Source organism: Lepus europaeus, chromosome 17 (genome assembly GCF_033115175.1).
Source record: "Lepus europaeus isolate LE1 chromosome 17, mLepTim1.pri, whole genome shotgun sequence".
NCBI classification, from domain to species: domain Eukaryota; kingdom Metazoa; phylum Chordata; class Mammalia; order Lagomorpha; family Leporidae; genus Lepus; species Lepus europaeus.
The window spans coordinates 6,669,127-6,771,527 of record NC_084843.1 but is presented as its reverse complement, the minus strand read 5'-3'; the positions used below and the strand labels follow the sequence as shown (position 1 = coordinate 6,771,527).

The window sequence follows — 102,401 nt, the reverse complement described above, 5'->3', positions numbered from 1 at the left end:
TGGGCTGACCCAGCCCTCCCCTGTCACAAGGTCCCTGCCCCCCCCCCCCCCCCAGGCTGGAGGGACCCCCGCCCACAGCGGGCTTGGGCAGTTCTTGCCTCCGCAGGGACTCCCACGGACTGGAGGGGCCGGAAGCCCCAGCCCACGCTGTCCCCGTGCAGAGCTGCTGCCGTGGGCCTGCCAGGTCACCACATCCAACAAAACCGCCGGCTGCAGCTGGGTACTGAACCAGGAAGCTTTATTTACACAGTAAAAGTAACAAGCAAATTCCTGAGAGACGAGAGCGGCTCTAGTGCAAGACAGTCGTGGCCTGCGTGCAGGGGGCCGGCCGCGGTGGGGTGTGGGTGGGACGCAGCCCCGGCGCCCTTGGCACGCGGGCCACGGTGCCACATCTGGTCGCCACACTTCCTGAGGCTCTGCAGCAGCACCCGAGCCCCCAAGCTGGGCTCGGCAAAGTGCGCCCGAGCCGGCGACCGCCTGCGTGCCCTCTGCCACCGAGCCAGGACGTCTCCCCACGCGCTGAACACACAATTCATTTGCCCGAGACTACGCTAGAGGGGCGGACTATCCTACCTAGGGTACAAGACCTCCACTGCCATCTGCAACCTCCTTTCTTTAAAAAAAAACAAAACAAAAACAACCAACTAAGGCCACTCTCCTCCTCAGAGAGGCCTGGTTTCCTCTGACCGGCTCCCCGCAGGGTCGGTGAGTGGGTGCTGGTGGCAAGGGCAGCACCACTGCCTGCGCGGGGCCACAGAGCACGCGTGGCCTCCACGCTGCTTGGCGGAGACAGGCACAGGTGCCAGGGCGGCGGCAGCGATGGCGCGGCCCTGCGCCGGGAGGCCCGTCGGGAAACCGCCATGTGTTTCCTTTTTAACTTGAACTTCCCTTCATTTAAACTTTCTTTCAGCGTACAAATTCACAAAACGTTTCCTGCTACAAAAAGTCGTGTTGAAAAGTAAGGCTTTCCAAGAGTGAGTGCGCATGTGTGGTGGGGGCAAGCTCCCCGCAGGCCCGCGAGTAAGGCAAGAGGGTTGTGATCCTGTAAACGGCGAGGCATGGCCCCGAGCCCTCAGCTCGGCGGGAGTGGGGAGGCCGTGTGACCGGAAGCCCTGGTCCCCACCCTACTCTCCCAGAGCCCTGACCCCCTCCTGGGCTTCAGGGCCCCTGGGCAGTGGCCGGCGTGGGCACCCGCTTCCTCAGTCTCGCCCCAGAGGCAGCGAGCGGGCACGGGCAGGGCCCCGACAAAAATGAGGCTCCTGCCGCTGCCGTCAGCAGGAGCCGCTGTGCTGGTGGGGAGGGCCCCAGCCCCATGGGGACAACTGTGGGGGCAGGGAGAGGCTCCTGGGGACCCTCCCTTCAAGGGGTCACGGACTGGCGTCTGGGCGGTGGGGCGGCCCCTTCTAGGTCGGTCCTGTACTAAAGCCCAGCGCAAGCCGCCTTCTCCGAGCAGTGGCTGCGCCGCTGAGCTGGGAGTCTGGCCTAGCTCCAGGCAGAGGGGCCTGGCCAGAGATCTGCGCGCGTGGGAAGGGCTAAGCCCACCTCGGGCCTGGCTTGCTTCTGCCCGTCAGGGCCCCGGGGCCGGCCTGGGGGCAGGGGGACGGGGACCCACGTTGCAGCCCGGGAGGACTCCTCACCGGGCCTAGGCTGGCCCTGCCCCCTCCCCTGGCTGGGGCATGGGGCAGAAGGGACCGTGCCTCTGCCGTCCACAGGGAGGTCTGCTAGGCTCTGTGTCCCCCGTGCGGCCACTCCAGGTGCCAGTCCTCCCTCTCACAGAACCCTCTGCCTCCGTGACCCCCAGGCAGGGGTCCTGCGAGACCCACGACTGCCAGCCGTCTGGTTGGGTTCTCCAGGTCCCGAGCCCCGGGTGGTCCAGTGGCCAACTGGGGCTGATCCCCACCCTGGGCTTCCCAGGCCCGCAGCCCACCCACGGGGCTGACCTCAGTAGAAGCACCACCCATGAGTCACGGCGGGAGCCAGCCCCGTCCTGATGGAGAAGGTGTGGCTCGGCCAGGGGCGCCAGGATGACTCCACCTTTGGGAGAAAGGCGGCGAGAGCCTCCTGGAGCCGACCTGCAGGAGGGGTGTTGGCCACCACGGGAGACAGCAACGCGGGTGATGACAAAGGCGCCTCAACCGCGCGTCAGTGAGCTCAGGAAAACACACCAGCTACCTGTCGCCTGCCTGCTGCTCGCGTCTGCAGAAGACGCCCACTTCGCCGGGAATCAGAGGCTCAGGGAGCAGAGCCGCGTGTCCGTGGGGGCCCGGGAGGGAACGGTGCCATGAGGGAGGGGCTGGGAGGGTGCGGTGTGACTCAAGCTGTGCAGGGCCTGAGCAGGGAGGTGGCCTGAGGGACCGAGCTCCCTTGGGGGACAAGAACGCGCCCACCTGGCGTGCAGCAGGGCCCCTGAGCGTGTGCCCAGAGCTGGGAGTTCCGCAGGGGGCGCAGTGGCCCCCACCCCAGGCCGCAGGGCAGCCGGTGTGCGCTTCCCACTGTGCACCCGGTCACGGCTGGTCCCCTGAGGACACGTGCGAGAGATCGCCCTGCCACGGTGCCACCTCCACACTTGGGCACCGTCTGCCAGCCCCGCCAAGGCAGCCCCCAAGTAATGGAGCCGGGGAGGCGAGCGCGGCCCCGCCCGGCGTGGACAGGCGCTACCAAGCACCTCCCCACCGGTGTCCCCTGGGCGCCAAGCGTCTGGACGTGGGCTTCCCCTCTGGAGGGCCTTGGCCTCCCCCAAGTGGAATTAAGGCCAAACGGTTCTGCTGTCGCTGCAGAAGGAAGCGTCTCCCGAACCTTCCCACGGCTGAGCAGGGAGGCCTGGGAGAGAAGGCACGGAACAGAGTGAACGGAGCTGCAGGCGGACCCCCCGCAGCGGACCCGAGCGTGGCCGCGGGGCCCAGGCCCACCCACGGCCCCACCCGGGGAGGCGGACGGCGCCCAGCTCTGCTGGGAAGTGACTGTTTGACATCCCACGAGGACAAGGAGGAAAGGACCCCAACCAGAAAGCTGCTTGAGGGGCTACAGTAGTTCCGTGTGCTGGAGTCGCTGGTGAGAGGCTGACGTGGTCTGCCACGCGCGGGGCCAGGTCGGCTGTCATGGCCCTCTCCCTGGGAGGACTTGAGCAGGCCCCGCGCCCACCTGGTGCCCAGAGGGAGCTGGGGGGTTCGGACGCATGCCCACCCCCCTGGGGCCAGGCCCCTCAGTTGTTCTCTATCTGTTCGATGTCCAGCTCGCCGTCCAGGGAGCAGAGGCTGTGCCCCGCGGCCCCGCGGTCCCGCCAGGCTGCGGCCGGCTCCGGTCTCCTGCTGTCGTCGTCCGGGGCACAGCCGTCCGACTCCTCGCAGCACGCGTCCTCCTGGCAGGCGAGGGGGTCGTCCGAGGAGGAGGGGAGAGGCTCGGGCACCGGGGTGCCGGCGGGGGTCCTGCCGCCCGGGCCGGACGCCGAGAGCAGGGTGGCCCAGGACCGGGTGCTGCCGACGTGCAGGGCGAAGGGGCTCTGGGGGCCGCAGTCATCCACGCCCGCACTCAGGCAGCAGAGGCTGCTGAAGGCCTGCCCGTTCTGTGGAGGACACACACTGGTCACCAAGGGCCTGCGCCCTCCCGGCACCGCCTCCCCGCAAGGCCATGGATGCCTGCCCCCCGTCCCCCAGGAGGGGGGAGTGAGAAAGCAAAATTCAGCTCTTCCCCGAACACCTGGTCCTGGGGAGGCCACAGGAAGCAGGCTCGCTCAGGTGAGTTCCGCTCTAGGACTTTCATCTTAAGAACACAGTGTAAGGTGTGCACAACACTCCAGCAACATGGATGTTCCAGTCACGTTGGGAGATGGAGAAGAAAGAACCTCCACCCCTCACACACGTGCTTTCAGACATGGGGTCAGGTGCAACGTGGCAGCCGTGGACACGCAGACACACAGCGCCAGCCTCGCGAAAGGGGCCTGGGTAAAGATGGACACGTGGCCAGACTGCACTGCGCACCCAGGCAGACACCTCTGCCCCGGGGCCTGTCCCAGCCATCCAGGGAGCTGCTCCTGTGGCCCCAGCAATGGAGACGTGGACTCTGGAGGGGACTGGGCCTGTGCCGGCCCTGATACGGGGTAGGTGTCGATTGGCCAGAGGAGTTGGCCCCGCAGCCTCCTCTGAAAGGGGACAGTAGAGCTGTGCACGGGGGTAGCTTCCTCGCACACAGGAACTCGGATGGAGCACACCTGCCACAGAGACCACAGACCCGTCTGAGGGCCCCGGCGCTTCCACAGGTCGCAGTGTCTGTGTGGCTTTGAAATCAAGACCTGGGCCAGGGCTGCCGGGCCCGGTGACCGGGAACTGCAAGGTGCGCTTTCTAGAGAGAGTGGCTGTGCCTGCGGAGGGCCCTCCACACGGAAACCATTCTGACAGCTGGCTTCCCGTGGAATCTCTGGTTTGTGGGGAGACGGGGCTGGACCCCAGGTAGCCTGGAGATGCTGGCTCAGGCTCACAGGGAGCCCGGGGCCCTGCAGCTGGCCCCACAGGCAGCTGGCAGGAACCCAGCCCAGCACCAGTGTTCACACAGCACGACCTCCGCCACCCGTGACCCCGGCAGAGAGGTGGCGCCTCACGCAGAAGAGCCCCCAGCGCCAGGCCCCGGACACTCCCAGAGCAGGCTTAGAAGGACCAGCCGTGCCTGGAAGTGCACCCCATGCTCGGTGAGGCGGAGGCCCCTTCACCCTCCAGCCACTCTCTTGACCAGAGCCAGGGCAGCGAACTGAGGGCACCTATGTTCCTGGCCCTACTGGGCAGGCTGCCCCAGACGAGGCAGCCCAAGGGTGAGGCCAAGGGGTATGAGTGACGTGGAGGTCTGGCCGTCCGAGTGCACCTGTACGGGAGCTGCGGTATGCAGGAATGACTGGGAAGGGGCGGGCAGCGCGGCACAGCAGGTTAAGCCACAGCTTGCCACATGGGCACCCCGTATCAGAGTGCCCACAGAACTGCTCTGCCAGGCACCTGGGGCAGCAAGGTACTTGGGCCCTTGCAGCCGACATAGGAGACCCGGATGGAGTTCCAGGCTCCTGGCTTCAGCCTAATCTAGCCCTGGCCATTGCTGCTACCTGTAGAGTGAACCAGTGCATGGAAGATTTTTTTTTCTGTCTCTCCCCCAACCCCTCACTTTGCCTTTCAAATAAATAAATCTTTTTAAAAAAATAACCCACAGGTATAACAAATGTGAACAATCAAGTTCTGTCTCTGCCCAGTGACCACAGGATGCGCTGGCATCGGGGCCAGGTGGGTGATGAGAGCCAGGAGTGCCGGCCTCATCTGCTCACCCAAGCACGCCAAACTCCTAGGCCCGCGTCACGGTTCCCATGAGCTGCCCTGTGAAACAGGACAGGAAGCCCTGGGAGAAACCCCAACAGAAACTGTTCTGTGCTTGCCCCCGAGGCCCCCGCCCACCCGGCTTCTTGCCCGATCTCGTGCGGTCAGTGGCAGAAGGCGCAGGGGGTGGGAGCCCAGCTTTACGGCCAGCGAGACAGCAAATACCCAGACACTCCTGGTGTACAGGCTGCGTTCCCGGGCTGGGGCAGCAGTGAGAGTGGGGGCCTCTGGGGTGATCACGTCGTGAAGACCCCTCCCTCAGGAACGGTCTGGGGCCTCTACAAGCCTCCTGCCTGCGAGGACCGAGGAGCTGCCCCTCTGCCGGCCATTGCAGACACCACCTGCCAGCACCTTGACCCTGGACTCCTTCTGTTGCTGCCAGTCAGCCCCCTGAGGCCCTTGGCTACAGCGGCGGGAACTGACCAAGACCCAGGTTAGGCACTGCCCACCACAGCAGCCGCGGAACACCCTGCTCCCTGGACCCTGTGGAGACAGGCGGCCTTGGCCTCCAGTGCGCCCTGGACAGAGCGAGGTCAGACAGGCTGCTGCAGGTCCAGACTGCCCTGCACAAGGCATCACGGCTACAGACCAGACTCTCCAACCCCTGGGCTCTGACCTGGAGGTCAGGTACGGGGGCGCCGAGGGCACCCAGGCCGCCCCTTTCCTGCTGTGTGGCCAGGTGAGAGTTACAAGGTTTGGCTGGCAAACTTCATCACAAGCAAACCACAAGATGGCACAGACCCGCAGTGTTCCCCAGCAGCACCCCTGCTGAACCCCAGTGTTCCTCAGAGGCACCTCAAAGGCTCCCGGTTCCCCTGCAGAGCCGCGTGTCCCCCTGAAACCTCTGTGGACTCCCAAGCTACCATTTCTGCCACAGTGTAAACCAAGAGCCCCGGGTGAATGTGCCGCCTACCGGCAGGGACGTATCAGCCACCACTCTGCCCGGACCCCGTCCAGCCTGTCGCCGCTGGTGCCCACCATGCCGCGGGGGCAGGCTCCCACCCTGCCTCCCACAGCACAGGGTGTTCCCAGGAGGGACGCTGCCCGGGCCTGCTGGAGGCCTCCGTGGAGTGTGGGGAAAGCTGCAGCGTGGAGAGGCTCCGGGCCACAGGGACGCGTCCTTGCAAGGTGAAACGGCTGCTCCAGGACCAAGCGTCCCCCTCGCAGGCTCCTGGTCCACTGAAACCGGCCCCAGCCGGACAGAGCTCAGTGGGAACTGAGCAGGCGGCTTTGGGCTAGAGCCTGGAGGCAGCCATCAGAACCGCTCCTAGTATCTGCAAGAGGCAGGCAGTGGGGCCTGCTCCACTGTGGAGTGGCGCGTTTCCCTCACTGGCCACGCACTTGTCCCCACTGGCCTGCCGGGTGCTCTGTGCCCCCCCCCCCGCCCCTATTCTGCACCCTCCTGCACGGGAGGCCCCTGCCTGGTCCCTAAAGACAGAGCCACAGGTGGCCTGGGCCTTGCTTTCCAGGTGCAAGCTGAAAACCAGGGACGCAGCCCACGCCCCGGCCGGCTGAGCATCGGCCCTTCCGCACAGGCCCCGCGGCCCCGCCAGGCGAGCCAGCAGGAGGGAACTGTCCCACACCGGGAATATCCTCTGTGCTCAACTTCACCCCGGGTTTCATCCAAAACCCACTCCGGGGCCAGGAAGGGCGAGGACTGGGCGGGGCAGGGGAAACCACAGGATCTGGCCAGGAGTGCGTCCCCGCATGCAGGCCTGGGGAACGGGGGCAGGGCCAAGGCTGGCCGGCTGGCCGCAGGGGGCTCTGAGGGCTCAGGGTGAAGCGGCCGCTCCCCTCCGCCCTGGTTTTCCCCAGAGAAACGTGTTCCTCTCCCTCCCTGGCCCCCGAGCCCAAGAGGCTGGGAGGAGCAGGCTGAGGTCTGGAGCCGCAAGGACCACGCTGCTGCCCTGTGGGCCTCCCGCCCTGTGTCCTCACCCGGCTGCTTTGCTGGCCACTGCAGGGACCACAAAACCCTGGAGCTGTTGTCACCCTGGCCACAAAGAGCCCTCGCTGCAGCTCCTGACGGCCCCCTCGCCAGAGCAGCCCCTGCGGTGCCCAGCTCCCTGCGAGGCTTCTGCAGTCCCGTGGGCCTTGCTGCCTCCACACAGCTTCTCCTGGAAGCCTCCCCTCCGTCAGGCACCATCACAAGCCCCCAGGCAGGCGCTGCTCCCGGGGCTGCAGGCACAGCACTCCCTCCCTACACACCTGCTCGGCAGGATTTCCCTTCCAGAACAGGAAGAGCAAGCCCTGGGCAGACTCTGACCGCCGGGCCCTGCCAGGAGTCCCGCCGTGGGCACTGCTGCCTTGCGTTTGCTGGGGGTGGCGGCTGTTGGCCATGCCACTCCTGGAGCAGCCAGCACCTACCTGCCACACACCCCGGCACTGGGTGCCGCCCTTCCAGACAGGGGCCCCTTCGCCTCCGGCCACTGCTCTTCAAGGTGGCAAACCTGCCTTCCTTCTTTTTAGACTCCCACGGACCTCACAGTCAGGAGGTTTTTAGAGAGCCAGCCGCAAGGCATCGACAGGCCAGGATGAACTGCCCAGGCCCTGGCCGGGCCAAGGCATTTCCTTGAGACTGGAATTCTGCAAGTATCAGGAGAACACCAGGCCAGGAGAACGGGCGGCTAACGGCCCGGAAGTTCTCGAAGTCCGATTTCTGCTGGAAGCTGGCACAGAAGCTACCAAGACACCAGGCACGTGGTTTCCTAGGGGCGGTTTATTTTTAACTGGGGGGGGGGGGGGGGCAGGCGTATTCTGGCCTACCTTTAATCCATCTTTGGTAAACCAACATTTGCATGAAGCTGTACTCACAGGCAGCAGGGGCCAGAGGGGCACGGGGTGGGGATTCTCTTCCCCAAGCTGCCTGCAGCAGGTGGAGGGGACTCCCTGCTGTGCCGGGGCTGTGGCATCGTGGACTAAGCCTCCACCTATGGCGCCGGTATCTGGGCTGTGTCCCAGCTGCCCTCTTCCGATCCAGCTCCCTCTGGTGGCCTGAGAAAGCAGTGGAGGATGGCCTAAGTGCTTGGGCCCCTGCACTCAGGTGGGAGACCTGGAGGAAGCTTCTGGCTTCTGATCAGCCCAGCTCTGGCTGTCGTGGCCATTTGGGGAGTGAACCAGCAGATGAAGACCTTTCTGTCTCACAAAGAAATAAATTTTTAGCTGGATTTAAATTTTTAGCTCATATGGGATGCTGACGCTGCAGGCCAGGGCTTTAGCCCACTGCGCCAGCTGCGACGCTCACGGGGGAAGCCAGGCGGCCCAGGCCTGCGAGCACCCTGGTCTGTCCCTGGATCAAGGCACTTCCCTACCTCAGGTTCTGGAAGCACATGAGGGTTGGGGGCCTCCGGGGAAGCCTGGCCCTGGAAAATCATGGGGGCGGGGTCCCTGCCTCTCCAGTGCTGCCCGGGTGTGGCCAAACCAGGGGCTGGACTGGGGGGGTCGGTCTCGGCTCAGGCTGCTCATTCACCCTTTCTTGCAAACGAGGAAGCAGAGTCAGAGAACACGATTGCTCCAGGTCTCGGACATTTCTGCAGGTCTGAGCGGTCCACGGGGGGCTGAGGCCAGGTGCACTGTGTGGTGGCCAGGCCAGGGCCCCCTCAGAGTGACCTGGGGCTCCCTGCTCTGGTGGCCTCAGGAGCTGCCCTTCACGTGCATACACAGTGTGGCCCGGCCTCTAGCAACTGGAGGCCCAGGTCCAAGAGGGCCAAGGACAATGGGGAGAACAACCTACGGTCTGGAGACAGGAGGGGGAGTCACTCCTGGACACAGCCTGCCCCAAGGAGGGCAGAACTAGGCAGAACTAGGTCCCAGCAGTCCCTGTGTCCCCAGGGGGCTCCTAACAGGGACCCTGAAAGTGAACCCAGATGACCTTGGGAGATGCAAGGGGTCCCTGGAATGGCGCTCAGTGGGCCAGCCCTCCGTGCGGACCAGAGCCTGGACAGCACCCGTGGGTCAGCCTCCCAGAGGCCCCTTTCCATCAGGGCTCTGCCCCCATGTCCCCAGCTGCCCGGCACTGCTCCCCAGGCATGCTACAGCTCCTTCTACGGCAAACCCTCCCAGCCTCTGCTGCCAAGCTTGGGTCAGTACCGTCCTGACCACCATGGCCGCTTCTCCCTTATCCCCCGGTAAACTCCTGCCCACTAAACTCCAGCTTAGATCACTCCTGGAAGTAGGCTCCTGGACCCCCTCTCTAATGCGGCCCTGTGCCCCAGCACCTGGCTCAGGACTGCTCGCAGTAGGGGCCCTGGCCCAGCCGCTGTGTGCGGCCCTGTGGTCCTGAGGCTACACCCTGAGCTGCTGTGAATAGGAACATGCCTTGGAGGCCCAGAGCCCCCCTCCCGTGTGGTGGACGCTGTTTCTGCACCGGGCCCCTGCATGGCAGATGGCCGACACAGAGCAGGGCGGACGCCAGAGGGCCTCCTGGCGCTCTCACACTCGGAAAACAAACATTTTGCTTCTGCGGTGTGCGTTCCGGCCAGCACACACTCAGGACGGGACTTGTGAAACCTCCTCACTCGCAGTTTGGCGTGAAGAGAATTCTTTGCCTAACAAAGTCGAGGGACCTTTCCAAAGCACACAGGGCTCTGGCCGGGCCGGCAATGCACGCGTGGGATCGGAGACGGCTGCAGCAGGCCTCGCGGTGGGCAGCGGCCGGCGTTCAGCTGCCACAGGACTGCTGCGCAGGGCGCCCTCCGGGTTCCACCCCGGCAGTACACATCTCCCTTCCAGATGGGGGCTTCTAGGGCAGGCACCCCGAGAAGAGGACCCACTGAAAGGGGAGCGCCTCCCTGGCCGGCCTCAGCACCCATCCTGCAGGTGCACACGGCGGGTGGCGTGCACTACGGGCTGCCAACTTGCAGCTGTGCTCGGGGACGGTGCAGCCCCCAGCTGGAGCGTGCCCGTGCCAGCCTTCAAGCACCGTCCACCTTCTGGGCCTCCGTGTCCCCTCTGCACAAAGCCACATCCCTGCCGGGAGGTTCAACGACCTAAAACCAGGTAGCCTGAGCCCCACCCCCACCCCAGCCGTGCTTGGGCTCCAGTCTGTGCCTTGGCTGACTGGGGACGAAGCCATGAGGCATAGCAGAGGTCTCTGGAAGCTACGCCCAGCGGCCCTGTCTGTGGAAATCTGCCTTCCGAGTGGGAAGGGGAGCCCACGACACCAAAGAGCAAATCTCTAGGAAGAAATTCACAAGAACTGGCAAACGCGACGGAAGACGACCCAAAAGTGCAGCAACGTGGGGCCACGTGAGCAGAAAGGCATCCTGCGTCGTGGACAGGAAGCCTCAGCCCCGGGGGGACACAAATCCTCCCTAGCAAACAAATCCAAGCCCCATCTAAACAGCTACCTCCAGTCTTTTCAAATCCTTAATGGAAAATGGACAGGTGGGCTTACTCGGGAGAGCTCTGTGAAGACCAACAGGCACTGACCCTGCCCGATGAGCCCACACCACCACGTGGCGAAAACCTCGGTAATGAAGGTACACGGGGACGTGTGGACACGCAGGTACCAAGGACATCGAAGAGACTGTTCTGAAGTCGACCCAAGGCCGCAGATGCTAAAGGTAGAACCGAAGCAGAGAAGACAAGACAGGGCTCTCAGCATACGGCACTCAGATGGTCGCCGTGTTCAGAAAAGCCTTGCTCCACAGTCTCACGCTACACCGGATAAACTGCACACAGAACAGAGACTGCAGTGTCAATCCAGAGAAGTTCCAGAAGGAAACAAGAGAACCGCTTTATAATCTCGGGTTAGAAAGATGTTCCTAATTAAAAATCCAAGAATAATTAACAAATTCGATAAAAATACATACATGCCGAAAGATGCCAGAAGCACTGATGGGGGGGATTGTGTCGCCCCCACGGCAAACAGCCCTGCAGCTTCTCAGAGCTTCCCTGGCCCACCAGTGCCTGCACCCTAAAGAAACAGAAGCTCACGTCCTCCAGAAACCGGCCCAGAGTTCGCAGCACCACTGGGCGTCACATACCCGAATCCCCGCAGCTGGTGAACAGATACAACGGTTACCCACAGCCATACTGCACTACGGCACGGGTGCTCCTTGGAGCAATATGCGAGGCGAGACAGCCCACACAGTGCGATTCCAACTGCTGCAAGGTGGCCGGCAGAGGGAAGCCCGCAGAGGCAGAAGGCAGAGGAATGGCTTCCGGGGCTGGGGCTGGGGGTGCTGGCTCCCCACGGCAGGTTCCTTCTGCGGAGGTGGAAACCCCAGTGGCTGGGCCAGCGGCTGAAGAGCCTGGCGTGTCCTACAGACCACGCGCTCATGCAGGCGAAACGTGTGGCAGGCTGAGTTCTCGCTCAGTAAAGCTCGAGAATGCCAGACACGAAGTCAGAAAACAAAGAACAAATGAGAGACTCAAACCAGAAACGCTCATCTCCTGAACATCCACTCCACCAATACATAACTCGATGCTCTTAAAGGGAGAAATGAAAAGAACACAAAGAAGGACATGGGAAATCAGCTGACGGGGAGAGAGCCAACCAGTGACTCACCTGTCCAGCACGCCTGCGTGGCAAGGGTGGGGAAGAGCCCACCTCAGACACAGCTGCCTGGGACTCCCCCTGTGGCAGCGTCCTGCAGGGTGGCGGGCGCAGCCGAGGGTGGCCACGCCACCAGTGGGAGCACACCTGGGAAGATGGATGGGCCCCGGCCCGAACCTGAGTGTGCACCTGCCACTCAATGGCCAAACAAGACTGGAAACAGCACAGGGGCCACCGGGGGAGGGGGTCATGGCAGCTCACCCCTATCACAGAGCACATCCATGGCCCACAACTACCAGCCAGCTGCAGAGGGGCCTGGACGAGAACCGAGGGACAAATAAGAATAGAAACTCCTGTTTGCTGGGGTTTCTAAAAAGGAACTCCATAAGGAGCACCAGGAATAGGCAGTTCGCCTGACGGCGTGGGGGAGGGGAGGTGGAGGCGGGGGTGACTGTACACTGTCCTGATTTGGGAGCATGACTGTGGCATCCGAGAATTGAATAAGCCCACCTACCACACGTGTGCGTGTGCGAGTGCGTGTGCGTGGTGTTTAAGAAGCAGGACGCACGGAGTTGAAAATGAAGAAAAGAACAAAATCTTACTCAGTCACTGGGGTTTCCAGAAAAGAAGCCCTCCACCCCCACTCCTTATTAAGACTTTTTGATGTCTCCCCACCAGTCTCCCTTCCCCTTCACCAGGCTGGCAGCAACACAGCCTTTGCATTTTTCAGATGGCACTTTGTAAAACTGCGTGGCCAGAGAAACCCCACCAGCCCCAAGTTCCTAACGACTGTCAACGAAACTCAAAACTCGAGTCTCCCACAAGCGCAGACGGGATGGCCTGGGGGGGTAGGGGACAGCCCTGAAGGGACAGCCCGGAAAGGCCAGCCGGTCACACCTGGGCAGCATCTGCAGGCTGGCCTGCTCTCACGGCCCTCGGGCAGTCTCAGGACACAGGAAGGGGGAGACCCCTAGGAACCAGCCATGCCCTCCCAGCGCCTCCCTGGAGCTGGTCTAGGGCCTCGTGTTCTTGGAGGAGCTCTGCTGGGCAACCTGGACGGCACAGCCCAGCGTGGGGGCTGCTTGGGGCCTGCAGCCTCAGACGGTGCCTGCTAGCGCCAGCCACTTGGAGCAGCTGCCTGGCCCCACCCGCCACCACGGCTCCCTGGTGTCTGCGAGTGGCTTTGGTAGCCACGGGCACACTCCAACACACACTGAAGACAGGTGCTAGGGAGCCCAACTGCACCTGTCACGTTGCCACACCTGGGCACCTGGAGAACAGAGGAGACACAGAGACCAAGGTCAAAGGGTCAGATTCAGGTAGGCAGCCCTTCAGTCGGGGGAGGGGAATGCCTCTTTCCTCTGAACAATAATACAATACAGGCCATAAAGCCGAGGCAGGCAAACACTGTGGAAGCTTCATCTGCCCAAACAGGCCCCAGGATGGAAAACTCCAGAAGCAGTCAGGCTCCACAACCCTTCCCGGGCTGCCCTTTCCGGCTGGCAAAGTGCCTCCCCTCCCACTGGGGAGGGCCAAACCAGACATGGGTCTGCACGGGCCTCCGGGGGGGCCCTGGGCCGAATCTGCCCCTCTCTGGCCTCCGTTCTGAGAAGGTGCAGCCCCAGGGGACACCCGTGCTGCCTCTGAGTCCCAGTCTGCAGGCAGTGGGAGCAAAGCAAACGCCTCCCAGCCCTGGGGTGTCCAGGGCGGGCCTGATGGGATGTGGCAGCTGGCTGCTGGGTGTGTCCTGGGAACGTCCTGTCTGCTCGTGTACCCCAGGTGTCCCCACCCTGCCCTGAAAGGCTACTGACCAAGACCAGCTCTGACGTGACTCGAGGCCTGTGGATCTGAATCCCATCTGTGCCACTGACCACAGTGGCTCCACATGGCCACCTCCGGGCCTGACCCCATCTCTAGCTCCTGACCCCGCGGGCAGAGTGGCTGGCCCCCAGGCCTCTCAGCTCAGCATGTCCCCAGGGCTGCAGAGAACAGCCAGCGCCTCACCTCAGGGCCAAAGGCACTGTCCAACATGGAAGCCCCACCTGTGTCTCACCTATGGGCCTCTGAAGGCTCCTGTGAGGTGCCATCCTTAGCCCCCCTCCCCAAAACCCCTCCCTAGGGGTCGATGCTGTGGTGTGGCAGATTAAGTCGCCCCCTGCAGTGCCGGCATCCCACAGGGACAATGGTTTGAGTTTTGGCTGCTCCATTTCCAACCCAGCTCCCTGCTAATGGCCTAGGAAAGCAGAAGATGGCCCAAGTGCTCGGGCCCCTGCACCCACATGGAAGACCTGGAAAAGCCCCTGGTTTGGTTTTGGTCTCGCCCAGCCCAGGCCGTTGTGGCTATTTAAAGAGAGAACCAGTGGACAGCAGACTCTCTGCCTCTGCCTCTCTCCCTTTGTAACTCTACCTTTCAAGCAAATAAAAATAAATCTTTAAAGAAAACAACAACTCTCTCTCCCCCTGTTGAGAAAGTCTTCACATCTCACAGCCCACCCAAAATGACCAGCCGTGCACCCCCAAAACCTCCTTAGAGAGCACTCCACACCCCTGCACCGGCTGGTGGGCCCCCTGCGTGGATGAGGGGGAAGATCATCTGCTGGGGTGCACTCCTGCCCCGAGAGGACTTATGTTTCTTTTTTTTTTTTTTTTTCTTTTTCACAGGCAGAGTGGACAGTGAGAGAGAGAGACAGAGAGAAAGGTCTTCCTTTTTGCCATTGGTTCACCCTCCAATGGCCGCTGCGGCCGGCGCATCGCGCTGATCCGAAGCCAGGAGCCAGGTGCTTCTCCTGGTCTCCCATGGGGTGCAGGGCCCAAGCACTTGGGCCATCCTCCACTGCACTCCTGGGCACAGCAGAGAGCTGGCCTGGAAGAGGGGCAACCGGGACAGAATTCGGCGCCCCAACCGGGACGAGAACCCGGTGTGCCGGTGCTGCAAGGCGGAGGATTAGCCTGTTAAGCCACGGCGCCGGCCTTGGACTTGTGTTTCCTTGGGCACATTCTGCAATCTGTTTCTTTCCCTGCCTGTAAAATGGGCGCGTGAAATGGCCCCCCAGGGGCTGAAGGGGGCTGCAATGAGATCATGGCTGTGCCTGACTCAGAGGACCTGATGGTGCCGGGGTGCACCAAGGGGAAGGAGGGGCGCACATTCCTGTGAGCAGCCCCAGGCGGAAGCGGCCCTGGGAGAACCACTCACGCCCTCCCTGTCCCCCACGCACAGGTGCTGAGAGCAGAAGTCCCAGGAATGCAGGAAAGGGGAGGCCCCTGGCCTGTGCTGGCCACTGCAGTGCTGCGGGGGCGAGGGTGAGGCAGCAGCCAGGCCAGGCAAGGCCGGCACGTCCCAGCGTGCCCAGGCAGGGCGAGTGGCCGCGCACATGCCCGCTGGTGGTGGGTGTGGAAGGACATTCCTGGGCACATTGTTTCTCTGGGTTCAGCTGGCCCCACCGCAGAGCCAGAGGGGAGGGGCCCTGAGGGCCGGTGACATGGCGGCCTTCCCTGCACCTTCATCTCACCGGGAGACAAACGGCTCTGCATGGCTGGGGGCTGGGGGTGGGGAGACACGCCTGGGACTCTTGTCTACTAGGCACCCTCCCGGTCGGCCTCCTCCTCACCCTGTGAGTCCCAGTTCTCCCACCTCACCTGATGCCCTGAGAGCTCCTAGGGCAGCTCCTGGGCCAAGAGGCCATGATGGGACGGTGCTGTTTCCTACACAGGACAGGCCATGCCCAGGCCCCAGTGGGAAGACGGGACTAGGACAAGGAGCAGGCGCCCAGGAGCTATTCCTTGAAGGGCACTGGGGGTGTCAGGAGACCCCACGAGGGTGCAGGGCCTGCTCCCCGCCAGTCACTTCCAGTCTCAGCATCGTGACGGGAATTGAGATGTCCATCGCAGGGGCTGCTGTGTGGACTGGATTAGGAGAGGGAGCCTGCAGAGGCTCCCAGCTCAAGGCCCCTGTGTGCCCAGCAGGACGCGGCTCCCTGTCGGATGCCTGAGTGCAGGCTGCGGAAGGGCTGGCCAGGGCGGTCCCTGTTCCTCTTTCTCGAGAACACACCTCAACCCGCTTTGAATTTCCTGATAGGTGTTTTGTTGTTGTTGTTGTTGTTTTTTTTTTACAGGCAGAGTGGACAGTGAGAGAGAGAGACAGAGAGAAAGGTCTTCCTTTGCCATTGGTTCACCCTCCAATGGCCGCTGCGGCTGGCGTACCACACTGATACGAAGGCAGGAGCCAGGTGCTTCTCTTGGTCTCCCACACGGGTGCAGGGCCCAAGCACTTGGGCCATCCTCCACTGCACTCCCGGGCCACAGCAGAGAGCTGGACTGGAAGAGGGGCAACCAGGACAGAATCCGGCGCCCTGACCGGGACTAGAACCCGGTGTGCTGGCGCCGCAGGCAGAGGATTAGTCTAGTGAGCCGTGGCGCTGGCCTTGATAGGCGTATTTTTTTCCTTTCTGTTCTTCCGCCTTGTTTACCGCTGTTCAACTGTGTGGCGAGATGGACAAACACAGCGCCTACACCCCACGGCAGGCAGCAGCCCGGGGCCTCACAGCTGGAGACAGTGGGGACAGTGCACCTGAGACAGACGCGGGGCTGGCCCTGACTGCAAAGCCCTCACCTCCACAAGCTCCTCGTCTAACCACGAAAACAGGCCCTGCCAGCCTTCCCACCTAAACCAGAGACCAGAGCAGCTAGGCCAACTCCCATGTGGTAGCAGCCACGAGGCCAGGGTCAAACCTTGTCTGTCTAAAGCCCGTGCTTCTAACCACCAGGAGCTCCAGGACTCGGGACAGCAGAAATCCCACTGAATTTCTGTTCCTGGGGAGCCCCCAGCGAGCCTCACGGGCTACGTGGTCAGAAGGCCCAACTGCAACTGCTGGACGCCCCTGGGCCCGGCCTTCCCACCAGCTGGAGCAGCCGGCAGCTCAGGGGAGCCCCAGGCCAATTCGAACCAGCACTCCAGTAGGGGACACCAGCGTCACAAGTGGTGGCTTAACCCGCTGCGCCACACGCTGGCCCGTGCTCTTCTTAAGCACAGAACCCCAACCCCCAAGGCTGAGCGACGGTAAATGTGCCTGTCTGGCTTTCCCTGGAGTTCTGCCTTGTTCTGGGATCAAAGCCAGAGCCCGAGTTCCAGGGGTCTGTCCTTGGGTCCAACCAGCTGTTGGAGGACATGGCGCCCACCTTCCCTCTGCATTTACCTGAGCTGCGCTGGGTCCTGCCCGCGAGGGGCACCGCTGTCCTGCGAGGCAACGCGGGTCACGCTGTTACATACGCAAAGAGCTGAGTCCCAGCAGTCCGACGCCGGGCCCTGAGGGGATGCCCTGCTGACCCCACACCCGGTAAAGCCCTAGGCGGAAGGGAAAAAGGGGCAAAGGTCCTGCGTGTGCCGCTCTCCCCCGCAGCCGACCCCCAGGTGATAAATGATGTGTCCCTAAGAAGGTCAAAAGGGTCCAGGGGGAGGCAATAGCAACGAGGGGCAACAGACAGGAAACCAGCGCAGGCTGCTTAGGGTCCAGAGCCCCCTGCGGGCAGAGTCCCAGGACATCTGCCTGGCCCCCACTCCTTTCTGTCTTGCACGTGTGTGCACACACCTATCACACACACACCTATCACACACACACACACCCTGCCATCCTGGGATCACTCCAAGGTGCTGCGAGTCTCACAATGACCTGGGATGTGAGGCCAGCTTGACGCTGAGCCCCGCCGCTTTCTCGGTGCCGATGGGCAGGGTGAGCTGGAGTGGAGGAATGTTGACAGCAGGTGCCCCTCACCAGGATGCGGGCTCCAGGGCACAGCCCTGGCCTCTGACCTATGACCTTCACTGGCCAAGCCCAAGCCAGGAAGAACCCTCTTTTCTTCTGGAAGATTGTCTCATGATCCGGAAACACACAGAACCCAGTGGGAGGTTCCTCACGCTCCATCTCCAAGTGGCTGAAAAGGAGCTGCTGGATACCAAGTATCGTCAGTCAACGCCATGTTCACCCAGAAAGGGGAGCCCAGGCCAAGGGGAGCGACTGCCCCAGCCTCTGGAGAAGGGCAGGCCTGGGGCTGCCCCCTCCCTGGTGCCGCAGGAAGAAGAACCCCTTTGCTAACCTCCGCCCTCCTGCCAGACAGGTGTGTCTTGTCCACAACACTGCCCACTCCCAGAAGCGTGCACCTGCCGTGTGCCGGGCCTATGAACTTGGCTCACCATGGCCGGCTGGTTTCTCCAGGAGGCAAGGGCCAGGGCCTCATTTTGCAAATGGGGACAATGAGGCCAAGAGAGGCTAGGAAGCTTGATTGCATCACCAGCTGGACAGTGCGAAGCCCAAGGGTGCTGTCAGTGGAACAGAGTGTATGTACACACACACACGCTGTCCCCTATGCAGAGGCAGTGGTCCCACCCACAGGTCACCAGAGCCACGGCAGAGCTGCACACGTGGGCCCAGGCAGAGGCTTGTCACACCACCCTACACTCAAGAACGTGCTTCCCGGGCAGACGCCATCAGAACCCTCCGGGCGAGCAGGTCAGGAAGCCCTTGATGGGGTCTGAGCGACAGGACAGGATGATGGTCGCAGGAGCTGTGCACGGGGACAGATCCACAGTGAGGGCCGGCACCTTGCCTGGGGGTTGTGGTGAAAGCAGGTAGCCTCCAGCAGAGGCGAAGGGGGCAGGGAGACCCTGCCGGGACACACAGGCAGCCTGCCACAGCCAAGCCAACCCAGATGCCACCTTCCCAAGCCTGGCACCTCCCCCTGCAGGAGGGCCTGCCTGGCGTGGGAGCCACTCTAGTGGCTCACGGGTGTCGCATTCAACCCAACGACCAGAATGGCCCAGGTCCTGTGGTCGCAGAGACCCTGTGGTCAGTAACTCTTCCCCACGGCACGCACACCACGGATGCTCCCAGATGCCTCTAGGGGTGGCCTTCTTGGCCTTGGGCACTTAAAAGTAACTCTCATCACAAAACTATGGGCCAAGCGTTCCCCCACTGTGGTCCTGGCAGGGCGGGCGTGTGTCCCAGGGAACCTCTCAAAATTACAACATGCAGCTCTCGGGCAGCCGGCGACCGCCTCTCTACTTCCCGTTTTCCCTCGCGCCGCTGCCCTCTTTCATCTCGGCCATTGTCCCTCCACGGGAGACGGCACATTGTTCCCCTGAAAGTAAGAGACACGGACATTCCTGAAGGGACCGTGCAGCGCTGTCTCCCCCTTGCCATCAGCCCACGAGGGGCGCTGCCTGCTCTGGCGCCCAGGTTAGCGCGGAACCACAGAACCCAGGTCCCACTCCCCAGCTGACTCCCCAGGCAGACGCACTGGTCTCCCACGAGGTTAATGAAGAGCACGGGTTCCTTCCAGGCTGCTCTCGGACGGAGCAGGCGAGGCACACCCACGCATGCGAGGGGGACGAGGCGCACCCGCGCATGCGAGGGGGAAGGGTCCCCTTCACACCATCACCTCGTCTGCGGAGGCACAGGGCCTCTGGAGGGAGTGGGGCCACAAGTGCGCACCTGCTCTTGGGCTCTGGAACATTCTAGGGTTCCCTTCATGGGCCAGAAGTCTCCGCAGCTACCTGGCAAGACGGAGTGAACATGGCAGGAGTGTGGATCGGCCACCTGCGGCCCACCCAGCCTTGCTGTGAGAACAAACTTGGAGAAATTCACCATCCCGTGCCTAATCCCAGGGTCCCGGGGGGCAGCAAACTGGCCAGCTGGGCGGCCAGTGGTTACTAGACGACACCATCAGGGTGGACCGGAACCCAGGCCTGCTCATTCTCCAGCTACTGCTTCATGGTCGGATTGCTGGGACCCTCGGAGCCAGTCTCCCAGGCTGGAAAACAGCAAGAAGGAACGAGAGCCGGCTGGCAGCACGCAGCCTCCCCCAGCGACGGCCAAGGCTGCCACGGCCAGCCAGGGCGCTCCCAGTGGCCACGGCCCCTCAGACGCACTGCCAGCAAGCCAAGGAGCTCTGCGTCTTCAAAGGAGGCTGGGGGCCCTCGTGGCCCAGCCTCCTGCCTTCCCTTTAGAATTCCAGGACAGCTCCTAGCCCAGACGTGGATGAAGATGTGGGTGGCAAGTCTGTGCTTTCAGTGAAATGCACATTAATTCCGGCTGACCTGCCTGGCACTCAGCGAGCCGTCTCCAAATGAGCCGGTATCCGAGTTGCCGAGAGCGTGGTCCTCATGGCAGCAATGGCTCAGAAGCACGTCGCTCAAAGGTTTTATGCCAGAGAGAGGCCAGGGAGGTGACCTCCCCGCATAGCTGGAGAGGCAGGATGTCTATTTCTCAGCTGGCTGTGGGCAGGGGATCTGGAGAGGTTAGCAAGGCCCCGGAGGCTGGCCTGAGAGGGCCGGTGGACACAGAGGAGGGCCTCCTGGCCTGGCTGTTCCAGCCAGAGCTTCCTTTGGTCCAAGGGACAGAAAGGGGCCCAGTGCTGCTCCCAAGAGCGTGAGGGTAGCCCCTGCCACATCCAGAGTCCTCAGGGGCCGAGCTTACTCCCCAAAGGCCAGCAGAAGTGTCACTCACAGGGCAATGACATCCAGCAGCTGTCAGAACAATGACCAGGCTCAGCCAAAAGATGACAGAGTCCCAGGTGCCTATGGCCCTGCAAGGGGCTGGCCTGAGCGCTCCAGGTACACAGGGACAGTCAGCGGCAAGCCAAGATCTCGCTCAGGTATGTCAGCATCACCATCCTGTGACCAGACCTTACCTCTGTTCTTTCGACTTCTTCAAGGGAGAGGCTGGGACCACTGGTCCAGTTTCCCTCTTCTGACTTCTTAAAATTAAAAATTGAGAGCGATAAGGAAAGCACTAATTCTGAAAGCTCCCTCGGCCCTGTGGAGAGATGCAACATCTCGGCCCCCGAGAGGGCTCCAGGGCCAGGTGTGGGCCCAGCTGGCCGCAATGCTCTCCCCTGCCCCTCCCCACCCTCACCCCAGGCTGGATAAGACCAGCACTGAAGGCAGACAGGTGGCCGGCAAACGGAGCAGGGCCTTTGCCAGGCTGTTGCTAAGATCGGTCCAGGAACCCTGAAACCCTGATTAGGGTGGCTGTGCTTTGGCACTGGGGCTCAGCGCCTTTTCTTAGGAAAAGTGGCGACGGGCACTGCTGGCGGCTGCCAGGCCAGAGGACAGCCTGGCCTCCTGGAGGGGCGCAGGCGAGACCCGGGCACCACCCAGGAGCTTGCAATCAGGGCTGAGAAGTCACTGGACCCGGTCAGCATCCTTCTCAGGGATGGAGAGGTCAGAAAATGGGGGCCAACAAAGTGGGCAGCAGGGACAGGACACTTGGCCACCCAGCTCCACCCTGGCCCTGGGGCCTTCAGGCCAGGGAGACACTGAGAAGCCCCTTTGCTCTACCACTGCCACGGGCAGAAGGACCCATTTTCTCCTCTAGGGCCGGACAGATGATGGGGTCTCAGGCCTGCGGCCACCAGGGAGGTCAGTCTTCCACTGCAGTCATCCCAGCAATGTCGCTCCCAAGTGACAGGGCCTGGCGGGGGGTGGGGACACACATGGCGGGGGTGGGGCTTCTAGTAGGTGGAAGCAGAGATCTTACAATGCAGGACAGCTTCTGCCCAGCCCAACATGGAACTACAAATCCCAAATGTCAACAGCACCAAGGCCGAGCAACTCAGCTCAGCTTCGCACAGCGTTTCTGCCTCTCGCTGCCGGGGGGGGGGGGGGGGGGGGGGAGCTGTCTTGTGCCTCCCTTTGGCCTTTGCTAACTGCCTTAAGGCACAGTCCGACTCCAGCTTCCGTGCAGACTCACAAGAGGTGTGCTCGCCCCGCTGTGGGCCGGCATCTGCCCCGGGCCGTGGACAAAGCCTACAAGGAGAGTGGAACAAAGGAGGGACAGCTCCAGGTTTTCTGACCTCCTGTCTGCCCCAACTGAGCCTCTCCCACTGTCAATGCCAGCACCTTTCACCTCCTCCTTGGTCCTTTTGCTCCTGGCCCTGGGCTTCTGTGGAACGTTAGCTCAAGAACCACAGATGCAAGAGGAGGTTCAGAGTAGACGCAGGGTTTGCAGTGTGGTTGGCGTCCCCGCCCTGAGGCCCAGGAGGCACCTGCTCCTCTCTGCTCCCTGACCTTGTCTGTTCCTGCTGCTGGGAAACCCGGCCTCTACCCAGCCCCTCGCACAAATCCCAACTTGCCATCTTGCAGCATCCTGAGCCTGTGCCCTGGGCGGAAGGGCGGCTTCTCTTTTCTGCTGCACAAGTGCCCGGGGCAAGCAAAGAGGCAAAGCGTGGGTGCCCAGGCACCACTGTCCTCAGTCTAAAGGAGGCTTGGGACCCCACCCAGGCACCACTGTCCTTAGTCTATAAGGAGGCACGGGACCCCGGTGCCTAGGACCCTCAGAGGCGGCTCAGGGATCGGACGCAGGCAATGCATCAGCTGCCGTCACCTGGCAGAGCCTAATCCTGCGGACCTGCGCCAGGCCAGGGAGCCCAGAGCAGCAGACCAGCCTCTGTCTCCGAGTGGGACAGGGGAAGGTCACGAGTGGTGCCCACCAGGGGAGGGGTGAGAGTGAGGCAGCAGGCCAGGCCGTGCTCATCTAACTTGCACCGCCCCCTGCATCACTATCCCTGTTTCGTAACTGACCTGCATGAGTGGCTAGCAGGAAGCCATGGCAGATGACCCCACCTCCAGGAGCCTGCCCGAGGGCTCGGGGGTTCTCCCATCACTGAACCCCACACCACAGCCACGATGGCCAGATGCCTCGGGGTCTCAGCTGGAAGCCTCCTTCAGACAGGCAGGCAGGAGAAGGCGATAACCTGCTGAGGGCGCACCACGGGCTGACTCCCACAGGGGCACGACAAATCCTCACCGTGACTGTGTCACCAGCACCCTCGTGGGGAAAGCTGAGGCTCAGAAGGTTACACGCCCGAGGTCTCGGCGAGGAGGCAGCAGAGCGTGGGAAAGGCCTGCACTCCAAGTCACCCATGGAGCCTGCGTCTCCCCCGGGGTTGCCTCCAGCATCCTGCTGAAGTGCATAGCGCAGACTCAGCATGGCAGCGTGCGATGAGCCAAGGACAACGCCACTGGCTTAGCCAGAGACACACAGTGGGAGTTTTCCATCTCCACTGATGGTCCTGGACTGTGGCCACCATTCCCCACAACGCCCAGGACGGTCAGGCAGGCAAACAGGAGGGTATCAGTGGCTGTACCTAGCCAGCAGGCAGCAGGCGCTGGGGTGGAGACAGGGATGAGAAAGGAAGTGGGTGTGGGTAAGGAGCGCGTCAACAGGAAATGCACTTAGCGCCCTGCCGAGGCCGAGGCCTGGCGGGGCTGCCACCAGACTTCTGCGTTCTCCGGCGGGCAGTCTGCTCGTCTCTGCGGGCTAAGCTCCCCCTCAGAAAGCCCTCTCAGGGGCACTGGGGGCACCCCCACTTCTAGGAGGAAACAAACACGCCGAGGCCTCTGGGAACAGCTGTCAGAAAACCCTGAGCTCAAGACCACAGGCGAGCGTGGCAAAGTGCCAGTTCTGGGGCCGGAAACCTCTGAGAGGGAGAGGACAGATGGGCAGTGGCTGCCTCCAGACCCACGTGCCCAGTGCCCGTGAGTCCACAGTCTCCATGGAGGAGACAGGCTGGGGGCTGAGCTTCTGCCGGCCGTGTCCTGGCCTGGCTCTGCTGCCACCTGCCACAGAGTCATCACTCAGCTCCTACGGAGCCTCCAGCCCGCCCTGGTCTCTGTTCAGCCAGTGCAGTGGGCCTACCAGGGGACCTCAAGAATGGCTCCTGGGGAGTGAACCCACCGTGCCCTCACGCTGGCCTAGGCGCTGTGTACACTCCAACGAGCCCCAAGGCACGCTCCTCTGCTTTGCAGATGCACACACAGGCTCAGAGAGGTTAAGTCACTCCCCCAAGGTCCCGGAGCCCAAAGACCCAGCCCACCTGTCCCGCCTACTCAGGCTCCTCTGGCTGCTAAGAGGCCCTGCCCGGCCTAGCAATTGTGGGAAGTTGCCCTGGGAAGAGATATTCTGTCCTGGCCCTGAGAATCGTGCAGCACCCCTGGAGAGAGGGCAGGAGTGCTCACCATGACCACAAGCCACCTGGATGGGGTCTCTGGGCAGGTGCGGGCTAAGGGAACAGGAGGGAACCACTGGGTGAGAGAGCTGCTTGCTTCCAACTGGCTGCAGAGAGAGTAACAGTGGGACAGGCAGGTCTGGTGGCTGCCCTCCCACCAAGTAACTTGCTGAAGGATCCTCGGCAATGGGCCTCACCTCTCTGGGCCTGTTTCCCCAGATACACAATGACGGAGCCCTCACAGCTCTGAGACTTATCAGTTCCAGCTAGAACCTTCTGTAAGGATCTCTTCCACCTCAGTGAGGAAGTCAGCCCCGAAGACTTCTCAGTCCTCAAGCGTCCACCCAGGACCAGCATGGTGACCCTGGCAGATGCCCTGGCCCGATTTTTGACCAGCCTGGAACCCTCCATCCACTCAACCAAGTCACAAGGCTAAGTGGAGAGGAGCAGCCCTGGGCGGCCAGCCTCACAGAGTCAGCAGCGGTCACCCCCAGAGGCTTCCTCCATTGTCCACCACAGGTGCTGTCCATGTCCCAACAACTACATACACTACATACACAGGACAAGGCCAGTTCTAAACAGACTTCCAGATTCAGTGTGGGTCGGCTTTCACACCAGCACATGGAAGACGCCTGCTGTAACGGTGCCCAGGGGAAGACGGCAGGTATGTCCCCCAGACGACAGTGCCCCGGTCCCCCGACACACCACAGGAAGTGTGCATTTCATTCTATTCCTTCACACTCCAAAAGCAACCAGCACTTGCCAAACACACACACATCCCAGGAACTGTGCTGTCCACTTTAAGTACCCACGATGCCTTTCGGAGGTGGCTTTGCTGTCCCCATGTTTCAAATAAGAAAACGGAGGCCTGGAGAAGCGACTTGCCCAGCACGCTGCAGCCACAGGACAACAGCTGGGAATGACCCCAGGCCTCCTTGATCCAGGCTGCCCCCCCCCCCCCCCGGCTTTCAGATCTCCAGCCACCTGCTAGGCTATTTATAGCACTAGGAGCCGAAGTCATAAGAAGACGATTTGGCGACAGGTAGAGACAGCATAATTATCTACAGACGTCTTTTCTCCCTAATGGAGCCACAGGATTTTATTCTTAGTAATATAATTAAGTACAGGGTCATTTTATGATGCCGTAGGCCCTGCCTCCAAGGAAGTACTGTGGAGACAGACCTCTCCCTACAAGGAAAACTTTGGAGTGGCCGGACAAGGCCAAAGGAGAGAGAGCCCTTTGCGAGGGGAAGGCGCCCGGGCTGCAGCAGCACCCAGGAGTCGAAGGCCAGACAGGAGCCTGGGCGTGCTGAGCAGAGAACGACCAAGACGGCAGCCGTGGTGGCACTGAGGGTGATGTAGTTATGGTGACCGCGCTGAGTGCCACCCAGGGGCCAGATGTGCCAGCTGCTCCACACCTGTCTTAGTGCTCTTCACACGGCCCTGTGAGGCAAGTGATCCTCAGCCCCATTTCACACACCAAGAAACGGAGGCTTGGAGTCATTGCCTGGCCAGAAAGCAGTGAGGCCGGGACTCACACCCTGGCCTGCTGGATTGCAAAGGCACCATTCTCTTCCTCCTCACACCGCCGAGAGGCCAACCCGGGAAGAGCAACCATTTCCTCTGCCGGCCCTCTGTCTCCACGCACCGCTGACCCAGCACAGATGCCCCAGGTCCCCTGTCAAGCCAGCATCCTTCTGCCTGCAGCCATTTGTTTTAAAGCAGGGGTTGATGGGAAAGGCAAGGCTCGTCTCAGAGAGGATCTCCTGCGCCCTGAACTCTGAACCCCTCTCTCGCCTTCATCAGTGACAGCGAAAGCAAACTGCTTCAGATAAGGAAGGAAGAACAAGAGGGGTCAACAGGCACCGGGGCAGCACTAAGGAGGCACCGAGGGGCTCCATGCACGCGGCTCAGCCATGCCAGAGTCCCACCCTCCCTGCAGAGGCCACTTCCTGCCCAAACCAGGTCAAAAGCCACAGCAGCAAAAGTGGCAGTGAGGCTGGGAACAGAGTGGGGCCCGCTGCACCCAGCAGAGACTAAGTCACCGCCTCTGTTCTCACCAGCCTCCAGCTTCTCCCTCTGCACCTGGGAGACAGCGCTGACCCCTCCCCCTGCCCTCAGAGCCTCTGCTGTGGCCCTGCTGCCAGCCTATACCAGGCCCTGACGCCCCAAGGGCCCTAAAAATGCAGTTCCTCCAGGGGGAGTGGAAAGTGGCTCCCAGGCCTGCTCTGGCCTCTGGCCGCACAGGCCAGGCAGGCCAGGGCTGAGGAGGGCTGCCAGGGGGGAGAAACACCGGGTGCGGCTGTGGCTGTGCCAGTCTAGTTCCAGGCTGCAGGCCTTGCGACTGGGACCCCAGCGACTGGGACCTGAGCAGGCGTGCGCACGCGTGCACATACACACACACACACTGCCTGCTTCCTCCTCACTTCCTCCTCGGGGGTAGCACCATGGAGACCATCAGCTGACTTCCTGCCCCGGGGTCTGGCCGCTCAGGAGGGACAAGGTCAGCACAGCTAGCGGCCAACCTCCCTGCAAACACCTGGCCCCTGGCTCCCTGAGCACTGCAAAGACCGGGGCACGCTGCCCCTGCTGCCTACTGCGACCGGCCCAAAATGTTCACACCAGTCCCTGTGCCGGGACAACCTGAGACCATGCTCATGCCGGTGCCCCATCTGTGAAGCACCTCTGTCCATCAGAGCCATATGGACTCAGGGGCCAGCAAGACAGGCTCCTACCCGCCACAGTACACTTGGAGAATGCCCAAGTTAGCGCAACGCCACCTCATCAGAGCACAGAATGTCCGGATGTTCCGAGGCTGAGATTAGCCCCCGAAGTTCTTCAGGTCCAGCCACCTCTCTCACCCGGGTCTAAGACGTCCCCAAGTCTGCCCCTGCCTGTGGCCAGCAACAGTTATAAAAACCTGCAGAGGGAAACCAGGTCTAAACCACAGTAGCAGTGCTAGGGCTGTCATGGCTTTACCACGTGCACGGCACATCCATATCCACGCGGTCTGGACAGTGAGTCGGGCAAGCAACTCGGGCCCAGTTCTCAGACCAGGAGAGGAAGGACCTGGGCTGCACTGGCCGACGTCCAGCACACACTGCTAAGTGACAGAGGTGGCTGGGGCCACAGCCTCTGCCCTCAGCTTTGGGGAGGAGAAGGAGCCGGGCCCGCAGCCCCTCTCAGATCTGGCTCCAGCCTGTCACTCATGGCCCAATCACCCCTCTCCTCTGGGACTCAGTGGTATAAGCTACAGAGTCACGGGGTTTTGTGAAGCAAGTGACACTAGCATCCCTGGTGCTGGCCAATTCTGGGGCTAACCAGTACCCGGTGTCCCAGCACTGTGGGAAAAGGGCAGCGTGCGTGTTCACCACCACCACGAAGCACCATGGCAGAAGGCTCGAAACGGCGGCACTCTCCGGCCTCTCTGGTTCTCAGCTGGGGTCCCAGTTCCCTTGAGAGGGCTGGGTTGTTCCTGGGGGACACCCGCACGCCACGGACAGGCCAGAATCTCTTTGTAGCTCAAACTCTCAGGCTTCTCCCCAAGACACACAAGCCACCTCTTGTCGCTCCTCCAGCTTGTGACTGTACATGCACAGCAGGCTCAGCCAAGCAAACATTTCCATGGAACTTCAGACAAAAATGATCTGTCTTCCCCTGGGCACCGACACTGTGGCCACGAGGAGGCTGTGTTGCCTGCCAGGCCCTCCAGGGAGACCTGCACGCTCGCGGGGCCAGAACAAGGCTTTTCAGCTGAGCTCCACATCGGCCTGATGGGACAGCCTGCCTGTGCCTCCTGTGTCCCACAGACACTGTTGGGCGCCTGTTCTTCAACACTACTTAGATCTGATCTCCACCCTCCTTGGGGAATGGGAATGAGTCCACAGGGGGACGCTCTTCTGAGGAAACCCAAGCTCAAGGCCAACCCAGAAGTGATGCTGTCCAGATGACTTAAGGAGCTGCGTCCAAGGCCAGGGCAACTGGCTTCATCTGTGTCAAAGGCTGGGGTTTGACAGGGCATGCAGGCTCCACAGAGGCACAGCCAGGGGCACGGGCAGCCAGGCCTCCCTCTGCATCCTCTACTTTCAAGGGGCTCTGCTTACAGCCAAGGACAGACGGGCCACCAGTCAACGGTCAGGGCGCCTGCCTGCAGTGCAGAGAGGCAGTGGGCCTCCCTGGCAGAGCGGGATCAGACTCAGGAGCCAGGCAGACCCAGCTTCAGAGCCTCTTCAACTACCTTCTCGACTTGGGCAGGCCACGCCCCCACCCTAATCCTCACTCTCCTCATCTGGGTGGGCCAAGCAGAGTCCATCTGAGAGGGGCCTGTGGGGAAGACAAGAAACAAGGTGTACGAACACGCTGTAAAACGCCCAAGGTGCTGGGCGGGCGAAAGGGTGCACACCAGGCCCCGACTGGAACGCCTGTAGTCCCAGTTCAGGGTTGGTGTCACAGGGCTCTCTAACCTGTTTTTATACCAACGGGCAGGGCACTGGCCTGAGGCTCAGGTGGTGAACCTCAGGGCCAGTTCCTCCTGGCAGGCTTCTGGGAGCCGGTCAAGCAGCCCCACCAGGCCCCGTGCAGGCTGCTCTCTGCATTTAAGAAGGCCAGGCCCTCGTAGCCACCAAGGAACCACTGGACACCAGTCACCAGTTAGGGTGTCACAGATCCCTTTTTTGGAGAGAATGGGCTGAGGCACTGCCCTAAACAAAAAGACTCACACTGACAGCAAAGGTTGTAATGACAAAGCCTTAACTGAAGACCAAGCGCACAGTGCGAGCTGGTATCACCATCAGGCACACTCAGGTGTTCAGAGGAAGATCTTACAACAAAGAACCCAGACCCGGGCCCTGGCTCGCCCTCCCGATCCCTGCCTGTGGGCTGTGACTCTCCTCGCCTCACCAGGGCCAAAACCAGGCTCCAGAGGAACGCGAGCTCTGGACCAGGGATGCTTCGGACGCGTGGCCACAATGGGAAAGACAGGAAGGAAGAGGCGCTCCCAGGAAGGGAGCCTCAGCCCAGAAGTCCCCCAGCACTGGGATTCTGTGGGGAAGCCCTCCTCGGAGTGGGATCTGCCACTCCAGGTGTCCAGGGGACTGCCTAGTGGCAAGGCCAGGGCTGGACCAAGTGCAGGTCCTCGAACTCTGGCGGGTCCAGGGTTATCAGGCATTGGCTCGTGCCACCCTCCACGTGGCAGGTCCGTCTACTCCTCTGTCCGTCACCTCTCCCTCGCCACCCACATTTCTGGTCTTGGCCCCACATGTTCTGTCTGACCCGACTTGCTGCCCGTCTGTCCATCTGAGATGGATGCTTCTAGAGAGCATGCTGTATCCTCAGTGGCCCCAGAACAGAATCTGAGTACTGCAGCAGTGGGGTCTTGGCTTCCTTGTGCCCATGCTGTGGCACTCAGTACAGTGCCCAGCACGCAGTAGGTACCCCTGGACTGAAGAGAAGACAAAGAGGCCTGGACTCAGCTCTTTCACAAAGGGAATTCAGGAAGAAACCCCGAGCCTGCCACTGGAGCCTAGGAGTCAGACACACGTGCCTGTGTGTCTGGGTTAGCTCACATGGGACACACACTTCAGCTGTGTGGAGCAGTCTGGAGGCACAGCAGGCCGCGGGATGAGCTGTGTCTCCAGTGAGTGCAGGGAGCCCTGCGGAAGTGGGAGCTCAAGTTCTCCCGGGGAGCACGACCCACGTGGAAGGGCTGTCTTGGAGACAACCAGGAGAGCAGCTCCCCTTAGCTCACGGCCAGACTACTCACTAAAAACCAAACCACGGGGGCGGGCGTTTGGTGCAGCAATCAAGTCAGCACTTGGAACAGCCGGACCCCAAGTGCCTGGCTCAAGTCCCACCTACTCCACTTCCAATGTAGCTTCCTGTTGCAGCACAACCGAGGAGACAGCAGGTGATGGCTGGAGTACCTGGGTCACTGCCACCCGTAAGGGAAACCTGCACCGAGTTTCAGGCTCCTGCCTTCTGCCCGGCCAAGTCCTGGCTGTCGCAGGCACTGGGAGAGTGAACCAGCGATGGAAGATATCTTGATCTCTCTGTCTCTGTCTCTACTTTTCAAATAAAACGGAAAAAAAAATTTTTTTTTTTTTTAATTTTTGACAGGCAGAGTGGACAGTGAGAGAGAGAGACAGAGGGAAAGGTCTTCCTTTGCCGTTGGTTCACCCCTCAATGGCCGCCGCAGCTGGCGCGCTGTGGCCGGCGCACCGTGCTGATCAGAAGGCAGGAGCCAGGTGCTTCTCCTGGTCTCCCATGGGGTGCAGGGCCCAAGCACTTGGGCCATCCTCCACTGCCTTCCCGGGCCACAGCAGAGAGCTGGCCTGGAAGAGGGGCAACCAGGACAGAATCCGACGCCCCGACCGGGACTAGAACCTGGTGTGCCAGCGCCGCTAGGCAGAGGATTAGCCTGTTGAGCCACGGTGCAGGCCCAGAAAAAAAATTCTTTAGTTTAAAAAAATTTACAAGAGCAGGCACTGCCCAGTCAGCACTCTGGCTCCAGAGTCGTGGTATAGACAGGACGCACAGTGGCAACCATTCCTAAGGGTGACAGGCTGGAGACACCTGGACAGGCGGGGCTGGGGGCAGGCCAGCCAAGGCGTCCCTCTCTGGTGGACAATGGAACTGGTTTTCAATCAAGGGAGAGGCCTCGCCCGTGCTGGTGGGGCTGTGTTCTTTGGTGTTAAAGGGGAAATAGCAAACTGGGGATACCAGAGCATTCATGCATTCACAGAGCTTCGCCAGAACAGCTCGAAAGAATCCAATTCTATTTCCCACAGGGCCAAGTATTTTTTTTTTTTAATTATGTGTCTGCTTTTCTTACTGGATGAAGTAAGAAACTATTGCTAAGCTTACATATTTTCTGTTTTCATTAGTATTTCTTTTCTTTCCCCCTTTTAAAATAACAAGCTCTTTATTTCTTATTGCTCCATACAGGGTATGTGCTGACTACTTAAAATTTGTGGAATGAATGGACTGCTAGGGGCTGGACGAGGTGTGAAGTCTCTAGGGGTGGGCACGCGGCCTAGAGGCTGACAGCATCCCACACCGGGGTGCCTGGGCTCAGGGTCCGGTTCTGGCTCCTGATCCCATTTTCCTGCGAATCCAGTCCCTGGGAGGCAGCGGTGACGGCTCAAGCAGCTGAATCCTGCCACTCACGTGAGAGACCTGAGTGCCTGACTCCTGAACTCCATGGCCTGTGTGGGCATTTTGGGAGTGAAGCAGTGGGGACGGGCGCTCTCTCTCTGTGCCTCTCAAATAAAAATGAGTCTCTTATTCAGAGCTACCCTGCGCAGAAAACGGATGGGCTGCCAACATCCACAGCAGGCTCTCCGTAAGTAGACTTCAGAGGAATTCCATTTCCTCTGCTCTTACGTTTCTGGACTATGTTTTCTTTTCTTTTCTTTTTTATCTGACAAACTTTAAACTTCTCGGATGCATGTGCTAATTTTCTAAAGGGAAGACATGATGTCAGTGAACCTGGGAACTGTTCATGAGTGGATACACAAGCATCGTGGCCTCCTTCAACAGGAATGTCCCTGAACTGGACATCTGCTACGCAGCGTGAAGTCCCGAGTGCCAGCCGACAATATTCCACTCAATCCCATTTCACCGACAAGGAAACGGAGACTCAAGGGTGTCCAGTTCCCACAGCTGGGTCTGCACCCAGCTCCACCGGCCCCGAACCTTCTCCCAGCCAGCCTGTTCCATTTCCCATCCCCCTCTTTCCAACTTGGCCACTGATATATAGGTCACACTAACCACAAACATGACAGGACCATGGAACTGAGTGGCGCTTGGGCGGCGTCTGGGTCATGATCAGTGTCTCCTCTCCTACAAAGAACCGGGTCGGTTCACAGCCTTGCCCTGTAGACAGCCCCATGCAGAGCAGGGGGGCAGCCACCAGGAGTCTGAGAAGGGGCTTTGCCAGACACTAACATGAAAAAATCACTGGTGCATTTGGGGTGGGGTTCTTCCTGGCCATATTCTGTGCCACCCAAGGACCTGAAGCCTTGGGTCACCTCAGCAGGGGTCCCAGGCAATGAATCCCTGGGAAGATGTGGAACTGGTGCTCTTTTGCCTGCCACCACGTGCCAAGCCCTGGTAACGTTAACTTGGTGCTTTTTTAGGGCTACTCTGCCAAGGGCTGGCCCCCACCAATGCATGCAAAAAGCTTATTCTTTCTTGGAGATCCCGAGGCTCTGGAAAACATCACTTTAACAAGACCTGCTCACTGTGTTCACTCTGAGAACCTTCTGGACACATCCGAGAGAAAGTCCACTAAACCACCTTGCAACGGGCAAATCGTCGTGTCTGCCAAGTGCCTAGGAGTGGCCGGGCATCTGGACACACTTACCAGTTCTTGAGGGGCAGTGAGCTGAAGGGCCCAACGCCCAGAACGGGCAGGACACCAGGGTTGCATCCTTTTCCTACCCTCACTCCCCGTCTTGACCTTGCAAACATCCTTCAGTCTTCGGGGCCTTGGATCCTGTTCCTTGCAACCCCCAGAGGCTACGCTGCACGGGCTCAGCACACACACAGCCTGAGGGCAAATTCCCCCACCTGCCTGGGACTGGCACTGTGGCCTTTGGGGGAATGATGTCACCAAGTCTCTGCTTCCACATCCTTGGCAGTAACCCTGCATGACAACACCAGTATCTGTCCCCCAGGACCGACGAGAAGATTCAATGAGCTGACACATGCACGGGACTGAGAGCAGAGACCAGCACGCAGAGCCACAGGAGTGTTCGCAAGTTCATGCTCATCACCTAACAGCACGTGCCTCCCTCCACCCTCGTTCCAGCGAACTGCCTGCCCCTGTGCCTCTCTCCCCGGTGAGGTCACTGGCTGATGCACACACGACCCCCTGCCTCTTGGACACGGTGGCACTCGCTGTTGGTTTGCAGGGCTTGTAGGATCTGGACAGCTGTGGAAGTCCGACTCCCCTGTGGAAAATCACGACCCCACCCACCTCTGGCGCTCTGCTTCTCAGCTGTGACAGCCTTGGAGTCTGAGCTGCTCCAGGGGGCCACAGAGGAAAGGGGACTCCCAGGGTGGGGTGGGGGCGGCTTTTATTTTACAGAGAGACGCACAAGCACTTTCATAGCTCTGTCTCCGCACTCCCCATTTTCTCATGGCAAGTTTCAGAGCAGGGCCTGCACCAACAGTAAGGCTAACAGTGGTTCTTGGTTCCACTGAGAACGTTCCAGACACATCCCTGCATCCCCACAGACGCTGCAGCGCATGCAACAGCCTCCCGGCACTGTGCTGGCTGCTGCCGGCTTCTCCAACGAGGGCTGGGCTGAGTTTGTGGGGGAGAGCAGGATAAAATCATGGCCGCCAGAGGCTTTGAAACGTGGGGGCCAACTATCCCCACCCCTAATTTCTCAAAGCTCCTACAAAACCACTTCCCTGGGTCAAGCTCTATTTCCACGAATTAACCTCTAGCAACTCCTGGACTGGCTGCCAGCTTTGGAGACCAGAATACATCCGGCCGGCAGAGAGAACGGGTCCCCAGACGGGGATGATCTTCCTCGGGGTCCGGCTTGGAAGACGGGAACCCCCGGGCTGCCCTCGGCCTCGGCCTCTGGGTTCTGTTCCGCCCCCACCAAGTGGAGCAGCCCCACCCAGACTCTTCAAGGGACAGCAGAAAGCAGAGGAAGTGAGCAATCCTCGCTCCGGCTCACTTTCTCGGGCAGGCAGTGCTGTGACAGCAGCCTGGAAGTGGCCGTCAGCGGGGCTGGACGAGCCTCCCAGAGCAGTGCCGCTGTGGGCCTGCAGTTTTCCTAAGAAATGCCAGCAACGCTTCGGTGTCCTGAGATGTTCAGATACGGGATGCGCTCGGACACCAGGGCTCCAGGCAGCCACAACCCACAGGCTCCGGCACCCTTCCCCACAGCACTGCAGCATCCTCTGTGTTGCGCAGGGAGCAGAGGAAGGGCCCACGCCGGGGCCAGCGCCGGGCCTGGCAGGGCCTAGCACGACTGGGCGTGCCGCCTTACATCACCGCCACATTCCTGGTCACCAAGCTAACAGCCCCGCACCCTCTGAAGGGCGAGCTTTTGGTGAGAATCTGCCAAGCAAGTCCTGCGACTCTCCAACTAGTGAAACTGAGGCTCAGGGCCACGCACAGCAGGGACTGACAACTTTTTCTTAAAGGGCTGCGGCAAACACGCTGGCTTTGTGGGCCACAGGCCGCTGTCACGGGCTCAGTCCGGCTGGTATTCAAGCAGCCACAGATACCATGGGGAAAACCAGCATGGTGTGTGTCAAGGAAACCACTTAGACCCACAGGCAGTGAAGGAGCTGAGGGGCTATGGTTTATCAATCCCTGACCTAGAGGGTTTGCGGTGACGGCTGCCACTTGTCCTGCAATTTTAGAGGACCATTGAACACACTGCCCCTCCTAAAAAAATCAGGAGGCCCTGGGAGTCTACGTGGCAGAGTTCTCACCAGAATACTAAGGGGAGATGTGTCACATCCCACACAGAGCCCCACCGACACTGGGCCTCGTCCCTGTGAGTGCTCCCAGGTCCTGTTGCATGACAAGGATGGTCCCTGAAATGCCCTCCCTACACAGGCTCAAGGACCTCAAGGTCAGGGGAGGCCCAGAAGGAGAGGGGCCGCCTGAAACAGCAGAGGCAAAGCCCAGGCTCCAGCGAGGGCCTGGACACACCAGAGGCCGGTGAGGAGGACCCACCAGCCCATACGGAGGGGTCTGTAGGCCTGGAGGCTGGGACAAATGGGATGCTCTCCACGGCGTGGGAGGCCCCTTATCCTAGCTCCTGGGCATCACCACGACACCTGTAATGTTCCTGCTTGGGCACTGCTCATGTCGCTTCTTCAAACTCAAGTTTCAGATTTCAGGAATAATCCAGTTCTAGCCAGCTCCATCCACAACGGTGACAACTGTCACCTCAGACTGTCTAGACAGCTCCAACAGCTGGCATAGGAGGGGTCAGTCCTGGCTCCCGGGCAATGTCATGTGAGATCCCAGCTGCCATCCCAGGGCTGGGCATCCATCCCCAAGCCTGGCTGCCTCACTGCCCTTGCACCAGAGAGCACCACGTGCCCACAGCAGCCATGGCAGGAAGGTCTGGCCAACTCCCAGCTCTGCGTCCAGCCCCTGGTGTCCTGCTGTGGCGCAGGCCTGGCCCCTCAAGCCTGCCTCAGCCCCGGGCTCAGGGCTGCCCCTGGCCTGTGACCTGAGTGGCTACTGTGCATCCCAAGCTCTCCTCTGCAGGGCAGGCCCAGCAGACAACCTCTTCCAAGAGTTGTGGAGACGACAATTTACAACCACACAAAGGGGCTGCCACGGTGGCAGGGCAGGGAAAGCTGCCACCATGGGTCCCAGTTTCAGTCCCAGCTGTTCCATTTCCAATCCAGCTCCCAACTGATGGCCTGGGAAAAGGAGTGGAGGATGGTCCAAGTGTTTGGGCCCCTGGCACCCACGTGGGAGACCTGGCCCAGAGACGGACATTGTGGCCATTTGGGGAGTGACCCAGCAGATGGAAGATCTGTCTCTCTTTCAAAATAAATAAATCAATCTTAAAAACAAAAACCACGCAAACACTTGTGGTCATCCTTGCTAAAAGAATCTAAGCACTTGCCTCAGCACACGAGTCCACGCATTTGTCAACTGCTGGCAGGGAGCCAGGTCCCAGGCCTGCCCCAGGGGCTCCGGCCGACAGACTTTCACCCTGAGTCACAGCCCAGGCGCTTCTCCTCCAGCCGCACGCTGATTGCCGGTCTACAGCTCCAGACCAGCATAAAGGGCTTGTCACACAGAACAGGAGTAAGCAGGAGGGTCACTGGGTGTTTGCACAGAGAGGCTAGGCACAGAGCTAAGCCCATAACCTCTCTTCTGTCTCTGAGTGTCACCAAGTATGGTCCCCGAAAGATCACAAGCTGCCTGGGCATGGTCTCCACCTGTGCCCCCCAGGACCTGTGGGTGCCAAGAGACAGGGCAGTTCTGCTGCAGCCCCCCAAGAAGCAGGGGCAGGGAGGGGTCAGGCAAGCGCATGCCCTGCTGGAGGCTCCCCCTGCCTACAGAGCCGCGGTGTGGTCACCTGCGTGCTGACCAAAGCGTCAAGGCGTGGGGGTCGGGCCAAATGAGGTGTAGGCTTCTGGCTGAACTACACTGTCCTCATCCTGGGAAGCAGGGGAAGTGTGGGCAGGAGGTGACCAGGCAGTGACCCAGACCAGGGAAAGATTAGCACTGGGGTGGCCAACGGGTAAGGCTCTGGCTCCTCACACTGCAGAATAAGGACAACTCTGTCACCTCCGCAAGAGGGGCTTACAGGGGCCGCCTAGGAGCACTGAAAAACCAGAGGTGACTTCCCACTGGGGGCCAGCACTTTCAAACCTGAGGCACACCTCGGACCCTGCTGAAACACAGACTCTGGTTTGGCAGGTGTGGGTGGGGCTGGATTCCGAATTTTTACCAGGCTGCAGGCAACACCCAGGTGCTGGTCAGGGGTCTGCACCTGCGAGCAGGACACTTCCTGGGGAGACTAAGGAAGGCCCTTAACAGGGGTTCCAGCATGGGCCTGCACCCCAGGACTCACTGCCTTCCGAGGGGCCAACCAAGTGCCATACCTCCGACTCCTTCCCTCTGAATTTTCCCAGAGACTGGAACTAGCTGCTCCAAGCCTGGTGGGGCCATAAAGCGCTAAACTCACCTGGGAGGCTCTGGGCCAAGGCACGACCACCCCTGTGCCCAGTCTCAGACACACACTGACACTCACACGAACACCGTGGGGTTGGATAAGCTAACAGAGCTGGCGGAGCAATGACTGCCGTGACCTCCAGAGCCGACAGCCCTGGGCGCTGAGCTCCTGAGGCCCAGGACAATGATGTGGTGAACAAGTGCTCGTCTGCACTTGAGAACGGGAGAAGTAGAACACATACAGGCCCTCCTCCTGGGGCTGCCTGACACCAGCAAACTGAGCACAAGACCAGCCAGGGCCTCAGCCCCTTCCCAGAGCCCCTGAAGGGCCCTCAGGGCTCTGTCTGTTCTTTGGAGATGGGGGTATCCAAGCTGATCCAACAGCACTCAGGAACAGTGCCCAGTATGGACTCCCTGGCGTCCACGGGAGCTGAGCACAGCCCCAGCACAGCCATTGGGCTACCCAGGCACTCTGCTTCCCTCCAGGATGCTGGACAACCTGGGGGTAGGGTGGGTACTGGGCTGGGAAGACTGAGAACTGGGCCCCAAGCCCAGCTCTGCCAACATGATCTGGCTTTGTTTCAGGAGAGGTGAGCCCCCAAGTCCTAAAACCTCTCAGGGTGCAGCACAGACATGTGGCATAAACTCCGTGTTGGGCCTGCAGTGGTTCCCCTGGAAGGTAGGCAGAGGGCAGGAGCCACTGTGTTGAGAACAAGATGGCTGTGCTCTAGAGACCACCATTGCAGAACAATAATCTCCCAAGCATATGCCGGTGCAGGTGCACTAAATTCTTCCAGGTAGGAGACCGGCGCTGGGGCATAATAGGTTAAGCATCTGTCTGCAGCGCCGGCATCCCATATGGGTGCTGATTCAAGTCCCGGTTGCTCCACTTCCAGTTCGGCCCTCTGCTATGGCCTGGGAAAGCAGTAGAGGATGGCCCAAGTGCTTGGGCCGCTGCACCTGCATGGGAGACCTGGAGGAAGCTTCTGGCTCCTGGCTTCAGATTGGCCCAGCTCCGACGACTGCAGCCATTTGGGGTGTGAACCAGCAGATTAGAAGTCTCTCTCTCTCTCTCTCCTGTGTGCCCTCTCTCTCTCTCTCCCTGCCTCTGCCTCTCTGTAACTCTGCCTTTCAAATAAATAAATCTTTTAAAAAAATTTCTTCCAGGTATTAACCCAGTCAGCTCTGCTGCTTCTTCCCAATTTTCAGATCCAGAAACTAAGGCCCAGAGAAGGAACGTAACCTACCCCACGACAGGTCACAAGGACTGCGGCCTCCAAGTCAAGGAGGGGGAGGAGGAATGGCCTGCATGGCCTTGAACCAGTCAGCTCCAGCCTGGCCCGGACCCCTCAGACCTACAGGAAGGGTCAGGAACTCCCAGAGGGCTCAGGACCCAAGCCCCCAGCTCTCTGCACACATCACGCTCCCCACTGCACCCTTCCCCAGTGAGGCACAGCCTTCTTCCTCTGCCCCAAACACACATAGCCAGATTCAAGTTCAAATCCCCAGTCAACCTGGCTCAAAGCTGGCCCTGGCTACACACTGCTCCCGCTTCTCTGCAGGCTCTCAGAGCCTTCTGCTTGGTGGCTATCCCTGGTCTCAGAAACATCTCTATACACCCTGCTGGGCACACTCACCTTCGCAGTGCCAGCTCGGGGAGAGGGGCCTCACTCCCAGGGAGCTCCCAGAAGACAGGGCCTGCAACTGGTTGGCTGTGTAGAACCCGGCTCATGCAGTTTGCTCAGGAGATGTGTTGGGACAGCGGCAGGACCAGCCGTCAAAGGTAAGACTGCAAGCATGAAGAAATGGCCACAGCCAGGCAGGCCACAGGGCTCTCTCCTCGGCACCCCCACCAGGAGCCAAACCTTCCCACCCCACCCAGTCTACCACCACCCCGCCCCCTTCCGAGCCAGGTGCCAGCTGGGTGGGCAGCAGGGGAACAGTAACTTCAGAGCGAAGAGCACAGATTGGCGGCAGGATGCTGGGGAAATGGCCGGCTCCCTGTTCCAGAAGGGGAGGCGGCAGATAACAGTGCCAGGGATGGAATGGTCTGTCCCTTGGGATCCCAAACACTGCACCCTGACGCTGTTCCACAGCATGTCCGAGCAGCCACCTCTCGTCCAGCCCTTCCTTAACAAGCAGGCTCACGGGGCCTCCGCAGGGAAGGGCCTCAGTGGGAGAACCAGATCACTTCCATCAAGGCTGACGCCCCTCCTTTCCCTTATCCACACCCCACAGCCTCCCTGCCTTCTTGGGCCCCAAGCTTTAGAGTCTGACAGCTCAGCCCCTGAACTTGGGCCCATGTCTAGATCCTGCACTGTCCCATGAGGAAGCCCCTGACCACTGAAAATGTGGACAGTCCAAACTGAGACCTGCTGCTGGGGCAACACACCCACTAGGTCTCACACTCAGCGCTCAAGAAGAACACAAACTCTCTCATTCACAGCTCAGGTACACTGCTTCTAAGTGGAAACATCAGGTTAAATATAACAAACTACTAAAGTTAATTTCAGCATTTTTGAACTGTGGCTATGGACAACTAAAGATTATCCATGTGCTCACATTCTGCTTCCACTGGAAGGCGCTAACGCGGACCCACGGAGATCCAGCCACCCCCTCTAAGGTGAGGAAGACACGTCTACTTCCTGGGGCTATTTTGGGGAGAAAACACAACAGGTGAGTTTCTTCTGCAGATCGGCTGCCAGCTGCCTTGGCAGTGGTCGCCCATGGCTGTTGTCTCCTCTTCCACCCTGCGATCCAGCACTGGCCTCTGAGCCTCCTCGTGTCCTCTGGGCTGGCCAGGGCTGGGCGCCTGGGTCCCTACACAGGACAGCAATGTACGACGGCTCAGTGAAAAATCTTCCCACAAACTGTGACGTTGCCTCAAGAGCCCAAGTAGCCCAGAAACATCACTGATGACCGCGGTGAGGACCCAACGCCAGAACTGGCGCTCGTGAGGCTGCCGAACCCTCCCTCCACACAGCAGAGAACACTGAGGGCCACTGCGGGTACAGACTTGCCCAGGGCCACCCGGGTGGGCAGAACACTGAAGCCCCACCTGGCCCTCCTGGCCTTGGAGCCCAGAGCCCACCCTCGGGTGTGTGGATTTGCTCATGGTTTCTCAGGTGTGAATCAAACTGAAGAATCCAGGTCTCCACTGAGTGACAACTCACTGCACACCGTTTCCAAGGAGAGCGCCCTTCTCCTGCCAGATGGTTAGTGCTCCACAATCAGTCCACCTCTGCCACACACTCGTCCCCAAAGTCTGCTGTCACCCCTCCTGCCTGGGCTGTTTCTGAGCAGACCTATGCCCCCTGCCCCCCAAAAGGATCTTTCCCACCACTGGCTCACCCGCCTGCTCCCGTTTTCACTTGCCATCAATTCTTGGAAATTTTTAATGTCCAAGAGCATTCAAGATTCAGCCTGTTTAAAGCTGGGTTCTAGGGGCTGGTGCTGTGGCATAGTGGGTAAAAGCCGCCGCCTACCATGCTGTGATCCCATGTGGGCATCGGTTCAAGTCCCAGCTGCTCCACTTCCGACTCAGCTGTCTGCTGTGGCCTGGGAGAACAGTAGAAGATGGCTCAAGTCCTTGGGCCCCTGCACCCATGTGGGAGACCTAGAAAAAGCTCCTGGCTTCTGCCTTCGGACTGGCTCAGCTCCAGCCATTGCAGCCATTTGGAGAGTGAACCAGTGGATGGAAGACCTCCCCTGCCCCCTCTCTGTAGCTCTGCCATTCAAATGAATAAAGAAATCTTTAAAAACAAATCTCGTGGGGCCCAGAGGGGACACAGCCAGAACGTCTGGAGGAGCTGACTCTGGCACTGAGCCCCAGGCAGGGTCTATCCCGACACGGGGATCTGAGATACTGAGACAGACAGGCACGTTACACTGCTTCCGCTCCACACGGGAGGATCCCTACACTCTCCATGAACAGCTGAACATATCTCATCATCTGGGCCATGCAGAAATTGTCACTTCCTGTCCCTTCAACGTATAGCTGTCCTGCCTGGCAATCCAAATCCAGGCACCATCTTACTGCCTTCATGGCACACGGTACCATGGGAAATGCCTGCACCTGCAGGGCACTTGCAAACCACACCCCCACCATACCCCCACTCCCACCACACCCCCACTACCCCCCATACCCTCTGCCGTCAGGCCATGTCCTAACCCTGGGGCCTGGGGACTTCAGGCTGCCAACCTGTCGGAAGTGCTGCTTCTGCCCGGCAGCTGTTTCTCTGGCCACCACCCACTGTTCCCCGTGAGTGCCAGCAAACCCGAAAGGCAGGCTCTCCGTCTCCTGCAGGGCTTGTCCAAGCCAGGGGATTGGCCATACTCTCTCCACACACAGAGCTCTAGTGAGGGGACAGCTGCACCTGCGCCACCACCTCCACCTGTGGCATAAAGAGCCGTGCCTGGGTGTCCACGGACCTTCAATGACACACTGATGTGAGTTCACTGCTGCTGCTCCCAAATCAGCGTCCTGGGGATTGCATCATATTTTGGAACCAACCCTTTCTTACGTTTCTCAAAGGATTAAAAAAGAAAAAAAAAAAAGAGCCACCCTCCCTCCCTCTCTCCCTCCCTCCAGGGAATTATCCAAGAGTTCTACTATGCCTAACTTTCAAAAGAGGCATTGTTAATCTTCTGGCCATAAATAGGCAATTAACACCCACTCTGAGGCATGGGGACCACAGCAAACGGTGTGGCATCTGCTTTCTTTGGTTCTTGACTATGGCTTGAAGCTATCAGAGAGCAAGGTCACACAGGATGGCGGAACCCACAGAAATGTTAGAGAAAAGCAGGCTCTTGTCAACAGGAGAAATTCCACATCACTCAAGTGCTCGGGACAACAGGGGGCCACGGTGCAGATGGTGAAATGGGCCATGATGGCAGCAGCCTGCCTGGTCTCGGGGTAAAGGCACAGACAGGAGGAGGGGCCGGCACCGTGGCTCACCTGGTTAATCCTCCGTCTGCGGTCCCAGCATCCCATATGGGTGCCGGGTTCTAGTTCCGGTTGCTCCTCTTCCAGGCCAGCTCTCTGCTGTGGCCCGGGGAAGGCAGTGGAGGATAGTCCAAATGCTTGGGCCCTGCACCCGCATGGGAGACCAGGAGGAAGCACCTGGTTCCTGGCTTCAGATCAGCACAGTGCCGGCCGTAGCGGCCATTTGGGGAGTGAACCAACGGAAGGAAGACCTTTCTCTCTCTGTCTCTCTCTCACTGTCTATAACTCTACCTGTCAAATAAATTTAAAAAAAAAAAAAAAAAAAAGACAGGAGGAGACATACTCAGCCCTGGGCCCAGCTCTGTCATGCATGTCCATGTCTATGACACCCCCTCTGCTCCAGCCCTCACCTGGGGCTTTCACAGGCCACACAGCACCCTCACTGAGGGCCTGGGGACCTACCAGGGTGATATCCAAATGGTCTGATAAGGGGGGGAGAAAGAAGACAGAGACCAAGACCCTGCCAGGGTCTGTCAAGTGTCCCCTCCCCTGCGTCCTTTGAGGCCCAGCTGGGGATTCCTTGGCTTGACCAGAGATGCAGGCCCCATTCTCTAGAGAACGCTGCTGCAGCTGTTGCAAACACACCAGATGTGGCACAGCTGAAACAAGCCACAGCGTGACGAGCACCAGAGACCGTGGGAGAATCCTGCTGTGGCACTAAGCCACCCCAATGCAGAGTGGACAAGGAGACAGAAACTTCTGCCAGGAAGTCAGAGGCTTGCAAACTGAGGGCAGACAGGCAGGGTAAGAAACCAAGCAGCCAGCGTGAGAGGAGAGCCTGGGCTGCCAGACCCAAGACCTGGGCAGATGGTCCCTTGGGTGCTTGCAGCATACAATGAGCCCTGGGCATCCGTTAACTCCATTTCCACTGAGATGAGACCAAGAAGAAATAGTCAAAGAGAGAGCTGCCCGTTAGGCAGCCAGGAGGACCTACTTGTTTAGGAAGCCCTAAACAGGAAAGCTGAGAGGAAGTTACCTTCTTGGGAGGGAGGATGGTTGAACCTCTGCACAGTGAGGTCTATGATTAAGGTGAGCTGGGATTAATCCATGAATGAGTCCTATTGGTTCCACCTCCAGAATGTTTTTGAACCCCTAACATGGATCACCGTGTGCACTGCCCACCCCTGCTTGCTGGCTCCTAAGCAGCCTCCCTGCCTCTTCCATCCATGCTGCTCACCGCAGCCCACGGGAACTTTTTGGGGGACGTCATGCTCTCTGGCTTCGAAGCCACGAACAATCCCACGCTGGAGCCCATGTGGAAGGCCTGCACCTCTCCAGGGCCTCCCTGGAAGGCTCCCTGTGCTCAGGCCCTGCCTGGGCTCTTCCTGGTCCCTTCCAGACCCTGCACGTGCACTTCTGCTTAGGGTGCTGCCCTCTTCCCAGGGCCGACTCCTGCTCATTCTTCAGACTCAACAGAAAGGCAGCTTCTCAGAGGCTGCGCTGCCTCTCCAATTGCCCCATCTTGCTCCCTTCACAGCAGTGATTCCAAACCTCTCGAAATACTCCTGAAGCCAGACCTCCTCCGGCCGAGCATGAGGGACAAGAGGTGCCAGAACACACAGCACTGGGACAGGGGAGAAAGAGCCACACCAGATTCCTGGTCACTCACTCTGCTGCCAAACATATGACCTAGGATATCAAACACGGACAGGAAGTGGCCCGGAAAGGCCCAGCCCCAAGCACCAGAACAGCTGTCCCGGACAGCTCTGGGTAGCCATGGATCCAGCTCAGCACACGTAAAGCCCAGCCCTCTGCTGGAACCTGGAAGGTTCATCAGCAGGCAAGGATGCACCTGCCCTGCCAGGCACAGCGGTTCAGGGGCGGACTTCCTGGGAAGGGCAGAGCTGGGCTGCTGAGTCCCTTCCCAAGTGAGGCCTTTGGGAATCCAGGCTGAGCCGCCTTCCTCCCGACTGGGGGGGGGCCCACTCTCACTTCTGTGTCTCTCCAAGGTGAGTCTGTGGGGCTCACTGAGCCCAGCAAGAGCCCAGCTCTGCAGTCCCTAACCTCTCGACCTGCCAAGTTCAGGCCCAAGCACAGGGCCTCCCTGGGACAAGGCCCAGGAAGATGCAGGGTCCTGCTTCCCAGGCCACTCTGGCATCCACCAGCAGAAACCCAAAGCCCCGCAAGAGGGGCAGCGGGCTCACAGTCCCAGCACGGCTGTGACACACAGAGCCAGGTCACAAACCCGAGGCTTCTGACTCCAGGTGCAGGGCTGTTCCAGTGGCAGGCCTTGGTCACCCTCACAGCACGGGAGGCATCTACCTGGTGGCAGCAGGCAAAACCCTGGCCAACCTCCAAGCTAGGGAGATCCGGGCTCAAACCCCAGCGCTGCCACTCCGTGGTCCAGCTGGAACCCTGAGAGGAGCCACACCAGGCTCGGGGCCATGAGGCTTCTGCAGGGGAACGGGAACCGGCCAAGAGCCCCAGAGCTGCAGAGCCCAGGGCTTCTCAAAGTGGGGACCTCTTGATTCTGATGAATCACAGCTCCTCCTCTTGACCCATTTCTGTCCTTCTTCCTAAAATAAGACTCCCAAAATGGCAGCTGGCTTTGACTGAGACCTGTCCCAGGCAAGCGTGGTCCTGAGCTACAAGTGCTTCACAGGATGAAATCACTTAATCTAACAGGAGAGGGTACTGCTCCCCGACCTCAGGGTGCAGGGGGTGCCCCGGGTGCTAAGGAGGAAGGAAGGTGCCAGGTTGGGAGGTGCCCATGCTAGGCAGGGCTCTAGCAGGAGGCTTGCTCTCCCACCCTCCCCCCATCTCCTCATGGTCTTGGCCCACGCTCTCTGCTTCGGCAACTGGGAATGACAAGGGGGCAGGAGGATGCTAAACCCTCCTCTATGGGTCCTTAGGGTTGAGTGGATCAGAGGCCCACAGGCCTGCCCTACGCTGGCTTCTCCAAAGCAAGAGGAGACATCCTCAGAGCCACTGATGTTTCACCAGGGAAGTCTCCCCGCCCCTCTCGCCGCCATGCCAGCACCAGAGCAAGGCCTGGCAAACCCGCGATACTCCAAGCACGTCCAGGAAGCCAGAGGGTCACACGATTTGGGAAAAACCCCCCGCCCCAAGAGGCCTGGGCACCCCCAGGGTCTCATGGCCTCGGAACGGCTCTCAACTGAAGTCCGGAAAACCACCGCGTGGCACTCGAAGCTGCCTCCCTGGCACACACAGCTGGACTCCTTCTACTTTTCTCTTCCCCCGGAGATCAAAGTCATCGTGTCAACAATCACCCAGATCTGAGTGACCTTAAGTGGGCTGCTTATGCAACCTCAGGGCGGTGACTGGGGATGGCAAGGAGCCACCCAAAGTATGGGAACCCCCATCAGGGCTCCTCTGAAGGAAACAAGCAAGGAGAAAGCTGAAACGGGCTTCCTGGTGCCCGGATCCCAGCCTGCTCCACAGGCCCACCAACAGACAGGGCCGCCCGAGGGCAGCTGCTGCGGGAGTGCCAGAGGAGGGGCGGCAGGCCTGGGCTTTCTTTGTGCTTCTAAGCTGTGTTCACTGAGAGCCATGGCCGGACCACACCCCTAAAAAACAGAGCTGCTCTTCCCACCTTCAGATCTGGACAACTACAGGGCACACAGCGTGAAAGTGGCAGGATGGGGACAGAACCCGGATCTGCCTGATGCCAAAGCTGCTACTACTTACTACCACACTCTCCAAGTCCATGAGCGCCGGGTATCTGGAAAGGCCAGCTGGGCCGCCCCCACCCACAACAAGGCCTGGCAGCAGCCACATTGAACCTGAGGCCAGGAAGCCTGGCTTCGCACCTTCCAGGGCTGCTAACTAGCCACATGGCTTCAGGCAATCAGCAGACTTCTCCCCAGACCACAGAGGCCTCACACGCCAGCGAGGGGCTGGACCAGAACAGAGATGGCGGACAACTTCAACCCCCCACCAACAGCAGCAGCTGCCGAGACTGCTACAGCGACGATGACCTCCTGAGTTCGCCGGAGAGGACTGCCATAAATCATCAACGATGCCTGTCAAGGCTGTCGGGCCCCCGAGCTGCCACCCCGCAGCACCCATAAACTCTGACAGTCCAGGCCCTGAAGACGTGCTCTGTTCACGCCTGTCCTGATGATTTCCCAGTCAAAAGCAACCACAGATGCTCTCTGATGCAGGATGGGTTTATGCCCTGATAAACCACAAGTGGAGAACGCGCTAAACGCACTAACTCACCGTACATCCTAGCTTAGTAGTGCTCTGTAGCACGTCAGCTGAACCCTGTGATGCAGGCTGCCTGGGAGCCATCAGCCCAGGAAAAGATCCACATTCAGACGCCCAGTGCAGCTTCTCGGGAACACACACGGATTTCTCACCATCACACAGCTGGGGGCCACTGCACTCCCCTATGACCACAGAGGTTTTGGCCGTCACTCCTACTCAGCATTTCTTTCGAGGGTTTCCTGTGCCTACCCCCTCGGCAGATCTTCACATCTGTCTGCATTCACACTGTGAAGGGTGACCCCCCTGGAAGCCCCCCACCCCCACCCCATCAGCACAGCTCTCCACCATGGCAGAAGACCTGCACAGTTAAAGTGGCTGGCCACTGGCAGGGCGGACGGGAGATAGCCAAAAAGGCTCAAGCGATTTGGCCAAGGGAGTACACAGCTGGCCCGCAGCTGTTGAGGCTGCCTGGACAAGAAGGTTGGGCAGCAGTGGTGTGAAGGGCCCCCCACAGTGACTCAGGGCCACTGTCCCTTGGTAATGACACAGAGCAGAGAGCAGGAGGCTGGCCAGAGGGGTCACCCTGCCCAGCCTAACTCCGGTTATGGCCCTCAGCCCGCACAGCCCCTGCAGCCCAAGCTGAGCCTGGTCCCCTGGGCTCATCCGTGGGACCAGGGCACACAGGGCTTCCCAAGGATATGATGGCATGCTATTATCTACCTCCTGCTCCCCCTCACCCCCCCCCCCCCGGCTGCCCCTGGCCAGCTTTCACAGCCCTCAGACATCTGCTAACACAACAGAGGCTGCCTGTTCTGGGGCCTCCTCGTGCGTGGGCAGCTGCACTCAATCAAACCTCTGTCTTAGCATCCCAAACCCTCCCTGCAAGGCCTTGCTTCTGTTTGAAGCGCTGTGGAAAATAGAATCTTGAAATAAAAAAATACAACAAGGCCTGTGACACCCAGGGGCAAGGCACTCACGGTGATCTTGTTCATTGTTGCTTTCCCTGGAATCCCTGCTCACACCCATGTGATCCATGTCTAAATAGCCATGCACAGCGCGAGCCTTGCTGGGAACCAACCAACGCGCGGGGGTCAAGCTAGATCTCAAAAGAGCAGTAACTCACAACACCAGCACAGTCCTGCTGATAGACAGCTCATCCACATGGGTCGGTCCTGCCTTGATGGACACACCGTCAATCTGCAAAAAAGGAGCCTTTACATCCTACACGGGGCCAAAGGGGCCTCCAGAGATGGCGTGGGGGTCGCCGGGACCTCCATGATCCTGTGAAGGATCAGAGCACACAGACTCTCTGGCTGCCTCGGCAGCTTGTTCTGAGGGACCACGTGGCTATAATCAGAGCAGCCATTTCTGAACTTGGCTCTTGCACCATTTCCATCTCCAGATGGCCAGGTCACCTGCAGCCACATGTAGTGGCCCTGCTCACAATCCTGGCATCAGGGTTTTAAGAAAACAGAAGCAAAGACAATTGGAAGGCCATTTCCACAACCCTGCCACTATATCTCATCCTCACTGCCCAAAGAGACAAGAACCATGGCTGCTGGCTACTTGGGCAGCTGGGCCCCAGGCATGTGGCTGGGAAGGGTGGGGCAGCTGGTGGGCACCCAGGACATATCCACCCTCATTTCAAGGGCAAGAGACACGAAACTAGAATGGTCACATAGGGCCAACCTCCTCTGACAGGGCCAAGTCCAACTCTGCCACCACTTTATAACCCTTGGATCTGAACACGGAGTTCACTGTAGGCCAAGCCGTGGTGCAGGGCAGGCTGACAGCCAGCCAGGCCTCCTTCTATCTGTAAAAGAAGAAAGATGAGGCAAGAAGATGACAAACAAGGAGGAAATGGCAAAGACAGAAAAGGGAGAACAGGAAGGAGAGGGAAAGGTGGGCAAACCAAGAGAACAGGGAGTTCTTACAACACACTGGATGTGCCCCAGGGCATCCACCCACCTGCAGCTCCAGCTCTGCCTCTGGAGTCGCCCACGGGAGCCCACAGCCTCCCTCAAGTCCTGCTACTGGGGTGACGACCCTAGTGTTCTCAGGCAGCACTCTGCGTGCCTGCCAGGGTGCTGGGCAGGGAGTGTGTGTGCAGAGATGTGGGGGCACACACACATACACAAGCACACAGCTAAAGACGATGCACACAGACATATGCACATGCATACAACCACACACACACACAGGTTACTTCCTGTAGTCCTCCCACAATCCACGTTGGTGGTGGCAGCGCTGGAGTTGCTGGACAAAGATGCTTAGCCATCTGCCCAGGGTTGCCCGTTCCCTACCCCTGCTTCTGAACACCTTCTGGCTTGCCAAGTTTCCCTTCCAGTGGATCCAAACTTTAACACCAGGTGGGCCCAAGGACCAACAGGGCCCCCCTTTCCTCAGGAGGGAGTAAACATACCCGAGGTCACATTGCCTCTAGCACAGGGCACTTGGTTCTGCTGCCCCCAAGGGCGATGTAAACAAGGCAGGGCCTTGCCCTCAGTGCTCCCTGACCCACTGTCAGACTCTGGGCTCTCTCCCTGGCCCGCTTCTTGCCGGCTGCAGGCTGTAGGGATTCTGCCTGCTATGTCCCTCTGGGTCCCGGCTCCAGTCAGTACCTCCAGGGGAGCCGATCTTACCAGAACACCCAGCTGCTCCAGAGGTCTAACCGTAAAGTCAATTTGCAATTTCATTTTTTTTTTTTAAGATTGATTTCTTTATTTGAAAGTCAGACTTAGAGAGAGAACACACAATATAGAGAGAGAAAGAGAGAGAGATCCTCCATCCACTGGTTCACTCCCCAAGTAGCCGCAATGGCCAGGGCTGAGCCAGGCCAAAGCCAGGAGCTTCCTCTGGGTCTCCTATAAAGGTGGCAGAGACTTTTCCCAGGCCATTAGCAGGGAGCTGGATCAGAAGCAGAGCACCAGGGACACGAACCAGCATCCATATGGGATGCAGGAGTTTTACCGGCTATGCCACAACCCTGCCCCCACTCTGCACTTTAATCTGAGGTTTCCTCCTCAATTCCCAGGAGCCATGCGTAAAGGGTTCCTTTACTAGGTTGCTCAGTGGAGATCCCTGTCCCAAAAGCAAATGTCTGAACCACAATCACAAGACCAGTGAAAGGGAGCCTACCACCCAGACTATGGAAACACGGGCCAGCATCAGCCTCTCGGCGCAAGCCTGTCCCTCCACTCTGGAAAGCCCTTCCACAAGCCTTTCTCCCATGGGCCAAGCCTGGCCCGCCTCCCAGTGATGCTGTCGGTCCCACCACAGCCACCCCTGGCAATGAGCAAGTCTCTGCACACCAGCAACGTGCCTGGCTCCTCGGGCACGCAGCCCAGGCCACTGCACTACCCCAGGAGGCGTCAAAGGCTCTACAGAGAAGCACGGGGATTGCGTGGGCCTGGTTTCCAGGGCTCCCTGGAAGGGCAAGGCCCATCTCCTGAGTCCATAAATCATTAGCTAGGGAAGCCAAGGCAGGCAGAGCCACAGACGCCCATGGAGAGAGGCCTGGCTGGGCTAGGATGCCTGGTGGGAGATGGCTCAGTGTCTGCAGGCTCCATCCCCAGGGCACAGGTTTCCCCAGGCCTCTCTCTGCCTTCCCTGTGCTTTGTCCTCACCCCGGGCCTTGCCGCCAAGCTAGCGGCCAAGGACAGACAGGCTGCACCAGGGCAGCCCCTCAGGCTCCAGAGTGGCTTCCAGGTCTTGGAGACCTGCCCTGGAGCCCATGAAGCGATCCATACATCTGGGCGGAGCCCCCACCGAGCACCGCATTTTTAAACAGTTTCTACCCAAGTGAGGCCGGGAAATGTCTCCAGTGGTGCCAGTGGTGTTATTCCAACTTGTGGCTAGTAAAATATAATAACACGTGTAAGTTGTTTTTATTACCCCTCTAGCTTATTAGCTAATAAAATAAGCTCAGCATTAAAAATTTAACTGAAGCCGTTTATCGCACCCAGAATCCAGGGCTCTGGGCTTCCTTCAGAAGTCACCCAAATCTGTCCCATTCACATTTTTCTAGAAGAAATGTTCCTCTTGGGGTCCTACAGATGTGTTCGATCTTTGTCCACTGGCAACGCCAGAAACATCCACAATGCAAGGGGGAGAAAAGGACACAACTGCGGCCAGAATGGAAGAAAGGAAAACTGGACAAGGGGGCAGCAGGTCTGCCACACTCCTCAGGCTCCTCCCCAAGGACCACCTACCAGCACAAGAGTGGCAGCGAGCATGTCACCAGCGTGTTCCCCAGCTACCTCAGCTGTCACTCGTGATCTTGAGCCACGACGGCCAAGTATGCCTTAGAATAAAGACTTAAGATACTGCAGATCATGGCTGGGGAGAGAAGGTGAGCTCCATAAGCAGAAACCGCATCTTCTTTGAGAAAACCACTGGGCACTGAAGCAAGGTGGCCATGCTCACCCAAAATGGAACGGAAACAACACGCCTGCCTGCCCTGGGTCTGGCCACAGGCCTGCAGGAGTGAGGCTGACCCCAGGACAGAGAAATGGACGTTTACAAACACAGGACCAGAAAAGATGGTGGTCAGACCACCAAGGGCCCCTTGGATGCCACATTCCACCCAGCACCGCTGCCTGCACCGCTGCCTGCTCTAGAGTCGGTGGCCCCCAGGGCCTCCCAGTGTTAACTCCAAGTTTATCTCATTCAAATCAGTTACCACAAGGCAGGGCTGTGAGACACAAAGGAGAAAGCCCAAGGGACGGGGGCCATGGCAGGAGGTCTGGGCAGCACACAGCAAGGACACCGACAGAGGCAGCACAGGGCACAGCGATCACCATTTCTCGACAGCCGGAATTCCTGACAGTCTAATCAACAGAATAAGCCTTTGCCCTGGTCCTCACTCTCCAAAGTCATCGCCCTGATCTCAAGATCAGCTCAGCCCAAGAGACCCGGGAGCCTGGGGTGTGTGTCTCCTGCGGTGGCTGCAGGGCAGGTTCCCAGGAAGACAGGGCTCCAGCGCAGCTGGGAGGGGATTACCAGTGCTCAGTCACGTGGGCCTGCCCGCAACCCTGCCTCTCACCATCTGTCTGCTCTTGTACCAACAGCACTGCACCTCACAGGAAAAAAGCATTAAACAGAGAGAAACAGACACTTAAAAAGAAAAAAAGAAAAAAAAAAAAAAACTTAAAATAATCTTCCCGTGAATAGGATTTTCAAAACAAGGAAATTAACCCACTCTTGGACGGTGTTTTGAAACCGGCACTGGGCACGTGGCAGGGACAGGCCAGCAGCAGAGGCCCCGATGACCACCAAGCTGCTTCCAGAGGTCCCTGCAGGGGACCAGGCTCTTACCTGGGCCATCTTGGCGAGGTCTAGGGAAGGCCTCTGCTCCTGCACTTCTTCAGGGCGCCGCCTTTTAACACCGACCTTCTTGTCATTAAGGACACACGGCTGGGAGCGGCTGCGCGCCAGGCCGCTGGAGCGTCTGGCCAGCTCCGGCGTTGAGGCAGGTGTGCTGCTGGCTGAGGGTGGGCAATACTCCGCAAAGCAAAACTGCTCGTGCGAGCAGGAGAGGGACCGCTGCAGGTCCAGCCGGCCCCCTCCCCCAGGGTGCAGGTCGGGGCTCCAGGTGTCACCAGCCTGCCCGCAGGGAGCCGAGCCTGGAGCCCCTTGGCAAGGCTGCCCCCCAAAGCGATGGTGGAGTCCCGCCTGGTGGCAGGGCGAGGAGAGCCCGTTGGCCCGGGCAGGAAGGCTGAAGCTGGAGCTCCTCTGCATGGTGCCGACGCCGTTGGAGTAGCGCTGGACACTGCCCCCACTGTAGCATCGTCTCTTTTCCACAGGAGTCCAGACTTTGGACCCCAAGGGCCGCCATGACGTCCGGCAGCTGGACATCTCATCAGAGAAGGACAGTGACCGGCACTGGCGCTTGCTGGGGGGTGCTGAGGGGTTCCCGTTGTGGTCGCTGATGCTGAGGTCTTTGATCAGGCTGGTCACTGCCTCGGGGTGCCACAGTGAACCATCCTGACACTTTTCGGGCAGGCATTCCCAGATGCTGGTGCCCGGCTGGTCAATCTGAAGAGGGCATTTCCTGTCCAGGTCTCGCCACCTGTCATTTTCTGGTTCATAAATGACAAAGAGAAAGCAGGATTTGAGAAGGCTTTTACACCAGCCCCTTTTCCATACCAACACTGGACCCTGTAGCCAGAGAGGCCCTGAAGACCCCTCCAGTCCAACCTCACGGTACACAGGAGAAATCGAGTCTCGGCAGTTGGGGAGGGGGTGGGATCCCAGCGCATGCAGCTCTCAGCAGAGAGGCTCCTGACCTCTCGCCCCACGACCACAGCGCCTCCCAGGGAAACCAGAAGCACTCTCTTTCAGCCAAACTGCACTTTCGTCTCACACATGGGCCCAGGCCAGTACTCAGGGAACTCTATCTGTAAAGCCCCAACTGGGCTCCCTGTCGCTCTCTAGGCAGGACTCCATGCCCCGGCAGGAGACCACGACCAAGGACGACTCCTCCAGGACTTCACAGAGGCCACGGGCTGTGTCCTGCCAGCTCGGTCCGTCCAGTTCCAGCCTGCAAGCACTTGCGGACGACAGAAGCTGGATCTTCTATTGATTTACATCCCCTCCACCAAAACCCTCGCCAACAGCTGCCCATCACAGCACTTTCTCTGTGCTCACTTGATTTCTTGCCGAAACAGGTTATTTAGAGGAAACGGAGGATATTTAAAATAATTAAAATCTCTACGAGCCACTCAAGGGCACAATATAAATCTACATATTCAGCTCTCCATACTCAAATGCAAAAATAAATCAGCCAACCCTGCTCTGAAATGCCGAATCTGCAGCCAGAGCTGTATTTCAACAACGTGAGTGATCATGAGCTGGTGTTTCTACTACGGAATCAGGTGCTGTGCTGGGGATTCAGGGAATTGTGACGTGGTGGTCAGAAAATATGCCATGCTACCAGGAATCAACAAGCTGGCGCTTCCTGTTTCTTCTAATCTCTGAGTATTTACAAACAGCAAGCATGACAGAAGTGACACCGGAACGGCTACTCAGCAGGCATCCGGAGGCACACGGATTCCCACGGCTGTGCGGATCACCACCGAGCAGCCCGAGCCGTGCAGCCCATGCAGGGAGGCTGGAGACGGGCCCACAGCCACACAGTAACACATGACAGGATGCAAATCCAGGCTGCTGTGACCTCTACCCAAGCACTCCTTGCTACACCACAGCACTGAAGGAACCACAGGTGAACCTGAAGTTGCCTGCAGGCCTCAAGGAGTTTATTATGGCTCAGGCAGGATGGGCTTTAGGTTCGAAAACTCATGACTCAGCCCACGGCAGTGCTCTGAGCAGCCAAGGCTACATACAACCTGTTTCCTCCACCAGTGGTCCCTTCTGGAAGGGCACCGAGCGGCGCACCCTGGACTGAGCACCGCAAGCAGCAGCCACGGAATTGGTGCGGTCCACAGGGACGCCAGTGAGCCTCCCACTGAAGTCACAACTCCGAGTCCGGGGGCGAAGGACGCAGGGAGAAACCACCCAGCAGCCGGAACCACTGCAGATGCAGGAGAGAGGGTTTCCATGTGCCCAGGCAGGCCAGCCAGCAACAAAGCAGAGCTGTGGCTCAATATCCACTTCCTCTCCTGGGAACCCCCCAGGCCCTGGCACAGCAAGTCCTCATACCCGCTCTCTCAGCTGGATGTGATAAATTACTTCCAAGTATCCCAACAAGCATCTTTCTGAAAGCTTCCCTCACGTTGTTCAATTACGTCCACGGAAGGCATTCTCTTGCAGTAGTCGCCATTCTTCCTAGACAGCTCCAATACAATATTAGCAGCTGAAAGTCAGCGAACTGAGTAATAAAGTAAAATAAAAGAGATACAAACTAACGTTGCCTGAGTAATGACCATCTATGTTATCCATTCAGAAGACGGAAAGCTACCCTCAGGAAAAACGTGGGTATTTATGTAGGATGCTTAGCAAGACGATACGATGAGGGACAGCAAAACAGTAAACATCATTAACACGTCCTGCGGTGGGGGGCTGGCCAAACAAATCCTCAAGGAACAGCACTGGGCCTGAAAAAGCGGAGTTTCGAGGACTGCGTAATGATGTGGGGAAATGCTAAGACAGGTGCTTAAGCATACAGTACAGCACGGTCCACGAGCTGTGAAGATGAAAAGGAACGACTCAAAATGTGAACAGCTGATTGGCAGGGAGCCATCGATCTGCACATTCTCCTTTTGTTTTTCCACAGTCTCTACATTTTTTCATACTTTAGGGAAAAAAAAATTTGTTCTTGATAATACAGCTACAGAAAGAGAGGGAGAGACAGAGAGAAAGAGAGATCTTCCATCTGCTGGTTCACATTCTAAATGGCTACATCAGCCAGGGCTGGGCCAGGTCAAAGCTAAGAGCCAGGAACTCCATCTGGTCTCCCACATGGGTGGCAGGGGCCCACACACTTGGGCCATCTTCCACTGCTTTCCCAAATGCATTAGCAGGGAGCTGGATCAGAAGTGGAGCAGCCAGGACATGAACCAACAAACATGGGACACTGGCACCGTGGGCAGCAGCTTACCTGCTGCACCACAGCACCAGCCGCTCCAAACTTTCTATGAAGACAAACGTATTAGTTAAGTCATGGAGGGTGTGACCACCTAGCCCACTGGTGCAAAACTCTGGCTCAACTCAGAAAGTGGGCCAGGGCATAAATCCACCCTCATCTCTGGGTTTGCATCTCTGAGTTTTCAGCAGCTATAAAGTAACACTGGCCACCAACTTCTCTTTTGGAACAAGCCACTGAGGTACCAGAGAGGAAATGCATGTGGCAGACTGAGAAAGGAACAGTGGGCCCAGCCACAGGGCAGAGAGGACCCCAAGACGGTGGCACCACGGCTGGAGCTCGAAGAACCAGGGGCATGCTGCAGAGCGTGGCTCCACCAGGTCCCCAGAAACCCAGCCTCAGCGACTGTCACCCGTGACCCACTCTGGTTTCACTGACAGAATTCTCCCTGCATCCAGGGAAAGCAGGGGAAGAATCAGGGGCCGGCTCAACATGAGCCCACCACGTCTCCCCCCGGCAGTGCCCTTCCTGTCCCGGGGCCCGGCCGTGACCTCGGTGCTCCTCCACGGCACCTCCCCAGCCCCCGCTCCTCACTGCCCTCAGAGGACTTTCTGAAGTCCCCGCCCGTCATGGTCCGTCCCCTGGGCCATCACCCGTGGATACAAACATTCCAGCCTGGCCCCAGGCCCACCTGCTCAGGTTTCCCCCAGTAGACCCTACACTAAAGAACAAATCAACCGAGGGCATCAGAGGCCAGACAAGAATCACAGAATCAAAATCCTCCTCCCTGAAAACCCCTGAGCCGTCCCTGAAGTGCCACCTTCCTCATTTTCTACAGACGTGCCGGCGATTCTTCATGAAACGAACGTGTAACACAAGGTCGCAGGTATGCGCATAGGTAAAATCTACACAGAGAGCTGGGGCCAATTCCCTATGGGGTACCAGGGTTGGATGGTGAATTCTGACACACCCGTGTCAGCCGGTTGGGCCTGCTCCATTCTGTTCTACATTTTTATTTGTTTCTTTTCTTTTCTTTTTTTTATTTGAAAGGCAGAGGAGATATTTGAACCGGGCACCCTGATATGGAGGTGGGCATCCCAAGTAGCAGTTAACCACTGTACCAAATGCCTAGCCCCTCACTCACCATTCTGTTCTGAAGAGCAAGCTCCTGTGACCTTACCATGTAAGATTTCTTTGTTGCAGAACTGTCAGTTCTCAACTCAGCACACTGGTTCAACGGGAGCGCAGTGCACCTGCAACAGAACTGCAGCCTCCCCAGACATCCAGTCTGCACCTCTCTGCAAAGGACTGGAAGGTTCTCCTCCCACCCTCATCCTCCTTCCACCAGGAAGAGCTTTTCCTGCACACCTAGCAGCCAGCTCAGCCCTTCTCCACGCGGGCCCTGTGCACCCACGCACACGGGGCAACAGAGCCTTCAGGACCTGCTTGCAGGCAGGCCTCTGCTGCTGCACCCCCAGTTCTGAGCACAACCTCAGCACAGCTCCCCAGGGACCAGCGTGAACTGTGCCACACAGCAGGCCGGGGCGGGCAGAAGAGAAGGTGACAAAATGCAGACCACAGTGACAGAGGAGCTGCGGTGTTCACTCAGCCTGGGTCACCTTCTGTCCTGGGCGACGCAGGTCCAGCCTGGGCTGGGCCTTGAGCTCTCTGGCCCACCCAGGCTCTGGACGGCTGCCTGTGAAGATCTAAGACACTGAATATGCAAAGTGGACCAACGCCAGCCAGGTGGCCACTTGTTCTCTCCGGGCTGATAATGTTTTAATTGTTTCTATCTTTAGATAGAAACATCTCAAGAAGTACAATATATGAAAAGCAAAAACAATCCAGGCTATGTTTAGCCCTTGTTTTTTTTCCCTTCACTCAGGGAACAGAAGGCAATTTGCTGGGTCAGGTCACCAGACAAAAGAAACAGGAATAGAAGCTAATTTTTAATGGCAAGGTGCCCAAGCACGTCACACTGTACAAAGGGCCCCAGCAGGGCTCGGAGAAGAGGACCCTGGGTGCCCCCGCCCCCCCATTCAACATCGCTTCTGCACAAACAACTATAACTCTTTCTGAGGTGACAATGGCGAGAGACACGGGGACTCCACTGAGCAATGGTCACTTGGTGCTGTGGAAAGGGTGTGGCCCTGGGTTCAAACCTCAATTCTTCAAGTAACTTAATCTCCCGGTGCTACTGTGAGCATTAAATGTGGGTCCAGCACAGGCCCTAGATCAGGCCACCATCGCTATGATAACCGACAGGACCGGAAACTCTCTTCCTGGCTCGTCTGCCACCAGGTTCACATCTCTGGGGTCTCAGGCACAAGCACGGGCCCCTGTTCTCTGCACTGGGGCTTCTCCAAGGGTGCTTTCCACGTGAGCTACGGAAGCAGCTGTTTATCAAGTGTGGATTCTCGAGTCGTGTCCCTCACTTGCTTGAACTCTCTGAGGGCAGGACTCTGCGTTCTAACCAACTCTCCAACTTCCTTTCATACAAATGTGCTGAGAACCAGCGCTCTGGACCACAGCCACAAGGGGTCTGTGTTCTTGAAACACGTCCATCAGAACCACAGCACGGCAACCTGGCAGCCACACCCAGGAGGCTGCAGACGACTGACTATTCTCCTCTCTACAGACCTGCATCCATAACATCATCGGAAGCCAGTGTTCTGCTTTTGGTTTCGGTTTGTGCCAATTACAGGAAGTAGAACCACGGAGAAAGATGGCTTCGCCCTTCCAGTCCCTACAGGTCTCTGTTTCCCAGACGAGTGGCGAGCCCTCCTGGCTTCCTCTGCAGCCATGGGCCTTTGCCTGTGGCTCGTGTGCACAGGTTGCAGCCTCCTGCTGTGTCCCTGACAACATGCTGCAGTCTATCAGGTGTGACCCAAAGCTTCGCAGGGGCGCTCCCTCGACACCTGGAGCCCCGCATGGTGTCTACGGTACACAGCCTGAGGGCACAGGCACAGTCACTGCATCCTGCACTGCCCCTTCCACGCCCACCTTCGCCAGTCTGAACTTACACACAGGTGTGCATGGGGGGGGGGGGGGGAGGAGGCGGGCTTTGCCTACAGATGAGACGGTGACCACGCAAACACCCTTGGGCCCAGATGGATGGCAAAGGTCTACTCCAAAGCCAAGGCCCAGTAATAACTAAGCTTGAAGTTTCTGGCTCTGATGACCGAGTCCACAAAGACACAAGGCCTCAAATGCACTGTCACAGGCTCCGGAGTCTTGACCTCTTGACTCGGAGGGCAGAGCTGCTAGGTACACAGACGCCGGAGATCGCAGACAGAGAAGCTCTCGGGAGAATGGAGCATCAACCTTACATGCTCACCTTGCCACTTCTGCCCTTGAACCTGAAGGGACACTCCCAAGCACCCAGACTCCTCAAGAGAAGAGGCTTCCATCTGCTCACAGGAGCTGACAGCCCCGGAATGGCTGTGCTGTTTCTCGGATGCTGCCTCCCAGTGACATGGTCACAGCAGAGGATGATTTCCAGAAAAGGTTCAGGACCTTAAGTACAGACCCAAGATACCGGATTCCTGCAGCTCCCGGCCCCAGTGTTAACAAGCCTGCAGCCACACCACTGCTGCTGTCTGAGGACTTCACACCTGTCGGCCTGTGCCAGCCTCACCCCCACCCTGACAAAAGGACTGGGTAGGGGTAGCTTGGCCCCAGGGCAGCGACGACTCCATGCTGGGTTTGAGGATACGCTCCAGCCCCATCAAGGGGGCACTGCAGAGGACCAGGCGTCCTTCCAAGGGCAGCTCTGCTACATTCATGTCATGAACAAGGAGCAGGTCAATCACCTGAGCTCTGCCACAACAGCGTCATCTGTACCTTGAAGGGACCTTGGAGCCCTGGCCCATGGACCTCCTCTACCTGTGTCCACTCAGGGCTTTGTGAGGAAGATAAGGCTTCGAGACTTTGCCTACCCAGGCCTCAGTCTTTGGTGCTGCCCTCTTGCCCGGGATGGACTGCAAAATGGCAGCTGTGTCTTAGGTTCAGGACGATACAGGGGACCAAAGTCCTCACACAAGGAGCCTAGAGTCAGGGACCAGAATGTGGCAATAATGCTCCACCACAGCCCCCCAGGGAGGCAGAAGGGCTGGCCCACAGGGCTCCTCAAGAAGCCATAGAAGCTGATGAAGACAAAGGAAAGGGTTAAGACCACCAGGGCCCAGGTGGTCTACAGCAGCGCTGTTGTGATTTTTTTTTTTTTAAGATTTATTTGTTTACTTATGTATTTGAAAGGCAAAGAGGAGAGACAGAGAGGAGGGACAGAGACAAAGAGAGAGACCTTAAATCTGCCTAGTTCACTTCCCAAATGGCTCCACCAGCCAGGTCTGAACTAAACCAAAGCCTGGAGCCAAGAACTCCCTCCTCGTCTCTGATGTGGGTGCAGGGACCCAAGTACCTGGGCCATCTTCTGCTGCTTTCCCAGGCCACAGCAGAGCTGGATCAGACGCAAAGTAGCCAGGCCTCGAACCAACACTCCCACGTGGCACAGCCCAGACTTAGATGAGCCTGCAATCCCAAGCCACGCCCCAAACTTGGGCCAGGTTGCCTCCCAACACAACCGTCTTTCAACATGGAAGACATGGCATGCAGAGGGTCCGCAGTAGCCACTCCCTGTCCTCTGGCACCATCCCCACCCCAACTCAGCACAAGCCGGGTGAGAAGACCGCCCAGGAGTTACCTTCTCACTTCTCACTGGAAACAGGTATCGTGGCCAACCAACCCTGTAGGTACATTCAGGATTACTCTATTCCAGAAACATAGAGACTGACAAAATGATACCAGGAAGAAGTCAAAGCATCCTGTGAAGGCAGTGGGCACTCAGCCGAGCAGATGCCAGTGTCTCGCATCAGAGTGCCTAGGTTTCATGTTCACCTGGGGCTCCTGACTCCGGCTTCCTGCTATTGCAAACCCTAAGAGGCAGTGGTGATAGCTCAAGGAACTGGGTTCTTGCCACTCACGTGGGAGACCTGGATTGCTCTCCTGGCTCCTGGCTCCAGCAACAGCTCTGGCCATTGTGGGTATTTGAGGAGTGAACCAGCGGGTGGGAGCTATTTCTTTTTCTCTTTTTTTCTGTGTCTTTCAAATAAATAAATCTTTAGAAAAGCAACCTGTAGGCCGGTGCCATGGCTCAATAGGCTAATCCTCCACCTGTGGTGCTGGCACACCAGGTTCTAGTCCCGGTCGGGGCACTAGATTCTGTCCCAGTTGTTCCTCTTCCAGTCCAGCTCTCTGCTGTGGCCCGGGAGTGCAGTGGAGGATGGCCCAAGTGTTTGGGCCCTGCACCGGCATGGGAGACCAGGAGAAGCACCTGGCTCCTGGCTTCGGATCAGCGCGGTGTGCCAGCCACAGCAGCCATTGCAAAGTGAACCAACGGAAAAGGAAGACCTTTCTCTCTGTTTCTCTCTCTCTCACTTTCCACTCTTAAAAAAAAAAAAAGAAAAAGAAAAGCAACCTGTATAGATAAACCTTAAACTGTTTAAGAGATTTTTTAAAAATCACACATTTGACCACAATAAATAAAACCTTTAAAAAGTAAAATTATAAAAATCATACATTTGCATACTTGTGCATAAACATGAATTTTTAATGAAAGCAAATCTAATTATAGACTATATTGGCTCATAAGTAGTTTCTTTTTTTTTTTTTAAAGATTTATTTTATTTATTTGGAAGAGTGAGAGACAGAATCTTCCATCTACTGGTTCATTCCCCAAATAGCCACAATGGCCAGGCAGAAGCCAGAATCCTAGAACTTCTCCCACATGGGTGCAGGGGCTCACGTCCTGGGGCCACCTTCTGCTGCCTCCCCAGGCACAGCAGCAGGGAGCTGGACTGGAAGCAGAGCAGACCGGACGCAAACCAGAGCTCCTAGGTAGGACGCCAGCATTGCAAATGGCGGCTTAGCCAGCTGCGCCACAATGTCAGCCTCAACCAGTTCTTTCCTTACTGGGGGTCCTAACCCAGCGACCGCATTCAAAACGGCTCTCCCTGAAACAGCAGCAAAGCTCAGTGGTTTACACAGCTCCAGTTTTGTTACTGCTATCGTTCATTTTGTTTCATTCATCTGTTTGTATATCTGTCCATCTTAAGGTTTGTTTGTTTGTTTGTTTTTAAAGGCAGAGCAACAGGGAGAAAGACAGTGAGACAGTATCTTTCATCTGCTGGCTCACTCCCCAGGAGGCCAGACCTGGACGAGGTGGAAGCCAGGAGCTCCAGCCTGGTCTCCTACATGGGTGGCAGGGGTTCGAGTACTTGGGCCATCAACTGCTGCCTTTCTGGGCACATGAGCAGGAAGATGGAGCAGAAGTGGAGCAGCTGGGACTCAACCCAGCTCTCCGATGAGACGCTGGCATTGCAAGCAGCGGCGGGACTTGCTGCACCACAAAGCCAGCTCCATGAGTAATTTCTTACAGGAGGTCCTGGCCCAGGGGTCACTCAAAACGGCTACGTCTGAAGGACACAGTGGCAGAGAGCAAAAATTGGGCTTAGACAGCTCCAATTTTGTTGTTCATTTTGTCTCCTTCATGGGTTTGTCTTAAGAAATTGAAAACACTCAACCTCTGAATGCCAGCTTTCCATACGAGGTACAGTCACGTGCCACCTTCAACAACAGATAGTGGCTGAGTTAGAAGACCAAAAGCTACCAAATCTCAAAGTGAAATCTTAGTCCTACGTGGATCTACACAACCCAACACAGAAAAATGGTTTACCCTGTAGAAATTAACACAAAGAGTACCCCTGGGAACAACCCTTTTATGTACAGAGTAGACTTTAACAGCCAAGTAATTAAACACTGAGAGTAAGATCGCATAATTAAAATGCTGACAAACCTGCACACAAGTCGGCTGCTGGAATATTTTCACAATTCCTCTCTATACATAATGTATGCCCCTTCTGCTCAAGTTTCCTCTATGTTCTTTGCCTGTGAAATAATTTACATTAATAAATAATTTATTACCGCAACTCCTAGAGTAATTATGGGTTTCCATCTAATTTTTCTGAGCAGATGAACTGTTCTGTTCTCAGTCCCTCTGACCGAGAACAAGTCTCTTCCTAGCGGCCTTTCAGAAAGCGCCGGTGTGCCTTCACGCGCTCACGTATTCTGCCACTTCCAGGTCCTCTCCCCGCCTGGATGCTATGGAAAATGGAATGTGGGGTGTCCATCGTCCCGGCCACACAGCACTCATGTAATGGCTGCAATTAGCCAGGGGTGGTGAACGGCGGCAGCGCTCACACCACGTGCCCTGTTGCACCAAAAAAGATTAAACTAACACATGTGCACCCCAGGTCAGCTGCAGACAACCCCCACTGCAAATGGCGGCTCTGGAGGGAGCCGTGTGCTGCAGCTCCACCACAGTCCCTGCCGAGGCCCCGCACGACACCCGCTAGAAGTGAGCGCCAGGAATCAGGGCAGAGCTTCCTGTGTGAAGTGCGGGATGACTGGTCATGCAGGCGGCTCTTCCCCAGAGAAGCTGTCAGCAGAGGCAGCCCCGGTCTGGCCCAGCAAGGGGGCTCGGGGTAGGCCACAGGACAGAAAGGGAACCAAGAGGCGATACAGGCCTCTGCTGAAAGGGTCCCTGCAGGGTATGACCGCCAGGCACAGGGCAGGCGGGCGGGGACCAGCTTCACTCCACTCTGCCTCTGCCTCCCACACCTCACCTTGGCTTTGTTCTCTCGCCTGTTTTGGAAACGCACAAAACCACTTTATATCAAATCCCCAACCTGCAGTGGGAGACAAGGGTGAGGCGAGGCTTGGGACCCAGCTCTCAATCACAGAGCACGAAGCACTGCTGCCAGGCCCTGACTCCATCAGGTGTGTGCTCAACCTCGGCAGGCAGAGGAGCCCACGCGACTGGGAAGGGTGGCACTCCAAGAAGCAGCGAGTGGGCCCCTGCCCTTCACACCCAAAGGCACCTGCCCGGATCTTGAAACTCATGCTGCCTTCCAGCTAGGACCCTGAATGGGGGCCGAGGAGGGGAAAACCCTGAGACGCGGGGCCAACTGCTCCCAGCTCTCAGGGGAAGCCACAGCGGAGTCCTCTATCTCAGGCGATGGGCTGGGAGCTGGCAATTATAATAACTTGGCGTTGATCTGTGCTTAGCTTTGTCTGGCCTGGAACAGTCCAACAGCCTCTGGGGAAGTCCAGCCGGCCCCTCAGGGTATTGTCTTCCCAGGCACTGAAAAGCCGGCACACCCAAGACATCTCCACGCCTGGAGTGCGCTCCCGGTTCCCGTGGCAGGGTGAGGCCACCAAAACCTTGGATTGGATGAGCCGAGAGTAACCTGAGCTTCCTCCAGTACAGCGGGGCTTGGTGAGGCCTCTGACAGCTGACACTCCTGTCTTAACAAGTTCACGAAAGCGATGGTGTTGGGGGGGGGGGGGGTGGCAGCTGGCGCCTCTGGGGTGCTGCTACAAGCACCTGCCCACTTGCCAGGCGAGGAAACCAAGGCTCAGGAAGACGGGGAGATCTGCCCACAGCTCTACAGGCCTCTGCTGCCTAGGAAGTTGTCCTAAACCATGGAGAAGCCACTGTTGCTTCTTCTTGCTCCTCTGCCGGACAGACATCCCCTCGAGAGCAGGGGCAGGGTGTGGCTCACTCCACTCCTGCCCCAAGTGCCCGGCACACCAGTCAGGCACTAGTACCAGTCAGGCAGTTCAGAAGGGTTATCTGAGCCCCAACACTGCCCATTAAACCCACAAGAGTTCCACCTTATTTTGACGCACACAGTGCAAAGGTGCAGCAAGACTAACGCATGAACAACCTTGAAATAAAGACCAGCATCTCAACAACCCAGTTTACAGGGAAGGCCCCATCTGGAGCTGAAGTCGAGGCAGGGTTGAGGGGCTGGGCGCGCCCAGGAGCCTGCCTCTGTCTTCCTGGGAAGGCGGCAGGCAGCAAGCCCAGTCGTGAGATGGACTCTGGAAGCAACAAGGAAGGCTTCTGGGCCACGCGACTGGGCACTGAGGGTTTGTGGAAAGCAGCGGCCGATCCCACGGGAGGACAGGCCTCTGAAGCACGCCACACAGGTCAGCCAAGGCCAGGTGACCTCCCTGGTCCTGGATCCTCTGGCTGGCAGCCTTCAGAGGACCACCGAGCAGTCTCCCTTCTCCTCCTCCTGGGTTCACCTCTGCCTCCCAAGGGGAGGGTGACCTCCCTCGGCCTCAGTTTTCTTCTGTGAACGAGCAAGCCCCTGCCCCTGCAGCTGCACAGGATTATGGGACAGACCCAGTACCCTCCTCATCTTCATCCTCATCCTCTCTTCTACTTTGAGAAGTGCCTCAAGGTAAGGAGGAGAAAAACAACAACAACAACAACACCGGACACAGAGGGAAAGGCACGGAGACTTTGTATGGCCCTCGGCAGACAGACTGGGAACCTGAGAGCCCAAGGGTTGTCCACTGTCAAAGTCTGGTTTCTGACTCAACACAGATGCCACCAACTCACACCTGGCAAGATGTCCCCAGAGAGGGCAGGAGAGGCCCAGAGAGACACCCACAGGAGAAACCATACCCAGCCGTTCTGCACACCAAGACATCCATATGGTCAATATGGTCAGCTCTTTTCATCCCCTATAAAAACCAGTCATTCTCCCAGGCATGGCAACAGAGGAGCGGAGAGCACTTCCTGAGAGGCACGTCGGCAGAGTGGATCTCGGGCCTTGGAAAAGTCCCTGCCCTCCAACCTAGGCACGAACCTGAAAGATGGCCTCAAAGGCAGACTGAGATGCTTACGTGGCCAACGTCAATAAGAGCAGCAAACAAAACAGCCCCTCCACCCACCAACCAAGGAACAGTGACATCATGAGACACTGGGATCCAGCCACACAGCGCAGCACCCGAGAGCTCTGAAATGCGTGGAATGAACAACGGTGCGCCGTGGGAAGAGCGCGTGGGAAACGTACGCCGACGCAGCTTCACGTAACTGCGTTCATCATGGACCTGGCCACATGAAAAGATGCAAACGACACCAATGAACAGGAAAACGTCACCAGCAGCTCCCACCAGCCCCCAGGACTACGATGGGGATTTCTGTTTTCTCCTTTACACTTTGGGAGGTTTTGTTCTGAATGACAAAAAGCAACATGGTTTACTTTACTGGTTGGACAGCAACTCTTAATGCTAGAGGAGAAACCCACAGTCACGAAGCACACACCAGTGCCTGGGCCCTCCGCGTCCCAGCAGCCCCGGGGCCACTCCAGCACCGCTGGGGACCCGGGGTTCACACACAGAGAGAGGAGAGTCCCGGGCCGCTCTCTCGGAACCTGAGTCCGGGAGCGCTCCCGGCATCTCACCTGCTGGACTCGGGCCCTGGCTGCAAGGACTAGAGGACGAAGGCTCGGGCCCGCCGGGCTACTTACCCATAATTCCACAAGAGAAAAGGGTAGGTCCTTGACTCATCTTCTTTGGCGTGTGCTGAAAACAACCAGAAAAGCCGTTCACTCTCCGAGTCATGAGAAGCACGTCTGCACATGACTGCGCTGCTCCCTCGCTAACGTCACGACTGAAGGGGGACTGCCCGTGGCCAACGTCAGACTAGGGAGATGGAGGAAGAGCACTCCAAGAGACAGCCGCTGCGCAGAGTCAGCCCCCGCGCCCTGCCCCAGGCTCCAGGCCGTCGTGCACGCATCCAGGGAATGGGCTTTCAAGCCCGCAGAAAGCTCCCACCCCCCACCCCGTCTCGGCCAGGAAGGGATTTTTCCACACGAGTGATGCGGAGGAGGGAGCAGGGCGGGACCTCCCTGGGCCAGGAGGAACCTGGAGTGAGCGCAGAGGGCCTGTCTCCCACTCCCAGATCCCTCCCCTGGGAAAGCTAACGCAGCTCTTCCCGCTCAGTTAAGAGGGGGGCTGGCGGTTCTGCGGCTACAGGGAGCCTGCCAGCCCCACCCCGGCATCTTCAAGGAAAAAAGAAACAGGAAGGGTCTATCTGGTCTCATCACAGGAGCTACGGCCTCTGTACTGCGGGGCACAATATCCCACCAGGGTTTCCTGTCCACTGTCGGCACCCCACGTCTCCCCTTACTCCACGCCGCACCTCGGCTGAATGCCAGGGCCACGGCTGGGAAACAGGTACCGAGGCCTAGGAGAGCCCTAAGTCCCAGGCACTTGCTCATTGTCTACACAGTAAATCAAGCATGGAATATCCTGAGAGTTCCTCGTGCCAGCGGATATGTGCAGGTCAAGAGGCTTGTTCTGGCCTCTCGTGAAGAAGAGACCGTGCCCAGTCAGACCCCGGGAAGAAAGTCTGTCTGACTCAAAGATTCCAAAGACTCGCTCATGCACTCACTAAACAGACGCGTGCTGGGGGCCTCACACGGCAGGCTGTGGGGGGTGGGGGTGCTAGAGTGACAGTGAACACCACCCTCCATCCCCGAGGAGTCAGCCTGTCACAGAGGGCTCCAGCTTCCCAGAGGAGACCCCGACGCCCACCCCCTCAAATGAGGAGCGGCCAGGAGCACAGGCCCTGGCTCTTTAAGCCCTGGCAGGAAGGTGGGGCTGACGAGGAACGCCTGCCCCACCCAGATAAGAGGGTGGCAAGCAGCTGGCACCAGCGCCCTCACCCACCCCAGCCGCCCAGACCCGAACCTCTGCCCTTGCACGGCAGGGCATGCAGCCCACGGATAGCTGAGGGTCCACCCTGACAAGGCTGGGGTCGCAGAGGACATGGTGGACACACCATTACAACACTGAGAGCTTGGGGCTGGAGGGCTGCCAGGCCTGTGTGCGAGGTGCGGCAGAGGTCAGGGCTGGCTTTGGGGAGGAGAGGGGGGTGGGGAACGCCTGAGCGTGTGTTAGAGGACCAGGAGCTCACAGGGAATACAGGGGGACAGTCTTTCTCCAGCACCCTTCCTCAGTTTAAACCAATCCAGACACAATCGGTCAGCTCGCCCCCCTGGATCCCACTGTGACACGACCATGTACTCGACACCTATCCATGGCCGTACCTGGAAGAGTTAGAGCTGTACCTGCCTCCCTCAGCTCACACAGTTAATGCTACAGGACGTGCAGCCAAAAGCCACACCAGCACCACTTGTGGAGAGCGGGTGACAAATACAGCAGAGCCTGCCACAGGGGCTAGGCTGCCTGCGTGGCCAAGCACACGGCCTGTGGAAGCCAGGCAGGCCCCTGGCTCTGAGAAGCAGGGTTCAGAGGGAGTAAATCTGGCCTATCCAAGGCAAGGAGACAGCTCCCAGTGCTCAAATGGCACCTAAGCCCCAGAACACCACCTGAGGAGCCACGGCTCCAGCCCTGCACTGGCAACTCAGACTGGGAGCCCACAGAAGTCCAGGCCAGGCTATGGAAGGCAAAAGAAAGTGGACACTGGGGCCGGCGCCGTGGTGTAGCGGGTAAAGCCACCATCTGCAGTGCCGGCATCCCATATGGGCACCTATTCGAGTCCTGGCTGCTCCACTTCTGATCCAGCTCTCTGCTATGACTTCGGAAAGCAGTGAAGGACAGCCCAAGTGCTTGGGCCTCTGCACCCGTATGGGAGATCCAGAAGAAGCTCCTCGCTTCGGATCAGCACAGCTCTGGCCTTTGTGGTCATCTGGGGAGTAAACCAGTGGATAGAAGACCTCTCTCTCTCTTTCTCTCTCTCTCTCTCTACCTCTGTGTGTGTGTGCCTCCGCCTCTCTATGACTCTGCCTTTCGAATAAATAAATGAATCTTGGAAAAAAAAAAAAAAGTGGACACCAGTGCCACTAAGTGGAACACAGACCCTAGGCCTTTGCCTCCCACTAGGCCTTAGAGGGCACCACAGGACATTCCCGCTCAGGCCCCCCAGGGAAGGTGGACATGAGAGGTACCTATCTTGCAGCCCGCCATGGGACACCCCTGGGCCAATACACAAGGCTACCAGGTCCCTCGTTCACTCACCCACATCTTCACTCGTTCAACAAGGACCTGGTGGCTTTTGCTGCAGGGCCCAGAGGAGCCCACTGCTTCCAGGTGGGGGAGCACACTCCCACTCCCCCACCACCCTGTGTCCAAATCACCACCAACCCTCCCACCCACTGAACTACCTCACAGAGCTCTCCAGCCTGCACCCAAAACTCGAAGTCATCTTTCAAAGCTGAGGTCAGACCAAGCCGTTGCTCTCCAACAACTTTCCACAACCAGAATAAAATCCAGGCCACAGCATCTCCTGCCCCCTCCCTCGCAGAAGCTCCGCGTCTTCTGTCCCATCCTTGCCTGTGCGTGCGGGAGAGGAGTCTGCACAGCCCGTTTGATACTACACAGCCTGAAGCAGCTTGGACTTGTGCTTATTCTCTGCTCCATGAGAACGGAAGCTTCCTAAGGAAAGGGGTCATCTTGTTCATAAGATCCGAGCACAGAGCAGACACCACGGCTATGGCCACTTCACCCGGTGGAGGCCAGACCAACAAACTGGATTTCCCCCGGGCAGAACCCACTGCCTCCCAAATTAATGGACTCATGCGAGGTCAAAACTCAGGAAGACAGCAAAGGGCCTCCCCACCCAGCCTGACCCAGGCTCCTCACGTCAGCCTCCAGTGTCCACCCAAAGGGTCTCAGACCACTGAAGGAACAACTTCTCCATTTTCCCCCTCTAGATGGGCCACCCCTTGCTCCTCTCATTGAGGAGGCAGAACTACAGCTCCCTTCTGCCAGTGGCACCCCAGTTTTGCATCAGGGCACCTCCTTCCCTGACAAGATAGTGCCACGGTGGGAGTGTCGACCACGATGCCCCCAGGTGCCCCGGAACAAGTGGGCATGGAACGAGACATGGCTGCCCCGACACTCGCTGCTCTGTGGCGCTGACTCCTGAACCAAGGGGCCTCAGAGGCTGATCCACCCAGCAAGGGGGCACTCAGCCTGCCCAAGTGCACCTGCTCCCATGGTCCTCTCCCTACGCCCAGGCCCCGCCCTCTGTGGGCCTGGGAGCCTGAGTCCTCCTTTGGTGTGAGTTAGCAGAAAATGGTCTCTGCCACTTACAAATGAGGAGCCGCTGCACCTCGAGATGGGATCAGGGCCCCTCTTGCTTTCAGAGCCCTCTCTGTGAGGCTAGCCAGTGGTGGTCAGGCCCAAAACCTCTGTACTAAACAGTTTCCCAAGGTGTCAGCATACCCTGACCACCGGCAGGTTTCTGCAGGCCTCATCCCACATGAGCAAAGCAACCCCAGGTGCTTCCGCGTGGCTCCCAGGTTGGTCAGAGCCTTTTAACCTCCAGCCTACCAGGGAGGTGACACAATGTCCACTGGCGATGCTGCCCCTGCAGCCAAGTCCCTAACCCCTGCCCAGTCCTCTGCACCTACAGTGGAAGGCCCAGCAAATCGCCAGTGCTGAGGCCCTCGTAAGTTTACAAGACACTCTGCATCTGCAGAGGCGAGGCCTGCCCTGGCAGAGGTTCCCAGTGAAACAAGACAAGGGCACTTTTCCCTTGGGTTTATCTCCCACGACAAAGCCACCCCAGGACCAGACCTCGTCTCTGTGAGACGCCTCGGAAACCCCCAGAGAAGGGTTTTGGAGTCAGAGAGGCAATCGTGGCAAAGGCAAAGGCTGGAAACCAAACAGACTGCAGGGAAGAAGCCCCGACTGCAGTAAAGACGCAATGGAGCCTCCAAGTGGGGAAGCGGCCGAGGAGACCGTGCCAGGCCCGGCCCACGGCGGCCCTGCCTTCTGCAGCAGCTGACTAAGACAGGCGAGTCACTTTTTCCTTCTCCCGACAGAGCTACAGGGAGCCGCAGCGCAGCAGGGAGGAGCTCACGCTCAGCTCCGGGGCGGGGGAGAGAGGCTGAGCACCCGCCCCTGCCAAACAGCACCCAGGGAGACCCCAGCCCCAAGAAGCGAAAAGAGAAGCCAAGGAGGGGACAGCGCCTCAGGTGGAGGCCCCCAGAGACAGATGACAACGTGGCAGCTCTGACTGCTGACGCAGAGCTGGCCCCTAGTATCTCTGCTAGCCCAGGAGACGGCACCACCCTGCCTTGGACGCTGCCTTTGACTTCAGGGCAGCCTGTGGCCTGCCAGGGATGTGGGCTGGGGTTGTTTAGCCTAAAATGCCAACTCAGGGTGCCCAAGGGCATGAAGAGCCCCCCATGGCCAGGCAGGTGGGCACAAGGCCTGACACGGCCACTCACCCTGAAGACCCCAGGCAAGGAACCTGGCCTTAGCCTCCTAATCTGACAGTGTGGGGAGTTATGGGAAACGTCAGGCAACCTGGGGCTGTGCTCTGCCCTCTGCCCAGGAGCCGCCACTCACCAGCTCCCTTTTCCTCCGGACTTGAGAGGGGGCTGGGAGACTCGCCGGGGAGAGAAGGCCCGACCCAGCCAAGAGGGTGATCACTCAGGAGACGAGAGAAGAGGCCCTCGGCCCAAGCGTGGGCGAGCGGGAAGGAGCTGGGGAGCTCAGCGTTCCCAAGGTCAAACGTCTGGGCGGCCTTCCAGGGGCAGCGGCTAATGTTAGAACGCGAGCAGGAAGGGCCCACTCGGCAGAGGAAAGCAACCAGGCAGAGCGGGGCAAAGGGGAAGCGGGCACGGCCAGGGCTGCAGGCCGCGCAGGCTCAGCCAGGGCTGGGGCACTGCCTGCACCCTCAGCCCTCTCCCTGGGGCAGGTGGCCCCTGTGCCAGAAAAGGCAAAACACTGACAGCACCAGTTCAGCCCTTTTGTCCTTTTTTCTCCTACATCTTTCTTGGGAGTAGGGACAGTCACAGTGTCCCCAATATTTAGTTTTTTTTTTGTTTTTTTTTTTTTAAAGAAAGAGAACCATTCACTGAGCCCTCTGAGGGCAGGCGTGGGGGTGGAGGCTTGTTCCCAGGCCTCAGGGAGCAGCTGGGGCTCCTCCTCCAGCACACTGGGTTCCAAGGACCCCTGGGGGACTTGCCCTGCCATTTGGACTTTCTCTCCTCTGACTGAGAAGCAGCCCAGGGCCAGGGTGGACTATGCCTCTGGGGCCTGCTCCCAGAATTCCAAAGCCTCCTGCACTGATACATTTCCCAGCCTCCACAACCCTGTTTTCTTTCTTAATCTTAAACCTCTGCTTCTGCTATCTTCTCAATTTGATCAGAAAACAAAAGAGAAATTATCCCCCATCTTTCCTGCTGTTAAACTGACAGCATTTGCCAGGAAAACGGGTTAGGAGGTTGAAGCAAATCCCACCACCTCCCCCTGAACCTCTGCAGGCAGCCTGGGGCAGCCACAGCTTCTGTCCCACGGGTCTCCATGCTAGAAGCAAGTGTCGGGGTCTTCAGTCACTCACTGCATGTGTCTCCCAGGACCTGGAGGATCCCTGAGCTGACCACAGCCTCTGGGGTAGGAGCAGGGCCTTGCAGGAAGGTCCCGACGCGCAGATCATGTCTGGGCACCCTGCTCGCCCACCTGTGACATGGGTGCCCCCCTCCAGAGCTCTCTGAGCCCCAGCTCCCTGTCTCTGCACGGGGGTGGAGCACACGACTCGCCCCTCAGCGGGGCAGTGCGAGGCAGCAGGAGGCGGTGAGTGGACTTAGGGCCTCCTGAGGCGCTGGGTGCAACCACACTCCCAGTGGCTCCACACGGGCCCTGCCATGCTCCTGCCTGCCCTAGACAAGCCGCACGGGGCCAGGCCCAGACGTGGCCAAGGCTCAGTCCACACGTGGCAGATGACAAAGCCCCCCAGCAGCTCCCCTGATGGATCCACCAACTGGAGTCCAGGAAAGGGAAGAAAGGAGAAGGAAGTGCCAGCCCACATCGGCCAAGCAGCAGCAAGGAGGGACCGTCCCCAGAAGGCAGTGAGGGTGCCCGGACAGAAGCCGTCCCAAGGAGCCTGCCTGTGTCCCAGCTGTCTCTCCTCTCCTGAGAAGACAGTTTCCTTCCCTGGCTGGGGCTGGGTGGCCGTGCTCCTCCTGGAAGAGGTGGCCAACACTAGCCCACCCCACCCTGCCCAGCGGCGGTCCACTGCTGCGCCCAGGAAGGCTGCTCCCCCGGACCTCTGGTCGACCATTCAGAAAATCGCCAGCAACAGAAAACAGAGCAGCTGGCATCTGTACCCACTCAGCTGTGAAACAAGCGGCCACTGGAGAGGCCTAAGCCAGCAATGAGGTCAGAAGCCACAGGGCAATGGGACCCACGCCCTCCTCTCCTCCACAGCCCTTCTCCTGAGCACCCCTAGGTATCCAGCAACAAGCACAGGGCCTTCACAAAGATCCCACTCTAGTTTGGGGTTCAATCAGTAAATGAGATCAACAGATAAAAGGTTAAACAATGCTAAGTGCCTATGAGAGGGGAAAAGATATATGGAAAAGAGGACCAACGTATGTGGGCAAGGGGCGGGGAGAAGACGTTACAGTTTAGGCTGAGCAGCCAAAGAAAGGGAAAGAATCCCAGGCCGAGGCAGGCTCATCCCTGACGTCCGAGCCGGGACGCCAGGGAGGCCCGAGCACCTGAGTCGGGAGTCACACAGCTGAGGCCACAGCGGCTACGTCACAGATGAGACTAGGTAAAGTCCTCGCACCTCCTAGCAAGGGCCCGAGGTGGGAAACCAGGAAACGGTTCTTCGAGGGGCCGCCGAGACCAGTACTGTGTGTGGCTGACGGGTGGACAGGTTAAAGGAGCCAGAAGACCAGGCCATTACCACAAGAACCCGACGGGCAGGACCAGGTGGTGGCGGGGATCAAACTCTGTCCCTGGCCACGGTGAACAAAGGTTGCCACCGACCAAGCACACTTCAGCTGCTTCTCCCCTGCCCTGGCAGCACTGGGGCCCTGGGGGGAGCTGACGCTGGCCCGAAGGAAGAAGCATGAACACACGCCCAGGAAGTGGAGCAGGCGAGAGGGGAGGGGCAGAGCCAGGGAAGCAGTGAATGCCCTGACCCGGCCTGGCTGTCACCCTTGTCACATGAGGGAGCTTGCCCCGCTGGCTTCTGGGCCACTGTGCCCACCTGCTAAGGCCCCAGCTAGTGTCCCTGCTCTGGGAGCTGTTCCCTGACACACCGGAGCCAAGTCCAGCCCCTCTAGACGGCCCTGGACTTCACAAGCTTCAGCTTGGGGTACCGCTGATGGGGTCCTCAGGGGTCCCTGTGCCCGTGACCGCCTGGACAGCCCTCCCCCACTGGACAGAGATTCTCATGGGAAGAAGAGCAGGGCCCAGCTCTGACTCGCTCCTCCCCAGCCCAGCACCACACACACCACCGGTGCTCTGGGAAGGCCTGGGTAATGAGCGCCAGTCCCAAGCTGGGGCTGTCCCAAGCTCCTGGGAGGGCCAGAGACCTCAGCCTGTCTGCCCCAGCTTGGGTTTCAGAGCACAAGGCTGGGGAAGGGAGCCCCCAAGGGTGCTGAGTGTGGCTCAGGTGAGGAGCCATGAAGGGTGCCCCTTGCTCTTGGGGGACACTGCAGCGTGGCAAGTCCTCAGCCGTCTGTCAAATTCATCCGTAGGGGCATCCGGACCTCAGAGTGGCTTCTTCTCCCTGCTGAGGGCCCCCTACCCACTCCCTGTCCCAGCCACCACCACTGGGTCAGAGGACAGCATGCTGTCACCACAGATCACTGTGCCTCCTTTCCCCATTGCTCTGCTCCTGACATTCCCGCGGGAGCAGCACCGGCTCTGTGCCCACCAGAGGCACAGCCTTGTCTCGGCCATGGGCAAGGCACAGCTCCTCTCTGGAAACCAGGTGCAGAGAGAACACTGGCTCAGGCTGGCAGAGCCATGTGTGCTGTCACAGGCCAGGGTAATGGCCTGGCCCACCTCACTCACCGCCATCTCTACTCTGGGCTGAGCGAGTTCTCTCTGCCAGTTCTCCCCCGAGCTTTAAGACGCCTCATCGAGTCCAACTGCCGGGCACTCTGACCTCAGTATGCTAGGCCGGGATGCCCCATCCACAGCCCCACCTGCACACGGGGCCTCCAAGGTCATCAAGGAAACGAGGTCACGAGGTCCTTACCGGTTCAGGGTTCAAGGTCCTGCATGCTGTGGCATCCGCTCCCTGGCTGTCGAGGCTGTTTCTCAGGATCATCACCATCGTCAGCACCTCAGGCACTGGGCTGCACCCCAGGGTGGGCACAAGCCATCTTCAGCAGGGCACACGGGCAGGAGTGATGCCTGGGCACCTCCCGGCTGACTGACATCAGCAGCAACAGCTCATTGGCCACTCATGCTCGTGGGGGCGGGGAGGCCCTCCGAGAAACAGCCACGCGTGGTCGACTCCCTGGAAAGACAAAAGAAAGCCCGAGGGGTTCAGGATGCGGATGACCAAGGCCCCAGAGAGCAGCCCCTCCCCTGGCTCTGGGAAGCAGGTGAGACACAGCCCCCCTACCAACGGAGCTGCATTCAGGCAGGGCTCCCTGTGATGCCTGTAAGACCGTCCTCAGGATCGGGGTGGGTGAGAAGCTGCACGGCCTCTCACCACTGAGCTGCTGATGCAGGCCAGTTTGGTAAACACCAGGCCACATCCAGGGAACCCGAGAGTCCCACCGTGCCTCAATCCCCGTGTCTAAAACTGAAGCAGCTGGCCCTTGTGCAACCAACTGGCAGCAGGGGACCCACAGCCAGCCCACTAGCCCCCCTTCTCCACCTGGTTCCCAACAGGGGCGACTCGAGGAATCAGGGTGTCCATTTAAAGGCACACACTCCGTCCTTGGAAGAGTCACCTCTCACCAACGTCTCTGCAACACTGGAGGCCTGTGTAGCTTTGCTGTCTTCCAGCAGTGACGGGGCCCCCTTGGCATCGCCAACCCGCACAGCCCGTACACAGCCCCTGCCCAGGCCACCAGCACTGCCCGCCCAGCAAACCTAGCTCAGGTTTGAAAAATTGCTCCGCACCAGCTAACTTCTCTGATCCTACTTTCCCTCCCCACCCTGCTGTGGTGCAACCCCCGAAGACAGTCACACGCACACGAGAAATCTCAAGATCACCACCAAAAAGCAAAAAATAATTGTGATAATAGTAATAAATAAAAAGCAGCTCCTAATCTGTAATTAAAAACCAACTGCTCAGCACAGGAAAACAGTTTAAAAGCTGCTGCTCTGTGTAAAAATTAATTGCACCCTGGTATTTACTTGCCATCCAGATTGTAAATCATATTTTCCTGTTTACTTCGATTAGACTTTACAGTGGGTGTTATTGAAATTGCTCAATTACGGGCCAGCTGGCAAGCACAGGAAAATTACCTTCAACTGTTCTTCGAAAACAAGGTTCATCCAAAGTGCAAACGTAGGAAAGGGGAGGAGGGAAATCAATACATTTTCAAAGGCTCCACTGTTCAGGAACGGGGGCCCAGGGGGTCTGGAAGACCTGACACACAGTTTCAATGCCACACCAATCTAGAAGCCATGATTCTGACCAAGCCAGACCTGTTCAAGGAAGGGATGGCAGACCGCTCCTCCAAGTCTGGCCAGAGAGCTGAGCCAGGAATGCCCGCCGGCCCCCTGGACGCTTGGCTCGGGAGCCGGCAGGAGGGGTGCCCGTGGAGTCCCCACTCAAAGGGGCCCTTTGTGCTGCCTCGGTGGCGGAGGCCGGACGGCAGCCATCGCCTCTCTGGGTGTGAGCCTCAACTCTGCGCTGGGGTAGCCAGCCCCTGGCACGGGGCCTGGGAGCGCCTGTGTCCCCCTCCTCCCAGGAGGCCGGCAGGTCTGGCGCTCGCAAGCTCAGGTCCTGAGTCAAGCACACCTAAGCTGAAGTCCCAGCTCTCCGGGTACACGATTCGAGCAAGATTTGCCAAGTGGCCTGCTCTCTGGGCCTCGGCTTCCCTCTCCAACAACCGGAGCACAGAGCCCACCTCCACACTGTGTCACAGGAGCCACAAGAGAGCAGGGCACAGGCCTGTGCTCAGTGAACACAGGCTTCGGCTCTGAGCTCCACAGGGGACACCCCTTGGCAGAGGACACCCACGTGGCATAGTGTCCACACCACACCACACCACACCACACGCGTGGTGATGCGTGCGGGGGAAGCAAGCTGCTGCAACCCAGTTGGAGGGGCCTGGCTCTGTTAAGGCCCACCCCTCCGGTGAATGGCACCAGGCCGGTCAGGGTGATGCTGTGGAATCAGAGCAGGAAGCTGGGCCTCCTGCTCTCACCTAGTCACTGAGCACCTACTGTATGCCCTGCAAAGACCCAGGGCCCTAGGTGACACGAGGAGTGAACACCCAAGTACAACGGCTGGTCAGCAAGTATGGCAGGCCCTGAAAGGCCACGGCACACGCCTTGTCCTCAGGGCCTGCGGAAAGAGCGCGCCGTGAGCCAGGCCCCAGATGGGAAGAAACTCCTTTGCACAGGGGCCAGAGAGACACAGCACCAACCAGAAAAGCCTAAGGGTGGAACCACCCAGATGCCCACCAACAGGGGGCTGGGTAGATAAATTATGGTGCAGTTATGGAAAGCAAATCATGTGACAGTCACACTGCGAGGGGGCAGTCAGAGCATGCAGAGTGGTGAGGGCACTGGTGGCTGGCACACAGGGTACACGTGGAGGAGCAGGCCTCAGGAAGCAGGAGCTGGAACACACTGAAACCAGACCGAAGGTTCCAGAAGCCATACTGAAGCAGTCTTTGGACTATCGGAGGAGCTTCGAGGCTGGGGGTGGCTGCCGTGATCTGTTACAGGAGAGCAATTTCTTCTGAGCCCTTTGCAACACCTGGCACAGTGCCTTGCCCAAGATCCAAGCTCAATGTACATTTCTGGAATTGAGCTAACTGTGGGCACATTCTCAGATCTGGAGGTGAATCCACATGGGCAGAGCCTGGTGCAATCTGGAATTCCCTGGGATTCCTTGGACCCATGGCAGGGCCCTGGCCAACTTCACTGGGGAACGGTAGTGCTTGCTGAGAGACACAGAGCTCAATCAGAGACTGGGCCAGGGTCTTTGTGGAAACAGCCCAGGGGCATGGCCTTGGGAGAGACAACCACAAGGGGAGCGCCTCACAAAGCCCGCCCCCAGGCAGCCTCGGAACAGTGCCTGCTTTGGGCAGTGGGTTTTCTCTGAATCTGTATTAAGAACAGCCTCTATGGGCCGGTGCTGAGGCATAGCAGGTAAGGCCGCCACCTACAGTGCCGACATCCCATACGGGAGCTGGTTCAAGTCCCAGCTGCTCCACTTCTCATCCAGCTCTCTGCTATGGCCTGGGAAAGCACAGAAGATGGCCCAAGCGCTTAGGCCCCTGCACCCGCATGGGAGACCCAGAAGAAGCTCCAGCTCCTGCTCTGGATCAGCACAGCTCTGGCCGTTGCAGCCAACTGGGGAATGAGCCAGCAGATGGAAGACCTCTCTCTCTCTCTGCCTCTCCTTTGCTCTCTGTGTAACTCTTTCAAATAAAATAATAAATCTTAGAAAAGGGGTTGGGGAGAACAGCCTCTATAAGCAGTACCTGTGGTATGCCAGGTGCCTCACACACATGAGCTACCAGGCACTTCAATTACCCCATTTTCCTGCAGTATGAAGCGACTCCCCGAGGGTCTAGATTCAGAGCTGGACTTGAACCCTGGTGGGCCGGTTCCCAGGCTTACACTTCCCACTTGCCCACGTTCCTTGCCAAATGCACACTTCATCAACTGCCATGCGGCCCAGCAATCACACTCCTTAGCAGACTTACAGTCACACGAAAACTCTACCCAAATACTTCATTCGTGACAGCCGAAATCAGGCAAGCACCCAGATGTCAGCCCCTGGGGGAATGGTTACACAGGCGGCGGTGGTCCACACACACCATAGAACACTACTCAGCAACACAAGGAAGCCAACCACGAATGCACACCATGACTTGGACAAACCTCCAAAGAATCCTGAGAAAACCCAATCCCAAAGGTGAACCATTGTGCGAGCCCCACCGTATCACACTCTCAGACTGACAAACAGGTACAACTGGGAACAGATGTGTGCTGGCCAGGCTGTGGGATGAGGTTGTAGGCACAAGGTGGGGAGGCAACTGGAGGGCTCCTTAGGGGGATGGAAAAGTTCTGTGTCTTGGCTCTGCTGGGGTCCATTCCCTGCTTGGCTGTGGCACCACTCATGAAATGTTACAACTGGGAGACACAGAACTTCCTCTGTATTTCTTAGAACCGCATGACAGTAAAATGATCTCAAAATAAAGAATTCAAATAAATCCACTCAGTCTATGCATTTGTCAAAACTCATGGAATTAATTAAACACCAAAGAGTGAATTGTACTCTGTGTAAATGGGGGGGGGGGGCCGGCAGGGGGAGTAAAGCCCACGGCTTACAGCGAGGAGACCACGTGCAGGGATGGGGGTGGGGAGGGGAGTTTGTGTCTCCTGTGGAATCTGGCAGCCCAAGGCTTCACCTTGAGCAAGCCACCTGTCGTCAGTGCCCCCCTCCTCAGGATGGGACTGTTGGAGGGGCTGCTGTTACGGCGCTGCAGGTAAAGCCATCACTGGCCACGCCAATATCCCACACTGGAGCACTGGTCTCAATTCCAGCTGTTCTGCTTCTGCTCCAGCTCCCTGCTGGGGGGGACCTGGATAGAGTTCCAGGCTCCTGGGGTCAGGAGCCGTTGTGGTCACCCGGGGGGGTGAACCAGCGGACGGAAGCTCGCTCGCTCTCTCTCTCTCTCCTCCTCCCCCCCTCCCTCCCTCCCCTGGTCCCCCATCCTATCCCCCACCCCAACCCCTGTCATTCTGTCTAGAAAAATAAATCTTCTATAAAAATAAAAGAACAAAATGGGCATGACACACAGTGGGCAGGCACTGGGCAGTGTTTAAGACACAGCTCAGACACCTGTATCCCTTACTGGAGTGCCCAGGTTAGAGTCCCAGCTCTGCTCCCAAGTCCAGCTTCCTGCCAATGCACAACAAAGCAGGCAGCCGATGACGGCACAAGAATTTTGCCACCAACAAGGGAAACCCAGATTACATTCCAAGCTCTGGCTACTGCTGGCATCTGGGGAGTAAACCAGCAGGTGGAAATTTTTTTTTTTTTTTTTTTTAAGATTGACTGATTGATTGATTTGAAAGTCAGAATTACAGAGAGACAGAGGCAGAGAGAGACGTCTTCCATCCACTGGTTTGCTCCCCAGATGACTGCAATGGCCAGAGCTGCGCCGATCCAAAGCCAGGAGCCAGGAGCTTCTTCCAGGTCTCCCACGTGGGTGCAGAGGTCCAAGCACTTGGGCCATCTTCTACTGCTTTCCCAGGCTATAGAAGAGAGCTGGATTGGAAAATGAGCAGCCGGGACTCGAACTGGCACCCATATGGGATGCAGGCACTGCAGGCAGAGGCTTTACCCATTACACCACAGCAATGGCCCCCATATGTGCACCGGTTCTTTGCTTCATTCTTTCAAACAAATATAAATAAAATTTTAACAGTTACTTTACCCTGGGGGCTGCTGGTGATTTAAATAAGAACTGTATGGAAAAGAGCTCAGTAGAAAAGGCCACAGACAGGGCCTCCCCTCCCCTCTGCACGAGGAGCAACTGTGGGCAGCGCTTCTCGACGGCTGACGTGGTCCTGGCGTGTCCTCTGCAGCTCCCTGGATTTATATTTAGATCATGTATTGTCGCCCCTACCCCACACACACACCGTGACTCCCGGGACGGTGCCTGTGGCACACACAGGGCTTCCCGCCCTGCCCCCACACACACCTGGGATTGCCAGGGTCTGCCCGTGGAGGGCTGGGGAAGGGGCCCACCTCGGCTGACACCTCAGCTGATCACAGGGATCCAGTGCTCTCAGGCTCCAACCCCAGGGCCTCCAATCAATCACTCATTCACCAGAATTTCCAACCCAAGAGCAAAAGGCCAAGTCAGTCCGCACTGATGCACGTCCCCTGGATACAGCCATGGTGGCCGAGGGCCCTGCCCACAACCAGCTCTGAGCTCCCCAGCACTGTGCATCAGGCAAGGCCGCCTGCGGAAGGGTAAATGACTGGGCAGACCCTCCCTGAGGTCAGCAAGGGGCCCTAGAGCCACAGTCATGGTATCCCTACCCTATCCCAGAGCCCACCTCTGCCCCATCCCACTCCCACCTCACCCATCAACCACAGACCGCCTCTTTTCATTTAATCCTCTGAACAGTCACTGCTGGTAGTATCCCCACTTGCTGGATGAGCACACTAAGGCCCCAAGAAAAGAAATCAAGTCACGTGCCCAACATCCTACAGCTCGCAGGGGCAAGGCCAGGACTCAAACGCAGGCCGCCTCCCCCATCTCTGAGTCCCCCGGGACGGGCCGGCTTTGCTCTCTTACCCAAGGCCTTCCTCACAGGAAACACGCTTGCTTTGGTTCTGCAGTCTTCGATGTGGGCTCGTTTGTTTGCAACCTTTGAACACAGCTGTGTGATATCACTGTGGTCTGAGACTCAGCCACTGGCAAACAGGAACTGCCCAGTGAGTGTTTCTGCAAACTCTATAGCGCTGTCTACCACCAAGGCTTCTGCATTTACACGGGCTGTCCCTGAAGAAGAAACGGACTGCACTGGCAGTCGTCAAGACAGGCGAACTCTTCCTGCTTCGAATGTCTCTGTGTGGCCTGCCCCTAACTACCTGCACACACAGCAGACGGATACATCACTGCCTCTAACAACAGAACTCACAGCAACATCTACACAAGAGCATGGCCACTGACGGCGATTTTCCTGATGGGTCGAGCCAGTCACTGCTCTCGGAGGCTCCACTTCCGCTCCAGTGCAGGAAAGGGAACAGCAGGAAAACGCAGTTCTCCAAGGTCACCGCGAAGGCCTCGCGCACTTTGCAGCTTGTGTAGGCAGGACCAAGAAGCAAGCTCACGGACGTCTGAGGACGCCGCTTCTCCACGGGCCACAGATCTGACAAACGGAGAGCAGGAGAAGGGCTGGGAAGGGCGCTGCACCCTGTGGCTGGCGGTCAGGCCCCAGCCCCACCCAGATGGGAAGCCAGTGTGGCTGCAGACGGCTTTTCCCCAAGGATTCCTACATGTGAGAGGAGAGCTGTCAGGAGCTGCCAAGGAACTTTATCAAGAGCCTGCACTTTCCCAGAGCAAGCCGACGCTGGCCAGAGTCTGGAGACCCAAGCAGAGGCCAGGGCCGGAGCGCACGCCTTTCCCACAGTGCAGCCACCATCCCACCTCCCTGCCTCAGCCCAGCTGCCCAGGAGCTCAGGGCCCCCGAGAGCTGACGGACAGACACAGATCTGCCTTCACCACCTTCTGGGCCCAGACAGAAAAATGGAGACGATGAAGACCTCTCAGAGTGCCAGTCCTTTCCCATTCAAGACCTGGTCAACGCTGAACATCTCTGATAGAAACTGCACGGTATGGGCAGCGTACAGGAAAAACCCTCCTTCCTCCTCCTCCCCCGACTCACTGTCTTCTTTCTTCTCGGTCTATATTTGCAGAAAGAATGGGTGCTTCACAGCATACGTTCCAACAGAGCATGAACAAGACAACAGTACCCTCAGAGTGCCCTGGCAAGAGGGTGCTACTCCTATCCCTTTTGACAGAAGGGGAAACTGAGAGCCAGGCCCAGGGTCACCCAGGTAACCTTCACAAGGCACAATGCCTCAACTCACATCTGTGAACTCCAAAGTCCTGTCTGAACTAGAACCTTCTCCTCCAGGATCTCTAACTTCTGTAATTACCCTATAAATACACACTTGACTTCTCAGATCAACACTGAAGCACAGACACTCCCAACTGCAATGCACCCCACCCTCCAAAACTGCTCACCCTCAGGCACCCCACCAACCTTTTGGAACCTGTTGTTAAAATGTGGCTCTAAGAGCCCCACTGCAGGCAGGAAAGATGGACAGCCTGGGGATGGGAGGGGGGTCTTGAAGAGGGTGGGAGTGGGACACACTGCCACCACCTTCCACCCTTAACTGCAAGGAAGTGCAGCTATGATGGGTGCCACACAGAATGTGAAGTGTGCTTCCGGGCCCTGGGAGGGGCTGCATTGGCTTGCTGCCTCCCCAGCCAGAACTGGTGCCCAGCCTGCCCTCCTCCCAGAGTTCATTGCTCGAGTATGTGTGGGCAGCCTTGCCCTGCAAGCGTGCAGCCTGGGTCATCCTCTGGCCTCAGCACAGTGCCTGGCCACAGCAGGAACCTGACCAGTGGCTGTCTGCTATGTCAAAAATCAAGGTTGGGGAAGAGCACTGACTTCAAGTCCAGGAGCTGCACCCCCCTGGTTGAGCTGTGGGGCCCAGAACTCATCCCCTTCCTGTGTCAAACCTAAAAAGTTCTCCTTGTTCTGAGTTAGAGGTACAAGGTCAACAAGAAATGCCTTGTAAGGCAGGGTGCTACCAAAATGCCCCTGGAAGTACCAAAGCCTTAGGAGAGCACAGCTCCTAACAGGAGTAGGCACTTACTAGAAAAGACCTTGAACTTGCTCCTGGGGGAGGGAATATGCCTTTGAGCCCTCTGGCACTTCCCTCCTGGGACTGGGCTGCTGGGTACTCAAGGGGCTGAGCAACATTTTCCTGCTACAAGCATGAAACCCGTGCTGGCCTTAGAAGAACACTCACCCCCGGCCCCGGCCCTAGCGCCACAGCCAAGGCATGGCTTTGAGCAGTCTTCCTCCACAGGATGAATCCATTTCCCTAGCCAGTCATGCAGGTGACCAAAGGCCAGCGAAAGCCCACGGCCGGGCTCCCCTGCGAGTCTCTCTTCCTGGAGGGGAGTCTCTCTCACGGGAACAGCGCCGGAAAACGAGCCGCTGAGCCGCGTCAGAACTCCGTGCTCCGGGACTCGGCGCAGTGGCTCTCACCGGGCGGCGGGGAGTTTCTGCTTTTTTAAGCAAATGTCCTTGGAGAAGAGGGGGAGGAACGACATTATTCAGGGACATGAAAGTGCTGAGATCCAAAGCCAAAACAAATCTGAACATGGGAACAAGACAGCCCATGCTGCTTCTTGAAACTGAAGCCAGCTGCACGCATGACTGGGCTGGAGCTCATTTATCAGCGAGAAACTGCAAGGCGAGTTTCCTGCATGCACTCCCGTACGTCTCACTGCCACTCACGCCGCTGTCACGCACCCAACACTACAGAAGAGCTCCATACGGACCGCGATGTGTCCCTGAGGGACAGGGGGTCACAGAGGAGGACTACTCACAGAGCCAGCTACACACTGCCTTCTCTTCCAAACCACGGTGAGGGGAAGAACACCAGGAAAGCAAAGGACAGCGAGGGCCGGCACGGGCCCCAAGCTAAGCTACTGTACCGTTAAGCCACTTAGCCTAAGACAACCATGACCTGTTCTTCAGCTAGACCCATTTACAAACCATGATTAGAAACCGAGAGACGAGGGGTAAAAAAGCAATGAAAACAAAAGTGAAGGAGCCCAGACGAGAGGCTCTGGTAACAGCAGGACTTCAAAGATGAGTTTGGCCAATCTGCCAAGTCACTTCCCTTCTCTGGGCCCAGTTCCCTCACCTGCCAACTGGGAGGCTGGGCCGGACAAGCTGTGCTTGTGACCGGTGAGACTAAGTGCAGCCACGTGTAGCAGCAGGTCACCACGCCTCTCTGCGTCTCCATTTTCTCACTTGCCACGTGCAACAGGAACCCCAAGCCTGTCCTGGAGCAACTGCTGCTGTGGCTGTGTGCGGGTGACCATCTGGTCCAGCTCAAACCTGACCTGCAGCATTCAGGGCCCAGGAAACCGGACAACAAAGGCCAAATCCTCACCTGCGGCCATCAAGGGCCTTGGCTGTGACCTCCCAAATGGCCGAGTCGGGGCAGGAGGCCACACTGACCTTCTGATTTGCTTACAGTGGGCGGGGTGAACACGAGAGGGAGAAGGTTGCAGAACCCCCTCTTACCTGTCTATCAGGTAGGGGAAGGGCTATGTGCCAAGTGTATTTTCCAAGCTCAGTCCTTAAGCACATGGGACAATTTGGTTATTGAGTTAGAGCAAATTTTTAGGGGGCCAAGAAGTTAGCCACTGACCAGTTCTGACATTTCCACCCCCACCTCCCAGGACAAGACCCTCCTCTTCCTTAGAGCCCTTAGACATCAGCAATCCCCCCCCGCCCCCCACAGGAGCATCTGCCCCGGCCCAGGCTGCTCCCGTAGCTCTCCCACCAGTGTGGCTCAGCTGCTCAGCAGGCTGGGAGAAGCATCGCTGGGACTGCCAGGCCGCCCGCTAGAGCTGCTGTCACAGGGCCCCAGGGGCCACGCGCAGAGGGAGGTACTCTCTCAGCAGCTGCTACTCGGGACACAGCTGGGAGGGCACAAGCTCTGTCTCTGAGGCCTGGGGACCGATGGTGGCCCTAGAACAGCACGTATCACTCTGCAGGTGACCCAGGAAGGGCCAACGCACTGTGTGAGAACCGCTGCAGACATGTGGGTCAGCAGGTTTCCCATCTGCCACCCACTCAGAAGTCACACCCTGACCTCAGCTCCCACTTGAGGACTTCCCCCTCCTGATCTGATTCAGTCACATTAACCAAGCCACACGACAGGGTCTCTGCAGAAACTGACATGGCAGGCTACCAGCCACACTTGAAGCCCTATGCCTTCTCCCCTTGCACCACTGAAGCTCCAACATGCATTCAAGAACTCCTTCGGGGGCGGGGGGGGGGGGGAGGCAGTGCTGTGGCGCAGCGGGTTAATACCTGGCCTGAGGCGCCGGCATCCCATATTGGCACCGTTTCAAGACCCGGCTGCTCCACTTCCAATCCAGCTCTCTGCTATGGCCTGGGATAGCAGAAGATGGCCCAAGTCCTTGGGCCCCTGCACCCGCGTGGGAGACCCGGGGGAAGTTCCTGGCTCCTGGCTTTGGATCGGCACAGCTCCAGCTGTTACGGCCATTTGGGGAGTGAACCATTGGGTGGAAGACCTTTCTCTCTCTCTGCCTCTCCTCTCTCTGTGTAGCTCTTTCAAATAATAAAAATAAATCTTTAAAAAAATAAAAAATAAAAGAACTCCGTTGGAGCCAGTATTGTGACACAGCGGGTAAAGCCACCACTTGTGATGCCTGCGTCTCATATCAGCACCAGTTCAGGTCCCAGCCACTCCACTTCCGATCCAATTCCCAGCTAGTGGCCCGGGAAAAGCAGCAGAGGATGACACGGTCCTAGGCCCCTGCCACGCATGCAGAAGACCTGGATGAAGCTGCTGGCTCCGGCCTAGCTCGGTCCTGGCTGTTGTGGCTGCTAGGGGAGTAAACCAGCTGTCTTCTTTCTCCCTCTCACGCTTTCAAATAAGTAAATCTTAAAAAAAAAAAGACTCCACTGCTGACCCAAATAGAACCAGACTCAAGAGCTGTTCAAGAGAGCTGCCACAGGACAAGTACACCTGAACTCTGGGGCACCTATCAGATTAAACTGCCAAAGCCACCCACCTGCTACTTACTGGTGGGGAGGGCTCCGCGGGGGAGAATATGCCAGGAAGGCCGCAGATGCCAAGAGCTGCAGCACTGTGGTGGGAACCTCTGTTTGTGCAACCACAACCACCCGTCTGCGGACAGACCAAGGAGCACCGTGCTGTCACCTCGCAGACGGAGGAGGGGACTCCTGCTAAGGAGGGCTTCGCCCGATCCAGGATCAAAGCTAAGTCCAGACTTCGCATGTGGTTACTTGGAATCGGCCACAGAATTAATACAGAAGTTAAGGGACTAGCTGATGGCTGGGTCTTGAGTTTCCTTTTTGAATTTCTGGCAGGGGAAGAGAGGGCCCCTCATTTGCAAACACTTCACTTCCTTCTGAGCAGTCTGGATGTGACATCCGGGCCTCCTGTACTCGGGGTACGGAGCTAGAGGAAATGACACCGTCAATCAGATACACCAGGTTTAAAAGCAAGGCATCCTGGGAAGCCAAGAAAAACTCTTCCAGACCCTGAGGCCAGTATCTTTTACAGGTCTGTTGAGACACGGAGGCCCTGGGAAGAGTTAACAGAAATCATCTTCCTTGTCAGAGATGGCCCACGTCCCAGCAGGAACAGAGATGTATCCTATTGTTTGTCCACAACATACCCCAACATGCTTGATAAACTGCCAAACACACCAGCTGCTGCTGTAGCTGTCGTGCTATTGTCATCGTCCGCCGGTGGAGCCGTCTGACCCAGTTGTGGGTGCACACTTCCCTTGCTCTCAGGAAGCCCACTCAGCCAGTCAGCAGCAAACATTCACCTCCCAGACCGAGTGGCGGGCTGAGCTGCACCTCGCTGTGGAGAGGGGCCTGGTCCTGGCGCCTGCTGGCAGTCAGACACCTAGAGAAGCCACGGTGCGCTTGGAGCAGCCTCTAGCAGGAGCACGGCTGGGGACTGCTCAATATTCTCAGACTTGGAAACAACAAAGCTTACAAGTCCCCCTCCTCTGTGCCGCCCCCGCCCAAAATAAAAAAGAAAGCCTGTCAGACCGATCACTAGCAAGGGTCAGAACAGGTGAAATCTAACAGGTGGCGGTCAGAGGTTCAGGTGAACCCCGTGTACGGTCAGCAGCACACTGTCGGCTCTGAAAAAGCACAGTGTGGCTGCCAGTGATACACATCCATCCCGTAAACCCTTACTGAGTCGTCCCTGGGGTTAGGACACAAACAAAGGCCACAGTCCCTGCTTCCAAGAGAGTGGAAATTATTAACGAATGATACACGAGTGAAATGAAAAATAAGACACACTGAGAGGCAGAGGACATTTTTACTTGTTATCATTTTTTAAAGATTTTTTAATTTATTTTTTTGGAAGGCACAGTGACAGAGACAAAGAGAGAGCAGAGAAAAAGAGAGATATTCCATCTGCTGGTTCACTTCCCAAATGGCTGCCATGGCCCAGGCTGGGGGCCAGACCAATGCCAGGAGCCAAGAACTCCATCCAGGCCTCCCATGTGGGTGCAGGGGCCCAGGAACTCGGGCCGTGTTCTGCTGCTTTCCCAGGCACGTTAGCAGAGAGCTGGATCAGAAGCAGAGGGGTGGGACTGAACCAGCCCCTCAGATATGGATGCACATCACAAGTAGCAGCTTCAACTGCTGCACCACACACTGGCCCAGGACACTGCAAGAAGTAAATTAGCTTGAGAGTGTAACTGGGCTCTCTGAAGTTTGGAAATCCACATCACAGCCTTCCTGGGGCAGTAGTGAAGCCACCCGGGGTCTGTCCCTCCCACACCACGGCAGGCTCGCTGCCTGGGCAAACTCTTGCTCACATCAACTATTAAACACTGACTAGAGCCGTGATGCTCAGGAGGTGCACAGCCTAGCAAGTGCCCAGATGTGACATCTGCATCCACAGGACCCCAGCAAGCAGGGCTGGTAAGACCACGCCAAAGGCTGCTCCAACCCCGACTGGCCCTGACTGGGTATGGCCTGAGGGTCAGAGTCCACACAGGAGTCTCTATGAGCAAACCTGACCACACCCTTGGGCAAGCCTGGAGCCGCACTTGAGAGCCCACACCAGCCCCGTCTGCTTTTCACAGCACCGACATGAAATACCTTTCCCCAAAACTCAGTGGAATGCAACCTAAAGTCACTGCCTTCCCCAAAGAGGGACAAATCAACCCCGCAGAGATGAACCCAAAACATCATTTGCCACTGTCACTCTTTAGCCCTCTGTCCTTGAACCTGTCCTACAAATAGTCCTGCTCAGATGCAAATTAATAGGTTCCATTTGGCACAGCCAAGATGGGAAGCAACCTAGATGGCCAACAGGAGAAGTGGGATAAAAAAATGCTGAAACACCCATGCAAAGGACAAACCGTGGCTTTCAAAAGGCTGTGAAAATAAACAAATCTTAAAACAAAACAAAACAAATCCAAAAGGCCACGAGACGGGGCGAGCATTTGGTGCAGCAGTTAAGGTGCCAAGTGGGATGTCCACGTTCCCTGTCAGAGCGCTTGGGTCCCAGCACTGGCCCTGCTTCTGACTCCTGTTGTACCCTGGGAGGTGGCAGGTGATGGCTCAAGTAGTTAGGTCACTGCCACCAACCTGGGAGACCTGGCTTGAGTTCCAGGCTCCTGGCTTTGGCCTGACCCAGCTCCAGCTACCGCAGAATGAACCAACAAAATGATGATTGACCTCTCTTTCTCCTTCTCGTTCTTTCTCCCTTTCAAATAAATACATTTTTTCAAAAATTTATTTGCAACAAAGGCTATGAGAGCTCCACATGACCTGACAGGAAACCATCTTGCAGTACAGCACCAGGTGACAAAGCAAAGACCAGAAGACTGGGGTACAGCACGTGCTCATTTGGGAAACACTAAATAAATAATTATACGAATAATATAGAAATCCCTGTAAGGACACAGAAGAAATGGAACATCAGTAGGACTTCAGGGAGTGGAAATGAGTGGCCCGGATCAAAGATAAGAAGGGGTTCTTTAAGGAATACCCTGCGGTACCATACGCAGGTATCAATCTGTGCAAAAGCACATTTTTTAAAACCAGAACTAAATACAAATACATGGATACAACTGCACACGCAAGAACACACGTGTACCTCTGACAGGACAGACAAGATGACCGTGGTAAGAGTTCCCCCAGAGGGTCCGACAGTGTAGTGTAACGGGTAAGGCCACCGCCTGTGACGCCAGCATCCCATATGGGCGCCCGTTTGAGTCCTGGCTGCTTCATTTTCGATCCGTGATGGGGACCTGTAAGAAGCTCCTGGGTGATCTTTCTCTGTCTCTCCTCTCTCTTTCTGTAACTCTGCCTTTCAAGTCAATAAAAATAAAAATCTACAATAAAAAAAAAAAAACACAAAAGTTCCTCCAGAGAGGAGTCAGGTACCTGGGAGACAGGAAGGAGGGAAGTGCTTTTCACTGCTGAGCCTGGACCACACGCACATACAGCGCCTGTTCTTTAAAGAGCCAGGAGCTCTTCCACAGGGTCTGCCCACACTCAGCCCCAGAGCCAGGCCCTCCACTTACGCGCACAGGGAAGAGCTCTGGCTGCAGGAGAATGAAGAGGCCGTCACCCACACACACCCTGAGCTTCCGGAGGGTATAAACCCAACCTCAGTCCCCCGAGTCCCCAGCGATCAGCATGAAGAGCTGCTCAGGAAATATCTGCCAAACCAACACCCAAGTCAACCGTGCGAAGTCGGTCTCGGCTTTCCCAGTGCCAAACGGTACTGCAGTCTCTCCTGCCTATGGGGCTTCCCACAGCTAGCAAAACTGTGTTAAACCAACTTGAGGCCTTGCATCTCCTGACCCACAGCAGCAGAGCAAGACACAGACACCCAGTGTTCAGCACAAAGTCCCCACATGCAGAAAAGGCACACATCTCCCCAGGAGCCTGCACACTTCCCCAGAGCCCTGGGGCCGAGGCCAGGTGGCGGCAGGTGGCCTCCTCACACCCAGTCCCGGGAAACCTGGGAGTCCCAGGCCCTTCCCAGTGGCATGGTTTCCTGCGTTCTGGCTGCCGTCAGAATCAGATGGGAGTGGCACTTCCAGGGCCAGCCCTGAGCCAGGCTCAGCCCGGACGGCCCGGGCCTCTTGGGGAGCCCCAGTGGAAGACAAAGGTCCAAGGGCCTAGGAGTCTCCACCAGGAGCAAGGAGGGTCATGTGACGCTGTGTTCCTCGGAACACTCTGACACAGAAACAGAAGTGCTGTCTCAGGGACGCCGGCTCAACAGGCAAGCCTCGGGTACCCATGTGGTGCGTCTCCTCCATCATGGTTTCCTCCTGGTGGGACAGTCCTATCCCAAGCCCAACACTGGCAGGGCTGGCCGAGTTAGGGACTGAGTGGGCAGGCAGACAAGCACAATGAAGTCCACACAAACACGAAGTAACCGATGCCACAGGGACAGAGGAGCATCGCTCCCAGGCAGCGAGGAAAGGATCTGGGGAGACTTCCTGGATGAGGCGGCATGGAGGCTGGGCCTCCTGGACGAACAGGAGCTCAAGAGCCAGAGACTAGGAGAGGGCCTTGTAAGAGGAAGCTGCTCGGTGACATGTCTGACATGGAGCTAGGAACTGAGGGACCCTTCTCAGCTTCTGGTCAAACGGGTTATATGGAAACACAGGGTCTGGCGGCTGCCTCACCCCGCACACTGGATGCTGGGGGCTTTGCCATGCCCACTACCGCTCTGCTCTGCTGTTCTCATTCACGGGGGACACCCTACCAGTCCTGGCCTGCCCCTCCTTTTGGCCAGCAAGGACACCAGGTAGACAAACTGAGAAGGGCACAGCTGACACCAACAGCCTAAACACAGTCGGCTGGCCGGGGGGCCCTGACAGGGTGCCCCAAGCGTGCCCCCGCCATAAGATGGCAATGGTAAGCGTACAACGCAGCAAAGCGATTTCTATGTCCCCGAATACCAACAGCCCTGCCCCGCCCCGCGCAGCCACCCCAGAATGCCCACGAACAATGCCATCGTTGTGCTCTCCCTGGGGAAGGGGAGTGGCCACACACAGACCCATATGAGAATGTCGCGATCATCTCCAACTCCCCGAGTCACAAATATGTGATCTGGGCATGTGCTGGGCACGCGCTCCCCACGTGCTTGTGTGGCTATGAAAGCACAAGGGCCAATGTGCTACAGCTGCTGGGGACAGAGCACGGGGACAAGAGAAAGGAGGCAGAGAATCAGCACTGAGGCGCCCGCGACAAACCGCATCGGACCCGGCGTCTCCTGGTTTCTGAGGAGCGGGAGTGGGAAGGCGGACGCCCCTGTCCAAAGCAAAGCTAGTCAAAGATGCCCCTCACCACCCAGCGAGCCCATCTCCAGCTAAGAGGCCAGACGGGCTTCAGAGTCCCCCAAGACCACTGAAACCCACCATGGGATGGAAGCAGCCTCCTACAGGCAGACCCTGCTTGGCCTCAGGTGTGTCACATCCTGGTTCTGCGCCTCAGTTTCCCCAGCCATTGTGAGGTCTCTTTTGCTTCTAGAACCCCGGGGCAGGCTAATCTGTCGCCCCGTAAGAGAAGGGATGAAGAGGCTGGCTCTGGGCACAGTGAGCACCCCCGTCCCCAACATCACGCGAGGACTCTGACGTCAGAGCACCTGGGACAAAGGAAGCCCAGCCTACGGACCGACGGCAGTCAGGGTGAAGTCCAGGGAGCATTCCGGAGCGCAAGGCAGCCCTGGGCACCCACGGCAGCTCTGTTAGCCCAACCCAACAGCAGCCCTTCCACCATAAGAATGGGTACAATGAATCTGAGAGACCAGGGCTCAAAACTCAAAATCACCAAGGTTAGCCCTTCGGCATCCAGCGTCCAGACACAGAAAGGAAAGAGGCAGGGATGGGCAGTGGGTGGAACGTGGAGGAAAAGTTACCCAAAGGTAGAAAATAAATGCGTCCCCACCATTACAACCAGCGTCTGAACACAAACGGCTTCTGGGAACATGACCGACCGAAAACAAAAGGACTCTGGACATCGAGGGTATTTCCCTGGACACAGAGCAGGGGAGAGAGCAGACGCCGAGGCTGTGTGTGTGTCTCCACCAAGCAGTGGGAAAACCAAAGGAAAGGTCAGGCTCTCAGAACTGTGTCTTCCACCAGCAGAACTCGGCTACCTGGTGCATGGCAACCAGACCGCCTGCTGAGAGAATTTAAAGATTAAATCTTCATTAAAAAAAGAAAAAAATCCTGCAGCATCTGTTACAATCACGGAAGCACTCTGATACCAAGACTACGCAGGGCAAAGCACCTGAGTGACTAAGGCAGGAAGACACACAAAAGGACCCCGGCTCCTCGGCATCACAGAGCAACCAGGAGCAAACTCAGGCCCCGGGCTGAGACTGGCTTCCGAGGTTTATAGGGAAGGCTGTCCTTCCAGAGTTCCTGTTAGCAGTGACTGTGGGAACATTTCGGCTTCTCTGAGCTCCAGCTTATCTTTGCACGTTTACCTGCAGGTGCAGCAGCAGGCAGGATTATGGAGGCGATGACCTTGAACATTTGCTGTGTGCCGTAGCCCGTCCTGCACCTGACAACCTGGAGAGCCAGGGGAGCTGACCCTGACTTCCGAATGCCTCGTCCACTCCTGGGATCTCAAACTCACATGGCTTCCGGGGCCAAGGAGAAAAGCTAAAAGACGTTCCTACGTAAATGCATACAAACTGATGACCAGCGAGGGGTGTGCCCCTCTACAGCAGACAGCTCTGGCTACACAGTTAACTGTTGTGCATTGTGAGGGAAACAGGGCCCAGGCTAACACTAAAAATCTTAGAGCTTTTCAAGAGAAGCCAAAATTCCATGCTTCTTTGTACAACCCTCTGATTTTTAAATGTCAAGAAATTCAAAAATTCATAAAGCATGTGTGACAAACAAGTCATGTCCAAGAACCACATCTGGCCCCCAGAGCACCAGTGCAAGCTCTCCTCTGAGTGATGCTAATTATGCAGACCCCTGAAAACACCTGGATGAGGAAGCTTTTTATCTTGGTCCGAAGAACCCCGTGGACCTTCTCGGCCTTAGCAGTCCAGTGTGGACACACCCCTCTGCACCACTCCCTGGCTCGCTCATTCTGGGTTAGCTGCAGGGCAAAAAATGACTAGAAAGCTCAGACCATGTGAAATTCCACACACATCAAAGTAGGCCCATAAAACTGCCACTCGTGACGGAGGCCTGCCCCTCACCATGGCCTCGGAGAGATGGCTGACCCAGGCCGGGTGCTCTGCCAGCCGCACAGGAGGCTGGGCACTCACTGTGCGGGTGAGCCCCGGCATTATCTGGAGCAGGGGGCCCGGATCTGCCCTGCCCTCACCAGAAAAGCTCTGTTCTGGCCTCTCCCAGGAGGCGGGGTGGGGAAAGGAAAAAGTTTCCATGCCAAATACTTTAAACAAATCCAAGTAAATCCAGCAGATGGAGCAGCCGATTCCGGAGCCCTGACGCCTCCAGACTGCTGGCTGCGGCTGGGTCCCCAGGAGCCGAACAGCTGCTTCCTCACACGACCACCACATGGAACAGAGGACTCTGTGTTGATGACTTCGATGCAAGATATAGAAATGAGAGGGGAGTTTCCTGCCTTTCATTTCAGAACAGCCCAGGACAAACGAAGACTTCTTGTACCATAACAACATTCAAAGGGAAAGTTCCACGGAGGTAGTTCCCCTAAATGTCACCCCACAGACAGCAATCTACTTCTCCGCCTACAAGCCACAAGGAGAATGCAATGAGAGGCGGGTATTTGGCCTAGCGGTGAAAATGCCAATTTAGACGCCCACATCCCACATCAGAGTACAAGGGTTCAATGCCCCGCTCTGGCTGCTGACTCCCAACTTCCTGTTGATGCAGACCCTGGGAGGCAGCAGTTATATTCTGAGCGCCTGGTCCTGGCTGTTGCAGGCATTTGGGGAGGAAACCAGAAGACGGGAGCTCTCCCCATCTGTCTCTGTCTCTCAGCTTCTCAAGCAAGTAAATAAATAAGTAATTTTTAAAAAGGAACAGAATCCGGAAACCCATCCAGAGGAGGAAGAGCTTACTTTCTCAAACAGCAGCGCGGTCCACAACTAGGGATAAAAGCAGGGTCCGGGAGATGGGCTTTGGGGCAGAGGATTCTGGCTTCCAAGCCGGGCTCCGGCCCAGCACAACTCTCCCCGCCCCACAGCGGCCCCCCTGCCATGGGCACAGTGTCTGTAAGACAGAGCCTGGCACACAGGAGGTGCGCAGCCAACACCAACTCTCCAAGGAAAAACCAGACGGCTTCTTCTATAAATGCACCAGGCTTCCTTTTGGGCACCGTAATTCCCCTTTCTAGGTGCTGACACGGCAGAGAGCGGTTCTGGTCAAGGCCCAATCTGCCATGACCCCATCGTTCACTGTCTACAGAAGGAGACACAAGGGTATGGGTTTAGCCAAGACGCCTGAGTTCAAGTCCCAGCTTGGTTTCTTCTTCTTCTTCTTCTTCTTCTTCTTCTTTTTTTTTTTTTTTAATTAATTTATTTGAGAGTCAGAGTTACACAGAGAAGCAAGAGGCAGAGAGAGAGGTCTTCCATCCACTGGTCCATTCCCCAACTGACCACAATGGCCAGAGCTGCGCCGATCTGAAGCAGAAGCCAGGAGTTTCCTCCGGGTCTCCCACAGGGGTGCAGAGGCCCAGGGACTTGGGCCATCTTCTACTGCTTTCCCAGGTCACAGCAGAGAGCTAGATTGAAAGTGAAGCAGCTGGGTCTTGAACAGGCGCCCATGTGGGATGCCGACACTGCAGGCAGCGGCTTTACCGGCCACACCACAGCGCAGCCCCCCCAGCTTGGCTCCCGATTCCACTTTCTTGTTAATGCAGACCCTGGGAGGCAGCAGGTGAAGGCCCAAGTGCTTGGGTCCCTGCCACCGACACAGGTACCTAGATTAAGTTCCCAGTCGCTGGCTTTGGTCTGGCCTACCTCAGATGTTGTGGGCATTTGGAGAGTGACCCAGTAGATGGAACATCTCTGGCTGCTGCTCTCCCTCCATCTCTCTGCTTTTCAAATAATACCTTTCAAATACTCCAAGTAAATAAACAACACCAAAAAATGTTAAGGTGGCAGAGGCACAGAAGGGAGCCATGCGAGCCAGCCTGGGGCCTCGAGCTGCTCCAAGACTATTTTCCCCCGTCAGAGCATGGAGGAAATTTTTCCAAGTCCGTCCTCTTGACCCCAGCTTCCTCCTTACCAGGTACTCCTCTCCTGCAACTGTTCTAGAACTGAAGCCATCAGATGTCTATGTCTTTCTCCTCTTTTCACTCTCCCCCAAGGTCCTAAAAACACCTCATGGCATCTTCTTGAATTTGGTAAATGTTTCCATCCTCATCATAAAGTGGGCACTGCTTGTAGACTCAAGTAGGCTGCACCCATCCAAACCCAACAAAGGCAGGCCCAGCCATCACCGAGCCTGGGCGAGCACGGGACCCCTGACAGCACGGCACACCACACCGCGGGGCCGGTGCAGCCAGACCTGGGAGTGGCCACACAGCTCTGCCCGACCCCAGAGTCCTTCCACGCGTCCCAGCACAGGGGAGATGGCTCTGACGCACTGACACTTGAGTAAATGCATACCTGAGTCCAACAAACCGAGAAGCCTACCCCATCCCACCACGTTTCTCCGGCATGAATTAGCTCCTCTAACTCCTCTGCAGAGCACAGCTGGACCAAACAAGACCAGACCCCAGCGCAACCCAGCTCCCAACTCCCTCCCAGACTGAAAGCATCGTAAGGAGAAAGGCGCATGGCATCAGCTGGCCGAGAGGCCTGGAGCTCACCCTCCTCCCGCAGGCTGCACGGAGGCCGCCATGTTGAATGAGTCAAGCAATTCCCTTCTGGTTGCCCGCAGAACACAACACATGGCCTTATTTCTCCAGATCAGAAACTTTCCCAGGCCAGCACAGCGGGAACAATGGCACAAAGTGGCAGGTCCAGATGGTCTAGGGCGCAGCCCCACCTGGACACAGGAAAGCGAATTTCTGTGGATTTCCGTGAGGCCTGGCACGTGAACACACAGGCGGGGGGGCTGGACATGGCAGAACTGATGAGGCCGGCAGTCCCAGGGAGCCAGGGGCTGGCGGACAGGGGCAGCGGTCACACACGAGGCCTGGGCCCACGTTCCCTCTGTCACCGTGGAGGCTTCTCCATCACCAGAGTCAATGAACTAATTTTCAACTCTGCATCTCTGCGCCAGGAAGCTCCAGTGTCTTTCACCCACTGGATGCCTCCTCCGCACCTGTGTCTCTGGATCTGGTCTGCCATACACTGAGGACACTCCAGCACACTCGGGCCTGACCGGGCCATCCGCGGTGGCGGTGACGTTCTGCATCTGCGCTTCCAAGGCACAGTCAGTGGCCACTGAGCCCTTGACCCATGGCTAGGGCAACCAAACAACTGCCATTTGTCACTTCGTTTATTTTGAATGAATTTAAATGTAAAGAGCTGCATGTGGCTAGCGGCTGCCCTATGAATGGCACAGGCCTCTAACACAGCACCCGTACGGAGAAGTGGTCAGTCAGTGACCAGTCCTGCAGAGAGCCCGGCAGTAGCTACAGGCTACCCAATCCACGGTTGCAGCAGGAACACAGACATCAGGTACACAGCTCGGTGCAGCTGTGTCCAATCCCCCACATCCCGTACTGGTCTGGGTTCAAGTCCCTGCTCCGGTCCCAATTCCAACTTCCTGTTAATGCACACCCTGGGAAGTAGCAGGAAATCGAGATTGAGCGCCCAGCTCCCGGGACTTTGGAGAGTGAACAAGCAAGTGGGAAAACTTTTTTTTTTTTAAAGATTTATTTATTTATTCAGAAATCAGAGTGAGAGAAAGAGAAGGGGGGGGGGCGGAATCTTCCATCCACTGGTCCACTTCCCCAGTGACTACAATGCCAAGGGCTGAGCCAGACAGAAGCCAGGAGCCAAGACTCCCACGTGGAAGACAGGGGCCCGAGTACTCAGGCCATCTTCTGTTGCTTTTCCCAGGCCATCAGCAGGGAGCTGGATCAGAAGTGGAGCAGCCAGACACAAACCAGAACCCATATGGGATGTTGGCGTCTCACACAGCGGCACACTACGCCACAATGCGGGCCCCCCGTGTTTCTTTTTTCTTTTTTAAAGGAAACAACTTTTCCGGATAACTGTAGGAATTAAATGAGAAACCTGGACCACATCACAGTGCCGGCACACGACGGGCACTCAGCAAGCACTTGGGGGTGAACGGCAGCTGGCAGGCACTGGGCGCTCTGACTCACTACTCCAAGTCTGCAGATGACAAAGCCACAGCACAGAGAAAGGGACTGCTCGGCTCAGACACAAACGCTAGCAAGCGGTGGGAGCAGAACCCAGGGCTCCTCTCTCCTTGCTCTGCTCCTGCTCGCTCCTCCACTCAGGTTTTTCTAACTTCCTACCCAAGGTCCTGCCCGTGTGTCTCATCTGTGCTGCCTGACACTGCAAGAGGCTCTTTTAGTAAAGAAAATGATCAAGAAACACAAAGTGACCAATTTGCTAAGGGCTGGAAGATGCTAAGCTCTCCCAGGCCACGTTCTAGTGCTCCATCACCAGCAGTCACCAGAGGAACACCACCACCTCCCCCCAACCCCTCCAACACGGAAAACGATGCGGCCGTAAAGAGACGTTCCAGAGTTGCAACATCTTCCCACAGGAGCTGAGCGACAGCGGCTTGCTTTTCCCTCGCAGGCAGGTAGAGGTACCCAGGGCTCTTCTCGCATGTCCTAGGTCGGGTCTCCCAGCATCACCCAGAGCAGAGGAAAAGGTGCTCAGGACAGGCCTCTTCTCCAGGGCCCTAAGTCACCACCACGTGGACACCAGCCGCCATCAAGGGGTTGGCCAAAAACCGAGCAGAGGCCAAATCAGAGGGGAGTGCCCAGCCCCACAGGAAGCAGGTGCCTGAGCTCCGGCTCCCTCCTCTGCCACAGCTGAGAGCCAGGAGCACTTGAAGCCTGGACATGCCACTCACTGCCTGTCACTGGACTGTCACCTGGTCCCTCAGGCCCCACTGCTCCACCCAGACACTGGGTAGGAGTGAAGGAAGTGCTGGCCAGGCACTGCCGCACCGGCCCAATGCCCAGAAGGGTGCATGCAAGCCCAGAGTCCCTCAGGAGGACAGGGGAGGCACTACCCTGGCCATGCTCGTCCGTGGCAGTACGTGGGCCCACATCTCGGCACAGGGACTTCCTGGAGTCTCTTCTGTAGCACTCAGGGACGAGCCTGAACCTCACATGAGCCAACACGAAGTGTTTTTTCCAAGGCAAGTTAAAACCCATCCATCGCACCGTTACCCACCCTCTTAGCAGCCTGGGCGTCCGGTCCATGTGGGGTCTCGGCGCCCATGTCCAGCCACTTGGCTCTCTCCCTCCGGTCTGCAGCTCACCTCGGGGCCCACCAGCCGGGCGATCCCTCCGTGACTCGTTTTCTTGCCGATGAAGGCCATCTGCTAACCTCCTCAGGAACCAGAGGAAGGGGGAACACTACTGCTCAGCTTCAGCCCACGTGGCAGACCTTAGAGACCTCTCTCTCCCCCCAGGAAGTGCTGACGAGCAAGGCCCCGGGCACCCACGGAGCCGAGCTGGGCCACGGAACTGCTGTCCTGCCTCTCCACAAGCTCATGACTCCCCTTACTTTTCCTCCTCTGAGCCCAGGTCACATGCTACACCGTCACCGGGGCCTGGAATCCAGGCTGGCATCTGAGGGCACTGGAGGCCTCAGGAGTAGCCGCCAGCAGTCAGGTGACCGGGGCAGGCCGCTCCCGGCAGTGTGTCAGCCACTAACCCCCTCCCCCCGCCCGCCAGCACTGGCGAGAGCCGCGAGCATGGGGCTGCACCTGCTTCAGGCACACCCAGGTGACCAGGTACTTTTTTCCACCTCAAGGGGAAACAAAGGTAGTTTCACGCAGAATTGGACTTTCTCAGCTCGTGCAATAATGCCAAACGCTGTGTCTGCTTTGACTACCTCAGCACTAGTGCGGGCACAGGCAAGAGACTGGAAGTGCTTGGGACTGCCAAGCGCCCCCGAGGGACAGAGCGCCGGCTAAGGGACACGGAGACACACCACTCCTGCCAGAGACGGCACTTAATGAAGAGTCTGCCCTTGGAGGCTGGTCCCATACCCCGCCAAGACGCTTACTCCACTGTCTAAAGGGCTGGGCACCCAGTGTCACCGAGGTGGAGGTCCCTGGTGAGGCTCACTGGAGAAGACTGACCGCCCCCCACCCCTGGACCCGGGACGGGCCACCTCACGCTCAGCCTCAACCTCCAGCCTCTCTGCTATTCTCAGTGCCCTCCAAGCCGCCCGATCCAAACCTGCTCTGCACGGCCACACCCACCACGCTGCATCTTCTAGACTGCAAGCATCAGTACGTCGTCTCCAGCTCCCGGCCTTCAGGACTCAAGTCCAGACTAATTCGCCTTGCCTGACCTTGACCAACTCAGCTCCCCATCGGCCCGCTTCTCACCCAGGGCCCCACAGGCCCTGAGAGTTGGTCTCACACACGACACCTCTGTATGCACTGCACTGCCCTGGTCTGAAACATCTCCTCCCCATTCTTCCTCCGTCTAAACCCCTGCTCGTTCCTCCAGGCGTGGGTCAGCTGTCACCTCCTCCGGGAAGCCTTCTTTGTCCTCCTCCCTCCAGCATCCTTGAAGTGATGTTCCCATGGCTTCCCAGGCCTGTGCAGCTCACCGGGACCTCACGTGCACACACCTTCACTCCACCCATCACACTGGCTGGCCCGCGGCAGGAACTCCATAAACAGCAGTCCTGCCACCCACACAAGCGGATGAGCTCCTAACAAACAAGGGTCCAGCTTCCTGCTCTCTGGGGTCTCAGGGCCTGCGGAAGTGTCCCCTACACACAGAGGGTATCTGCTAGATCCTGACAACACTGCACTGAGCCTGGGGTCCACCACGGCAGATGAGCTGTCACGTCCACTGAGACCAGAGGCAGCCAGAGCCCTGGTTGCCCCCTTACACAGCCCCTCAGTCCCAAAGCTTCATTTAAATGTTCAAAAGAGGGTCAGTGTCAAGGCCGCCCAGGGCCAGCCCCCTCGGTGGGTCCTCTGGAGAGGGGCGGGGCTGCCGCAGTGTGGAATCAGGACCCCGTCCCAGAACCCGGTCAGCAGCACCAAGGCTCCACACTCCCGTACTGACGCTCTCCTTCAAAGCTACCTGAACTTCAGCAAGACATTTTTGTGTGTCACAACTACCCACTCTGTTTGCCCCATGGGGGGCGGGGCTGGGGCAGAGGACATGTGACACAGCGGCATTGGACAGTACGGGGGGGGGGGGGGGGAGGCTACAGGCCTCTCCCGCAGTCGTCCTGGTTTAGGAAGCTCTGGTGGGCTCGGACGAGCTCTCCCTTCTATGGAGGCTGCAGCCACGTTCAGGTGGCAGCAGGGTCCGGAAGCGACCAGAACCAATCACACCCCAGGGTGAGCTGTGCAGAGGGCTCCAGGGCCACCACACAACCCACACGAAGAGGATGCTGGGGACAGTTGTCAGCAGCAGCTCCCAAACTTGCCAGGAGGGGCAAAACACCAAAGACATCAGCTGCAAAGAACCTAAAGGGAAATCCAAGAGGTGGTAAACGGGCCCTCCCCTGGGCCAGACGGGAGTGAGGCAGGCAGGGCCGCCCGGGAATCCACTCCCAGAAGCCGTCAGCCAGAGCTGGGCCGCGACTGGGAGGCCACAGCACGACCTGCACTTGCGTTTCATTGTCTATGTTTTGGACCAAACTAAATCACTTTTGGTTTACGGAGAGTTTCTTAAAGAGAACGCTTCATAGATCTCACCACTCTTGACTCTGGTTAGGAGACACACTGCGATCTTAAGACAACGTGCACTTTCCACCCTTCCTCCCAAAATCTCGCAAGCCATCTGAGCGTGCGGCATGCTGGGTGAGCAAAGGCTCGCTCTGCCCCAGCTTCGCCCACGTGGTTCACGGTTAAGCTCCCTCCGCTCTGCCCTGTGTCCCTCACCCCGTGGGCCTGTGAACACTCCATCTGTTCTCCCTGCAGCCGCACTCGCCACAGGCAGCGCGAGGAGCTCAGTAATGCTTCCTGGGCTCGAGTGTCCCCACTCCTGGCCTCACTCAGTGCCCCAAATCCACGGGCTGGGTGCTGTCAGCACCAGCCATACCCCAGATAAAAGAACCCAGCCCGGTACAGCGGCTTGCTCAAGGACAGTCTGTCGGCAAAGGGAAGACCTGGGAGCTGAGCCTGGGCACTGATTCCAGAGCCGAACACCCCGCCTTTGATGCTGAAGGGGATTCACCTGCAGTCTGCCCCAAGTTCCCGCCCCACTGAGGTCTCTGTGCACACAGCCCAGCCTGGGCCTCACGGCAGACTTCTGCCTGCCCCATCAGGCTCACCTGCTCCCTCGCACCCCGCCACATCGCACTTGTCCTCAAACAGGCTCTCAACCCACCCTCCTGAAAACACTGGGAGCCACGGCTGGCGAAGTGAGAAACCACAGGCCCAGAAAGGCTCCGCGAGGAGGCGTACTGTGCCCACTCTCTTCTGCCCAGGAAATGCTGACGTTCCACTGCTAAGGGGATTTTGTGGGAGGGTAGTTCCCAGGGACTGGCACACAGGCCATGCCACAGCAGGGTTCCCTGCCATCTGCCACCCCCTCCCTCCTGGGGACACACAGACACCCCCCACCCGCCCCCAGCCCCAGGAGATGGGCTCCCTCTCACCCTGAGCTCCGAGGTGGCAGTACACAGCCGCGGCAGATACCGTCTGCACCCTCAGACAGCAGAGGCTACTGCCAGCCGGCAGAGGGAACCTCCCTCCAGTGCCAGGCCCCTGGCCAAGGCGAATGCCAGAGCAAGGGGGAATTCCAGGCAGAGCCAGGCCTCTCCCAGCTGGGCTTTGTCATCAGGGTGCTTCACGCCTCAGCCAGGAGGCAGAGGTAGGAGGTGGGGATGGGAGGGTGGCCTCCATAGGGGTACGGAGCACAGGATAGGCAGCAACGGCCAGAACCCTCACAAGCCACCTCCTCTATACAGGGCACTTCCGGGACACCCAGAGTCCCCACACGGACACCACTGCATGGCCACCAAAGGCCCCTTCTGGAAGTCTCAGCATGGTGTCCAGCGGGCAGTCTCATAGGAGTACGCACAAGACAAATCCTGCTCACCACAGGAACTCCGTCTCCATTGTACAGTGGCAGGCACTTGAAGACAAGTCATGGCGTGGTAGAAAGAACACAGCACTGAGGCCAGCAGCCTGAACCCCAACCACTCCTCTCAGCTCCCTGAGCAGCAGGGGCTTTAGCCAGACTGTGCAGAGGACTAAATGGACTAAAGAGGCAAAGCACCCAGCTCCAGGCCGGACACGGAGCAGGTGCCTAGGTAGTGTCTGCTGACTGACTGTGGGAATAACAGGCCTGGAGAAAATCATCACAGTTCTCTTCCTCCATCACTAGGCCCAAACCCAGGCCCTGTCGGAGGCAAAGGCCCTCACTCCCTCACCACCACCGCGGCAGAGAAGGGGCAGAGTGACCAGCTTAGGGCAAGGCGAACAATGCCGTTCCCTCAAGCTCACCTTCACGAAGTCTCAGCACTTCCTCCCTCAGGGACCTGACTACCAGCAGAGGAAATGGGGCCCTGGCCCCACATAATGAGCAACCTAAGGGATCCGCCTCAGTGTGCGTCAGTGGGGGTCATCAGAAATTGGGAGGAGGGGCCGGTGCTGTTGCACAAGTTAACCCTCTGCCTGCGGTGCTGGCATCCCATATGGGTGCCAGTTTGAGTTCTGGCTGCTCTTCCTCCGATCCAGCTCTCTGTTGTGGCCTGGGGAAGCAGTAGAAGATGGCCCAAGTCCTTGGGCCCCTGCACCCATGTGGGAGACCCAGAAGAAGCTCCTGGCTCCTGGCTTCATATCTGCCCAGCTCTGGCCGTTGGGGCCACCTGGGGAGTGAACCAGCAGATGGAAGACCTCTGTCTCTCTCTCTCTGCCTCTCACTGTCTGTAACTCTACCAAATAAATAAATCTTAAAAAAAAAAAAAAAGAAAGAAAGAAATTGGGAAGGGGCAGGCAGTGAAGCTGCCCAGGTTCCTGTCAACCCCCCGATTCTGGCTTCTTGCTACTGTGCACCCTGGAAGCAGATGACGACTCCAGAACTTGGGTCCCTGCCACCCACAGGGGAGACCTGGATGGCATTCAGGCTGGCCTGCTTCAGCCTGGCACAGCCGTGGCTGTTACAGGCATTAGGGGAGTGAACCAGTGGATGAGAGCTCTATTTCTCTCCCTGTCAATGTCTCTTTCAATTTTCTTTTTTAATGGGAGGGACTGACAGCCGACAGCACGTTTCTCTCAGCTGAAGAACTGCGAGCCGTGGTGAAGTCCACCTGCTATCTGTGGTAACACAGACCAACTCGGGAGACACAGGTCTGCCCCACTGCTCCAGCTATGAGACTTGGAGTAGATAGCTCACCTCCAGGGAGTCAGATCTGCATTCTGGAAGCTTCCAGCAGCAGACCGGCCAAGGCTCTTGGCTCTCCAAGGCCCCGCCACCCTACAGACAGTTTCTATGAAATGTAGTCCCAAGTTTGTTCAAGGAGGACAGTTCTGAGCTGTCAGGTCCAACAGGACCTGACAAAAGGAACAACCACTGAGAATCACAGGGTGCTCCCCGACCCAAAATGCATTGTCCCTCCCAAGTCCCAGCAGGACACCAAGAACCAGGGCGAGGCAGGGCCTGTGCGAGAACTGCCTTGAAATCACAACCTAACCGCACCTGCCCTCTTCAGTCGGCCAGAAGGTGGCCCAGAAGGGCTGCACTGACTCCTGCACAGGCAGGTGCACCAACATCCTGGCCCAGCAGAAATGGGAGCTACCTCAACGCCATCCACAGCAGGCACTTTGCCCGAGGGTGGAGGCCTCGCAGATCCTCATTGACAAGACGTGGCAGCAGTGAAAAATTCTGACAGATTTGCTCCACTCCTGAAAACA

General features: G+C 58.0%; 1 protein-coding gene across 1 annotated transcript; it reads right to left on the bottom strand.

The window, feature by feature from the left end:
* Positions 1–206: 206 nt before the first annotated feature.
* On the bottom strand, positions 207–73,297 carry FAM53B (family with sequence similarity 53 member B). Its single transcript, XM_062215382.1, has 4 exons — positions 73,124–73,297; positions 64,617–64,671; positions 51,009–51,772; positions 207–3,562 (listed from the first exon to the last, which is right to left on the bottom strand). Exons 1-4 carry the CDS (start codon positions 73,199–73,201, stop codon positions 3,203–3,205), a joined length of 1,257 nt encoding a protein of 418 aa, XP_062071366.1. The 5' UTR covers positions 73,202–73,297; the 3' UTR covers positions 207–3,202.
* Between the last annotated feature and the right edge of the window lie 29,104 nt (positions 73,298–102,401).

What these genes read in the sequence shown, in the direction of transcription:
- FAM53B (XM_062215382.1), bottom strand. Translation starts at nt 73,201, where the DNA reads ATGGTGATGATCCTGAGAAACAGCCTCGACAGCCAGGGAGCGGATGCC. An exon ending in TTTCTCTTGTGGAATTATGG is followed by an intron (nt 51,773 to 64,616) that starts GTAAGTAGCCCG and finishes TTTATGAACCAG; the next exon opens with AAAATGACAGGTGGCGAGAC. An exon ending in ACCTCGCCAAGATGGCCCAG is followed by an intron (nt 3,563 to 51,008) that starts GTAAGAGCCTGG and finishes TGTCCTCCACAG; the next exon opens with AACGGGCAGGCCTTCAGCAG.